The sequence below is a fragment of the Chionomys nivalis genome, chromosome 7, assembly GCF_950005125.1.
Source record: "Chionomys nivalis chromosome 7, mChiNiv1.1, whole genome shotgun sequence".
NCBI lineage: Eukaryota > Metazoa > Chordata > Mammalia > Rodentia > Cricetidae > Chionomys > Chionomys nivalis.
In genome coordinates, this window is record NC_080092.1 from 70,849,074 (window position 1) to 70,993,252 (window position 144,179).

The following is a 144,179-nucleotide window of genomic DNA, read 5'->3' on the forward strand; positions in this document are numbered from 1 at the left end:
GTCAGGAAGCCTCTCTTAGATGAGAGCACTTGCTTGCCTCTAGCAAGCAGAGCAGACCCAAGAAATTGCTGCTACCAAGAAAACATGCTTTATTCTTTCCCAAGCTTTCTCAGGCTTTACGTGGATATAGTAGTCCACACGTTGGGGGCCATTCTGTAGTGGGGGCTGAGGGCTGTGTTCCTGCTGCCCCAGCTCATGGTCGCCTGGCTAGCTTATGCCCTGAAATAACAACACACAAACTGTATTCTTTTAAACACTGCTTGGCCCATTATATCGAGCCTCTTCTCGGCTAACTCTCGCACCTGGACTAGCCCATTTCTAATAATCTGCGTAGCACCCCAAGGTGCACTTACCGGGAAGATTCTAGCCTACGTCCATCCTGGGTCGGAGCTTCATCGCGCCTGCTCTGGAGAGGAGAGCATGGCGTCTGTCTCTCAGAGGAACTGCCCTGCATCTGAGCTCACTTCCTCTTCCTCCCAGCATTCTATTCTGTTTACTCCACCCACCTAAAGGCTGGCCAATCAAATGGACCAAGGCAGTTTCTTTATTAGCCAATGACCTTCCTCCATCAAACCTGTGAGGAACTCTGCCTTCAAATGAATAACCTTCACGAGGGAGTGAGTCACCCTCTTCTTGGGCTGCACTTGACTTTTTCAGGCTCATTTGGAAGTAGAATCGATTTCCCAGGCAAGAGATGATGCCAGAGAAACACCTGCTTGGGATGAGATGTTTCCCTTGGCTCTGGGAAGCCTATAGTGTCTCCATTATCCACACCAGTCCTTCCCAGTGTCATCCTGATTGTTGTGGCTGGGAATACAGGACTAAATTATAAGGTGAGTCTGCCATGTGGGCTCATTCAGTCTCCAGAGGGGGGCAGGAGAACAAATGGACAGTTATAACTCAATCTGTATATTGGGTGTTACTGTCAGACGAGGCAGTGATTAACTTGCTTAAGGACTCAGAAGCTTGCCCTGAAGAAGCACCATCTTAGATGAGACTTGAAACATGACTAAGGCATTGGCAAGGAGATTGGGGAGGGGGCGGAGGGCGGTCAGGGCAGTATGAGTGCACAGAGTCAGGATAGGGGAGTGGCACAGGGTGCATTTGGGAGAGTGAAGGCTGCAGGGGTGTCTGGAAGAGGAGACAATAATAGCAGCTAATATTGATTGAGCTCCCACTAAGAGTCTGGCCCATTCTGTATGGTTTTCATCCATATTGACTCCTCTGTTTTTTTTTTTTTTTTTTGAGAGTGAGAGTAGTTTTGGATACACGTAAATTCTTTTCCAGCAAAGTAAATTTCTTTGTCTCAATATTTCTGAATCTTTTTGCCTTTTATCTACCCCCTCTGATCATGCACCTCTCTAAAACTGTTACGGAAGAAAAATATTTTATGGTCCATAGGAGTGAATGCCTGTATTAAAATTGTGACAAATAAAAACGCATGGTGAAATACATTATGAATGGGTCACGGGTCATTTGTCATCGGGAGTTATTGTGCTCTGCTACTGACATGCATAATCAAGATCAGGAGGTGTTTACAGAGGCTCCATCCAGGCATTCGATTCATTCAACTAAGAGAGCCCTTCCTATGCACCTCGTGCTCCGCGTGCATTTCCCAGTGCTGGAGTGCAGACAGCAATCAGAACAGACACGGGTCTGCTTCATGGCATAGGCACTGTAGACTGGAGGAAACACACAAAACCAAGTCAGGAAACAAAGTGTGTCAGGTGGTGGTAAGTTCTAGGGGAAAGAATGGGTCAGGATGGGTCATGGGGAATGCTGATTATCGATCAGGTCATAGATACACAGATCAGGGAAGGCCTGCTGGAGAAGCGGTTATGAGAGCGAATGGCCTGGACACCCTGAAGCTTGCTGGGAAATGCCTCCAGGCCGAGGCCGCAGGAAGTGCAGATGCCTTGGCTGCAGACACTGATTTGGATGGGGCGATGATGGAGGCATGACAAAGGCCCTGGACCAGGCTTGAGTCAGGCTCTTCCTGACCAGTTCCTGACCCCCTGTGTCATTTTCATAACAATCCTCTGCTGGGGATAATGGGTTGAAGTCCTTGTCCCTCCTCGCCTGGCCTTCAGCGAGACTCGGCCTATCATTGATGTTTCTTCTCGGTAATTTTCCATCCAATGACCCCACCTCTCCTTCTGGGCTCTGATTCTCCCATAGTCCTTGTTTTTGTCAGAGTTCATCCTAATAGCCTGGCTGGCTAAACACCGCCTTGCCATCCTTGAGAAACATCATGAATTATTTTCCCTTTAATGGTGGTTGTGAATGACAGGCTACCTAGGGCCACATAAGGCCCAGAGGCACATATCTGGCATAATTATTACTGGTGGCATTTCTTGTGGAGTCTTCCATACGGCACACAGTATAGTTATCCCGGCATGTCCATTCAGAGTACCAGATTGAGGCCTGGCTCCTAAAAGATGAAGGATACTTGGACAAAGACCTCAGTCCCAGCTCAGTTCCTGCTAAAATGCAGGTGATTTACCAAGGCCGTCGACCTCACAGAGCAGAACAATATGAAGACGAAGTTTAAAAATGATTATCTTTATTAACTTTGCGTGTGTGCACGTGCTCGTGAATGTACAAGTATGTGTAGGTGTTCATATGCCTTCCTGTGCAGAGGACATCTAACGCCTTCCTCTATCATTCTCGACTTTGTTTTATGGAGATGTAACCTCTCACTGAACTAGGACTTCATCAATTCAGCTGGACTGGCTGGCCAAGGACCCCCAGTAGCCGCCTGTCTCCATCTCCCAATGCTAAGGTTATAGTGGTCTACACCACCACCGGCTTTTTATGTGGGTGCTGGAGGGTCTGAACTCAAATCATCCTGTTTGTGCAGCAAGTACTTCGCTGATTGAGCCATCTCCTCAGTCCCTTCTGATGCTCCTGAAGATAAGGGTGCGCCAGCATACTCCTAAGAGCCCCACGAGTCTGATTTCTTGGGTGACTGCAGGAAGGGCTGGGGATAGACTCGCCACTCAGGAGGGGGAAGCTGAGATACCGGCTGAACTTCCTCCCTCCTCTCCTCCCAACCTGCACCACCCCGGCTGTCCTCTGCTCCTCTGAATGATGGTATCTCTGGAGAGCTTGACACCTCCCTGCTGCAGGCTGATGGAGCTGCATTCCTGTGAATGTCTCTCTGAGAGATAACATCCTACAGCCAGCCAGTCTCGTTTTTACTTAGCATTAAGGGATTGAGCGTGTCATCAAAAGTGAAAGGCCCTGGGAAGTTTTGCTTAGGCAAGTGTAGCCTGGCAAACACTAGGGAAGAAAGGAGGGATACGTGGCTTAGCATGCCCAGGCTTACCGAGGCAGGGAGACGGTTATGCATCTAGCTCCCAGGGCCGCCGTGTAGCTACTTACCTAAGTGTCCAGCATAGAACCTGAGACTCAATATATGCTAAGCTCTATGTCCACTTCTTTTCTTGCCATAAGGGGAGCTCTGACAATTGTCAAATTGTCCGTGGCTAGGAATTAGGACAGAGCAATGCAGGTGGGCTGGTCACATATTTAGTTCCTTTTATGTCATATGAGTGGCAGGCAGCCCTGGCGCTAACACATGAGTTGCTTGACCCTTACTTAACTACTGAGTCTCACCGCCTATCCATTTGGGGTCTTCTTAATATTTACCCTCTGGGGGGGCTGGAGAGATGGCTCAGAGGTTAAGAGCATTGCCTGCTCTTCCAAAGGTCCTGAGTTCAATTCCCAGCAACCACATGGTGGCTCACAACCATCTGTAATGAGGTCTGGTGCCCTCTTCTGACCTGCAGTCATACACACAGACAGAATATTGTATAATAATAAATAAATAAATATTTTAAAAAAATATTTACCCTCTGTAAACCTGCATAATGTCTGGGCATGGTCGTGCATGCCTTGGCCCTGCTCTTCCTGACATGACTACCTTTGTTTTCTGCGTGCATTCCTGACCTCTTGTTCTGAACCTTTTTACTGCTTCCTCCCATTCTTAGGGCCCTTGAATCTTGTTTCCAGTGATTCCCTCTTCCCCTCCCTACCCACTATCCCTTGGCGATCTCACTGACATCTATAGTAAGAATCTGAAAACCCGAGCCAGCGCCTGATTTCCAAATCCCACAACCCGTTAATCTTCTAGCTATTTCTGACAGGTGTCTCTTCACACCTACATCAAAGTCAATATTTTCAAAGATAAATTAATCATCTTTTTTCTTAAACTGGATTCTCATGCAAACCAACACTAAATACCTGTATAGTCACCCAGGCCAGAGACATGGAATTAACTCAGAACTCCTCCCTCTACCGTGTCTCTGCCCTCCATGGTCCCCGGATCTCTACTGAAATGTCTTCTCACCCTCTCCACAGATACTACCCTGACCACAGTCTTGCTCCACTCTTAGTTGGCATATTATGATAGCTCCCACAGGTCTACCTGCTGGCCACTCCAACTCTCCTAGGCCCGGAGCCTGCTCCTCCATCACATTTTAGTATATTCCATTATGCTAGCCATGAATCACATTATATTTTGCTTACCTGTTTCCATAATAAACCATAAGGTAAAGACATTTCTCAAATCTTTGTACTCCTCATCTTCAAGAAGTTTCCAGCATGAAGGCATCACTTGGAGCTTGTTTCTAAAAGGAGTGTGTGAATGGCTTGAAGACATGAATGAAGACTTGGTGGTCAGTGTACCGAAGGGAGCACTCATTGAGATGACGGCATGAAATGAGAGAAAAGTTCGGAAAAGACAAGAATCAAGGAGGCCAGGCTGTCCCCTGAGTAAGCTAAAGTCTTCAATAATGACAGCAAATGAGGGGAAACACCTTGAGGCAGGCTTAATTCCAGGTGAACTGCACACCACCCCTACCTATAAAGAGCACCTCTCCCTTTTCCAGGTTCAGCCTGAACAAAGCAAAATTAAGACTATAATAACCTTATTGCCTTTTTAAATGATCACAGTGCTGAATTAGAAAGAGTCATGCTGTTTAAGATGAACAGTTCTTTGAGGAGATTCTGTTTCCCGTAGCATAGATATCAAGATTAATTATGTTGTCCAAGGACACTCCTTCCTGATGCATCAGAGCAAGGTCACACCTTACAAGGTGAAAGTTGTGTCATATCAAACCTTAATCAGGGGACCAGAAAGAACATGGGGCTCTGGAGAGCTAAGGCTCCTTTCCAGTCACACAGGCAGTTAGGGTCCTGTCACGTTTAATGCCAGGGATGTTGAGATACCCTGAATTATAATGACTGTCACCATCACTCAGGGGCTCCTGGGAGCTGCAGGAATGATAGTGTCTGCCCATCCTAAGACAGCATTCTTTAGGACCTCTAGGACCTTGGGTACCTTCGTGCCTGCCACTCTGGCTCCTCTTCAGGTTTTCTGGAGGCCACCACGTGGCAAATGTCCCAAATCTTTCCTTACTGCTGAGAAGCAGAGCCGCCTAGGAGGTTAACGGCCCAGGATCACACAGTGAGTTGGAAAGCCGGCCAGGCCCTGTGCCCAGGCACAGTAACTTACGAAAGGCTATTTTACCAAGTCCTCTATGAGGCCTCATCTGTTCTTTATTTAAGTCTGGGGTAAAATTAAATTTGGGCAAGAAGAACAGAGATATAATTAAAGGATCTGGCAGGAGACTATAAACCCCAGGGGAGCAAGTCATTCCATTGTGCCTTTTTCTTTCCTTAATTTTTAAGTTGCTTGAACATGCATGTGATTTTCTTTTCTTTTCTTTTTTTTTTTTCCCAAATGTTCCTCTTCCTGTTAAAAGTTAATTCTTAGAGCCCCCAAAGCCAAGCCTTTCAGCACCTGGCTGCTTTGGGCCTGACCTCTCCTTGATGAACCCTACAGGAGCTGACCAAGTGACTCAACTTGGGTCTCTTAAAACCTTTTAAAGTTTGCATTAGAGATAATGGCATATGTATATAGGAGTTCACAATGACGCAAGTCTAAACAGAAAGTCTAGCCCAGAGACATTATAAACCCATTACTATCTCAAGACACTATGCCATTTCCAGCTGCCCCAAGGCAGAATGAGCTCAAGAGTTGAAGAAGAATGTCTCATCCAGCTTTCCCTGCTCCTTCCTGGATGGCACTGGGAAAGGCACTCGGAGGAGGTTCACTTGGTGTGACTGCAGGTTAATCAACCTTTAGAAACTCTGACAATCCCATAGTGAAAAGATGCTGAAGACCCTGTTCAGTAAGTTGTCCAGTACTCTGAAATGTGAAGAACTGTTACTAATGGTTCTCAGGATTCTCGGGGCCTCAACAAGCAAAGGTGTTCATGAAGTAGACAGGAGGTGTTCCGCAGTGCACACCTTCTGATCAGACTCAGTGCTGACTCGATCACCGCCCGCCATGCTGAATGGATCATCACCCGCCATCTTGTTTTATTTTTTTTTTCTGCACACTTCACTACCACCTTGGGGCCGCTTTTGTTTTATCTCTGTTCACAAATAATCTTGCTAACAAGCTTCTTTCCCCACTTCCACCCAGGCTCCTCCAGTCCCAGGCCCTGGTTTTGATACTCAAACAATACCAACTCATGCTGGCTTTGGCTAGACTTTCTCCAAAGGACAGCTAGCGTTTTCTTCTTCTGGCATATTCCCAATGGGCAGAATCCCCAAGCAGTAGTGAGAATCCAAGAAAGAAGCAGCATAGGTAGAGGGAGAACAGAGAAGAGTCTTCCAAGTAGATGCAAGCTCTTTCTTTGGACTATGGAGAGACATGGTCTCCTTATGAGGAGGTTTAGGGACCAGTGATGACCAAGATGAAACATGAGACCTCATGAAATGTTACAGTGCAGAGGGGGAGATGATTGGGAACAAGAAAAGATAAAACTGATAATAAATAAAAGATAAATACTTCAGATGGAAACAATTCAGGGTAAGGAACCAACAGAAGACTTGGACTAGAGGGTAGTTAACTCAGATGGCACGGTAAAGGTCAAGGATTGTGCCTTGAGTTTCCTGGGTATCCATCCCACCATATCCACTGGAGCCAAGGAGACCCTGCTAACTGCTGGTCGCCCTCCCAAGGAAGGTAAAGCAAGCCATCAGTGTAGATAACGAAATGCTTTTGACTTGGGTCCTTGAAGCTATGATGAAGAAAGTGACCTCTTAAACCTTGAGGACACCCCTACCCACACATTGAGACCTTCCCAGGCCATTTTGATTTTCAGTCCCCAGCAGCCACAGACACTGTGGCTAAGTTATGCCTCTCGTGGGTTATTGTTCCCTCCCCCAGGTAGTTTACCCATCTAGCTACGACTATTCTGCCATGAGAATCTAGAAAGACCAAGTTTGTCTTCCTATATTTCCAGGGACGGCATTAAGAGGCACTGCTTAATGTGCCTAGCATATCAATGACACCTGACAGATGTCTGACAGACTGCACCGGGTGAACAAGTCACGGGGCTGCTTTAAAGGTGAGACACCGAAGGAGGTCCTCATTTCCCCCAAGACATTCCAAAATAAGACCGCAAAGTCCTTTCTAGGTCACAGAAAGCTTTCACGTATCTCATAGAATTTCACCTTAACCGTGTACTACTCCAGGGAGCGCCATTATCTTCTCCTTATGGATGAAGAAATAGAATAAGAAAGGGTAACTTGGCAAGGTTAAATCAGCATGGCGCTTAAGCAACGCTCAATGATAGTCCGCCTCCCACACTTTTCTGGACTCCGTAAATAGATGGGGTGATACAGTCGATATCCGGGCTCTGGGTATGCCTTTAAAAACAACCCATGTGCTTACTGACCTAGGGGAACAAGGCTGCGGTGACTGTCAGTGTGTCCGGAACCCACTGAGCACTGGTATGACCACAGATTCATTCCCAGACCCAGAGCCTGTTTCCACTCTAGCTCCACCAACGCTGTCTGCACACCCAGCAGACTCATGGGACAGAAGGTTCTAGAGAAGCCTGGGGACATGAGTCAGTGCTAGTCATGCGAGCAAGAGAATCTGAGTTCAGAGCCACGGAACCCTTGTAAAGGTGGGGGCAGAGCTTATGTATCTAGTACCAGTTCTCCTAACGAGAGATGGGAGGTGGAGACGAGAATCCAGTAAGTTTAGGGGTCACTGTCCTGGCATTCTCTGCAGCAAACAACAGACTCTCTCTCGCATGAGGTGGAAGCTGAGGACCAGCACTCCACCAACTTGTCCTCTGACCTCCACCTTGGCATGCATACGTCCATACTCACACACATGAACATGCACAAACACACATGTATTAGGGTTCCCTAGAGGAACAAAACCAATCGGATGAAATATATATATAACAATAGAATCGAGAACTGGGAGCCTAGTCATTGCTCTGTTCCTCAGACAGGGTGGTTCCTTAGCAGTTCCAACATGGTGCCAGAAGCCAGGAAGTTTCTGGAAGCCTGTTGGTCTCTAGTCTACAAAGGAAGCTTGAAAATGCTGGTTTATATCAACAAAGAGTGCAACAGCAGCAGCAAGATCGCAGATTAACTCAGTCACAAGGGGGAAGGCCATGGAGGGAAAGGGAAGCTGCTCTTCCTTCTGCCATGCCCACATCCAGGTAGGTCGTCTCACGTCAAACATGGCAATCAGACACTTCTCATTTGTGATAAGTTAACATTAAAACCAACCATAGTAATAGATAAATACTCATGTACCACACACACACACACACACACATACACACACACACACCACATACAATTTTTAAAACGAACCCTTGCCTTCTAATGCTAGCAAATGGCGAGTTTTATTTTTTCATTTTGAAATTCACCTTTGTTTTTAAATTTCATTTTATTTTTGGTATACTTTTATTTTAGATTTACAGGAAAACTGTGATGATAATACAGAGTTCCTACAAAGCCCCATGCCCAGTTTGTCCTGTTACTGAAATCTTAGACTTCAGGGTGTGTTAATCGTGGTTAATGTACTAAAATCAATACATTGTTAGTAGGTAAAGTTTATATCCTATTCGCCTTTCCTTATATTTTACATAATTCCCTTTCTGTGTTACAGGATCCCATGTTACATTAGGTCATGGTGTCTTGTTTGACTCTTCTTGACTGGAACAGTTTTTCAGTTTCGTTGTTGTTGTTGCTGCTGCTGCTGCTGCTGCTGCTGGTGGTGGTGTGTATGTGTGTCTATTTTGAAGAGTGCTGTCTGGCTGTGTTGTGTGCATTCATTTGGATTTCTCTGATATTTTTCTCACAATCAGCCAGTGGTTCTGGGTTTTTGACGGACACCATAACGTTCCAGTGATATTCGCATTCTGTGTTCTCAAGAGTACATTCTTCTACCATGATTCATCACGGGTGATGCTGACCTTCGTCCCTGGCTGAGGAAGTGTTTATCTCTCTAAGTAGTCCTCTCCCTCTTTCCACACTAAGCCCTTAGGAAGGGCATCACAGAGCTCAGCCCACAGTTAAGGAACAGGGAGTTACACTCTGCATCTTTGAACACAGATTATGTACATGAAATTACTTGGAATTCTTCTCCAGGCCTTTGGCTATTCTCCTTCCTTTTACTTGTTTTTCCCATCATTTGTTTCTATCCGTATATAGCTGAGGGTTTTATTTTATTTTCTGAAATATGCTGCTTGATTTGTTCGGCTGCTCAAATTGCTCTGGCTTTGGTCACCACCGGAGGCTCTTTTCTTTGGCTGACTGAACTTTTAACCCACACAGATATTCCGATGTCTCTGTGGGAAGCAGTGACAGAAGAGAATTATTGTCACCTCGAACTCTTCCATGAAATTTCCTGTCACTTTTGTCATGTCCCAGCCTACCTCTTCTATCCTTTACCTGTGCAGTCAACCTGACACCTTGTGCTTATCGTCACTTCTGCTCTGGCTGTGACATTGTCATGACAGTCTAAGCAGAAAGGACTGTAGAAAGTGAAACACATGCAGGCGAATCGTAAGCACCATTTAAAATCACTTCTGCTCCCCTCACACACATTGCTAGAGCTTCATAGTTTAAACTAAATAAGTAAGTATTTTCATATTCTCAGACTGAGATTGTGAAGGATCTGGGGAAGCAAAGGGTATAGCCTTGCTTCCTGAGCTGTGACAGGTGGGAGGGTGCGGGGATAGGACAGGACCCAGCGACGGACACACGACTGCACAGCAGTGGTGTGCTGCAACACACTGTCTCCAGCTCAGTTCATTTCCAACGGCAGCTTCACAAACTACGTTGGGCTTCAGCTATGCAGACCTTGGGCTTGGAGGAAGCAGGAAAGCATAAGATACAAAATACACCATCAAGGAATTTACAGCTGAGAGGGTAAGCAACTGTTCTCATGATGTGATATATTTCATGGGCAACAGAAATGTTCATCAACAGGAAGCATGGCTTAACCTGTTCCTTCCACCTGACTGAACACTTAAGGCAAGCCTATCCCAGGCTGGGGTGCTCACGTTTTCTTCTTTTAGGTCCTTGTCTCTATGGGCCTTAGTTTTGTAGGACTATGTCTGAGTTTTAAACCCCATGCACTGGCCAGGCATTCAATACCTTAATTCATGAATAATCAATTTGACCACACAATGCTATCCAAAATCTTAGATTGCCAGACTTTCTTGAGACATCCACACTTTCTCCTGGTGTCTGCTTTCACTCTGAAATAAACTTTCTCTTGCTTACTTTGTGTCATCTCTAAATCCTTCCACTGATGGTAGTAAAACCTGGAAAAACTAGGTAGCGGTCTCCATCCAGTCTCTCTCACAGCCTTTGAGGCCTCTGCAACCTTCACCCACCAGCATCCATTTCATTTGTATCTCATGCCTTTTTAAATGTCCCAGCAGTAACCTAAGACTATATGTCTTCACCATATTCTATTTCTTGGTGTCTTAGCTAGGGTTTCTATTGCTGTGAAGAGCCACCATGACCATGCAGCTCTCATAAAGGAAAACATTAAATTCAGGCTGGCTTACAGTTTCAGGGGTTTAGTTCATTATCTTCATGGTGGCATGCAGGCAGACATGGCGCTGGAGAAAGAGCTGAGAGTTCTACACCTTGATCCACAGGCAGCAGAAACAACTGTGTGTTCCACACGGGGCATAGCTTGAGCATATGAGACTTCAAAGCCCACCCCCACAGTGACACACTTCCTCCAACAAGGTCACACCTCCTAATAGTGCCACTCCTTTTGAGGGCCATTTTCTTTCAAACCACCACACTTGGGAGCAGTCCTGACTAACTGTATATTAGGGTAATACTTGTTTCGTGTAGAATTGAGACACGATCAGATATTTGGGGACAATAATCTGGAGAGCTGTAAGGATGGGGAAGGACATGCTAGACTATTGATGTGTGCGTGTGTGTGTACGTGTGTGTGTGTGTGTGTGTGCACCCTTGTAGGAAACAGGGGCCTCATGAGAACGGCACATCACTTGGGAAGTTCAGATGTGAAACAGTGAATGCATGTCTTAGGAGCAGCTCCTGGGATGGGATAAATAGTGAGATGGAAAGGAAGATGGATTTAGAGCACGTCCCAGAATCACCTGGGGTACTTATTAAAATAAAAATCTCAGGGTCCTGCACCCAGAGATTTTAATTTGAGAGAACCAGCATGGGGCTCAAATACTTTTATTTCTGTTGACTTTCCTTATGTCACAGCTGGGATTGGCCATTGGGAGACTCTGGGGACTTGCCTTTGTCCTCTAAAGGTGGCCAATAGAATACATCAAGAGAAGCAGAGGGAAAGTCTATGGCGATTTCCCGGTCCCTGCTCTTGCCACCTGGGAAGATAAAGACAGAGTAGAAGTTTGTTTGGGACCAAAGGAGATGAACTGAGTTCAGGTTATCTGTCGCTTGGATTTCCTGTGGGACCCCCAGGGGAATATATCTGTTGGGCATTTGGATATTTATGATTCTGTGTTTGGAGAACAGGAAGTGAATGAATCAAAGGACAGGCTCCCACAGTACAGAAAGCTTCATTTGTGCCTGGGATCCTGGCTCAGTGGGTAAAAAGAGCTTGCTATGCAGGTACGAGGATGGGAGACCTGAGTTCAATGCCCCGCAATCACAGAAGAGCCCCGGTGCAGCCACACATACCAGTAACCTCAGTGTTGGAGGACCGAGACAGGTTAGCAAGCCTATAGCCTTGTGTTCAGATCAGCGGATGGCTGGACCTGGTTTTGACTCTACAGATGGCAGGCCTGGCCCAGGGGGACAGTCACAGCTCCTGCGTGTCCTCTTTTTCCTAAGGCCTTCTCATTTTCTCTGGGAACCACAGAACTCCCTTTGACTCTCATACTGTTTTGCACCAAACAAAACCCTCCCACCTGAGGAAGAAGATCCCTTGCCTGCTGCCATGATCTGATTACTCCACCTAAGCAAACTACCTGCCTTATCTAGTCCAGCAGCCTGGATTCCTGTGAGGTCTGGGGGGAAAAAAATCAAAGTTAAATTTGTGAAGCTGGCTTGACATCTCTCCTAGTCATTCGCATTTTCATTTCCAGAGATTTCTAACTTCCCCCCACATCCTGGTGTGCTAATGAAATACATATTCTTTTTTGGGTTGCTGCTGGGCACACAGAGAAGCCCAAGTGCATTTCCTAATGGTTTCTTTTCCAGCTGAGCTGAACAGAATCAAAGCCACAAACCACCAAGGAGGACCCAAGATAACTGAAATAACAAAGGAAGCCATTTAAAAGGGCTAAAAATAAAACCAAATCAGATACCACTGGGATTCTCGGCAGTTGTTTTATTAAAGGATGGAGAGATTGTCTTATATGCATATAAATGCATAGCCTCAACAAATTTTCCTATATTAAGTTGTATACCAAACAACCAGCTATTTTGGTGCTATTAAAAAGGTAGATACCGAGGACAGAGGAGGCTCCATTGGTAAAGTGCTGGCTGTCCATGCATGAGGAACTGAGGAGTTTGGCACACATGTAAAAGCAACAACACATGTTCATAACCCCAGCTACAGGGGCCAGTAACAAGTGGTTCCCTAGAGCTCACTGGTCAGCTAAATTAGCCCTATCTATGAGTTCTAGGCTCGATGAAAACCCTGGCTCAAAAGATAAGATAGAGACTGACTGCAAATCAGCTAACAGTGGCCTCTAGTCTCCACACAGAACAAGCACCCGTGTGCACACTCACATGTGTCTATCACATACATACATGCATACACACACATACTACATAGCTGTATAATATCCCCTCATCTAAATAGTTCTTACTTTTGCTCTCTCTCCAGCCCCTACCACTTTGTCACCAAGGACCAACTAAGTGACCAACAAACTCCCTACTTTCCCAGACATTCTTTGAACATCTGCTGTGTTTCATTCCTTTGATGAAAACACAAGATAACTGTCACCTGCTGTGACCTGAATGTCTGTGACCTGCCATTCGTGTGTTGAAACCCTAGCCTCACTGATAATAGTATTGAGAGGAAGGGACCTTTTATATCAGAAGAGCAGAATCCTGGTGAATGGGATTGAGGCACCTAACAAAGAAAGTGGAAGGAGATGCCCTTTCCAAAGGGCACAGGCACAGAGGGAAGATGCCAGCTATGGCTGACACCAAAGTCTACCAGCACCATAAGCTTCCATTTCACAACCTCTTGAACTTGGAGGATTGCATTTCTGTTGTTTGGAAGACACCTGGTTTACGGCATGTTGTAATAGCAGCCCAGTGTTTCTACACGGCCTGGATGGCGGGATAGGTGTCTCCTTTGTTCCCCACTGCTCCTTTCGGACATTTATCCCTCTTAAAGCCTATGGAAACCACACCCCCTAGCCATTATAAACACAAGTCTTCCAAGCTGGGGCTGGTGTATATCACCCCATTCTCCCTCTCACTAGTTACCTCCCTCTCTGGGTGAAGAATTTAGGACCTGCTGCCTGATCTTTGTCTCCTGCAAGCACACACTCCACTCACTTTGAAGCAGGCCAGTTGCTTTCCCAATAAACAGGCATTCTGAACTCGTGGGCCTCCTCACTCCTACCCCAGCTCATCTGCTCACCAAAGCACCCTGGTGTCTCCTGCTCACAGATCCATATGCCTTCCCAAACCATGGTTTTGCAGCTCTCATCTTCAGACCCTTCTTATCAGCACTTCTTTGCCTTTAAAGAAACCTTCAATCCGTTAGTCGAACTACCTGTTCATTCTTGGTCTGCCTCTCATGCAATCGGTTAGGATCTAGCGGGGCCAGCCTCCCCCTTGCCATTGCTTCTATTTTGTCCTCACTGTCCTCGTCACAAATTGAACAATCCCCCTTTTGCCCCAGTGCTTCCTTCTCTGAACAGGTCTCAATGCAGACCCTAAGGATATTTTCCCAATTCAAAGTCCAACACACTCTCAATTAAGAAGGGACTGCGCTCTGAGAGTTGATCAGGCGCTTGGAATTCCTAATGCTTAATTCTTCCCCCAGAGAAATCACTTCTGCCTTGATTTCTAGTCTAATTCACAAAGACTGCTGAAGGCACACTGTTCTTGGAAACTTCCCAAGGGCCAAGAGCCTGTCTTATGCATCCTAGAACTTCAGCTTCATGGAACTGGGACTCAAGTGCCACAGGACTCACCCACCACATTGTCCCTCTAAGGCATTTCCATCCCCCTCCTTCTAACAAGTCCCATGCCCTTCAGCAACCATTACCCCATCCTACACCACTCCACCCCTAGGCAACCATTAATCTATTTTTGGTCTCTATAAAGTTACCTATTCTGGACATTTTCTGAAATAGGTTTGTGCACTTTGTGACCTCTTGCTAATGGATTCTTTCATTTCGCACACCTTTTTTACACTTATTTTATTATGGGGGCACACACATGTCACAGAGCACTGTCGAGGTAAAAAAAGGACAGTTTCCAGAGTTGGTTCTTTCCTTTTGCCAAGTGCGCTCAGGAGCCTAAACTCAGGTATTCAGGCTTGGCAACAGGGGCCGATTCCCACCGAGTCATCTCACCACCCAGAATAGTCGTTTTTTTGTTTTTTTTTTTTTTACTTGTTTGTTTTTAGTTTCTTTCATCCATGTTACATTATCATGTATCTTCAGCATAGCTGAACCATGTATGAAGCCATTTCAGCCAAGATACTATATGTAAATCAGTAGTCCCAGAATATTACAATGAGACTAAACAACCCCTACTGACGACAGTGGTGGAGTTGTAGTGGTACAACATGCTGCTGGTGTGATTGTGATAATACCGATGTACACAGATCTATTGCACTACCAATTGTAAGGACAGCAATGCAATTAATGACCATACAACATTTGTTAGTGATAAGTACCCATGCTCCTATTTATGAAATTCTTGGGCTATGCTTTTGTCAGTGTTTTAGGGTGTACTCCTGTGCATTTTTAAAATGTTTGATTTAAAATAATATGCCCTATTACAGCAGCATAAGCCTTGTACATCTCATGACTGCTGAATCTCTTCATTACATAAAGAGGCTACAACAACAGCTTCACCTGTACCATGCAGGCTTGTTAAGTGAAGTCTATGATGTTTATATAGTGATGAAATCACCCAACAATGCAGTTCTCAGAACATATCCCCACTAGCAATCCCAGCATGACTGTGCTTCATTCCTTTTTATTGTCAAATACTGTTCCATGTGCGTGTTGTTTATTTATTCATCCACTTATGGACATTTGCAGTGTTTCTACTTTTTAGCCACATAAATAATCCTGCTCTGAACATTAGTATGTGTGTTTTTGTGTAAGCTTAAATTTTAGTTTTTCTAAGAGTGGACTTAGCAGGTGATGAAGCAATGCTGTGTTTAGCTTTTTGAGTATGTACCAAGTGGTTTTCCAAAATGATTGTATGTTTATTTAGATAATATTATATTCTTCTGGGGTCTTTGATGGAATTGAAGCCAGATAGTTATAGTTAAAGTTTCCCTCAGTTAGGATAAAAGATAAATTAGATATAAAACTTTAGACTCATAAGGAAATATTGTAACTGTAATTCTTGTATGATACCTGTTTTGTTATATGTAATTTTACTATGTTAAAATTAAAACCTTCCTTTTTATTTGGACAGAAGTGGAGAGATGATGTGGGATTCCCCTTAGTATGCTGTGAATATGTTTTATTACCATTGGTTAATAAAGAAGCTGCTTTGGCCTATGGCAGGGCACAAGAAAGGTATGCAGGAAAACTAAACTGAATGCAGAGAGAAAGAAGGCAGAGTAGGGCAGACACCATGTAGCTGCTGAAGGAGAAAGATGCTGGAACCTTATTGGTAAATCACGAGCTTCATGGTGATACACAGATTAAAAGAAATGGGTTGATTTAAGATGTACGTGCTAGCTAGGAATATGCCTGAGCTATTGGCCAAACAGTGTTGTAATTAATATAGTTTCTGTGTGATTATTTGGGTCTGGGTGTCCGGGAAACCAAAGTACAGTCCCCATTTACAGTATTGATTTTTATTCTCAGTGGATTTGTCTTTGTAGTACTTTGAATGTGACTTTTCCCTGTTTTCTAGCCTGTCCTGTTTCCTATGAGAACCTGACCTTCAGTGTGTAGAGAGCCCTGGTCCAGGGTTCTCTCTCATCTCTCTGACATTTGAACAGGATGAGCCTGGCTGCTGGCCTTTGTGCATTCACATGTCTTGGTGTTCATTATCCTGGATGTGTAGACTAATGCTTTGCATCAAAATTTGGGCATTTCCAAGTGGACGGAAATAGAAAACACTATCCTGAGTGAGGTAAGCCAGACCCCAAAAGAGGAACATGGGATGTACTCACTCATAATTGGTTTCTAGCCATAAATAAAGGACATTGAACCTATAATTCATGATCCTAGAGAAGCTAAATAAGAAGGTGAACCCAAAGAAAAACACATAGTCATCCTCCTGGATATTAACCTTCATCAGGCGATGAAAGGAGACAGAGACAGAGACCCACATTGGAGCACTGGACTGAAATCCCAAGGTCCAAATGAGGAGCAGAAGGAGAGAGAGCACTAGCAAGGAGCTCAGGACCACGAGGGGTGCACCCACACACTGAGACAATGGGGATGATCTTTCGGGAACTCACCAAGGCCAGCTGGACTGGGTCTGAATAAGCATGGGATAAAACCGGACTCACTGAACATAGCGGACAATGAGGACTGCTGAAAAGTCAAGAACAATGGCACTGGGTTTTGATCCTACTGCACGTACTGGCTTTGTGGGAGCCTAGGCAGTTTGGATGTTCACCTTACTAGACCTGGAAGGAGGTGGGAGGTCCTTGGACTTCCCACAGGGCAGGGAACCCTGACTGCTCTTTGGGCTGATGAGGGAGGAGGACTTGATTGGGGGAGGGGGAGGGAAATAGGAGGCGGTGGCGGGGAGGAGGCAGAAATCTTTAATAAATAAATAATAAAAAAAGAAAGAAAGAAAAAATTGGGGCATTTCATCCATTATTTCTTCCATTGTGTCCTGTCTGTTTCTCTCCATACTGTCTGTTGTTCTCATCTCATGTATGTTGGTGTGTTGCATGGTCTCACATACTACTGGGGTTCTAGTTATTTTTTGTTCCTTTTTATCTCACTGTATAATTAATCTCTATCAATCTGTTTATCAATTCATTAATTCTTTCTTTTACCATCTTGTATCTGCTATGGAGTCTCTCACTGGAAGTATTCAGTTTGGTTCTTAATGTTTTCAGCTACAGATCTTCTTGTTTCTTTGGGAAGTAATTTGTCTCTTTACCGACACTACAAATTTTGTGAGAGTTTTATTGTGCCTTCACCTTTCTGTGAGCAAGTTACCCTTGAAACATCAAAGCAGCTACTTTGAGATTTTTGTCTGCTAAATGCAACATCTAGGCCTTCCCCAAGCAGGTTTTGGGGGGCCTGCTTTCCATTGTTTTTAATTGTAGGTCACATTTCCTTGCTTCTTTGAATGCCTCAGAGTCATTTCTTGGCAAATGGACAAATCCGATAACCCACTGTAGCAGCTCTGGGCCTTGGTCTCCCAGGAATGGTTGTCTCCTTGGTCATTGGTCTATCTGCAGGCTATTTTATCTGCAGTGTGCAGCCTTTACTGTCACTGCTTGGGTTTTTTTTTCTCCTTCATTTTATCTTTTAGCCAAATGAAACTAACTAGCCAAATGCTGTTATGTTCCAAAACCTTTGACCATGTGGTACGGTGGTTATTATCACAATTCAAAGGGCCTTACTACTTTTCTTCTACATGCAACCAAGTAACCATTGTTCAGTGGGTCCCTCTGATTCCCCATATGTGGGTGCAATCTTAGACATGCACATGGCTTTCCAAGCAGTGAGGGATAACTGACTTTACTTCTAAGTCCGGCTTTCTTGTATTATTCTTGACTCAGAAGAGTTGATTGTTCAGGCAGCTTTTCCTTGATAAGAAGTTGTGGTTAAGCCATTTGTTCCACCAACGCCCACTCCATGTTGATGAACCTGTGGGTGCTAAGGTATCATTTTAAACCTGTGTCATATCCTGCACTGGCTGCTCCGAGCTTAACAGGGTCTCTGACCCCTCGGAGTCACAGCTTGTGAGTTTTTCTAGTGTTGGTGGCCATTCAGGGAGTCCCCTGACCTGCCTCTATAGACTAGGATTCCTGCAGACTGAAGCTTTGGATTTGATGAGAAATGCACTCTGCCTTTCTAGGGAGAAACCACAGCTTCAGCCTGGGGAGAGGCTATACCCCATCATCTTTGTAGTCCCACACAGCACGACTCGAGTGCTGCAGATGCTTTTGTTTTTAATGAAATGTTCTAGACTTTTTAGAATGAATGTTCTACCATAGCTATGCTTTTGTTCTTGTTGAAATGTTCTAGATTTTCTAGAATGAATGTTCTACCATAGCTATATGGCACATAGCAGTGGTTCTCAACCTTCCTAACGCTGCAACCCTTTAATACAGTTCCTCATGCTGCGGTCACCCCCAACCATAAAATTATTCCGTTGCTATGTCAAAACTGTAAACTTCATAACTGTAATTTTGCTACTGTTGTGAATTGTAATGAAAATATCTGATTTGCAACCCCCAAAGGGGTCACAGCTCACAGGTTGAGAAATGCTACTTGTGCACTTTATGGATACTTTAAGGAAGACATATTTTAAATAATTTTGTTTAGTTCAGTTGTCATTTTTCTTAAGAGAATCTCTACCAACATTTTTTGGACAGTCATTCCAAAGACACTGTCTTTAATTCATCATTATATGCAGACCATAGCATCTCTTCCCAAAACATGGGAGTCAGAGGCACAGTCTGACCTGCCTAGATTTAAGCCCCTCTTTTGCCACTCACTATCTATGCTCTTTGGGGTGAGTTATTAAATGGCTAGTTGCTACCCCACTTGTTATTGGACTGCTATGAGGATAAATGAGCTAACTTATGAAAACTGCCTACCTCGGAGCTGAGAATTAGGCCCTGCCGTCAAGGCCATCTTGGAAACACTTGCATGGCCACCAATCACCACCAGGGGGCACCCAGCCCCATGTGTTATGCTGAAGGACTCAAGGGTTTCTAAGCCATCCCAACAGCCACATTAGTAGACTAACCAGAAGGAAGTGTCTTTCTAGACAACAGAAGGTGGACACTGAAATAGTTTCCTAACTATCAACATCACATTTCATACAAAAAATAGATGATCATGATCCTTCCCTAAATCGCTGGGCAATGTTCTCAAACTGGAAAGTTAGCATATGAATATGTTGTTGGGGGCGGGCATCTTTCCAGTTTGTGAAATACTCTTCCCATGTACAAAGGTATTGTTTCCTGAGCTGGAGAGAGGGGCAATAAAACATACTAAGTTGTTGTTTACTCATTGGGGGGCAGGCTGTATACTAACGATTCTAATGGCCTAAACACCTTGGCCCAATTCTTCCATTCTGAGGTCACTGGCCAAGCTGAGGGGTGCCCCTGGAAAGGTTGCTGGCCAAGCTGAGGGGTACTCCAGGAAAGGTTGCTAACCAAGTTGAGGGGTGCCCCTGGAAAGGTCACTGGCCAAGCTGAGGGTGCCCCTAAAAAGGTCACCAAAGACTGGTGCAAACACTGTTACAGCAGATACTTATATGTTAAATTTTAAAACCCATAATAATTAAGAGAAATGAAAAAAATAACTTTTGTTTTGGCTGGAACAATCATAGAAAACCCAGCTCTCCACTTACTATGCTTCCCTCTTACCTTCTAACATGTCAGAGGGTTGTGGCTTCTACAAACTGAATTGAATGCTGGAAAAAAATCTCAGGTGCATCTCCTTGTGGCAGTCTTAAAGAACAACACCATGACCCAGTCAAGTGACTGATGAGGACCCAGGTAAAGGATGGGTGTGGGGAAGGAGAAGATGGAGCAGATTGTGAAGGAACACCTGCACCCCAGCTGGCGCAGGTGCCCCGTTCAGTCCTCGCCACATCCTACACTCCCCATCTCCTTCTTTGGCACTCTTTATTCTGCCTTCCTGTATATCCTGTCCACTTCCTGGTGCTAACACAGCCTTGGCGTTTGAGCCCCATCTGTGGCATTAATCTTGCTTCTTGTCATCGATTCTAATTCACAGTTGCCTCTCATTCTCCAAAGACAGTCTTGCCCGGTCCTGCTCTGTACGTGAAATCACCAGCTACTCATTCTACAAGGATATTCTAGCTTCGGGGACAACGGAGAGAAGTGGGTGAAAAGCACCCAGCTACTGCCTGTGTGTAGATTCAGAACCAAGGAAGAAAGCTTTGTTGGTAGGCTAATATTAAATGATGTCTTATGGGTTGGATACATTGCTAAAGCACACGCATGCACACACATACATACACACATGCATGTAGGTGCCCACACAGTGCATACACACACACACACACACACACACACTCCTAACAATAAATAGCTAAATCATAAGTAGTAGAGTGAGGCTCAGATTCACATTGGACTTCAAACCTCTTACACTTGGTATTCTGTTGATTCTAAACTTCTTTGCCTGCTTGGCAAACCATCCATATTTAATCCTACTCCAAAAATCTCACCCTAATTCCCATACCTAGAGTCAGAAGGCATCCACCAATATGAATACGGGAAGGCCCTTCTACCATGACGTTACTATGAATTCTCACCACAATATCTCAGATTACAGATTCCACTTTATTTTGTTAAGTTCAATAAACCCTCACTGAGTGATAGCACTATCTATCTGAGACTGAATAAAAGTATACAAACATCGAATATTTCAAATCACCTTTATAGCCCATCTCATTACAGCATAGAGCAGGCATGACGGAGATGGTTATCGCTTTCCTAAGAGATAAAGGAACTCAAGTATGGTTTGACTACCACAGACTAAACAGACCTCGCCAATTCGTCCAGGTCCAATGAAGCCAATCTCAAGCCCTAAGTTGTCTCTAAAGAAATTTCTGCTGGACTGTGGCTGTACAGTTGTTAGCACCCTGGTTCAGTTTTTAGCAGTACCATCCAGTTTCCCTGGTCCTGACAAAAATGGGATTTTATGAACTGTGGGGTTTTGCTGTGGATGCTTTGTTTTGTTTTTACAAACATAAACAGAAAGCCATTCACATCATTAGAAAGCTACAGAGTACTCAGAAATAAATACTTTGGAGAGAACTGGCTGGTTGCCCTCTGACTTACAGACACAAGGTCAGACAGACGGCAACAGGGATAAGATCCCTGCAGGCAGCCCCTGAGAGGGCAAGGTACGAAGACGTGAAGATGAAGGCAGAGGTCAATGAAGACTACGGAGATGCCCACAAGCATGGAATGGCTGCCGAGGAAACGGGCAAACAATGAGCAGATGCATAAGCAGATGTCAACCAAAATAAATTGTTCTCCCTTTTAAATCATTTTGTGAGGTAGGATGCACATATGGATCAGCAGAGGAGGACCAGTCTAGCATGGGCAGTGCCCTAAATTCAATTCTCGGTGTGCCAAAGAAAGGATGTCACACATTCTTACTTTTAGGTATTGTTACAACAATGAGAAAAGCAACTAATACGGTAGCTCAGGCTGACCGAAAGCATGCCATCCTCCTGCCTCATCCTCCGCTGTGCTGTGACTGCAGGCACGTATCTCTGCAGCCGGCTTGGGGTATATCTTTTTAAATGCATCCTGAAATTCCAGATGCATGTCACACACTCTACCACTGAGCCACACCTTTCGTCCCCATTGCTAGTTCCTCATGTCTTCTTTTCATTACCTTGTTCTCCTCTCTCCTTTTAGAAATATCATTATTCATAGATCTATCAGCATGTTGCGTGCTTGCTGTTTTCTCACAGGTCTCTGATGACCCCCGTTTATCCTGATCAGGTTTTCCCTCCCCAGACTTCATAAGCACAATTGATCCACTCTCCAGCTCCCCTGTGTTGCAAGCTCCTCAAGCCACCACGGTTATTGTCTACTTACACTCTACAGCATCTATCTGGTCCTCCTTATAACTTCTGATCTCTGTGTTGACAGTCTCCCTTCAGCTGGGCTTGTTCTCACGGTTCCCCAACTGCATTCTTTGCGTGTGGTTTTAGTTCTTTGAGCATAGTGATAATCGCTGATTTGAAGCCTGACCTTCCTCATGGGAAGTTTCCATGGAACATTTTATTCTCTGAACACAGGCTGGACGCTCTCCTTATCTCCGTACCTCCCAAGTGTTGTTGTTATTGAAATATGGATAACTTACATGGCACCCGTGGAAATCAGATATGAGCTCCTCTTGAGAGTTTGTTATTATCGCCTTGGTGTTTGCTTAAACAGCGATGCTTCGGAACAAATTCTGGGAATTCTCCACTCAATCAGTTGGTGGTCAGCTAACGATTGAGTAGAGATGATCTTAATGCATTATAGTATTTAGCCAGGGGCTTCTCTGTGAGCTTTTTGATGAGTCTTCTCCACTCTTGCACAGTGTTTACAACACTGAATCCTTGGTCTTCACTCCCTGCTAATGTGGAGCCTCACTGTCAACTGAAAATAAGAAGTTGGGGTGCTCATAGGTATTTTCTGGGCACAGCCCTGCACACATGTGTAGTCTTTTAGATCTCTTTAAAGATGCTGCAGCTTTCCAAAATCTCCTGGGAGCATCTCAGGCTCGAGTGTTTCCTTTTATGGCTTCTCAACTTCTTTTTTGTCTCAAATGTGGCCTCTGCTTTAAGCAACTCAATGGTAAACATTGTTCATGATTGTCCTCAACAATGCCCCTGCTTGTCCTTCAACAGAGCTCTGGACAGATCAAATAAAGTTAAACTCTAGCTCCTCGAGACACAGGCACAGGAAGGACTATTTTGGAAAGAATTTTCCAATAGCCCATAAAGTAATAGCAAGCATTGAAAACCAAAAAGACTTCTGCATGCAAAGGAAACACTCAGCAGAGAAGAGAAGAGAAGAGAAGAGAAGAGAAGAGAAGAGAAGAGAAGAGAAGAGAAGAGAAGAGAAGAGAGAAGAGAAGCCTATGGAATGGGATGGAACATTTGCCAGCTATTTGTCTGACAGGGGCTAATACATACAATCTATAAAGACTCCAGAGGATTCATCCAATCAATATGTGGGGAAATGAATGGAACAGACTTTTAGAAAGTACAAATTGCTAATAAATACTTGGAAAAAAATGTCCACCATCCATCGCTGTAAGGGAAATGCAAAGCAAAGCTACACAGAGAGACCATGGATCTCAGAGGAGAACCTACTGGTGTCCCTTTACTAGATCACCATAATCCCTAACTAGATTCTAAAGCCTCACCTTGTACCCACAGAGCAGTGTAGTTCTCCCTCCTCATCCAGGAAGACTCTCTTGGCAGTGACTAGAGACCATTAAGAAAACCACAACTGATCATATTACAAAGATCAACAGATCAGAGGGTGCCAGGTCCAGTGGATATAACACAATCTATAACACACACCCATGACACAGTTCCTTCACCTTAGGATCTGGGGGCATGGAGGAAGAGGGGACAGAAAGATTGTAAGAGCCAGAGGAACAGAAAGTCTACTGCGAGACCGTGTCTCCTAGAAATGAGAGAGAAGCTACACCCATGATACCTCAACAATATGATATCCTAAGAAAGACCTGAAAATGGCAATACCAGCAGTCAGGCTAATGTGCACAGCGGGAAATCTCACAGAATCCATAGACAAAGAACTTAGTTGTCCCCAGGGCTGATTCTCTTGAGTGGTTATCCAATTCCAGATGGTCAGCCCTAAAATCATATACATACAAGTAAGACTAAATAGACTTATCAGGTTTCATTTACATGTCTATACATGTACATATACACATACACACATATATGTAAATGCATAATAAATACATATAAATCAATAACAAAGAAAATAAGGCCATGAATTTTTAGATGGAGCAAGTGGGATAAACAGAAAGGGTTGGAGGGGGGAAAGGAAGGGAAGGAATGGTATATTTATATCTTAATTTTAGAACTAAATGTATTGATGAAACAATAAAGACTCACAAAACTATACTAAAATTCTGTTTCATACTAGTCAGCGATGTCAAAAAAATCAAGAAAACAAGCAGCCAGGTGGTGGTGGCTCATGCCTTTAGTCTCAGCACTTAGGAGTCAGAGGCAAGCAGATCTCTGTGAGTTCGACGCCAGTCTGGTCTACAAAGTGAGTTCCAGGACAGTCAGGACTACACAGAAAAACCCTGTCTCAAAAAAACCAAAACAACAACAAAAACACCCCCTCCAAACAAAAAAAAAAAACAAAACAAACCAAAAGAACAAAACGAGCAATAACAAATGTTGGAGAGGATGTGTGGAAAGATGAAGTCTCATGCATTGTTAGTGGAAATACAAACTGAGACTGCCATTATGGAAATCAAAATAGAGGTTCATCTGAAAACTAAAGGTGGATTACCATATGAATCTCCCATGTAAATACATAATTAACATACTCCAGAGATGCTTGCACAGACCTATTTGTCCCTGCAATACTCACAGTAGTTGAGATATAGGACCAGTCTAGATGTTCACCAATGGATAGATGGATAAGAAAATGTGGTCTGTATACACAGTAGGGTTTCATTAAACCATAAAGAAGTATAAAATAACACAATTTGTTTAAAAAATGAAGGTTTTAGAGGTCAGGATATTAAGTAAAACAACCCAGATGCAAACAAATATTGCATGTTTTCTCTCGTGCATGAATTCTAGGCTTAAATACATATGACACAACAATACACACACAGACCCACATAGGACATACAATTAAAGTATGAGGGAGGACAGAGGGACTAAAAGCAGGAGGGCATGGGAACAGGAGAAAGCAAGACAAAGCATTATGTTTTCTCTCAGATGTAGAATCTAGATTTAACTATAAGCATATATATACACATATCCACATATCTCCATCTACCTATATCTATCTGTCATCTATATAACATGGAAACAGAATGGATGCTGCTATTTAGGGAAAAGAAGACGACCAATGGGAGTGAGAAGAGACAGGGTAAAGTAGTGGGAAGGTGAACATGAGCAAAGGCCAATGATATGTGTGCCTATGAAAATATCATAAGGAAACCCATCTTGGCACTAAAATTAGTGCTAGTTTTTATTTGAAAGACAAACTCTGCAAGTGGAGATCTTCAGGGAGTTCACGGACGGGCCAAATAGCAACGGCTCTCTGTGTTGGGTTTTAGGTGGTTCCCAGCCATGCTCTGCTCTCCCTGGGCCGCTAGGATGCTCATTTTCAAATCTCCAAGACTGGGAGGCCATGAGGTTTCATGGCTATTGGATGAGGGAAAAGGAGAATGGGGTGAGGTAGAGGTCCTAGTTGCTTTTTTTGCTGCTTTGGTTCAACACCCTAACAGAATCTACTGAAGACAGACAGGGCTTTTTCTGGCTCTCAGGTCAAGGATACAACCTGTCATGGTGGAGAAGCCACGGCAGCGGGAGCTTGAAGCAGCTGACCACGTGACATCGTCCCACCTATGGGCAGAGGGCCACGGGTGCATGCTCCCTGGTGCTCAGCTCTCTCCATAGCAGGCTTTCTTGGACTGCCAACCCTCAAATCATGGCACAGAGACATTATTAATTAAGAATGCTTGGCCTTAACTTAGGCTTGTTTCTATTTAGTCGTTGTTTTTAAAACTTAAATTAACCCATTTCTATTAATCTATGTGCTTCCCTGCAGCTCCTTTACCTCATCTACATACTGTGCATTCTGCTTTCCTGCTTCCTCGGTGTCTGGTTAGTTGGCCCCAGTTGGCTGGTTGACTGGCTGGCTCCCCTATTCCCTCTGTCTGCCAGCTCTGCCTATCCCTCCTCCTCTAAGAAGCTATTGGCACTTTAGTATTTGACTAGACTCATCAGGTGCCTTAGGCAGACAAGGTAAAACAGCAACACACCTTTACCTAGTTAAACAAATGCAACATAAACAAAAGGAACACATCTTTGCATAGTTTAGCGATTATTCGGCAACAGAAACAAAAATAGCACATATTTATACAGTTAAACCAATATTCTATTCTACAACACCGCTCCCTTTCTCTGCTTATGCAGTCCAGGATGTCAGTCAGGAAACCATGCCACCTGAAGTGAGTAGGCTTTCCGCCTTTAACTCAGTCAAGATAATTCCCAACACGAATGCCTAGAGACCCGTCTTTGGGTTTCTATTGCTGTGAAGAGACACACCATGCCCACAGCAACTCTAAGGAAAACATTTAATGGAGGCTGAGGTTTAGTCCGTTATCATCGTGGTGGGAAGCATGACAGCACACAGGCAGGGCAGACATGGTGCTGGAGACAGGCATAGCAGAGAGTTCTACATCTGGATCTGCAGGCAGCAGGAAGTGAATGCCGGTAGACCTGGCTTGAACTTCTGGGACCTCAGAGCCCACCCCCTCGCGACTGAGGATGCACCTCCTCTTACAAAGACACGCCTACTGCGCCAAGGCCACGCCTCCTAACAGTGCCTACCGCTCCCTATGAGCCTCCGGGGACCATTTTTATTCAAACCACCACAGAGGCCCATATCCAAGGTGATTTTAGATCTTATCAAATTTAAGTACTAGCCATTGCAGTAAGTTCATATGTCCCAGAGCTCTCTGGGGCTCCCAAGCTCATTCAGAGGGCTCTGGTGTGCTCCGAGGCTGACCAGTATTATTAATCACTATGTAATCGGTAAGTGGTGGTAGAGTCTCAGTGTGATGAGGAGCTGCCATTTCTCCATCCGTGAAAACTTCTGGCTAGCTTCCTGAGTCAGCTATACTGCATTAAGGATTGAACAACACCGTGGGTGTGGAGAGCTTCCGTCAAAGGCTATATGCTTCCTGTCAGTATCATGGTAGTTCCAATGGAGTGTGGAGCATCTACGATCCCAAATGCAAGAGGATGGAGAAGTCACAGCCTGCCAAGAAATACTACTCTTGAGAACTGATACAGTACAGAGGAAATAAAGGTTCCAAGAGCACAGACTAGGGTCAAATTCTTTGTCAAGTTACTTGGTATCTCTATGTTTTTAATTCTTAAAATAAAAACACGTCTCCTATTAGGATTTGCAGGAGAGAAAAAGATGTGCAGGCATCACTTGACACCCAACAGATCCAATACGTTGTTGTACTTAGGGAATTTCATTTTCTTTCCCTGAGCAATTGCCGACATTGACTGCTAGATGGCGCCAACGGGCGGAGCTGCTCTTCCCAGAGGCTTTTATTTTTCACCCTAGACACTAGGTAATCCTTCCTCTCTGCCAGGGCTCAGGCTGGCATTTAAAAATCCAGTGCTGCGCACAGACTCTGTGGTTTTTTTTTTTTTTTTTTTTTTTTTTTTTGATCCATCTGCTCCATGAAGAATGTGAAACTCAGAAATACCTATTCCTAGCCAGACAGCCACAGGAGTTTTTAGATGATAAAGCTTAGTGATAGCTAACCCTGCAGTTGGGCATTCAAAAGAAGCCAGACGACACTGAATTAGTCACCGGTGTCTGTAAGCTTACCTCTGTTGTACATTGGCAAGGCTGCAGAGAGTTCCGGAATTCAAGTCCAGGCTGTGTGGGCTTGTGTGTTGGTCCAGCATTAGCTCGGACAAAGGATTTGATCTCGCTGAACCTCATTTGGGCAGCTTGTTGTGGTGTGGATCTTGTGATGCTAAATGAGCTAATACACCTGCGATACCCAGCGCAAGGCCAGGTACTTCCCAAGTGTTCACTGGGCATGAGTGCTGAGGCCTGCAGGAGTGTGAGCTTTGGGGTCAGATGACTATCGTTTCGACATCTTTGCTCTTTTACCTGGAAGCTGCATGCCCTTGAAAAGGTTAGGCAACCCCTCTGCCTTCCGTAGGGTTTCTATTGCTGTCATAAAACACCATGGTGAAAACCATCCTGGGAAGGAAAGGGTTCATTTCGGTTTACAGTTCCATATCACATTCCACCATGAAGGGAAGTCGGGACAGGAACTCAAACAGGGTAGGATCCTGGAGGCAGGAACTGATGGAGAGGTCACGGAGGGGTGCCATTTATTGGCTTGCTCCCTGTTGCTTGCTCAGTCATGTTCACCCCAAGATTACCTACCCAGTGATGGCCCCACCCACAATGGGCTGGGACCTCCCACACCAATCATTGATTAAGAAAAAGCTCTATCGGTTTGCCTACAGACCAATCATATGAAGACATTTTCTCAAGTGAGCCCCTCTTCCCAGCTATGGCTCGGTTTGTGCTGAGCCGACAAAAGCCCAACAGGGCCCCGTCTGTATCCCATTTTCCTTGTCAATTACAGAATATTGGGAAAATTACAGAGGTAGGTATATTAAATACTTTACTTGTTGTTTAATGTTGTTCTTCTTGATCTAGGATTTGAGCTTACTTATCCAAAGTGGGGGGCAGAAATCTATGCAAATATTAGTTTCTTTTAATTGTCAGGATCAAGATGGAAGAAAAGCAGAGAGAAAACAGGAAAAGAAAAAAGGTAAGATTAGCATTTTACGTCGCATCACAGGATTTGGTAGATATGCTACGGTTGGGTCACAGTTTGGTTTTTTGTTTGTTTGGGTTTTTTTTTTTCTTTCTGGCCTGGAGTATCTGAGCATCCAAGGCAAGAAAGAGAAGAGGAAATATGGTTGGTGAGATGACTCACATGGCCACGATAAATGCAGAGGAGTTCTGAAGAAGAACTCTAGCTATTCCTAGGTCCGATGCTTAAGACACAGTAGTACATGGCGGATGCGCAATGGTTGTCTAAATGTTAGCTGTCCTCATCTTCGAGCACAGAAGGAAGAGTCAGCCTAAGAATAAAGGCGATAAAGAGGTAACTTTGGAGCTGAATTAGCCTGGGTATGAGATTCCTAGGCGCCCAGAGAGCCAGAAACAGGGAGGAGTCTTTCCATAGGAGGAGCGCTGCAGGATCTGTACGGTGCCCACACATCAAGCCTGGTAATTTTAAAGTACAGCATCCATGCAGGGGAGATGTTCCTTTCGGCTCAAAGGCACGGGAACTTGTGGTATGAGGGCCTGGAGGGGAGGGAGGCCTGGGGAGCAGTGTCCAAACAGCTGCTTTGCTTTATAGTCTTTCCTTACTGGACATCTGGCACTTAAGGGCAATCCGTAGCGGGAAGTTGTCCTTTTGTTCTTTTGTGAAGTGGGTTTTCTTTTGTTCTGTCTTCCCCGGAACTGAGAACAGTACCCCTTGAATGAAGAAAATGATGTTATCTTTCCACCCATTCCTTTTAATTCCCTACTACCATCGGAGACATAGTCAAGGGGCAAAAGGAAGCTGGGAAGCATGAGGGAAGAAGGGAGGATTCTGGTACTCAAATGGCTTTAGAGGAGGAGGAGCATCGCCTTAGCAAAACACCAACATCATTTTGTCCTTTGCTCTGTGGAATCTCAGAGCTCCTCAGTTCATAGACGAAGACCAAAGTTGTGAATGTTGTAATGTTCAGGTCACGTCGGCCACACAGGTAGCCTCTCTCGGAGCAAGGGCCAGTGCCTCTGGACTCCCAGGTTTGGGAAGAACACGTTGTTCCAGAGCATGGGTTCTGAGTAGGAGAAGAGATCTGAGGAAGAATTTTTGGTCTCATTCCCCACGGCAGTAAAGTACACATGAAATAGCTTCAGGGAACAGCCAGGGGCCTTTGTGCAGTCTGACAGCCGTGTATCTATCTCCTGGTGCTGCACTGGCTCCAACTCGCCAGCTGTAAACTCAACAGGCCTCGTACTGCTGGCCTGCTGGAGGAGATCTGAATTGTCATCTTAAGTAGGCCAATTGTCTACACGTAAGTGTACAGTCACATTTAAAGTGTCCAGTAGCTGCTAGGTGTTCTGTCAACACCTGGGTCTCGGGCAGGCTACCTCCTCGTGAGCCTCTCGGTCTGAAAAACAGGCTAGGGTCAGTGTAACCATCAGGAAACAGGAAAGAATCTATGGGAACGTGGAACAAGGAGTATTTAACCAGCCTGGGAGAGAAAAGGACACATGGGAGTTCTGGCAAAGAGAAGCTACCTGAAAGCCTAAGGGTGGAGTGGGCACTGAACTGGAGAAGGACTAGGGTGCAGGAGACAGAGGTTGTCACTGGATGAAGGGATGGTGCATGGGACCAAAAGACATGTCCAGAAAAATAAAAATGGTTTGTCCACTGAGTGAGTAGTCTGTAGAGGACGTATTGAATACCGGGTTCGTAGGACTGGCGTAATAAACTGTTGTAACTGGTACCTTAAACTAACCGAAGTTCATTCTCTTATAGTTTAGGGGACCAGAAATCCAAGCTCAGAGTTCCAGTGGGGGCTTCTTTACTCTCTGAAGGCTTTAGGAAAGGGTCCTTCCTGATCTCTTTTAGCTTCTGGTGGCTTTGAGCAAGCCTTGACATTCCGTGGGCTGTCACTTTGCCATTAGCCCCTGTCTCCATCATCCCATGGATTCTCGACCTTGAACTCTTGGTGCTTTATCTGTATGCCCTCTCCTCTTCCCATAAGGACAGCAGTCATTGGATTCGGGACCCACTCCAATCTAGTTTGACCTCTTCTCTTTAAAGATTACATCTTCAAGGGCCTTATTTCTACATAAGATTGGATTCTAGATAGATTCCAGAGAGAAAAATCCATAGTTTTTAATTAATTTTTTCTTTGAAAAAGTTCCCTGATACAAAATTCTTGAATTGTTGCCTAGATAAATTTTGGTTTGGGAAAGGGAGAGAATCATTGTTCATCTTAACCAACACACTGTCGCCTAGTTCTTAACCCCAAAGCCAATCAGACCAAGGGCTGATAACTCTCCCTAGCAGATGGTTTCTGAGCCGCATAGGACCCTTTGCCAAAATATGCTCAGTCAACAGGTGGAGACAGGAAGCAGAAAATGGCTGGGAGTTGTCTCTCTGCTCCTCTAAAGGTCTCTCATCTGTACAATGGGGCATAAATCATTTCATAGCCCATCTTCAAAGCTGCTGGGGGACAAAGCATTCAGCATAAGCAGTTGAGAATCTGTTTTCCAGGCTGTGAAGACCTCACAACTGTAGGGAAAGATACTCTTATTGGCACTCACACCAACATTATGGCTCCTTTCTCCTTCCTTTTTCAAATTTCAGTTCTTTAAACACATTCATATTCTCTCTCTCTCTCTCTCTCTCTCTCTCTCTCTCTTTCTCTCTCTCTCTCTCTCTCTCTCTCTCTTCCTATCCTTCTCCATCTTCCTCCCCATTTCTGTCTCTCTTTTAGAAGCGGAAAAAGAGTGGGATAAACTTCACACAATCTGCTTCCTTCTCCTATAGACAGGGAAGGCAGGGTAAAGGACCATCCAAGTGTTCCAGCCCCTTGGGACTTTGTCCTAAACCAACTGGATTGCAAGGACATAGAGCTGCTGCTTGGAAGTCCTCGTGCCCAGGAGGTTGAAATGAGCAAATTAGTAATTTCAATGAGATTCGAATTCCTGAATATAACACTTGGAATTATTGCCTTGCTCCCAGGGACAGTGGCGTGAACAGTCACCCATTCCCAGGACTTCAGCACCTTTGGGCTCTTCTGCACAGGATAGACGTAACCTGGTTACAACACCCCAGGGTAGGAGCCTCATATCTCAGCTGCCATCTGGTTCCTAAGAACTGGCTCTAGCACGAGTTCTTGGTCCTGCTCTGACTCTTATCTTCGCATCCTCAGGGAATGTGACATGTGCAGTCTGGCCAGGAATCATGAAAGGGAGAAGGGATTTGAGGGTCTGGATAGCTGAGTTCTAGGTATGCAAATTTATATATGTTACTTTTAGTTTTCAATATTCAATTTTACCAACGATAAAAAAAATAAATACACAATGTATTGGGCTGAGAAGACGCCTCAGTTGGTAAAAATCTTGCTTGCTTTGCAAGCACGAGGACTTGAGTTTGACCCCAGAACTCATGCAAAAACAGATCTGGCTGCTGTAGAATCCAGTGCTGGGGTGGTGAAGGCAGGTGGGCTCAGGGACTTGCTGGCCAGCCACCCTAACCTACATGGTGCGTTCAAGGCCAGTAAGAGGCCTCGTCTCAAACCAAGGTGGATGGCGCTTGAGGAACAGCACCCGAGCTTCTCCTCTGCCCTCCACATGCACACATGCATGTCTGCACTCCCTCACACAAGGACATATACACACATGGAGGTCTTGTGCTTAGTTTTTTGGCATTACATATTTTAATAATTTGACTTGATAGTGAAGAGAAACATCCTAAGTGTCATATTGTTCGTGAAAGAACCTTGCCAATTTCCGTTACAAGACAGTTTCAGTTATGTGACTCATGATAGCAACAATTTAGAAAGAACATGACCCAAGCTGGCAATTAAACTCAATGATGTTGAGACAATAACTGCAAATAAACAACCCGTCTATGGGGAGACAGAGTCTTTAGATACAAGAAAAATTATTTTTAAATAGTATTTTTACTAACTCTTTGAGAATTTCATACAAAGTATTTTCATCATATTCACTCAACTTCCCCCAGTTCCCATATCTCCCTGCCAACTTAACTTTTTGTCCTTGCTCCTCTCCTCTCCCCTGTATTCTGTGAATGCCATTGGTTAATAAAGAATCTGTCTTGAGCCTGTGATAGAGTAGAATAGAGCTAGGTGGGAAAAACTAAACTGAATGCTGGGAGGAAAGAGGCGGAGCAAAAGAGAAGCCATGGAGCTGCTGTCAGAGACAAATGATGAACCTTGCCAGTAAGCCACAACCACATGGCAATACACAGATTAATGGAAATGGGTTAAATTAAGATGTAAAAGCTAGCCAATAAGAAGTTAGAGCTAATATTAGCCAAGCAGTGATTTAATTAATATAGTTTCCCTGTGGTTATTTTGTGAGTGTGGGTGGCCAGAAAACAAACAAGCAGCCTCCCTACAACACATATCTCCCTGCCAACTTAACTTTTCATCCTCTTTCCTCTCCTCTCCCTTTTTTTCTCCTCCACTCCTCTCTTTTCTTTCTTTAAAATTCATCAAGAAAAATTTGTGTTGTCCAAATACTCTTAGGTGTGGGGTCTGCCCTAAGGCATGGCTGACTTACCAGTCTCTCTATCTCTCTTTCTCTTTCTCTAACAACAGCTACCAAATGCCAATAATTCCTCAGCTAAGGATGGGACTTAGTGGCTACCTCCTCCCTCTGTGTTGGTTTTTTTTTCTGCCTTGAGTTTGTACTGGTCTTGTGTACACTGTCACGACCACTGTGAGTTCATATGCCCTATTGTGTCTGGAAACCAGTCTTTTCTTATAGTCATCTGCCCCTTTAGAATGTAGTCATTCTAAACCTTTCTGCCTCTTCTTTTGAGATGATCCCTGAGCCTTGAGGATGTGTGTGTAGATGTCCCATTTAGGGCCAGGCACTCCACAGTCTCTTCTTCTTTATACCTGGATCAGGAGTGGGTCTCTGTGTTAATTGCCATCTACTGGGAGGAAGGTTCTTCACATACAACCTAGGCTGGCCTCAAATTTGACACCCCCCTGCCTCAGCCTTCTGAGTGATGGGATCACAGGTATGCACCACTATACCTGGAAGGAACCATTCTCTTATGTATGGGTTCTTCTGGAGGAAAGGATCCATGGCTACCATCACTTTTCTTGAAAGCATCTGTAACCAATAGAGATTAAGAACAATCCTTTGGTTCTTCAGGAATGTCATATAGCTAACTGTCGAGCAGCTTTTTGTAGATTGTCTACTGCAAAAGAGTTCCTTGGGCATGGTCCAAGGCTGCGAAAGCAAATAAAACCCCTTTCAAGGAGGCCATTCTCCCATGGAGAAGGCAAACCTATAGAGAAAGGATTACAATAGGATGTAACATATAACGTGATGTAATAGTGAGACCCTCAGTAGAACAGCATTGATGTTCCCAGGATGTCTGGGCAACATAGAACTCGTAGAAATGTTTAGAAATTCTATTCTTATCTGCAGGGGAGTTGTGAATTTATAGAAAAAGAGGGGTGTTGAGGTTTTTGCTGCAGGATCTCTCTGCAGGAAACATACACCCTCAAGTTCCTCTGAAAGTCCAAGTCGCTGGCCTTCTCGTGCTCAACTCCTTCTGTCTTCCATCTCTTTCCTTCTGTTGCCATTCACAGTCAGTCTTTGATGACATGGGCCTCTTCTTTACTGTCTCCTGTGTCTTCTTCAAACTTCTGTGGGGTCAGATGCTCCCCAAGAAGGAGTTCAGTGTCTCTCAGCTCTTTTTTTGCCCCCTGCCCTTTTCTGGTAGACTTCCATGACCTATTCTGTGACCCACATTCTAGGAAGGTAGATGTCAGAGATGCTGGTACATGATCATGGCCCACACTACGTTACTGTAGTTACTGTGGAGACATTAGCGGTCCTCATTGACCAGGCCACCTAGTAGAAAGCATTGTTGGCGGGCTGGGTGGGGAGATTCAGGCATATTTACATTGGTGTATAGTACGCCTGGAGCAGATGGTTCAGCGGGCTTGAACACTATTTCCTATTCTCTTACTTCCCTGTTTGGTTCAGGCCTTTCCGTAATGTCACTACCTGCAGTCCAGGCTACCCTCACCTCTGCCATGGACTATTTCACTCAACTTGCGTGCAAGCCTCGTTCTAATTCATTCGCCATATGGCAGCCAGAGGGACCATTTTTAAATGTAAACCAGAGCAAGCCTCCCCTCTGTTAAAACTTTCCAAATATTTTCACTGCCTTTAGAGTAAAACCCGAGCTTCATACCATGCCCCGTAACCTCTTCCATGCGCTGGCATCTGCCCTCTTCTCTGCCCCTGTGCTGGACCTCTCTACATCCCACCAAGTGCACTGATGTGTCCATCCCTGCATCAAGGTTCTCTGCATTTGCTGCCTTCTCTCCTCTTTCCTCGGATGGAGGCATGGTGTCTTCCCCTTATGAACCATGTCTCAGTTTTAAAAGCTTTTTTTTTTGAGAGTCTCTCCTGACTGTCGACCTCTTCCCCATCATCACAGCCTTTAGCTCCACTCTCGTTCAGCCTCTGCACAGTTTTCATCATAATCTGCCATCTTCATTACTGCTCACTGCTCCATCCCCGTCATCTGGATTACAGACTAGCAGGCAAGAGATGATGAACAAATCCTTGTTGGATGGTTATGGTAAAAGACATGTGATAGATACATCTGAGACCCCACAATTCTGTAGCAGAGGAACAGAGAAAGGAAAAATGGCTGCATGGGTAATCAATCATCTATAATCCTTAGAAAAAACAAGCAGATGCAGTAATATAGTCACGTGACTATTAAAGACCTGTGAAGTCAGGGCCTGAGGAAGATGGCCCAGTTGGTAAAGTGCTTGTAACACAAACATGGGGACCAGATTTCAATTTAAAAGTGGGGTGTATGCCGCACACAGCAGGCAGAGACTGGGAGATCCCTTGGACCTGCTGGCCAGCCAGTCTAGCTACCTCAGCAAGCCCCGTGGTCCACGGAGACCCTATTTCAAAAACTAAAGTGGAGAGCAATTGAGGAGGATGCCTAGTGTTACCCTCTGGCTTCCAGATATGCATGAACACAGATGCACAAGGACATACTCACACACACTCACACTCACACACATACACACACAAAGAAATGCAAAGTCAGGTGACTTAAGAATTTTGACTAGGCCGGGCGGTGGTGGCGCACACCTTAATCCCAGCACTCGGGAGGCAGAGGCAGGCGGATCTCTGTGAGTTTGAAACCAGCCTGGTCTACAAGAGCTAGTTCCAGGACAGGCTCCAAAACCACAGAGAAACTGTCTCGAAAAACCAAAAAAAAAAAAAAAAAAAAAAAAAGATTTTTGACTAAAATCATAGTTGTAGGCTGAAATACGTTTTCATCAAGAGTTAGGAAAGAAAGGCTGGGGAAAGGAACTTTAAAGAAATACATTCCAAATTTTAACTCTTGGTAAAATGATAGCCATTCACTGATAGTGGAAGTGTACATTACAAATGGCTCACAAATGCAGTCTGTGGCTCAGACTGTGTTCCCATATGTCGGTACTCCTTACACGTCTGATTCACTCTGAGCACCTCCATCACGCTCACCATTCATTCAGGTGCACATAAGCCCCATCCTATCTCTACTGTTAACAGACAGACAGCATACCAGGTGAACGGTGGCTGCAGGGACGAGTCACTCTCATGCTAAGGGCGTGCTCCCTGACGGCTCCTGAAGAATGCAGTGCCCAGTTAGATCAGTCGCTCAGACTCTCTCCTCTTGACCAAGTAAGATAATGGCTATGATGCCCATTGCCCAGGATTCTGGCATGGAGGAGAATTTATTCCCCTACCAGATCCATCCCATTAAAAAAAATACAGTTCACATGACTCTTGTGGTCTTTTCTTAATCCACAATCTGTACAAGCAACTGAAAGTAATAAGCATAATTTAAGTGCTGTGTCTTCCCTAATTAAAATCTACCCCAAAAGGGATTCCAGAGTTATTTTAGTCTATGTGGCCGAGGAAGTTCCATTATACAAATCCAGGCTTTCTAAACCAAGTCCAAGGGGAGGTGCTCCCATGCATGTGTGTGTCACATGCCTGTAGTATAATTTTGGGAGGCACCACCAGGAGTGCAAAGTTGGCCTTGAACAGGTTGGAGGATCTGAATTTCCAAAGGCAACTGCTGACAGAGCTTTGGGAGTTGCTTTGGAGGTTCCTGCGGCTGGTTAAAAAAAAAAGTCTTGGAGTCTGCCCTGGCCTCCTCTGGTGGTTCTGAAGAAACAGACTTGAATGGTTTTTCCATGACGGAATGTTGTCTGAGCTCTCTTAGGAGAGGCCCCACATGCTTGGCGACCCTCCTTGGAAACACTGGTTGCCAGTGCAGCTGTATCAGTCTGGCTTCCCCAGAGAAGAAAGACGGTCAGCAAGCCCTCTGCTCACCCAAGGGCGTCCTCCCAGGTTCAGTCCACACAGGAAAGCAATCCCGGGAGAAGGCCAATGACAGTGGAAGAAGGAGGGTAGAGGAAGGACAGCTCGGAAAAGCAAGAGGTTTTTCAAAGCTAAAGCTGCAGTCTCTCCGAGGGTGGGTTTGGATTTTCAAGGGCAACAGACTATTTCCGCGTGGGAGGACAGTTGGCAGAAGTCTGAAGATAATGTGGAACATTCTTTTTCATTTTCACAGAATTCTTCCCATCACCTGGCCATGAACCCTCACCATAACTCTGTGAGTGTTTTGGAAATGGACATCAATCTTTCGATACATCTGCTATCCCTTGAAAGGAACAACAACAACAAAATGTGTCCTAGATTAGCATGGATAAATTGTTAAAGGAGTGTCCTGCTTAATTACAGGTGTCAACTTGACATAGCCCAGAGTCACCTAAAAAGGAGTCACGACTGAGGGACTATCCATATCACATTGGGTTTGTTGCTAATTTATGTAGGAGGGCCCAACCCATTATGGCCAGCACCTTCTCTAGGCATGCTGTCCTGGTCTGGATAAGAAACGCTAAACCAATAAGTGAGCCAGCAAGTCAATCTTCATGGCTTCTGCTTCAAGTTCCGGCTTGAGTTCTGCTCTGACTTCCCTCAGTGATGAACTGGGACCTGGAAGGATGAGCCAAATAAACCCTTTCCTCCCTAAGTTGCTTCTGGTTCGAATTTTATCACAACAACAGAAAGATAACTAGAACAGTGGGAAAAACCATGATGGCGCATGCCTGGATCACCAGCATTTGAGAGGTGGAAGCAGGGGCATTATGAGTTCAAGGCTATCCAGGGCTCCAAGATGCCACCTTGACTCAAAATGAAAAAGTAAAGAAATTCCCTACTCAACAAGGGGAGGGGTGGTGGTAGTGGTTGTAGTTCTGAGGAGGTTCAGAATGGAACAAGTGTGAAGGAAGAAAAGATGAGGAGGAGGACCACACAGGTGAGGAAGCAGAAAAATGATTTACACCTGACCTAAAGAGACTCCTTGATCCACCCAGTTCAGCCTCCAAGAAGGCTCCAAGGCAGCAGGATAAGGGCTGGGAAAGGGTCTGGATAAGGTGGCTTGAAGCCCTATATGCTAATATGTGCAGATTCTAGTTGATGTAGGGGGGACACCAAAGCTGAAAGAAATGAAAGACAAGAACAGACTAGGTGATCAATAAGGTGACCTCAGAATGCAGAGACTCCACTTTTAGAGGCCATGTCTGGGAAGGCACGTGAATCTCCAGAGAACAAGACGAACACTACGACCCCAGTCTCAAATATCCCGGAGATTAGCACAGACCTAAGGCCAACATGGGGTTTGAAACTCTGCCATTTACTATCATAGGACTGATAAGTTACACCTGACCCCAATAGACAACCTTGAGAAAGATGCCAAGGAGAGAAAAATCATGAACATTTGACCTTTGAATCGATTGTGCTGAGTGGAAGGAACTATTTTAATTTAGAAAAGAAGAAATTACCTTTAACTGGACAAATTCAGTTTTGAGCGATTGAAATAATGAAATCAGCTATAGATCTTTTGAAGAGATTCTTTTGCCCCCACAATTGAGTCGTTACATCCACTTCTTGACCTGTGTATCATAACGACTTTATGCAACTGTACAAGTCACGTCCCTGTGTGTTATCTTTTGTAAACTTTACATCAGATCAGAATAGCTGGTATTATTTTCCCTTTCTAGGGGACAGGGGAGAAGAAGGAAGAAGAAGAGGAGCGCTCAATAACGGTTGGAGCCTTAGCCAAGTTCAACAACACAAAAGGAACCCTTTCAACAAAGCAATGCTGGAACTTAGTCTCTTGCAGTGATTTTCAACTGGGTGATTTCTGGTGGGAAATCCTGTTGTCACAATCAAGGGGGAAGTACTACCGGTATTTAGTGGGGGACACCAGGGATGTAGCTGAACATTCTATGGTGCTCACAGCAGTCCTCCCAATAAATTGTCTAACTTTAAATGTCAATAGCGTCAATGTGGAGAAACCTTCTACCATGGGACAGGAGGTCCTGAGGATAGAAACATCTATCTCCTTTCAGACTTCTGAAAGTGAACAAGGACCAGAAATTTAATGAAAGGCTCCAAGCAATACACCCCCTTGCCAGAGATATCGCCTTAGTTGAGTTTTGTTTCCAAATGTGGGGGATGTTGGAGGTCTTGTCAAAGAATGGATCTCCACAGCAGGGGAGTACCCAGCATTGTTTGGAAAGCAGCAAGCTTTTAATTTCCTCTCCTCTGTCTGTCTAGTGTAATTATTTTTAGTAATGTTGCAACTTTTAAAAAGTAATACTAGCCAGGCAGTGGTGGCGCATGCCTCTAATTCCAGCACTCAGAAGGCAGAGGCAGGCAGATCTCTGTGAGTTCAAGGCCAGCTTGGTCTATAAGAGCTAGTTCCAGGACAGGCACCAAAGCTACATAGAGAAACCCTGTCTCGAAAAACCAAAAAAAGTAATACTATTGGCTAGAAAGCCATAATTTGGTTCTTCAATTGACTGTCTTATTAAAAAAATCATGGTAGTAAGACAAATATAAAGAATTGGAAAAAAGGAGTAGTTATAATGTTTAAATTTTTCATTATTTTTTGTTTGTTTATTGTTTTAAGATAGTATCTCACTGTGTAGAAGAAGCTGGGAGCAGAGATTATAGGCAGGTGCGGCCAGATCTTTCTTTTAGTGTGTTTCTTATGTATGCAGTGTATGTGTGTGTTTGCCAATGTGTTTGTACATGTGTGGTGCACATCCATGTGCATGTGTGTAGAGGCCAAAGGCCCACCTCCAGTGCCATTATCAGGAGCCATCCACCTTGGTCTCTTAGACAATCTCTCCTTGGTACCTAGGGCTCACTGATTAGTCTGGCTGGCCACTGGGCCGCAGGGAGCCTCCTGTCTGTCCTTCCAATGCTGAGATTACAGATGCATGCCTCCACACTTGCCTTTCATATGGGTGCTGGGGAAGGACTTGAACTACATTACAGACCCAGCTATCTCTCTCCCCAGTCCCTCACAACTATATTTCGAAAGGGAAAACACTCACGCTTGAGTATTGGCCTGTTTCAAAAGTATTTTTATTATAGAATTTATATTTATGCTTTAACATAGGTAATTACTTTGACTAACTGACTAGCTGTCAAAACTTAACATTTTAGCATATTCGGTCAGTGGATGGGATAGCTTTTTTCATATCACGCTTTTTTCACGTGTGGGCAGTTGGAGAATGTTTAACAATCTAATCTCTAAAATTCTCTTTCACGTAAAGTGACGAGGTTACAAATAGGAATCTCCCAAAAAGAATTTGAATATTCATGTGTGTCCAAGATCAGCAGTGATTCATTTTTTAAAAATCCCATTTCCCAATAGATTCTTCCAAATTACAACACTCCCAATGTCTTTGTTTCCTCCAGGGTCTAGTCGAACAGGGTTCCAAGTTTCTGCAAGTAAAACTTTCCACTAAAATACCTTCAGCAGAAATTTCATAAGTCTGAATGTATTTGATAAGTGTTTAGATCAATTTAGTCTGAGAAAAGACAAAATGGTTGGATAATAATGACTATTATCTCATTTCGGATCACTTCAAGATAGGCCTGGCGGCACACCCCAGTGATCCTGGTACTTGTAACATGGAGGCAGAAGTATGAAGGGGTCAGTGCCACCCTGAGCTGCAGGACTAGTGAAGAGCCTGTCTGGGATGCACGAAAATCCTATTTCAACAAGACAGAACAAGACAAAATTACTTCTGAACAACTGGCTTCTTATTAGCTATCCCCAGGCTAACCCATCCTCCCACCAGCCTTTGGTGTGCACCTTTTGAGGGGGAATCCCTTGAGAAGGAGTTTTGTTAGGGTTGGCCTATATGTGGCAAGCAGGCCTCCACTAAAACATGGTGCTCTGAGATTAAATTCTTTACTAAGTTTGCTGTGTTTCCTGTGTGTTTATGTGTATACATGTGTATACAAGCATTTATGTGTGCATGGATTTAGAGATCGGAGGCCAACTTCAGCTATTGTTTCTTGAGTGTAATCCACCTTGGGCTTTTTTCTTGTTTGTTTGTTTTTGTTATTGTTTTGAGACAAGGTCTCTCGTTGGCCTGGGACTTGTCAGGTAGGCTAGCCTGCCTGGCCAGCTGGGGTGACGGTGCACAACACCATGCCCAGCTTTTTCAATGTCCAGTTATCATTTGTTTTATTTATGTTTTAGTACATTCTGGGGGATCAAAATCAGGTCCTCGTTCTTGCAAGACAAACACTTGACCGACTAACCATCTTCCCAATCTTTCGTTGTGTTTCTCACTTAATCTTCACCAAAAAGCCAAGAAGGATTTGTTGAGTTTCCTTTGAAAAAATAAAATCTTTCCAAGCCAAATCTGTGAAAATACAGGAACACATTTTTAAAAAGATCACACAATGAAGTAGTTAGGGTTTAATCCAATCACAGCTGCAGGCCCCGAGTCTCTGTCCTCAGAGATGCTGGCATCTTTTGAAGCAGTGACAAAATGGACCAATGTACTCAGTCCCCATTATAGAACATCAGCCATCACAAAAGACAGACATAAGCGGCCTTAGTGGAAATGGGGAAAATTCTAAGGAGAGACCAACTACTGGCAACATGGGAGACTACAGGACATTTCAGAGAAAGGGATTTCAATTTATAATGAAGAGTGGGCAGGGCATAGATATATAGAGCGCATACTCCTTCCTAGGAGGGAGTGGACAGAAGGGATGAAGACCTTCCTGTGCTCATTTCTCCATCTGCAAAACAAGAATCAGGCCAACTTTGTCCTTCGGGTGTAGTATGGGGAGACAACAAAATGAGAGAGAGGGTACCACATTAAACACTGTGGGCTGGAGAGTGGGGGCTGTTCAAATGTGATTGTGTGTAACTGTGTGCGGGAGAGAGAGGGTACCACATTAAACACCGTGGGCTGGAGAGTGGGGGCTGTTCAAATGTGATTGTGTGTAACTGTGTGCAGGAGAGAGAGGGTACCACATTAAACACCATGGCAGGAGAGTGGGGGCTGTTCAAATGTGATTGTGTGTAACTGTGTGCAGGAGAGAGAGGGTACCACATTAAACACCATGGCAGGAAAGTGGGGGCTGTTCAAATGTGATTGTGTGTAACTGTGTGCGGGAGAGAGAGGGTACCACATTAAACACCGTGGGCTGGAGAGTGGGGGCTGTTCAAATGTGATTGTGTGTAACTGTGTGCAGGAGAGAGAGGGTACCACATTAAACACTGTGGGCTGGAGAGTGGGGGCTGTTCAAATGTGATTGTGTGTAACTGTGTGCAGGAGAGAGAGGGTACCACATTAAACACCATGGCAGGAGAGTGGGGGCTGTTCAAATGTGATTGTGTGTAACTGTGTGCAGGAGAGAGAGGGTACCACATTAAACACCATGGCAGGAGAGTGGGGACTGTTCAAATGTGATTGTGTGTAACTGTGTGCGGGAGAGAGAGGGTACCACATTAAACACTGTGGGCTGGAGAGTGGGGGCTGTTCAAATGTGATTGTGTGTAACTGTGTGCAGGAAACACTACGGCAGGAAAGCGGGGGGATGTTCAAATGTGATTGTGTGTAGCTGTGTGTGGGAGAGAGAGGGTACCACATTAAACACTGTGGGCTGGAGAACAGGGGCTGTTCAAATGTGATTGTGTGTAACTGTGCGCAGCATTCTGCAAGACACCTTTTTTGTCAAGACCACAGATTTCTCGTCCAGAGTGTGAAGCGATTTGCTAAATGAAACACAGAAAGCGCACCTTCTGATTATGTTGTGATGCTAGGAGTTAGTATTTTAAGATGGGAAATTACACTGCCATTTTGGTAAACGGGTCTCAAAGCCATGGCATGTATATGAGGTCACCATCAGAGGGCCAGGAGGTCTTGGGTGCCATCTGGCCTTTCTTCTTTGCCATCCTCTGCTTGGAATCATGAACCACATCCTCACTTTCCCTGGTGCCATCCCCACCTCTTGTCCACGTGCAGTTATCCCCTGGCACACAGCGGGAAGGAAGTGAGAAAGCAGGGGAGCAGAGAAGAAAGGAAAAGGGGGAGATGAAAGACCATAAGATGGAGAGGGAGATGGGTTCTCAGCACACAAATATCTCAGATTCAAGGCTCCCCCTGGGAGCTGGGAACCCAAGGAACAGCTTGTCTTCTTTCTGTACACCCACCTATCTCCTCTTTCACATAGCAGCCTCTGCTTCTAAGGGTCATCTTCATTCAAAAGAATGAAAAGCCTTTGGTCTTCTAAGAGTTCTTTTATGCATCTCTTCTGTGTCTCCGCTCCTGCTCTGCTCTGTCTGTAGCTGTGGGAGAAGGCGACCTGAAAGAAGGGTCGCAGAGTTCTATAGCGCTGCCTGGTTAAGAGGTAGGCATCTGCAGACAGGGAGGGGCATTGCAGGAAGCTCTGGCAAAGAACACTCATTTTAACTGCAAAGTTTTGAACCGAAAAATTAGGGAGAACGAGATTCCAGGTGAAGGAGGTTCATTTCGGGAAAGGCAGCCCTGTCTCGGGTGGAGTCAGCCTCAGACTGTCATCTCCTTTCCAAATCACAGTCTTCCATTTCAGGGGGAGTGGGTGGAAAAGCACTGGGGCGCAGGCTAGGGACTCGGCAAACTGCTTCCAGTATTCATTTTCTCGAATTTATTCAAGATCATATAGTTATGACAGCGGACATTTGAGTGTGTGTGCAGAGGACTGAGAATGACATGTGCCCTCCCCCGACCCATAGGAAATGAGACTGGGTCACGATGCACACCCTCTTAGGAATACAGAGATGTCAGCTCGCCTTGCCACAGAGGTCTGTCCCACTTCTCAGACCTTTGGGCGTGGCTTGCCATCATGAAATCTGTTTCTTTGTTTGTTCTGCCCTGAATACCTCCCAGGGTTTCTGAAAGGGCCCTGATGAAAACCAGGTGAGGGAATATTGTTCATCGTGCACAGTGATATTCAAACGTGGTGGAATCTTCCTCATAGGGAAGGGAGCAAGCTGTGTCCCCCTCCCCCACTGCTGCTTCCTCCTAGGAGTTCCTGGGAAGAGCGGCTACTTTCCCTCCTCCCTCTTGCTCCTTTCTAAGACATGAGATCCTGACAAAAAGGCGACTGATTTCTGGGGAACGAAACTGATTGCATCTGTGCCTTGTGGCTCACACCACGGTCCACCCAATCGACTTCCAAGGAAAATGGCACAGTTTCTAATTGGCTGGTGACGGCAGGTTCATCTACAGGACACAGATGTCCAGTCGGGGGTTCTTCATCGAAGAGGCTTGGGGGTTGCACTCTGAGTGGAGAGGTTACAGAACTGAAACAAAGTTATGTTAGCAAAAAAAAAAAAAAAAAAAAAAACCTGTTCACTTGTGCATATACAAAATTGGTGTGCCTTTGGGGAAGACGGGGGTAGAAAAGTCCACAGGGCTTACACTACTACATCACCTTGGGGGTAGATGGTGACGATTGTTAAGAAGCTGTCTTAGTTACTTCTCCAGTTATATTGATAAGATATTCAGATAATAGAAACTTAGGCAGGAAGGGTTTATTATTATTCCAATTTCAGGGCTCTGTCTATTATAGTGGGATAGTCACAGGAACTTGAGGCATCCGGCCACATTACACCTGTAGTCAGACATGGGGAGTGAAGAATGCTTGCTCAGCTCATCATCCAACCCCATCCCATGGAATGGTGCCACTGTGGTGGGTGGGTGAGTCTTTCCACTTCCATTAACTAACCTCACCAAGTTCATCCCTCAAACGTGTGCCCAGAGACTCATCTCCCAGATAATTCTAGGTGTCATGAGGTTGACAGTTGACATTAACCATCACAGAGGTGTATTGGTGACTTTTCTCATTGAGGTCATCAGATAGATAGTAGATATTAAAAAATATTAAAGAAGGTAGCAATTATTTTGCTTGATGGTTGCAGACCATTTGGCGCATGGCCACTTGGTCCTTGTGCTTGGCGAAACAATATGGTGGCAGTAATGTGCAGCAAAAAGAGGAGTTCTCGTCAGACAGGAAGGAGAGGGGTTGGGGGAGGAAGGCGAGAAGGAAACAGTGATCCCAAGCATCTGTCCCAGTGGCTTACATCTTCCTTCTAGGTCCCAGCTCCCAGAGATTTTGAAGCCTCCAAGAATAGCTTCCCCAGCTGGTGACCAAACATTAAAACCACGAGTCTAGGGTGGACATGATTGCTATACAGATCATAACAGACATACAGACATGGTCGGACTATTAATCCACTTCCTGTCCTCTAATACAGGAGAAACCTTGCAAGTGAATCTAGCCTGAGGGACAAAATGGCTAAAAGGGCTCTTTGTTTCCTTATGCCCCTCCTGCTGCTCATTTGATTTTCAAAGGCCAGATAGAGGACACTAATCCTGAGCCAGTTCATTCTAGGGACTTCTTATCTGTCATTTGGAATGTCCAAAGAAGAGGAGAGAGGACTGGACAGTATTAGGGACCAACTCATATTTGCTGGGAATTATATATCTGCCAAGTGATATGTACAAATACACACATATATACATTCATATATATATATATATGGAATCTGATATAATGTAAATAATATTAAAATAACATTAATACTCCAATTCGGAAATATTAACTATAAAGTTACCAGATAGGAAGAAATGGTTGTAAGAAATTGAAGCCTTCTCAAATTAGCCCTTTAAAGGGTGGAGGTGGAGAGGGTAATTACACAGCTATTGATTTTAAGGGAATTTGAACAATGAGACAGCGGGAAGGTCAAAACTTGGGAAGTCTTGGAGCACTGAAGAAACACAAAGGCCTTTATAAAACTGTCACTCATTGCTGCCCTGGTCCCTTTAGTGCCTCTCCAACATTTTGAGGAGTACTTTGCAAACTTGAGTATGCACAGGGATTAGCTTGCTTTAACCAACCATCAAACTGGTACAGCTGGTGGAGGGCAATGTATTCTCAAGAAACAGCTGTACACAGGTAAAATGTAAAGGGGTTCCTGCCACTTTTATATGTAATTTTTGTTCTGAAAATTGATCTGAGAAAGTACTTGATGAAGGCTCCAGCTGGATGTTGTTCTTACGTGCTGTGTAGTTGGGCCGAGGATGGTTGTGTCTACACTGCAGATGCTGGGACCTTCCCCCTCTTCATCATACCCTATAAGTGCATCTTCTTACGTAACATTTACATTGTAGCAGGAGTAGGCATCTCAGAGGTGATTTAGAGCATCAGTTGGAGGGCATGTATAGGCTACATGCAAACACTGCACCACATTATATAGAGGCTTGAACATCACAGATTTTAGTCACCACTGAGAGCCAATCCCCTTCTGATCTGGAGGGTCAGCCATGCTCCATCATAGGTAGCAATTAGCTGGGAGCACAAAAAACAATTCAGATTTCTGGGCTCCAACTCAAACCAGTTTCATAATCTGGGCCCCTATAACCTACCCCTGTAATATAATATATACTATATCTTGTGTTTGAGCACAGACCCAGACTAGCTTTTGTGATCTTCCTCTGTATGGTACCTAGTCAACAGATCAGTACACACTTCTGTAGCTTCTATGTTCATCACGTTGAGAACACTTTATTTTTAAATTTTATGTGCGTGGGTAAGTTTTGCCTGTATAAATATCTGTACCCACAAAGGCCAGAAGAAAGTGTCAGATCCCCTGGAATTGGAGTCATAGGTGGTTGTGAACTGCCATGTTGGTGCGGAAAATTGAACCTGGGTCCTCTGAAATAGCAGCCATGACTCTTAACCATTGAGCCATCTTTCCATCTTCTTATGTAACTTTCTTAACTTACCCACATTACTATTTCCTCATCTATAACAATTGTTGCTTCCTTGTTTATTTTGGGACTTAAATATTCCATGTATATGATGCAGTATTTGGTACATAAGTCACTCACAAATGATTCTTTATTACTAATTATAAGGTATAATTATCATCTATGCAAATCTCTGTAAATAACTTGATTATGGTGACAGAAACAGAATCAACTGCTAGCCGGCTGTTCACACAAAAAAAAATACATGAAAAAAGGAAAAAAGTCAGTTTATTAAACATTTAGAAGAACAAATAAAGTTTTGGACTTGACAGCATAAATACCACCAACATCATGGTGTACAATTGCACTAACCTCCAGCTAACTTGAACCTGTTTAACAGATGCAATCTTTGTGGTGTTGCCAAAAGGATAATAGCTAATTGTTATGTCTGGTGAGGTGGTAAAAATTTACAGATTTTACGTCTCCACTGAGGTATCCATACACAAACACACATTGCCTTGCGTACATTTTGGCAAACTCCATTGGCTGTAGGTACTAAAACTTCAATCCATCAGGACCAAAGTTTTGTTCATTTGTGAAGGACACTGATTTAACCAAACTCCTGGAGTTGAATTTGGCTTCACCAGAGGGATGTACTCAGGAGCTCTCAGTAGGAAACGAGCAACGTCAGAGCCAGAGCAGAAGGCATCTGCCACAGAATGGGCATGGCATCTCAGCCCGCTGGGGACCAACCTCAAAGTCAAATACTGGCCTATGGAGACAGGCCACATACAATCCAGTTGGCCCCTGCCTGGGGACCTCATATTTAACTCTGACAAAGTTCGAGTTTTCCCTCAAAGGAACAACAAGGATAAAAATAGATGAACCCTTAGAAACATCAAAGTCTACCTTGCACAATGTCAGTTGCTTCACTTTGGGGCAGGAGAGCAGTTGATATCAACAACTCACCCCCTCCCTTAAGATCTTCCAAAAACAAGGCTGTGGCCCTTTCAAGGGCATATTTAGAATTAATGTAAGTTTCTACACCACACTAATGGGCTAGAAGGACCCTCTGGGTTCTCTAGTTTCCCACTCACCTGGTGACTGAATCCCATCACGACATTCTCAGACACAGGGTCCTTCTGCTTCGTGGGATGGTCCCTTAAGGGCCTGTGTGTGATATTTAATGACAAAGCCTAGGCCAGCCATGCCTGATGTGGTTTGTGAATGGCTCAAAGAGCCACTTCCTCTAGAGTCAGAGATCATCATTTGTAGCCTTCCCATCCCCTCAAGGCAGCATGAGCAGAGAGACTCGCTGATCCACTATTTGTTTGTTTTTGTTTTTTACTTTCTTTAAAAATAGTTGAAAAGGGACACGATGTGACCTGATAAGGAAGTGCTATATGATTCATTCCAAATCATGCCTACCTGACACGGCATGCTACAGCTTGAATGCATTTTTAATGGCCAAACAATCATTGAAAGATGCCTGGGTTGAAATGGTGACAGTTGAAAACAGGACTTTCCTAATGGCCATGACCTTCTGTCATCATCTGACCCTGGGTCCTAGCTTCTCAGGACATTCAGCAGCATTGCCTCATCTATTTAATGTCCATGGACTGACAGAAGTCAGCCGGGGAAAGGAGGGGTGACAATGACCTACATATAAGGCACCTGTGGAGACTCCAAAGTGTTCTTTTATATTGTTTTTAATGAGGTAGGTTTCTAAAACCTTTCCTGGCATACAAAAGAGTAAGTTTTATTATGGTCTTTTTATGTCTTATGCAGAAAACATTTGTAATGCTCATTTGGTGCAAACAATTCCAAGAAAGACCAGTATGCTTTTCTGTCAGTTACTACTTAATAGTTCCATGAATCTGGATGGTCCAGAATACAACACTTCAACACTCTTCGACTTAAGTCTAGATAGATTCGTCTTTGCTCTGATGAATACTGTCATTGAACAGTTCTACAATTCGCCTCTTTATCTTCAGAAAGACCAACTCTCTGTCACCTCAGGGCTATTACCGGATGATCTCTGATTCAGTTCCACATGAGATTGTCAAAGTATTTTTTAATTAGTAATCTACTAGGAAAATGTATTGCAAGTTTTATACTCTCTCATCTCCCGCCATTATCTATGGCTTGAAACAAAACAGGTACCTGGGAAGAAATCCTAAAGGTCTCATCTTCCAGAACTCTAACACTAGCCAGAAGTGTGGTTGATGGAATGGGAAGGGTACCATGAGAACTGCAGATACTCTGATACTGAGGAGGCAGAAAACTGGAAAACATCCATGGATAAAAGGGGATTTTAATCAAGCATAGAATGTGCCTTTGAAGAAACAGCAGACTCTCTTGACATACAACTCAGTGAAACAAAAGTCCAACCATCTTTATCATCAAAACATCTATCAAATTATAAGCCATACACATAGCACCGAGGTCAACCTTACACTGCATGAGATACACAGGCCAAAAGAGAGCAAAACCATTTGGGGCTCTGGCAACAAGACTCCAATCCAGCAACTCAGAATTTTTCAGTGAACATTTATGTGGCAGATGCGTTTCCTAAAAAACACTGTATCATCCAATAAATATTTGACTAAAACCCATTTTGTGCTTTTGGGTGACGTTAACTGACTTCCTTCTGAGACCTAATAAGAAACAAGAAAGCGTTGGAGTAGGATTCGTCACAGCAAACCTCAATATTGTCATAAAATTTTAATTTTAAGCAGAAAACATGCTGATGTGTCAGTAATAGGTTTAAAATATTAAAGACTTCAAAAACCCCCAAGCACTCCTCTGAACAGCATTGGTGAATATATATCTTTGCTATATAATTTTAAAACATGGAATAGTTTTCCTTTTTCTCTTTTCTATATATAATATATGTCTTCCAAAATACATTGTCAGTATTTATATCTGAAAAATACTGTACAAAAAAAGAACTTCCTATAATTACTCTGTATAAACATTAAACAATTTAATAATCTCTCCTTTTGGTCTATAGTAAACATTTAAATCGATTGGCTAAACCACAGTTTATAACAACACCATCCCCTTCTGAGATACACCAGTGTCTTTTACATTCATTTTTCAGAAGTCCACTTGGTAGGCGCACATATGTTCAAAAGCAAACAGAGGGTAAGAAACACAGGCTCCAGGATCGTTAATTTGTGAGGCATTCAAAGAGGACACCACAGAGGGAAGAGGGGCTTTACAAAACACCAACTTTTTAACCTAATTAACTGATTTCTAAAAACAGAAAAATATCCTCCCCAAAAATATATGTTACAAAAAGAAAGTGGGTGAATTGAATCTTAAGTAATTCAATCGTTTTGAATATCAAGAGGGAAATGGAACAAAGTTAACTAGAAAAGTGGGAGTGGGCTGGGTGTGGGAGAAGGGAGACAGCAGAACGAAGCACATCCATGGCAAAGGCTTCTCCAAGATGCATTATTTTTTGGCTTCCATACCGATAAATCAACCCCTCATTCTTAGGCCTCCCATTGCCCTCTGCTTCCCTGTCCTGAGAATATTCTGGTCATGCGCAAATGCATTACTTTAATTTTGATTTTTAAAAGACAGTGAGATTCCTAGGTAGGGAGAAATTCCTACGTCCACTAGTAATACTCAGGCAGCATGCTCTAGCGTACACTAGGATTATTGCTTTAGGTACAGACAGTGCAAAAACACACTCCGTGTTCTATAATGGTACTTACTTATCTGGGGTTGGTAGGATGAAAAGGAAACTTAGTAGGTAGCAGTAAGTAAATACGGGATCTACTAAATCTAAACAGCACTTTAAATTTGACGACAATCATCACCAAAACTGAAAGGAAAACGAGAAATGGGGGGAGAGAGGAAGAGGGGTGAGGGAGGGAGGGCAGGCAACCTATGAAGGGATTCAGCTGCAGCGTAGTGCTAGTACGGTATGTTGTGCACCTTTGTAGCATGGTAACTCATGGTTGGGACAGAAACAAGAGCTTATGTTCTAGGTAACTGAGATCCACTGCTTTACCAGGGCCCTGCTTCCTGAAGCCACGCAGACCCTGGAAAAGTAAGTTCGCTGGAACATGAAGCCAGGAGGAAAGGGGCAGGAGTGGAGAAGGTAAGGGAGGAAACCCCACAGGGGTCCCGAGAGTCTAATAAAAACATGGCACCTTTCTTGTTCGGAACTAAAAGACAACAAGAGGACTATCTTCCAATGGCAGGTGTGAAGGAACACACACACACGCACGCACACACATGCACACCGCTGAGCACACATGGGACCGTAAGCACGTGTACACGCACATACACACATACACACAGATGCACACCGAAACATGAGTCGGTCGCGTTTATGCCTCTGGTAAAGTGCTGATGTCGGAAAGGTTGGTTTGGGTGTGGTGCTACCAGACAGGAAACAAGCTGTCCATCTATTCAAAAGCCAGCCCACAGAAACGCCATCCTACAGGGGCCCGTGCCTGGCCTCGTACTTGGCAAGTATGTTCTTGCATTTGCCCAGCTCCTTCCTTAAGTCAGCCACTTCCTGGCGGAGGGCCGAGTTCTCCTTCTCCAGGAACGAAGCCCGGATTGCAATCTGATTCTCCTTCAGCCGCCGGGCATCACGGGAGCGCTTGGCCGCCATATTGTTCTTTCTGCGCCTCGCCCAGTACTTGTCATCCTGCTCATTAGTTACAGAAGGAAAAAAGAAACAAGATATTAGGTTTCAGCCGCACGTACTGGGTGTCAGCCAGGGGTGTGCTAGGACACCAGCCTGGGCTTCTTCATTCCTGTCTCCTTCCTTCACAGCTTACACGTCTGTGGGAATGGTCTGCCAGCCATGGCTTCCTTCCTAGAGAAAGGACCGACCTGTCACAACAGGCTTGTGTGCCCAGCAGAGATCAGAGCTCAGCTGAGAGCTGGAGGCTCGCCACACACCCTAAATTCTGTTCCAATTTTCTTCACTCTCTCGATTGAAAGTCCTTTTTAAAAACTTATTTTTTTTCTTCAATAAATACACATGTAGGCTTTTTTAGGTTAGGACCATGTCCCTGGAAGGCAATATGGTGATGTTTCTCAACATTATACATACATAATTTTTTTGTTTTTTTAACTAACTAATTACCCCCTCATGATAGTGTCTTGCATTACCCAGGCTGGTCTTGAACTCACTATGTAGGCAAAGGTGGCCTTGAACTCCTGCCATTGGCTCCTTAGCACCATTATGCCAATTCTCTCTAAAATCTAGCTTCATGAATAAAGCAACAGCTGATAAAGCAACTCCAATTCTATGGTTTCGTCTCACATTTACACAGACACAGGCACATTTTTTTTAAATTATAGAATTGTTTGTAAAAGCTAAAAATGAGAAAAGCCAATCATCTACAGTAGAGGTGATAGCTACATTATCACAGAACCACACAAAGGGCAACTTTACAGTCATTAAAAATAAAGACCTGGGGTTGGGGAGGCTACAGAGATGTGTGTGATACACTATGTTGTGGGTAGAAACAACAGCAATCTGCTGGAGAACATGCATGTTTATCACAGTTAGATTAAAATTATCCTTTACTAATAGTGGGAGGCCCAGGTGAATTTGTAGTGGCCAATAAAGGTGCCTCTAAAAGAGGGACCAGACCGGTGAAGTAACAGACAAAGAGGAGGATCCCCTGCCCTTTTAGTTCATATCCTGAGCTATCAGAACATCACATAAGGGGCATGCACACTTCGGTAATTGAAAATGGAAAATTAAAAAATGTATTAGCTCATGTTACTCAATGTACTCTTACCAGTGGCTAACATTTAAATAATGTATTCTAATTTCCTATTCAATTGAAGCTTACTGGGCTTCAATTACCCTATCTGGAATTCCCATATCTGCCTCCATCATTGCGCTCTCTACCAAGACAGCTCCTAGGAGGATCAAGGGGGATCTTTTGGACCTTCTTAATCCATTGATGGGATGATGCCAAAAAGACTCCTTTGTATCAACAACTTCTACAACGCGGTACCCCTGTCTTAGCAAGGCTGAGACTGCAGTTCATGTCACCTAGAATAAAAGGGTGAGGCCAACCCATCCCTGCTCTCAGGATGCCAAGAGACAGTTGGCATTGGAGGAAGTCATTTACAAGGGTGGGGCTCAAGGCTGCAAAAAAAGTGCAGGATCCGTGGTCCGCCCCTACTCCTGCCCATTATCCTCAGCAGGCATGTACCTTTGGTGAAGACTGTGTGTGAGATGGAAAGTGTGTGAAGGCACTTCCTGTCTGCTCACAAGATCGTCCCTTGTTCCTAAAGTGTCTCTAGACTTCGATATGTTTCATAATGTGTCATGGGAGGAAAAAGTGCTCTTCACTATGGCTGGCATGAGAATTCTTCTTAGGGAGGAGGCAGCCCTTTGAGGAACAGATGAGCAAGTGTGGACAGGTATGCTGTTGCTGTTGATAGAACTTGTTGCTTGTGCTTCTCAAAACTGGTGGGAAAGGCAGAAAGGGAGAATGGCTGGGAGGTCCTAGGAAACCCAGTGACATCACTTAGGTGAAGGGACCCAAGAGTATCTTCATAACAGCTTTGATGGAGGCTGTTTGTCTCACTTGGTTGCCATCCTCCATTCCTCCCCCTTTAGCGTGTCAGGAAGCCTACCACACTTGTCAAGATACCCAGCAGTATGGTTTCCAAGAACATTCTAATGAAGGACTACTGAGTCAGAATGGATCAGAACCTACACACAAGGCAACACGAGGGCAGGAGGTGAGGTTGTCCATGAGGACAAGCCCTTGGGAAGCTGCAGAATGGATCTGTCACCCTGTGACAATTCTGACCATGTCTCTAGGGACCACGGAATCATCAACTGACCTTAGTGTAACAACCAACTCTTCTTACCCAGCTCTCTTCAGATTTAACTCGGTTTGTGTTCGGACCTCTTATCACACGGAAGGTGCTTTTTCCCCAGTCCCATCTGCCCACACGTGCAGGTGAGCTACAAGTGTAGAATGGAGAACAGAGCCCGGAAGCACGAGGGAAGCAGAGAACAGAGCTGGTACGAAAAGATGGAGAAGATGGAAGTAATGGGAGAAGGGATGCTCTGGTCTAGAAAAAACCAGCTCAGCTCCTCCTGTCATTCTGATGGGAGCCAGGGAGGCAGGATCTCTAGTAGGAATGATAGATTTGACACAGGGTCCCCTGTTCCATCCTCTGCCTGTCAGGAGCTGATGCTATCTGGCTATTCAGTTACCTTCACACAGCAGAGACTTACTCGTCCCTCCCACTTCTAACAGACTGGCACTCCCCTCTTCTCTACAGACTAGAATTCCTATAGGCCCAAATACAGTGATCAGTGATGGTGTTGGCTCACTTTAGCATCCCCCTAAACCTCTGAAAGATGTCTGTCAAGTGAATGAATGACCCTTAAGCGTGGTAAGAAATAGATGTGACTATGTGTTATCCATTCGGAACCCCCTGTACATCATCATTTAGCTCTTCCTCTCTATGCATGCTAACCAAAGATGAAAGTCAAGCACTTGTAGGGAAAACCATTCTTGATTTTCCACCCCATTCTACTGGTTTGCTTGTCATCCAAATGCTGAGGGCACCACACACCTTGTCTCCCACCACCCCAGCTCAGCCCTGCCTGAGGAAAGAACACCCCCCAGCTCTTCTTCCCGCTTCTCAGCAGCTCCACATTTGGGCCCTGTGGCTCCATCTGCAATTGAAAAATCCCCTAAGGGCACACTGAAGGAGAAGGTTCCTGCCAGTTCCCTACCCAGCATGTGAAAAGGGCGGGCTTAGCCATGACAGCAGTAATATGTATCATTCCAGCACAGATGGTTTATCGCGTCCTCTTTACTGCCAAGAGTACACGGGCCATTAAGTAGGCTCACTCTTCAAACACGCAAACTTGGAGACTCTGAAGGTCTGGCTAGAGGTTCAATCTACTACTTGCTAGCATCCTGTCAAACCACCTTCCAGTCAAGAAGTAGCCCCAGCTGAATAGGCTTCCTGGTTTAGGTGAAGGGCAAAAACTCTGAAATACACAGAATTAGATGACTAAGAACTCAAAGAGACCAGAAGGGATCCAACTGCAAGAAGGTATTTAACTTGGCTCGGACCAAATCTCATAGCCCCTTACAGTCTAATCATCCAAGCCCTGATAGGTTTCATTTTTCTGGAATTTTTCTTGTAGATTTTCTTCGTTTTGATTCTTAGGGTGACAGCTCTTGATGTTTTTATGCAAGGGCCCCTTGTCTGGGCTTACACGCTACAGTGCCCTTTCCAGAACCCATCTTACTCTAGAAGTAGAATTCACCTCAGTTACCCTTTCTACATCCTCCACTGTAAAGGGATAACTTTGGACTTCAGCCCTGATACTTGCCCGTTCTGCAGCAATTAAGGAGTTCTCAGATGTGAGGATAACAGCTGTCTTTAGATCTTCTGTGTTCTTTCTAGACACGAAAAGGTGGAAACACTGGCCTACATCAGTTCACCCAACGAGAGTGTTCCTAGGGAGTATCTCTACATAGGAAGCATATTTAGGGCTTGGCAATGGGAATCGGGTGTCAGAAAGGGCTAATTATACTTGGTACTAATGCTTTGCATGCATATAATCATTTATTGTTCTCATGATCGGAAAGAAGCGTGAACAGGAAATTTCCTATGAAATGGCTAATTGTAAATAGTTCTGTGCTGGCATAACTTCAGGAATCTCTCTTATCCCAAGGTAAATGTATCAGAATAAATGAGCAAATCTGTTTCCCTGGATAAATGATGCGCCCCCTTCAACACGGCTGAGAAAACCCACTCGGAGATAACTGCTGAGTTAACATCAAAAGAACATGACATGGCACGCACATTGATAGCCATGGACCCACCGTCTCTGCCCACAATAAGCTATCCTGATCACCCAGAGCTGGCAATATGGAGGGGGGAGTTGAGACTTGTTTAGACTCCAAGGCACTCGGGAAAATGGTAGTGCTCACTATCAGCAAACAACGAACAAAGGAGGTATGCCTCAGAAAACTGAGGTCCAGGTTCCCTTCTCAAATCATCTTTTATTATTATTATTATGATTATTATTATTTTCCTTTGCAGCCTTGAAAGATTTGGGGTTGATATATGGGGCTCATGGGATCCCTTGTAAAGATGAACCAATGTGTTTCCTTTGGGGACTTTATCTCTCTCCAGTCTTTTATTGCTTCTTCTTACTCCTGATCAGTATCAAGACATGAAAGCATATTTCAGAAAACTCCTAGAGAAGAAGTATCATGCCAAGAAGTCACATGCCAACAAACACAATGAGAACTCACAGGCCCTTGCTTTCCAAGTGTGTGTAGCGCTCCTGTACCACCCCTTTAATTTCTCCTAATCCCGCCTTCTGTCTACCCACAACCTGATTACCAGTTCCAATTTACCTTCAAATCATCTGGAATGAAGACTTTGCGAGCTTTCTTAATCATGGGCTGTGGCTTCAGTTCTTCCTCAGAGAACTTGCGTTTGCGAGGGTCAAACATTTCCTGCCCTGGGATGCTGGAGAGGGCAAGATCTGCTGGGTCTGGTTCATACCCGACAGGAACCTGGATGGCGTCAGGGTCAATGGGACTCGGTGTATTCCGGTTTGCTGGCAGCAGCTGGCCTGGAACAACACAGGAGTTTTCATTTATATTGACTCTAAGTCAGCCCAAGACACAGCCACTTAGTGATTCTCTAGGCGTGTTGAGAATCTTTAACCAACTAATATCTGGCCCTACTGTCATTTGTCCTTATTCATCTTCACTGTGTTTCTGAGAACACAGCAGGCAGAATACGATTGACTCATTTCTTCTCAGGCAAAACATGGCGTATACATACTTGTTCACAAACAGGATTAAGAAAGGTTAAAAAATATATACATTCTTATTTTCCTATTACATTCATTGAGCTGGTTAGTTTTATGTCAACTTGACATAAGCTGGTCATGTGGGAAGAGGGAACTCAATTGAGAAAATGCCTCCACTAGATTGGCCTGGGCAAGACTATAGTTCATTTTCATAACTGATGACCTATGTGGGAGGACCCAGCTCACTGTGGATAGTGCCACCTCTCCATGCTAGCGGTCCTGGGTGCTATAAGAAAGCAGGCTGCGCAAGCCTTAAGGGACAAGCTAGTAAGCAGCACTCCTCCATGGTCTCTGCATCAACTCCCGCCTCTAGGGTTTTGCTCTGTTCTTGTTCCTGCCTTGACATCTTTCTGTAATGGATTGTGAGGCTGAAGTGTAAACTAAATAAACCCTTCCCTCTGCAAGTTATTTTTGGCCATGGAGTTTTATCACAAAAATAATAATCCTAACTAAGAAAGAAATTGATACCAGAGAGTAGGATGTTGCTGTGACAATGCTGTTTTGGGAAGGACTGTGGAAGGACTTTGGTGTTTGGGCTGGAAGAGCCAATGAGCGCTCAGACATCAGTGGATTATTCTATGGGAGCTGGGAAGAGGACACTCTGCAGCATAGATTATGGAGGCCTGGCATGTGAAGTTTCAGAGGAAAGTGTGCATTCCTTAAAGGCTCCATCAAGGCCATTTGAGAAGAGTCAGCTGTGATTAACCAGAGACCAAGACCACGGAAGTGAAACCTTTGCTTTAGTAGGGACAACTGATGCTGGGTATCTGGGTTAAGAATTTTGGTGATTAAGAAGAGACTAACATCACTGAGGTGAAATCTTCTGAGAAATGTTTCCTTGGAGTCAGCACAGAGAAGCTGTGTTCCAGAGATGGCCAAGGTTGTAGAGCATGCTGGGAGCCAACCCTGGTCATGTGTAAGAGTCTCCTGGATGGTATTGGTTTTGAAAGCACAAAAGCAGCTGACGCTTGGCACCATGGGAAACTAGGTGAGGCCACTAGGAGATGTGCAGCTTCAGTTAAAGTAGAAGTCCCAAGATTGAAGGGTTCCTGGAGAGAAGCTGAGGCTTGCCATTGTGTGGCTGGATCAGAGTCCTCAAGGTGAGCCTAGGACAGGCTGTTTGTGAAGGTGCAGCCGAGCTTCAGTGTAGACCCCAGCAGTCAGGACCACTGGAAAAGAACCATGCTGTTTCATCCCAGCAATAAGAAGCCTAAGACACACATGGAGCACCAACACACGCCAGATGGTGTGATGGATAGAATTATAGGTCTTTAAGAATACAATTGTAGGACACTTCAGGTGTTTCCCAGGTGAGTCTCAGAGACAGACCTATATCCAGCCAGGTAGGGTAGAGTGTAGTGGTAGAGGATGGAAGGAAATCTCATGTGCATCTGGTGTGTAGTAAACCACACATAACATAAACAAGGTTAGGGGGCAATCCTGGTGACGACACCTGGTCCAGCTGCATCCTGGAATAGATGGTAATCAGCAGAAAGGTACTCTAGCTGCAAAGTGAAGACAGACATTTCCAAGTATTTTAGTGTATGTATGTGCTGTGCTGTATATGTGCTTGTCAGTGTAGGTAGGCACACATATGCACATGGGTATGCATGCATGTATGTTTGTGAGGCAAGAAGTAGACGGTGGGTGTCATTTCTCAGTCATTTGCCACCTGTATTTTTCAAGATGGTGTCTCCCATTGAAACTTGAAACTCATGAATTTCGTCAGGCTGGATAATCAATAAGCTTCAGGGGTCTCCACCCTCACTCTCTTTTGGGTGTTCACCTGGGTTCTAGGTATCTAAACTCAGGTCCTCATGCTTTTGTGGCAGGTACTTTACCAACTGAGCCATCTCCCCAACCCTTTATTTTCTCTTTCTTCCTCCCCCCCTTTACCTCCTTCTTTCCTTCCTTTTTTTTTTAATACTGGGGATCGAACCTGGGGCCTTGAGCATTGTAGGTGAGCGCCATGCCATTGTGCTACATCCCTAATCCTCCAGTTTGCATGCTTGAGAAGCTACAAATAGTCTTCGGCAGTTGGAACCCAGAACCAGAAGACAGAATACATTTAGGTAAAACTGCAAGAGATGTGGTCACCAGCATGGAGAGCTGTGGGAATGTGACAAACGACTGGATGTCACAGAAGGACTTGAGGAGTGAAGTAATGACTAGCTGGCTTAGAGAAAGGTTGCAGTACGGTGGACTGAAGGGGGCACAGGTGGAGTCTGTCAGAGTCAAGACTGCTGCAATAGACAAGGGACACTTTAACAGTGGCTTTACAGATGCTGAGAGGGGACATTAAAAAATAGATTAGAAAGGACAACATGGAGAGAACCTAACTTCTACTTGAACCCTCTACAGACTAAGCTACTGGACTACACAAACATCCATGGAACAATGGGTGGATTGTGTTTCTTTGTCTAGCTGGTGAAAGTGAATTTAATAACAGACCAAATGTTTATGCTGGGAGTCCTGAAACTTAACTTCCGGTTTCATCTGAGTTTTACAATTGCTCCTTTCATGCCCGAGGAATAAATAAGAGGATACAGACTGGCTGTGTTTGGCCCAGCTCCTCTTTTTCCTCATTGCCAAAGGCAGGTCCTGAGTATGAAGAAATCTTTAGGTTTCATTAAAAACCTACCCGAGATGAAGCATGAAGTCCGTGGCTTATATTGTAGTGAAACCAAAACCCTGCGTGCCTGTTTTTCAAAAGGCCTGGAAGGGAGCTTGAAAAATAAATGACCCAGATGACCTTCTATGTCCGTTCTCTGCTTTGAGCTCTCTGCGTACTGCTTGCCAGAAAGGAAGAGACGGCCCCTGAGGCGTTGGCAGATGATGGGGTTTTCTCATTAGCCAAGCTGCCGCACAGCTCCAGCTTCTGGGGACTGCAGAGCTCCGTACTAGATGGTGAGAATACAATTTCATCTTGTGCCTCTTGACCTTGCTTTAAGAAGGAACCTCATCTCCATCATCTAGCGATGCTACTTTTCATGAAGGAAATCTCTTTGAATTTAACAACAACACTGCCTAATGTCCTAACATCACCCCACCACCACTTCGTAGGCTTCTATTCTCTTCTCTCGGTCTTTTTGTTACACTGCATTCTATCTTTTGTGTGTGTGTGTGTGTGTGTGTGTGTGTGTGTGGTGTTGTCATGCATGTGGGGTCAGAGGATAATTTTCAGGAGTCAGTTCTCTTTTCCATCCTATGAGTCCTGGGGCTTAAATTTATGTCGTTACTGAATTTAGATTATTACTATCAGGTTTGGTGTCTCTATCTACTTAGCATCTTACCCACCTCTTTCCCTAACCCCCTCCCTCTTTGCTCCCGCTTTTTTAAGACAGGGTTTCTCTGTGTAGCCTGGGCTGTCCTGGACTCACTGTAGAGTCAATCTAGAAAGGCCTCTAACTCATAGAGATCCACCTGCCTCTGCCTCCCTAATGCTAGGATTAAAGGTGTTTGCCACCCTGCCTGGCTCTGAATCATCTCTTAATGTTTCCCAAGTAGAATTTCTTCATTATTTGAAATTCCTTTTTCAGACTTCAGTGCTGTGGGACAATGGTCTTGTACCCTGTCACTTGTATTGTTTTAATAAAACACTGATTGGCCAGTAGCCAGGCAGGAAGTAGAGGTGGGGCAACAAGAACAGGATTCTAGGACAAGGAAAGGCTCAGTCTACAGTTGTAACCCAGATGCAGAGGAAGCAAGATTAGACTGCCTCACTGATAAAAGTTACCAAGCCATGTGACTGACACAGACAAGAATTATGGGTTAATGTAGGATGTAAGAGTTAATAAGAAGCCTGTGTAAATAGGCCAACCAGTTTATGATTAATGTAGACTTCTGTGTGTTTCCTTGGAACTGAATGGCTGCAGGACTGGGCAGGACAAAACCTCTGTCAACACTTCAATATTCTGTTTATCATGCTATCTTAAATGTTTTTAAACTTTTAAACATGAGCATGCATCTGTGAACACACACACACACACACTTTCTACCAGAGTGCATAGACCTTTACATCTACTTCCATGTTCAGCTTTGTTAAAGAGCAATCCTCTTTCTTTGGTTGGTCCTCTGAGACACTGAACTCTGACATGCATCCATGGCCCTTCTAAGAGTGACACTTTCCATTTAGGTAGAACATTCTAGCATTCTATCTCTGCAGCCCCTTTCTTCAGAGGAGCAGGCCAGCATTTCCTACAGAATGGGAAAATGGAAGTGGACCTCAGCATAAGTAAATGGCTGTCCTAGGGTCAAGCAGAAAGTGGCTAATGATGAAGAGACAAAGCCGGATCCCTCTTGTCGTCGTATGTATTCATCTTTTCTGCTACATTACCTCCTGCTGAAGTTGTCTTACCTTTTACTGAAAACTCCCAGGAGTCATTGGGTCATAGGGAGAAAGGCTTTTTGTTATATTTTTCTATTTTTTATGGATTTTTCAGATTTCTAAGGTAAGAATTATTGACTTAGAATGAAGCATTACATTTTACTTTTAAGTTATCAAAAATGTTCACAGCAAAACCTCAACTGCAGAATGTGTCAGGAAAGTAAACATGCAGTTCTCATGGCTCTTCTCTCTACAGCCCCTCTAAACACCTCCCCCGGGGGGTGGATGAACACCTTGATGAAAAGCTCTTATTTATCATTTGAAAACTTTAGGGATTGGTATTGGGAATCAAACCCAGGGTTTCCAACATGCTAGACAAGCACCCTACCACTGGGCTATACCCCTACCTCATTATGCCTTGGCTTTTTACTCATAAACAGTATAACCCAAATGGGATTGTGCATCTTATATTGCTTTAATTTTTTTTATATTTTAAGACATTAAAAATATTAATACAAATAGTAAATATATGTGAGGATCAAACTCAAGGACTCTTGAATGTTAATGAGGTGTTGTCACCCCACCCCCAGCTCCATCCCAAGTCTCTACTTTGTTGTTAAAGAATCAGTGTTGAATATAATAATATATTCAATAATTCTCCAGCAATAAGCTTTTTCAGCAGTTTTTTTTTTAAATACAAAAGATCACTAGAAACTGGGCTGCTCACATGAAGCCAAGTACGATTTTTTTAATGTTGTGATGAATGTACTTCCAATTTTTGCCCTACAATGCAATCCTATTCATATTTACACAGACATAAATGAGAGTCTAAATTTCATATAACTAAAGATTCATTTTAAAAGTGGTGCCAGTTTGATCATCACAAAATTCACTTCTCTGGTGACTAGTCATGCTCATCATCCCACACATTTATTGGGTACCCACTTCTCCTCTGGACCCCACATATTTTATTCAACCCCAACAGATACATCTACAACATAGCTCCTATACCTATGGCTCCCAGAACATGGGGGAAGAGAGAGCTGAAAGATTGGAAGACTGAGAGGACCAGAACGTCTGCTATGAGAGTAGTCTTCAACATATAACAGGAAAGCTACACTCATGAAATTCCAACAGTACAGTTGCCTAAAGAAGACCAACACAATGACATCACCAGCTGACATGCGAATGGGATGGGGAATTTTACAAGGCCCTACCTCCAGATGAAGAGTTTCAGGTAGTAAATGGCTCCTGAAAGGGAGAACTGGTGTTCTCCTCCAGGAACAAGTCCCCCCATATAGATACACACACACACACACACAAATATATATGCATCAATTTGAGAGTGACTATGAGGGACACAGGTAGAGTGGAGGCAGAGAGGGAGGAGTGGAACTGCTAATGTAAACACAGTATACATATATGAAATTCTCAAGAAGATTTAATATGATGAACTAGATTTTATTAATGTTAAAATATATGTATTACATTTTATTTATTTTGTGAGCCTGTATGAATATTTGTGTGGGCTCATATGTGCATGCAGAGTTGAGGTCAGAGGGCAACTTGTGGGAGTCAGTTCTTCCCTTCTACCAGGTGGATCTTGGGCATCAAACTCAGGCCATCATACTCAGTGGCAAGCACCTTCACCTATTGGGCCATCTTGTGAGCTCAGTGTTTATTCTATAAAGTTCATTAACATTGTCTCATCTAGCTTAAATATAACTCTTTGCCAACACTGTTTATGACCTTACAGTTTTTCACTACTGAGAGATTTCCCATTGTCACTGTATGTCTTACATATGCACACAGTGTGCCCATCTATCTGTATATAAGCCTGTGCTTTTCTTTATTACAACTGTAGCTGGTTTATTCTGAGTCACCCAGAATTTCTTTTCGCATACAGCCTAAAAAGGATGTTAACTAACGCTTTCCAAATGCCAGCCTCTAATGACTGATATTGGGTAAGTCTTAACGCTTGACAGGACAAATTCTGTCTCTATTGTTGTTCTTTGTTTAAAATGTCTCTGGTTGCTCCAATACACACATCCTTTCTTTTAGGTGAATTTCAGAATGCGTTTGTTAAGTTTTACATAAAATCTTCATTAGGAATTTTGTCAAGATCACAACTGAGCCCTGCAGGAACAGTTATCCTTAACATATTAAACATCCCATTTTCATTTTCGGCATTTAAAAAAAAAAAAACATGTGTTAGTTCAGTTCTTTCAGCAGTCTTAACTTCTCAGTTTTTTGCCGTTCATTAATTTTAAATGCTCTACAGCAGTTGAGCTGAAGTTCCCTTGTTTCCTGACTGGTTACTGCTGGCATGTAGGAAGGAGCTGATTTTACGATGCCAGGCTCATATCCAGCCACCCCTCCCCTGCCCATCCTGCTTTAACAGTTTCAGCAAGTCTGACTTCCCTGAATAATTTTATCAGCCGCCTCTAGGGCCAGTTACAGCTTGTTTCGAATGTTTATAATCCTCACATCTTTCTTGCGAAGAGTCTTAATCTCTGCATCAGCTGTACCTGCGACATGAGGCAGACGACCCCACAGTCCAGACGTCAGTGGGGCAGTGGAAAATGCTGCTGACCCTCATGCCATTAAGCCTGAAAGCGTCACACAGTCTCCCAGTTCAGGAGTTCCACCCTTATTGTATTGGCAGATGCTTTTTTGTTTTTAAACAGAAGTAAGAACATTAAATTTCCTCAAATGTGTCATCATCTTAAAAAGATGTAAAGGATAAATGTATGGTTGTCCCCCTGTATCTTCTGTGTTCAAGCTTGATGGTTCTCTATCTAGGGTTTGATTGAAATCATGCAGGTTCAACCCTATTATGTAAATTCCATAGTCTACTGGGCATGGTTCTTCTTCTACAGGCCTCGTGATGACATTTCCAGAAGAGCCACGGAAGATTCTGGAGGAATGGGGAGAATGGAGGCCCTAAGAAAATCTGGGAAGAGATTCAAAGTCACCCTGAAACCCACAGTTGGTCTCTGGTTACCACAGAGCATGCAGAAACCTTCCCATTCCTCCTCTTCAGGAAGAGTTTAGCAGCCCCTGTTCAGTGACCTGATGAGCTGGCAGACATCTCAATGGACAGGGACAGCAGCAACCTGTGTCCTTTCTGCTCAGGCCCTGCGTTTGTGCTCTTAAATTTGTGGCTGCATCGAAGTAATAAATCATTATTTTATTTATTACTTAGACCTCACGTCTAGTTGCAGCAACTACAACCCTTTTGGTGCTCTCCTCATTTGGGTAGCTAGGTAGGTGACAGGCATTAGATGTGAAGGAGTAGCGTGGAAAGAGCCCGAGACATATCGCTCCGCATTTGTTACTCAAGAGTATGAGCAAGCTGAGGGAAACCATCCTTATCAAGAAAGGCCGAGAAAAGGAAAGGTGACGTTTACATTGACGGAAGGGGTCCCTTTCCATCCAATGAGTCAAAAGCCTGGTCTCTGGTAGGTCTTCCTCTCCTGTCTACTTCTCCTCTCTCCGGTCTCAGTTTGGGTCTGTCTGCTTGTTATGACCTTCTGGGTCCCAGAGGGTCATAACAAGATCTTTTATTCTCTTGGCATCTCCCAGATTTCAGGAGAAAACCACACTGGGGTTCATAGCCTTCTTGCTTCAATATAACATACAGGGGACCCTTTCGAATGTAAGAAGCCCATTATCTTGGGGGACTATAATGATATTTCAGGATCAATAAGGAGAGTTTGATAAATGTACAGAGATTAAATAACCCCCCCCCCGAACATATCCTAAAAGTGGGAGTCTCCCCAGACTCTGTGTCCAGGTCAGCTGGTTTCTGCTCTGATGGCAGGGGATGTAATTTCCTTTAACAAGTACCCTACAAGTGCAGATATGTCCCAATGGCCCAAGGTCCCATCCCTCTCCTGCCCATGACTTTCCCATGTGGCTTTGCAATTCCAGGCAAAATCTGTTTCCTAGCCTCCCAATTGTGGGCTGGTCTACCTTGCACTGGCCAAGAGAATAAGGGAAGAATACTTTGGTGTTTCTGCAGCTGGGCCTAAAGGCACCATGCAGGTTCCCATCTCTTTATCAGTACATGTGTGTCATCACCTCAAGCCTGTCTGGGCGAGCCTGCTGGAAGATGAAGGGCACTGGAGAGGCCAGAGGATCAGCTCAATCACCTGCTCTCTAGATGCATGGGTCCAGCTAAGGTCAGGACAGCCACTGTCTGACTCACGGCGAAAGCAGAGGCACGAACAATAAATCCTTACTTGCGTATGTTCCTGAGCTTTTGCAACTGGTTAGCAATCTCACGACAGCAGGTGACTGACCCAGGAACTGAGCTGCAGTGCACGGGGGATGTTTATGGTCCTGTTCACAATAAGCCAGAGGTTCAGTAGGTGACGTTGAATTGGGAATGGTAATTGCTTGGCTTCTTTCTAATTCCAATTATGCCACCTGTACATTATACGACAGACACTTGTGAATAGAAGAACAAAATGAATTACTCTGCTATACACATCAAAGTCTGTTTGGGAAAAGGAATGATTCTCTCTCTCTCTCTCTCTCTCTCTCTCTCTCTCTCTCACACACACACACACACACACACACAGAGAGAGAGAGAGAGAGAGAGAGAGAGAGAGAGAGAGAGAGAGAGTTTGGAGAGGGACAAAGATGGGGAGAGAAAGAGTGTGTGAGAGAGGACAGGGTTGGAAAGACAGAGATGTTTTACGGTATCTTTCTGAGTTTTTATTCCCTTGACCACAAAAGAAGATGAGCATGCTGGCCACACAGCCAGGGAGAGAACTGTATGAAAATGAATGAGACAAAGCACCCAAGCAAATGGTTAGCATAATGCACAGTACCTGGAAAGAACTGGGTGAGTGGTCTATACATAACCACAATGCAAAAATGTAGATTCCATGATCACAGAGACGGACTCACACAAAAATCCGTCCCTGTTTCGAGGCCAGCACCGTCCCTCTCCTGAACCTCTGTACTCCTAGCTATTGTCTGTCCTTCCTTCCATGCCCCAACCATGTAATCCAGCTGCCAGAAGACATTCTCCAAGCAGACACCCAGGCAGGTCTCCTCTAGTGTCAAAGCTTCCAGAAACATTCCACTGTTACATGTGACAACGCTGAAGACTCCTCTCCCACACTAGCCCTTTCTCGGCACTCACACATCCAGGAGCCTGCTGCCTCGGACTGGATGTTTGGTTTTGTCCCTGCCTACTGTCAGGGAGACACTCTTCCCTCCATTGTCTCCCTGATCCTTTGGATCACTTTGTTCCAGCTCCACTGCCATCTCCTTTCCCCCTCGGCTGTGCTTCAGTTCACCCCACTGCCCATCGAGCCCCTCTGGGTTTCCTCTCAGTATTCACCTCCATTCACAATATTATTTTTTTATAGCATTGGAACAGGGGCTAATCTTTCTCATTTTCATTTTCTAAGGGGGGCATCTCGGCTTTTCAAAATCTGAAAAATAAAAACACTATTTTTAAGTGCGCATGTTTTCTTGGATATGTTGTAGGGAGCTGTGCTAAATGCTGCCGAGGGAAGATCACGCAAGGTGCTAGAAAGTAGGAGAGGGGGAAGGAAGGAGGAGCTGAGATGTCAAGAAATGGAATGGAGGAAGAAACCGAAGAAGGGACACAAGGGTGAACGAAAGCAGAAATGCAGATTAAATAAAAAGAAAGGATGTGGAAGGGGGAAAGGAGTTAAAGGCAGGGGAGAAAAGAAAAGAAAAAAGAGATAGAAAAGGTTTACCCTGGGCTGGAGAGATGGCTCTTTGGGCACACAGCATGGAGATGATTTCAGGTCCCAGTATCTAAGGCACAAAGGACAACAAACCTGGGCATGGGCCTGCGGGTGCTATAACCACATCACTGAGGGGGCAGAGACAGGAAGATCATGGGGGCTTGCTGCCCTCCAGCCTAGCTCAGGGGAATGAGCAGAGAATAATACAGCAGGCGGTTGGTTCATCCTCCTCTAGTCTTCACATATATATGTATCACACATACAGTGTGTGTGCACATGTGCTCACACGCGCTCGCACACATACATGCATGAACAATGGGAAAGAAAAAGCTTAGCTTAGGATTATGTTGGAAAGGGTTCTCTGCTCCCTCAGGAACTAGAAGCCTGTCAAGGCTTGGATGTTTTTAACTGTCCTGAGCCTGGGGTCCTGGGCACTCATTCTGTCTCTCTCTCTATATATAATATAATATAATATAATATAATATAATATAATATAATATAAACAATATATAATATGTCTCTCTCTATATATGTCTCTGTGTGTGTGTGTAATCTCCTCCTTTACACACACATTCACACACACACACACACACACACACACTTCAAGACCTACTCAGACATGGTGCCAGGAAGTCTTCATTCTCAAGACTGCAGCACAAATACAAAGAAAGTCCCACTGTAAAGATGCCTTTGATCTCCAGGCTCTTATCCAACACCTCTATTCACGGAGTAACAGGCTGTCAGCAGAAACAAGGGTAGGCAGTAAATCTGCAGAGCCATCTGAGCCCTGGTGTGTAAGCAGCGGGAGGGAGCGGCTCTGTTCCATCTAGTGTGAAGATGGACGCAGTGCATCCTGGGGGGCAAGCAGGTGGGCTCCCTCCCGCGAGTATCACTGTTACTAACTGAGGGGGAACCAGGTGGAACCCTTGCTTCCACCAGGCTTTCCCGAAAGATCAGGCTTAATCCTCACATTAGGTCTCCGAGGGTGGAATCACTGGGATCTTCATTCTCTAGACAGGGAAAGGAAGGAACAGAAAGCAGAGGGCCAAAATCAGCTCTGAAATGCTGCGTCATCTGCCAGGTGTGCCCAGTGACAAAGTCACCCCCTCTTCTTCACTCTGTAACAGGAAGATGGAATACTAGTGGGGCCAGGAAGCCTAGTCCTGCTGCTAGGGCAAGCTAGGGGCAGCCCCGCATCATGACTGGGCTAGGGATTCTCTGAACAGAACCACACTCAATCATCAGCCTGCCCTGCTCAGGGGACACCGTCTCATGCCTTACAGAAAAAGAAGAGAGAGGTCCTAGTGATGAGACCACTGATACCGTGTCACTCAAGTCAGCGGGGACTCGGCCACCAGTCAGGCAGACCCTGAATGCGTACACTCTCCTCGACTTCACCCTCCCTCTCACAGGCAGCAGAAAAAGAAAGAAGACCTCTTCAGATTCCAGCCCAGCAGGCACCTAGACAAGAGTTGGAAATCCAAAGAGACAAGTACAGCCTCCGTCATGCAAACAAACCCCAGGAAAGTTGGTCTCCACCCTTGCCCCTCCTCCCTCTGTGTCATCGCTCCCTCTCCACCGGGTTCTGGTTCCAGACTAGTGCATCAGAGCAGAGGGAGGGGACCACATTTGTCAAGACAACCACGGGCTAGCACACCTGCCACTGTGGTCCCTCACATCAGCATATGTGTGAGCCAGACACTCTCCTCCTGAGGAGACAGGATGCCTGAAGAGCATCATGTACACCCTGTGGATATACACAAAAAGCTGGCTTCCAGGCCATTCATGGGGAAGAAGTGTTTTAGATTTATACTCTTTATGATTAGCATGACAATCATTGTTTGTTGTGGGTAGAATGCTATTCTGAGGCTCTCACTCATGCCTAGGACCATAAACTAGGACCTAGCCTAGAGGAGGGCACATCGCTCATCAGAAATGTAGACAGATCAGGGATTTTCGCCCACAGAGCTCTGAGGCCTGGGGCCTGTCACTCTACCCTGAAGAGTCCTAGTGCCTCACCTGCAAACTGGGGAGACAGACAACGCTACACACCTCACCGGGAACCATGGCACACACAGAAAGAGGAAAGGCCCTGCACAGGTCTGGACGCTAACCTCTCTCCTGCCGTGCCCCATTTCCTCCAGCCCTAGCCTTGCTAAGCCTGTTAGACACCACCAAGTATGACCCTGTGCCCAGGACAAGCACTTTGCCCTGGGGCTGTGTATCAGTACTCAAAGTGGCCCTGACTTGACTCGGCAGCTTCTAACTTGGCAGGAGCTTGGCCCTGAGGATTAGCGAGGCCTCTCATTCCAAGGGTATTTGTCATCAGGCTTCTTGCCAGAGCTGTCAGCAAAATCTGCCTTCTTGAACCCGCTGAGCGCTGAGCGGTGGGACCAGCGCTCACAACCACAGCCTGGCAGAAGCCAGTCGGGTGGGGAAGGAACAGATGTTTCAACTAGAGGTCAGTGTGTGTGTGGCCCTAGGCCTTCCCATTTTTATTATCTAGAAGAGGACAACAGAGCACCCTGTAGCTGCTCTTCCCGAGGCTCAGAACTTCTTGCAGCCCTGGGTGGGAGCATCACAGAGTGGCAGAAGTCAGCATATGTGGCTCTGTGGTTTCTCTATAGCCGTGACAGCACTTCAGGAGGCCACTAACAAACTCACAGTGCCAGCAATGCTGAGCACCAGCGTGAGTTCCATTTGGGATCTCGCAGCTTTGAAGCCCTAGAACTGGATACACTTGCCGGGGATGGGGAAGGTGGATACAGATGCCGTGGATGCGGAAGGTAGATACAGATGCCACAGATGCAATGGGAAATAATGCCTACTCCCGCCCCATACCTTGTCCCACACTCATGCCAATATTTGGAACTACACCAAAATAGTTTCTTAGATTCTCCTGCATTTGTAAGGAATGGGCAGGTAGGGTTAAGTCCTGGGGAATGACAGGTGAAGTCAGGTAGCCAGTTAATGACTGGTTGGAATTCTATAAACTGATTGACATAATAGTGGTCCCTCTGAAAGGGTTCCCTCTTCCCAAGACTGCTTTGGTGACAGAGGTGTAGTCAAGAATGGCCACCCCCAGCTGTCTTTGAACAACCACACATAATAAGGGACAAGTCAAAGGGTCCGGTGGAGTGGGAAGAATGGAGACAGATACAGAGGCCTCTATGGTATGCAGGGTGACAGTGGCCATCAGGGCCACCACATCTCCACAGAAGAAAAGGGAGGGCTTCTGCTCTTTTGGGATATCTACTTCCAGTCTATGACCTCATTCTGTTCTTCTGCCAACCCTGTGAAATGGGTACATTTTACGGGTAGAGGAACTGAGCCAGTAAGCAATCTACCTGACTCCCCCTAGAACGGGCGACCTCCTTACGGAGCTGGGAAATGAGCTGGCCCATACCTGCGGTCTATTTTCAGAAAGTGGCGCTTCCCTTTCTCAGCGGTGATGCCCACCACTGGCATCAGCACTACTACGTCCCCGGAGACTCTCGAATCACTGGAGTTGGTGGAAATCTGCAGGCCTAGTCATTTGAAACCTGCAGTTTACAAAGTGCTGCCAGGGTTGGTTATTACAGGAATGGTGTTCCTTTGGGCTACGTGCAAATTTTGGTTTGGATTTAGAGAGGGGGCAATGAGGCAGGAGAGCAAAGGAAAAGAAACTGTTTGCTCTTGTCCATTCTGAACCTAGGACCGCACCGCAAACAAAGGGCCTGTCCTCTCCACAGTGACACCCTGGTCCTCTCCCCACCCCCAGCCCAAACTAAACAAAACAGAGGAAGGAAACCAGGATTGTTTGAAAAGCCAACTTCTGGGTAACACAAATAGCATTCAGGTGTGTCTGTGGCACCTCAAGGAGAGCCACAAATTCTTCTCTGCACGAGGCACCGAGTTTGGCACCCACAAGTAAACGTGCTTCCCTCCCCCCAGCCACTCTCCTTGTCTTGGCTTCTGGCCAAGTGCTCTCTGCAACTTCCCTGCACTGAAGTTCACACAGTGTGCTGAATGCCCTGCCGCCTGCCAGCCAGGGCCTGAAACCTCACTGTCATCGGCCTGCATGTCTTCAACCAGGATCACCCCCAGCTTCTGCTGACCTTCACCCTTCCTGCAGGGCTCCTCGTGCCTAGAAACTGGCTCTTTCTCAACGCTGTCCGGCTTTAAACTTTAACCACTGACTCCCAGGCAGAATGGAGAAATGAGCCATGGGCTGTGCTCCAAGGGCAGTGATGGCAACCCCAGGGCAACTCTCTGAGCCTCAGCATGCAATTCCGCGAACTAATGAGCTAGAAGGTTGAGAAGAAGCTGGGCGGTGGTGGCGTACACCTTTAATTCCAGCACTTGGGAGGCAGAGGCAGGCGGATCTCTGTGAGTTCGAGACCAGCCTGGTCTACAGAGAGAGTTCGAGGACAGCCTCCAAAGCTACAGAGAAATCCTGTCTCGAAAAATCAAAAAACGGGGGAAAAAAAGGTTAGAAGTTAGACAAGGCTCCTTCTGGGTGTGGTCATCAACAGGGAGCCGTGGGTAGCCTCTCACGGGCTGGATGCAGTAATGTTCACACAGGACTTGGACAACCAAGCTGTACTTGTTCCTGGTCTTTCTGCCATCTGGTATCCCAACAGAACATCTTCGCCATGATCAAAGCAGCCCATAATTTTCCACTGCCTCTCAGTTTCAGCTCTTTGATGGTGGATGACCTTCAGGGAGAGGCATATCAGCCCTGCCTTACACAGTCTGCCCAAGCCAAACTCTTGTCTTGCCTTTGCCTTGGGCCCTCTGCCCTACCACCCAATGAGCCCCGATACCAGTCCTCCACCTCCCAGGAACTATGACAAAGTTAGCTGAAGTTAGGGCAAATTGATCTCTCTTAGGACACTATCTATCATACTAAGTGACTCTTGACTTTTAAGTAATTACCAGTTCTCAAATTTGATTGCAAATCTTTTCAAGCAAGACCATAGCCACAACTAATGTGTGTGTGTGTGTGCACATGTGTGTATGCGTATTTGTGTGTGTGTGTGTGACTTGCTTCAAATAGTTCTACTGAGTGCCTATTGTGGACTGGGTTCTGAGAACATGAAAGGAAGTCTAAACTCTAGGAACACGCAGGCTGTTTGTGGAGAGTGGTAAGGACACGGATGACTAGAGCAAGGGTGTTAAGTGATTGAAAGAACTCTGTCCAAAGAGCCAAAGGGTACAGTGGAAAGGTTGGTTGTTAATCTATCTCTTTGGAGGGAATACAGGACATTAGGAAATGCTTTTCAAACGGAGCTGGCATCTATGTTCGGCCAAGTCTGGAAAGTGGCCAGAAAGTAAAGAGACAGAGATCAAGGGAAAAGACCAAAGACTCCAGACCCAGGAGAAGTCAGATACCAGTTGGGAAGCAGTTGGAGCTCAGGGGCAAGGAGTGTGGATTGACAACAAAGAGGAGTTAGAGATGTCCAGATTTTACCATCCAGGAAATAGGGGCCAGCTGGGAGGTTCAGAACAAGAACATCACATGCATGGCTCTTTTCTGGGAAAAGATGCATGCGGCTATTGCACGGAGGTGGAGTTAGACGAGAACCAGAATGGGTGAGGGTCCACACACCAGGGGTCGAAGACTCATTACTGACATGGGATAAGTGTGAGTTCTAGACACCTGGATGCAAAGAGAAGGAGAGGATGGTGTTAATGTGGATACCTGGGCAGAAGGGCTCATCACTCATCGATGAGGGAATGGGCAGAGTGAAACACATTCAGAGGAGGAGGCAGAATCTGGTGGTCTGCCTACGGACGCCTGGTGAAGAAACCTTGAGGACACGCACCTCAGTTTTATGGTAGATTTAGATGTTTAAAGAGCTTTGTTAACCAGTTACAGAGTGATCCTGAGGCCGCTCCAGCAGAGAACACAGAGTAACAAGAAAGTCAAGGAAAAGATCCTGTGGGAAGGCACACTGACCCTTTAGGGACAGGCAGAAGAGAGGACTCGGGGTAGTATACTTATAAGAGGCCACCAGCTTCTTCATAAAACAGGAAAAGGACTGCCCAGAGAGATCCTCCTGCCTACACTGTTTATCACTCGGGAGCAGTTACCAAGCCTCCTAAGCAAGCACCTAGCCTATCTCCTCCATTAGACGAGAAACAGTACAAGCTGAGCATGGGTGCGCACTGTAATCCAGCACAGGGAAGTGGAGACAAGAGGGTGGTGAGTTCAAGGCAAGTCTGGGCTAGTAGCCAGATTCTGTGTTTAAAAAAAAAAAATAACTAAGCCAACCAAAAAAGACAAACAATACAACTGAACAAATTAAGTCCTCGCTGAAGTTGAAATGGTGTGTTGACAGAGGCTATATTCAAAGTTAGGGCTAACTCCAAAGTCCTTTCTTTCTACACCTCCACTCCCACACACCCAAGACCATCAAAGATATCACTAACACAAACAGCTAAGGCCAGACAATCTCCTTCAGTCAACACTCACATGGCCCCCTGCGTGAGGCAGGAATGCTGGGGTCCTAACATGTGCCTTGGGATGTTAGGTGGGAAAATTCAGAGAGGTTCTCCTAAAAGCAGCTTCATAGGCTGAAAAACCTAGTTTGACAAAGGTCCCTCTTTTTACTGCCTAGTAAATCCGTGGCTTGATGGTGCTACTCCATCTTTTCATGTGTTTTTATATTTAGATCTGGAAAGTGATATTATGAAAGAAGAAAGAATGGTTAGAGAAATGTCTGCAGAGACATCCTCTACGGCCTGCTCTTGGGGACATCTGCCCCATAGGGACATCTGTGAACACAGCACCGAATATTGGTCGTTCCTCCTCCCTTTATTTGCCATTGATAATTCGGAAAGATTATGAAACATGTGTTGTTGGGTGGGAATTCCAGGGTATAGGGGTTGGTAATATGCTTAGTCAGGAATATGAACCTCAGAGGACAGACTGAGTTAATTCCACGGGGTCAACTGGTGCCTAAACAAAATTAATTTTATGTTTCCAAGACTTCAAGGTGAATAATCTCCAATGCCACAGTCTTTGCACTTGATGATGGGCAGGGTAGTGCCACGCATGTATTCAGTGCCCAAATCTTCTTGTGGTAACTGGTATGTGCCTGGTGTATGCTTTCTTTGTAGCAGGGAGGACAGCAGGAAAAAGCTCGGGCGCCATTGTCAGTCCCTGAGGCAGTAGGGAAGGGAATACTACCGAGCCACGTGACTCTTGCAGACACCCATAATCTCAATTAGCAGTCATGGAGGATATATCTGATTTTCACATTTAGATGCAAGCCATGATTTAGAGAAAGGCCTACTCAGACTTTCCAAATAAATTCAATCCTTGCATGGGACAGTGTAACAGTCACTGATATAGCAAGCAAGAAAAATGAGGGGGCTTCTTAAGAGGGGTACAGGCAAATCCTCATGCACCTATCTAAGCATACAGTCGTTCAGCTTTGCCCTATAGCCAAGCCGCTCTCTTATACATGCATGAGAACAATCTTCCACACCACACAATTTCTTAGAAATGTGTTATTTCAGTTAAAATGTCCCAGCTTGCACTAAGATTAGCCAAACTGAACCCATCTGGCTTCTGCGTAATGTAGTCTGTGCAGAAGCCTTCATGGGACAAAACCTGCTTTTCTCTTTCACAGACACAAGGTGAGGTCTGTGAGCTTCTTGGTAAACAGACACTCAGCACTGTGTCATCATCAAGTAGTTGGGTCACCGATGCTCGTGGCTCCCTTTCAGCTCCTCTAGCCCATGCCCATCAGGACCATGTACCAAAAAGAAGTCCCATCTTAGTCTTCGACAACATTTCCATGGACCAAGAACATCCTAGACCTCCAAAGGCTTTTGTCATTCCAATGTGTTGACAGATAACACTCTATTTGGTGTGTGCTTCCTACACAACACCCCATATCGAAATCAATCCTTACCTAACCACGGGGATGAGATGACTGAAGAAAAAACCATTTGTAAGGACATGTGGGCTGGATGGTTTACTTTGCTGTTAACTTGGCAGGACCTAGAACCTCATCCAAGAACAGTCTTACTAAGGGAGTGTTTAGATTATGTTGGCCTGTGTGCATGTCGGGGGGGGGGTTGTCTTGATTTTTAATTGATATAGGAAGATTCACCCTTAATGTGGGCAGCACACTTCCCTAGGCAGGCAGTCCTGAACCATGTGAGGCAGGAGGATGCTAGATGAAGCAAGCGAGCGAGCAAGGATCATGTTTATTCTCTCTCTACTCCTGGCTGTGGTATAATGCTTGAAGTTCCGGCTTTGACTTCCCTGCAGTGTTGGTCTAAACCTTGGAATTGTAAGCCAAATAAACCCTTTCTTCCCTTGAGTTGCTTTTGGATAAGTTTCTCATAACAGAAATGAAAGTAGAACGTTAGGAAAACCCTAGGTAGGAGGGGACAGGAGGAAGTTTCCTCAAAATGAAAATGAGAGAAGCCTGGCATGGTGGGTCATGCCTATAATACCAGCCATTCTCATGCCCATAACACCAGCCATTCTCATGCCTATAACACCAGACATTCTCATGCCTATAACACCAGACATTCTCATGCCTATAACACCAGACATTCTCATGCCTATAACACCAGCCATTCTCATGCTCATAACACCAGCCATTCTCGTGCCCATAACACCAGTCATTCTCGTGCCCATAACACCAGCCATTCTCGTGCCCATAACACCAGACATTCTCGTGCCCATAACACCAGCCATTCTCATGCCCATAACACCAGACATTCTCATGCCTATAACACCAGACATTCTCATGCCTATAACACCAGCCATTCTCATGCCTATAACACCAGACATTCTTGTGCCCATAACACCAGCCATTCTTGTGCCCATAACACCAGACATTCTCATGTCCATAACACCAGCCATTCTCGTGCCCATAACACCAGCCATTCTCATGCCTATAACTCCAGCCATTCTCGTGTCCATAACACCAGCCATTCTCGTGCCCATAACACCAGCTATTCAGAAGTCTGAAGCAGGAGGATCAGAAGTTCAAGAGCAGGTTGAACCACATAACAAGCTTAAGGCCGGCCTGGGCAACTTAGTCAGGACCTGTCTTCAAAAAAGGAATAATAAAATTGTACAGGTCATGTAGTTCAGTGACAAAGGAAAGGGCTTGTCTGCCATGTATGATGCTCTGGGTTTAATCCCCAGTACTGAAAAAGAAAAGGGAAAAGAAAAAAAGAAATGCTATTAGGTGAAGACAAATGGTCCTTGTCTGTCTATCTCTGTGCGCATGCTAGTTAAGTGTGCACTATGAGGGAGAGAGGGAGTGGGTGAGGGCTGCAGAGACTCCCAGGAGAGAATGGGGTGGTACCGTCTCAAAGGACAGGACCAAGGAGCTGAAGGCTGCTGATGTTTGTCTGAAACAGGCCACGCAGAGGGCAGTAGCTAGTGTGAGTCTTAAGGTGATTGACATTTTCTGTCTCTAAATGTTTCGAGTTACCTGAGCAAGGGAGAGAAGAAACCTTGAATTTCTGAAGCGGGCAAGCTTTGCACCAACCTGGGACACTTCATATTGCAGTGTTAACTTTTAATATCTACGAACTAACTACTTCGAAGGAATCTTAGGCCATAACTTTTTCTCAAAAGCCTATACAAGGAAAAACTGCATCGTGATTGAACAACTGCAACACAGAGGAAAGTACTGGACAGAACCTAGGTGGCACTTCTCTGGCCCTTGGTGCTTCAATATACCATGCTGATGGAGAGATGTTCATTTGATGCCATGCCTATCTAAATGGGGTGTCCCGCTTTATGAGAATTTCGAGGAAAAGACATCATTCTGTTTCTCACAACTCACAACAGTGCATGAGGCCTTGCTTTTTAGATCTCAAAGGACACGACCAAGTAATGACTCTTACTCTCTACCCATGACTCCTATGCTCCACCTTGTTAGAGCTCCACCTACGAGGCTCTCAGGAACACTGAGGTAACACTAACGTCCGGCACCCCTGCCAGCACAATCAGAAGATGGCCTGGGCGCTCTGATTTCTGTTTTCAATGAGAGAGAAAATAGCTTTCTTTCATGCTTCCAGTGGGAGTGCAAATTGGTTAGGTTCCTCTGGAGCCTACACATTCCGATCCGGCATTTCCACATCTAGGAATTAAATTTTGGGTCTACCACAGACATGAACGATGGCATCTGTGGAGGAAAGCGAGCTAAATGCCTAGAAGCAATGGTGAACCCTGGAGCACCCAGACAATGGGATTCCACGCATCTGGCAACTCTGTATGTGCTAATAGGGATAGTTCTCCAGCAGATATTAAACAGGCAAGTTGTGCAACAGCATGAGCCAGGAGAAGTAAGTATAGATACATATATTTTCATGTCCCCAAACACACAATGTACACACGCCCACACACACACGCACATATATATGTATATGCTTACAAAGGCAAAGGAACTCTCTGGAAGAGCGTGCAAGAGACTGCTGGAAGCTAATCCGGAAATAGGCTGTCAGAACTTAAGCTATATTGCTGCATGGTTTTGACTTTAAGAATGATCCTGCCGTACTTTGGTAATGGAATATTTAAAAATGGAAAATGTCAAGAGTTGCCCCTAGTCATTCTTGTGTGAGCTCAAAGTTACCAACCAGTGGTCGGCAGAAGGAGCCTCTGTTTTAGGGACTTGCAAACCCAAAGCCTGCCTCCAACTGCGTTATACGATTTGCCAGAAGGTGGCGCCACAGAGGCAAGCACTGAGGTCTTTGAAATTTGCCACAGCCAATTTTTCATTAGTCCAAATCTTTCTGCCACTCTATAAAATCTCTCTTACTTATGTCCCCAAAGCATTCTGCGCTGCTGCTTATCACAGCTGACACTCATGGAGGTCATATGCATTTATGTTTCCATGGAAATCCACAGGCTGCTCCATGCTTTCTAATACAGGGAGATGCTTCCTGGGGAATCGGGAAGGCTGGCTCAGGTTCCCTCTCCCTCACTGTCTCCCTCTAACCTTCTCGCTTGCTTGCAAGACTGGCTGCAGTGAGCTACGTGGGGCATTTGTCCTTCTGAATTTGTCCAGACCTTTGGCCCACAGCGGATGATACTGGGTACAGCATAGTTCAGGGCAAAAGCCACGAGCTTGCCTGCCTTCCGGCAGACACTGACTCTCGAGAAGTAGGTGTGTTGCCACAGCAACTTCTAAATCATATCAATTATGCCGCCTCTAACCTCCCAACATCCTTTAAACACACTATGTTTGAGACACATGGTTTGGCGCCCCAGGGAGTGCTGACACAGGCCCCACACTGTGCCACAAACTCCGCCTTCATCTGGGTGAGAAGATCCAGTCAGGTTGAGTATTAACCACAACTCTCATTGTTTTTTTTTTTCTTTCCTCTTTTCTGACCCAGGCCCTCTGTCCTGAAACACTCTGAATGGTTCCTGCCTGTGATTCACTGGTGCGGATTTGATCTCTTCCCTACTAATAATTGCTACACTGTTGATGATGCCTGCTCGGAAAAACTCATTAAGTCAGAAATCCTTCTCGTCTACAGATAGCGTTTTTGTTTATTCTTTAAGATATTGAGGACGGAATTGAGGACCATCTCATCTCTATTCCCTCTTCTGCCTGTGTCCAGATGATCATCCACATTCTCCCTCCACCACTTATCACACCCGTCACAATTACTTATCTCCTTTTCCGCTCATAAGCTTTTCAAAGGATAGCATCTTCCTTCTACCTCAGCTGTAGATACCCAGCTCCGTGCACGGTAAACAGCTGACTCTGAATAAATAAATGTGAGGTCAAAAACGAATACAAGCAGCTCAGAATGAGTATCTATAGGCTATAGGCGTTCATTCATTTTTATTGTTGCTAAACAATCAAGGAACTGATGTGATGTCCACATCTCTGATTTGAAGATGATACCTAAAATTCATATATGCACACACGCTTTTGATAAAGGACAAGCCTCTTGACCCGTCCTTTTGTACTCCTGTTTTTCAGAACCAAAAATCACATGGGAAGGGAGGGAGGCTTCCATCTGGAGAGAAGTGGTGAAGCCCTGCAGAAGGAAGCTGTCACATTCCTTGAGTCCTCACCAGGCAGCCTGACATCTGGTCCACACTCGGGGAAGAGAGACCACATCCTCACAGGCAGAACTATTTTTGCATCCTGAGTTGTTGAAGCCTCACCCGCTCGTACAACTTGCCTTACACACGGGAAGGGGAAGGAAACTAATATTTATCGAGTGAGGCTGATGCCCTGCACTGCCTCCCATGAGCGTCTCTAGAGAGGCTGCTTCCTTCATGTGTATCTGGAAAGAACCCTCACCAGGTGCACGGGGAAACAGACGGACAAGAACACTGAAAAAGGGCCTCTGTCTCCCACCCATATCTCACTGAGTGCTAAAGCCACAGCTGATGCCCAGCACAGGTATTCATGCATGTATCCCTACAAGAGGAACCTATCCATGAAAGATGGAGGCTCTCTTGACTGTGTTCACATGTCCTCTGCTGCACTGGGCAGTGTGGGTTGTGACTTGTTTGACTATGCTGAGAACTGAGCGCCAGTGGCCTGAGGGATAACATCATTCCATATTCTTAATCCTCCTCGGCCATTTCTACATACTGCTTGATTACTGAGTTCTTCGTCCCGGGTACAACCCCGCTGCTATTATATCAGAAGGAACCAAGGTTTTGCAAGTCATACAAAAGCACAGAACTCACTTTTAAACTAAATCCTCATGATTTAAACATAAACCTTGTGTTTTACAAGCTGGTCTGGCTGTCCTTTAAAATTAGATTCCATAGTTGCTGGCTGAAGGGAGCCTGGGACTTGAGAGATGCCGCTAGATCCAAACATCTTTTTCTCTCCTGTCCCTTCCACATTCAGGATCCCAGCACCGACCGGCCACCATGCCGTATCACGGGCACAGGTGCACTGGTGGTCCCCGACATCCTGCTACCTCCTGCGGGCAAAGAGCCCTCTCCTGCATAGTGGAGGAGGCACAGTGACCTACCATAGGGCCCCAGTGCCAGACGGTGGCACTGCATCCAATCCCAGCCCTGCCGGCTGACTGCTCTCTGTGACATTCTGCTCACTTTCTCTGGGCCTCATCTGTAAATGACAGCAATAACAGTACCAATCTAATGCTAGTAATACCCCGGGGTGGCTTCGGAGTTTAATGAGATAACTAACACACCAAAACTGTGTAGCCCAGCGCCCGAACTTCCATAAGCGCAAAAGAAGGGGTTGGTAACTAGGGAGCTGTTCCTTTTCTACATACTGCCTGATAGAAGGTCGAAATTTGGAGTCGAGGATACACAGTGGCTTTGCAGAGTAGGGTTTCGCAGGCAGAAGGAGGAAGGAAAGCCCTATCCTTCATCAACACAACACAGAGATGACCGGCTAGTGACTAGTGCAGCTGCCATACCCAGTGGTCCTTTGGCTTCCACCCTGAGGACACTTGGGCCCAAGCTGCTCTTGGGTCTCGAGGCTGCACCTCTGTTGAGGTGGTTCTGTTTGTTTACATGCCTGTTTCTCTGGATCACTGAGAAGGGGCTCCCCCCATACGGTTCAAGAACAACCTTCCAGCAGCCCAGGGTGGAGCACAGAAGCAGCCCACACCACTTAGTCTCTTGCTCTCTGACACAGAATAAACCAAGGGAATGCAGAAAAATCCATGAACTAGGCAAAAACCAGGCTGCGTGTAGTGATAAAATGGAAGAAGCAATTCTAGGAGAGATTAAAACGGAAGAAAACAGATGTGCAATCATCGCAGTTTGGTCTGGAAAAGGAAACGCTTCTTCTGTGAACACAAAAGTTCTTACGGCCCGACCTGTAGTCGTCAGGTTCACACATGACTATAATGAACAATGGACAATATAGTGGATAATGAATGCCATGCAGGACTTCAAGCTAAAGAACTCTGTTCTCTCCACCTGGTAGCTAAGAGGGCTCTTCCTCTTCCTAACAGGGATGAACCAAGGCATGGTGAACATAGGCAGGGTTAATGACTCCAGCTCCTGCCAAAGACTCACACCCCATTCCCTGGCATGGACCCATGGGATGGGATGACAGGCTCAGAATGGACAGCAGGAGGATTGAGGGCATCAGGAAGAAGCAGCTGGCCCTTCCACCTAGGGTGACACTGTAGTAGTGGCTGCAGTGAATCGTGATCTGGGTCTCCTCAGCACTGACCATGTCTGTTTCAGCATCAGCTGCTGGCTGGTGTGGAGAGACTCACCATTTTGTAAACCAGTCAAATCCTACACACAGAGAAGCTGCAACTAGCATGTTGAGAAAGAAGTGCTTGCCTTTATCTATTAATCAAAGAGAGGTAACTTGATGATGTGTGCATGTGTGTGTGTGTGTGTATGAAGTAAGGGATTTGAACTCAGGACCTTATGCTAGTAAAGCAAACACTTTACCAATTAAGCCATTTCCTTAGCCCTTGGGGGACAATTACTTTTAAAAAACCATACATCCTCTTCCCTCAACCCACTTAGATTCTACTTACCCAGTCAAACCCCAGGTAAGAACTTGTTAGGTGAGTTCTAAGAATTAACAGTGGGTCTGGGCAGATACAGATGGAGTGGCTGGATTTCCAGAGGTGTCTCTGTGATTACAGGGTGAAGAACTGGAGTTTGATATCCACCTGGACTTTCAAGTATCTAAATTCTCTGCTCTAAAAGCTCTCTTCATTCTTTCCTGTTATACAGTCAATCAGAAGATAATGACACATAAGAAAAGCAGGTCATGACAGCGCCCTGCGAGAAGGACCCTAGCGCCTGCCACTGCATCAGCTATGGGAGACTACATGTGACCTCCCCCAAGACCCACTGGCTAAGGTGTACCCAGTGGCTCACTGTGCCATCGGGACATTTTGGAAACAACTACCACATTGGGGAAAAAAACTCAGCCAGCACGAGCATCTATGTAAAGCCATTTTTAACAAAAGCAGGGTCTTGTTTTTGATACATCATTTAACTAATAAGTTCTGGCTACCGATTCTGTTGGAAAACACATGTCAAGGTGTTAGCGACAAAAACCTAGTCACAAAGGGTTGACAAGATCTCATTATGAAGTACAGAGAGCTTCGGGAGCCTAGGAGATTAGTTTCCGTACACCTTTTCTTATGAAAAGGCAATCCTGCAAACTTCGAGTTTAATACAGTGAGAGGAGGCGCCAAAATCCAGTCCTACAATCTTAACGGCTTAGTCCAGAACAATAATTGTTCTCTTGTTATAATGTTTCGAAGATATATACTGTTATTTGTGTAATGAAATTACATTCCCCCAAGTGGGGCAGGGGTCAATCATCTTTCCCTAGGTGGCAAACAGTAACCAGCCAGGTATTCATTTACCATGCCTAGCACACTGAGAAGATAATGCACACATTCACAGAGAAAAACTGACACGTGACGGACTCTCCATCCTCTCTCAGAGATTTAGTCAAGTCTCCCCCATGCCGCCACTGTCGTCTGCCATCCTCCCCCCCCCCCCCCCGCCGTGATGGGTTTGAGGGTGTATCTCAGTGGTAAAGGGTACGCTTAGAATGTTCGAAGTCATGGTTCAATCTCCGGTCTCCTCCAAAAAGAAACCAAGACTTAAAACTATCCCCGGCTCATATATGAAGGGAAAGGGGTGTGGCTCTGAATAGGTTTCTGAACTTCCACTATTCCTCAACACTGGCAGAAGATCTCTTCACAGGTGCAAGGTGACTTTATCTCTGATAACCTGATGTAACCCTGCCTGGAATGATCCATGGCCACAGCGTGGATCTTGCGAAGTAGCATGTTCATCCCTTCCCACTGAGCTAAACGGCTAAGCAGCCATGTGCGAACCTGGCATTATTTTTAAAGCTAATTACCAACAGGTTTCCAGGCAGGTGGATGGGTCTCTGTCGCCTGCCTTCTGCAGAGAAGGCAAAGGCTTCGCCAGGAGCTGGCCGGCAGGAAGCCGCAGCCTGGTTCTGAGAGTCTCTGTAACCTCTACATGAAAAGGGGGGCCTCCCAGTGGCTGCTTGGCCTATGGAGCAGCAGCCGAGCGCTTGCATCTGCCAGGGAAGGTTCTCTATGTCCCCATTCGCTGCCGCTTGGCCACACAGTACTGACAGAAACCCCAACCTTCCCAAGTTTCAGATGCTAGAACGAGAGCAAGGCCTGGCTCTTGAGAAATCCTGCTGTAGCGTCTGGGTAGGGGATTGGCAAAGACGGAGTTTCTTCTCATGAGAGGGGCCTAGCTCAGTAGGGAATAGAGAGGTCCAGACTATGTCAATAAATGTTTTTTTTGACCATTCCGACCTTAAGGCGATTTAAAATTCCAAAAGCAACTTTACTGTTCAGACTCAAGTTAGGCTTCAGGTCGTCGTCGCTTTACCAGAAGAGAACCAGAGGCAACAGAGGAAGACTACTCAAATCCAAATGAGACTTTCTTTCCTCTGATTCCTGTTTTGAAGTTAGGCAGAAGAGTGAACACAGTCCTGGGAGAATACGGAGGTGGGGCAAGGAGCAGTATAGAGCAGGCAGGGTATTGCAGCGTGCTAAAGAACAACGGGGGAAAGAAAGAAATAAAAATAGACAAGGGAGGGAGAGGGGATTGGAAGAGGGCTGTTTATTTTCATAGCATTTACCATTCCAAAGACTTGCTGGAGTTCCTTCCTTCTCTGGCTGGCTGAGGCCCAACCTTAGGGAAGTCTCAGATCTTTCAGAATGAAAGATTTGGACAATGTTGTTTTATCTGGGAGAGGAGCTCCTTTGCTCCCGGAGTCGCAGAACTTGCTTTTGATGTTATTACCCCGGCCTAAGTTTCTCCATCCCAGGCAGTGTTGGCTGTGTTTACGGATTATGCAGGGCAGCCCGGGACAAAAGGAGACTTCTCTTTCTCCTGCTGTTGCTGCCTTTTGCTGGATCATATGGATATCTGGGCACCCCGAAGAGGTGAGGATGGGGAAAGTAAAACCCGTTCTAAAGGTCCTATCTCCTGACACACTCCTAAGAGAAAAACAACACTTCTCTAACTTACTCCCCAAATAGACACCGCCAGGGATGTTCTGCCAAGGAGTGATTCGAAAGTGTGTTCCGAAGTGAAATGTAAGCTTGGCCCAGTGCCCAGCTCTCTGCTGTATTTTGCACAGAGAGCTGCAGGCTGGCGGACCAAAGAAACACATTTCTCTCCACGTGACTGCAAAACCAGGCAGCCCAAGCAGATGTCTTTGTGTTAATAAAATGTGATCTCTAGACTGTACATACACACCGACAGCCCTGGGAAAACATGAAGGACCAAAGAAACCCATGGGCCTGGCTAGAGAAAGGCGATGGATGCTGAACCCATGGCACACAGGGCTGGGAAATGTAAAATGAGAAGCCAGAGAGGAAGACATGTCAGGTGCTCCCGTGAGCGAGCGCTTCTTAAGCAGTAAGAGCAACCCACGGAACCCCATCAAACAGGATATGTACATGTCCCCTCTTTCATCATGATCCACAGACCTAAGTCCTTAGTGAACACCTTCTCAAGGTTTGGAATATACCTAAGACTCAAGGTATCTGTTACCCAAGCCAGGATGCCGCAAGATCTTGACTCCAGGTTGCAGGGTTTATTCTGATCTTGTGCAAGGTATGGCTAGCCTATCCATGTCTGCACTCTCACCCACAGGGACTCAGGCCAGGGTGGTCAGCTTTCTGTGAACTAGGATGACGATCACAAGCATCCCCGACAATCACCTTGGTAGATCAGGATCTTGAGGAGCCTGCACACCTGCCCCCACTGTCATTACGGCCTCAACTTCCCCAGACCTCAGATGGGAGCGAAGGCCTAGTGTTCTGGGGCTACATGTGTGGAGAGAGGAGGTTCACGAGCTGAGGAGGAAGCGGCGATGGCAGCCCCATAGCTGCTGTATACTGGGCCTCCTTTCAACCTATTAGATTTCTATTCACAATGACTTTTACATTCACAGCACTCGTGGCCAACACAAATTCCCCGATTTGGAAAGTATGTTGGTTGAAACAAAAGGTAGGGTGAGGGTCAAAGGGCAGAATCCCAGAGTTTCAGAACAACTTCGACGACTAATGAAAACCACTGACTGAAGAAAGTCAAAGGTCCTGCCCCTTGGCCACTCCCCATCCCTTTACCCCCTCCCGGTCCACACCCCCACTGTAAGTAACCCAGGCCTTCGGAATCCTAGAGTGGGCAATCAGCCATAACCAACTAACTAATTAATCACCAAGAGGAAGGGAGTTGAAGAGCACCTGGCAGACCCAGGCCGCCTTCACCTTAGTTAATCTGCAAACTGACTAATCGTGTTCAGGATAATTCAAAGTTTATTGTACGCAGAGATCAAGTGCAGTCACCGGGAAACAACAGGAAGCAGCAGGAACAAAGGAAGTCGGGGCCACTCTCCACTCTGTGAGGTCTTTCTTCAGCAGAGTCTTCACAATGTTTAGCCTTCAGCCCTTTCCCCCAACCTTGCCCAACCCACTCCTGAACCCGCCCTGCCCCTTATCACACAGCGACCAGGATCCCAAGAATCCCATCGTAAGAGTGCCACACAAGGTAGGTGTAAGGATGCCAATGGTATCATTCATGGGCTTAAAGTGAGGAGGCTCGGAGACATTTGGCTGGCTATGAGAAACACGTTGAGAGCTGGAAAAAGCACTCCTCACCCCCTCCACTGTTCTTAAAAAAAAAAAAATCTGAACTGCTCAAACATCACTGGGAAAGCAGATCAACAGCATAAGAGCATAAATCACCTCCAAAAGCTGGAGAGAAACAGACCTTAGATGCTCTGCCCCATCACCGGGGATATCTGAGAGGCACCCTCAATTTTAAACAGACTGGCAAATTCTCCCAGGGCCACTGGGTATGGAGTGTATGACTGCTTGCCTACCAAGGGCCTAGTGTCCAGGGAATCTGTACCCATGACCTTCCGGCCAGAGGCAGGCAAGATCTGTGGTCTGTGGTTGACTTGGCTGGGCCAGGGGCATCTCGCCTGGTCTTCACTGGAGTTTCCATGGAATTACATGGTCAAGTTTCCAACTTTCTTGACCTTGCAGCTCCTGTCTTGTGACTGTGGAGCCGAATCAACAGACTTCCTCTCTTCCATTCTCTCTGCTCGCTTAACTAGAGTAAGCCTCCCCTAGAGACTGAAACAGAACCTGCCAGAGGCTTGGAAAAACATATTTTTTTTTTCCAGGACACCGGAAACAACACTGGCCCAAGTCCTTGATCTGCTGCCCAGTGGAGGGGACACGTCCTGAAGGAGCTTCCCAACCTGCTCTGGGCTACAGTGAATATCAGCCACCAGTACTGCCGCACCTAAGCATGGCAGACATTGCTAATTAATCACAGAACCCTTTCTTTCCACTGATCCAGGCGGGGCCTCAGAACCTTTCAAGATGACATTCCAGGCTGTGAGATGAAACTTGCCACCAAGAACAATCCTAGAAACCTGCATCCACACACACTAAAGCAGCGAAATCCAGATGGAAAAACTGCCATCAAAAGATGTAGCTGAGGACCTTGGGGGTGGAGGTGTTCCCCCCTCCACTCTGCTTTGTATGCTGTCTGCTGATGTAGCCAACCCTTGGGGCAATGATTCTAGACAGATAACTGAGGTTCAGAGTAGCTCTGGAATGTTTAAGAAACCAGTGGTTTTCATCCAGAATCAAGGTTGTTCTAAACCCACTTTATTCTCCCTGCCCCCAAACAGTGTTAATGCCTGGCATTTATGCTTCAGTTTTAAACACCATCGACTCTTACGAATGCCAGGCTATCAGGTTCTCAATCCATATTCATTGGCACCATGACTCCAAGAGGCTTTAAAAAATTTTTTTTGTTTTCTTTCGGGGGCGGGGAGATTACCCCCAAATGTAACTATTAGTGTTATCTTTCTGAGGCATCTTAGCACACGGAATCACAAAGCTAAAACCAGCACCTGCATTTTACAGACAGGAATGCTAGGGTCTTGAAAGCAGCGGTCACCTGTCCAGAAACACACACTGTCATCCTGCCAAAGTGGCTGCCAAGTCTAGATTGGCTGACTCTGAGTTTTTGTTCCTCAAGGCAACGCTACCTTTGAAGTGGTTTTGCTGCGTTTCCCCCTTTCGCCATTTCAAATCCAGTGGAAAGGAATAAAGCCAACCCAACTTGAGCTTAGCAATGAGTTTTGTTTGGTCCACTTTCTAACTGGCTATCTTGCATCTGGGACACAGAGAAGATAAGCACTGTTTCCATTTTATAGACAAAGAAGGAAGACCCGGAGAGGAGGCTAGCATAAGACGATTCTTGTAACTAGTCACACAGAAGAACTACCCACAAGATCTCTTCATGTCTCCAAGCAAGCATCAGGGAACTTGTGATGGCTTGGTCTAGCAACCTGAAACTGATCCGCCGAAGCTAGGAACTACAAGTGCAGTTTATAAAGTTTCTTTTACACAATAGAATGTGACTCTGAATTAAAATGACAGTCACAGCTCCTAAGGAGGCCCAGCCCCAGGTTGTTTCACGGATATCATGTTTAATGTAACTTAACCCTCATGGTGACCGTGTGAAACAGGCCACCATTTCTAGATGAGAGGAGCAGAGCTCACAGTTGGTTCAACATTTCATGGCTTCCTGTAAGGGCTGTGATTTCAAATCCAATCTAATTTGGGGACACAAGGGTCCATACACGTGTGTGAATGCTCTCAGGACTATGTCTCTCTGGAGAGCTTTATCAAAGCATGTTATATCTGCATTGATAATGATTTCATGCTGATCGCCATGGTTTCTGGCCACTAAGATATGCCCAACTTATTTTTAAGCTGCCTGTAGTCAAGATGGAAGGGCTGACGGAGAACAAAAGGAAATGTATTTTGGAGAAGCATTTCCAACATTCAAGCCTCCTAGGAAGAGACTGAATTCCAAGAAACAGTATCATGCTTAGTTTGAGTAAATTCCCTACCCCTCTTACATGAAATCTTTAGCGTCCCCCTGGCTCACCCTTTTCATGGGAGCTACAGAGGTGCAAAGGTTGGTAGGTAAGGCACTTACTCTTCAAGCATGAGAACATGAGTTCAAGCTTCAGAGGCAGAGATGGGACCCACTGGGCAAGCTGACTACCTAACCTAACCAAACTGGGGAGCTCTGTGTTCAGGGGAGACCATCGCTCAGGGAATAAAGTGAAGAGTGTTTGGGAAAGATACCTTAGTCAACCTCTGGCCTTCTCATGCATCTGTACACACACACACACACACACACACACACGAAAAAAAGTTCTTATGCTGAGGCAATGATTCCCTGTTGCATTTCGCTAGTTTAAATTTAGGAGGATTAAATCTGTTCTTTTATAAACAGAGAGTCCAGAGGTACTTGAGAGCATGAGAAGATATGACGGGGGCACTTTAGCTGGGATGAAACATCCTTCTGACGAGGGGGCAGCATCATGTTAGGTTTGATGCTGGAGTACTACGTAACCACTTTGGGTTGCAGTACCTCCATTAGCTTACCCTACCTACCTTGGTCTCATGGGCATGCAGCACATGGCAGGGTGCCAATAAATGCGCCAAAAACCTCACACCTCTAACATGGTATGAAAGCAAAGACATATCAGGTTAATAATCACTCTTCTTAATAGTTGTTTTTTAGCAATCCCTTTATGTTTGCATTCCATGTCAAGAAAGGGGCGACATTTCCCTTGTGTGAGCTTTCCTAGTCACTTTGCTGTCTCGCAGGGTGTTCCCCAAATAGTCCTGAAGAGATTCCGATGAAGGGGAGCATGGCCCTTTGGGGATGCTAGCTTTGGAAACCCACTGACGTGGCTGCCTATGTACTGTCTCACTGGCTCCTGTAGGAGTCCTAGAAGCAGCGACTTCCATTCCTTACAGTGCAGGAAATAAAGGCAGAGCCTGTATGCTGCTGGTAAGCAGTGGAGTCAAGACGGGAGCCAAGGGAGGACGCTTAGGAAGAATCACTTCTCAATAAAAAGGGAATGACTGAGAAGTGGCTCTGACAGATGAGTTTTCATTAGCAAAATTTATATATATTAAAAAAAACATTATCTTTGGGAATTGTCTATGACATCCTCTCTGATGACAAATCAATAGAAGAAAAAACTACTTGGGTTTTATGTACTTATATGGAATTCTAGAACGGAAGTAAGAAACGCTTTTATATTAAACGGCACTGCAGGGGGCAGCTGGAGATAAAGGGCGACAATGTGAAGGGGACACAGATGTGATCGCAGAAACATCTTTGTGTCCAGGGTTCTTTGACTTCACAAATACAGACTTGTGGTTAAGAAGATCAGTATAGATGCTCATGGCTAAAGTCCTTAGTGAGTATTCCCTGCTCAGATAAATCAAACGTGCTTCCCAAATTATGTTTTCAGAATATCTTTCTTTATAAAGAGACAAAGGAGATGACTCAGTGGGTAAAATGTATGCAAGTATAAGTACCCGAGTTTGTAATCCCAGGACCCACATAAAAAGCCAGGTAGGGTAATGGACATGCCTGATCCTATCACTGACAGGGTAGAGGCAGGACAGCCCTGGGACTCAGTGGCCAGCTACTCTGGCAGGATCAGTGAGCTCCACATTCAGTGAGAGAGGCTGTCTCAAAAAATAAAACGGAGAGCCATAGAGGAAGACACCTGAGAGTAATCTCTGGCCTCTGCATACACACATGCACACACACAAACATGGGTGCATGCACATACTACATACACTCGAAACCAAATTATGCAAACTTCAGTATCATTGATTCAAGATCAAACGATCATGACATCTAAGTCAATGCAAGGCTACCACCAGACAAGCTGAAAGTCAAAACAAAAAGAAGCAGCAGACACAAGCAGGCTCAAATGTTTCTCTATGCCCAACTGATAAAATACCCGCCTAGCTACAGTACACCTTCAAATGTCTAAGGACTCTAGTAACTGGATACTATCAGTTGGCCTCTTCTATTTGGGTGGGTTTCACTCATAAGCTAAAAATGAAATATATTTTTATACAGATCAAAACATTCAAAAAGTTGTTCATGTCCATGCATGTTGCTGGCCATTTAACGTACTGTGGGTTCTACGAAAAAATGTAACAGTACACTTCCCTGAAAATGGAGGTCAGTACAAAGAATTCAATTGTAATGAAACGGAACCTACGCGGGTGTTATAAAGTCGGCACTGTGGGGCTCTCATCCTCAGAAAGTCCACCCAGACTTTGTTTCTCTCTCCACATTCTCCCCTTTCTTTCTTTTCTACCGTCCCCCACCCCCTGGGATCTTTCCAGGGCTTTTGGTCTTTTAAAAGCAATACTAGGGCAGTGGACAGCTCACTGGGTAAAGGCACTTGTTAAGTCTGACAACATGCATTTGATCTCAGGGCATACATGGTAAAAGGAAAGAAGCAATTTGTAAAAGCTGCCCTCTGACCTCCACGTATAAACTGTGGCACATGGTAAGTACTCACACAAGTGTGTGTGTATGCGTGGACACACATACACACACTAAATTACAAACATCTTTAAAAATACAATGAAAGTAAGTCAGTTCTACCATGATTGAATTAGACAGCACTTCTTCCTTTGTGTCAGAGTTCTCTCAAGCAAAATGCAAGGTGCGTTTTTAAGCCCTTACCATAATGAATAAGATGAATCAAATCTTCTGTGTCAGTCATGGGGCTTTCTTTGCCCACAGCCTTAACAGAGCTTCTATAGTACCTAGAAGTCTGACCCTCTCTGTCCTGGGTAAGCTGACTGTGTGTATCTGGGTGATCTTGCTTATCTGGTTTCCAGCACTGATCCCCATTGGTCAGGGCCCTGTGGCATCCTTGGCAAATTTTCCTCTTTCGTGTTCACTCAGTTCAACTCAAGAGGCATTCTGTGTGCTAGGATGGGCAGCAGGCTCAACCCTTTCCAATGAGAGGAGCAACCCTCGGGCTGAGGAGCTAGCTCAGCTGGTAAAGGGCTTATCTCATCAGCGTGAGGATCTGGGTTTGATCCCCAGAACTCACATAAAAAGCCAGGTGTGTGTGGTTTGTAATCGCAGCACTGGGGGTGCAGACGGGGGGATCCCTGGGGATCACTGGCCAGCCAGTCTTGTATAATCACTGAGTTTAGGCCAGCAAGGGACCATGTCTCAAAGTAAGTAGACTGCATTCATGAGGTTGTCTTCTGACTCCCACGTGCACATACACATGCACTCATGTACTCACGCACACACGTGTGCACACACACGCGCGCGCGCACACACACGCGCACACACAAACACAATTTTTTAAAAAAATATGGCAGTGCTCAACAGACCACTAAGGAGACCTCAGCCTGGGTCTCTCAGCGAAGACATCAGGGAAGACTGCTACCCAGAGCTAATTAGAAGAGCAAACAGCGCTTTTCCCCACTCCAAGAGTTCTGCCAAAGCACTTATTTCTGCCGATCCATTTATGCAATTCCACTCTTTGCAAGAACATTCTGTCACAGATGATTTAGAGTTGTGGGTCCCATAAGCATCTTTCTGTAGCATGCACTCATTGTCTTTTAGGAATCTAGGGTCTATGGGGAAAGACTGGCATGCCAAGGGGTTCCCATTAGCCACCAGCCATACCTCATGACAAGACCTGCAGATTCCAAAGCATTCTTGCAGCAGTCATAGCAAAAATAAACATGCCAGACTAAACTTTTAAAAATAAAACTTTTAGAATACACTCTAGGGGGACCCAGAGAGCTCATCTCATGCCTGTATCATTCAGCAGCTATCCCCCATCCCATCACCCTCCACCAAGTCTTCTCTAGCAATACCCCCATTGCTACATATGAATGAGGTACAGTTCATTCTGATTTCAGGGAAGACAGAAGCCACAAAAACAAGGTCAGATTACAACCCTGCAGCCACGAGTGCAAGGGTGAGTCCTTTGTTTCTCGAGGAAAATTAATAACCTGGTGATAAACTTGGGTAAGTATTTTTTAGCTTGGTATTCCTGTTGCAGTTAATCCTTACTATGATCAAGGACTGCTTGTACCACCGAGGCATTCACGCCTCCCACACTTGCATGTGCATGCATACACACCTACACTCACACATGCACACACATATACACACCTACACTCACACAAGCACACACAAGCACACATACACACAAACACACGCACACAAATTCGCTCATAAAAATTGGTTCAATATACTTGTTTGCAAACCTAGTAAGCTGTATAAAATAGAGGCATTTAAAAGCAATGAACACTAATGGGCTGAGTTTATTAAAATCTATTTTTTACTCCTTTGAGGCCAGCTCTGCTTTTGGACATTTAAATTCTAAACCATTCAAATCCCTCCAACTACTTTCTTGCCAGATAGTGCTTCCCCCAATCACCAAAATTATGGGTTTCACAAGTGAAACTTAAACCCTGTGTTTTGAAATTACTTCATCTAGATCAATTAGAACATCGTGTTTTTAAAAAAGCTGTTTGATGTTGGAGGGAGACTGTTTATTTTCAAAATAATAAAAAATAAGGAAATCCTAGTTTGCCAGAGGAAACTATTGTCAAGTTTCTAAAAATGTTCCAAATCTAACCTTGAACCCAAATAGAAATGTTCACACGCTGTTTCCCTGTTCATCAACCTCAGCGGCTCGCCACTGCCTCGGGAACACATTTGGGGCTCTGTAGCCTGCTAGGCACGAAGCCGCCTAGGGGACCCATGACCAGAGCTCTCTACCACTCTCCACGGCCTCCTGCAGATGAACATTCTGCACCAGTCACCCTCATTCGGGTCCTTGCTGCCCAAGCACACCGTGGACTTCATGGCTCTGCAGCTCTGTTCCTCTACTTCCCACTCTCTAACCGAGCTCTCCTACTTCCTCTGGGGTCCTAGCACTGAGACCAGCTCTTCCAGGAAGTCAGTCCTGGGGCACTTCCTGTAGCGTGTGTCAGCGAGGCCTGGCACTGGTCCCTTCCATCATTTTAAATGTTATGTGTGTCTTCTTCATTCCCATGTCACCCTATCCTTCTCAATGGACACGTGAGGCCTCCATAAACTCACCACTTGGCTCTGAGAGCAAGGTTTGTCCTGGTACTTATCTATGTGCTGGGAGTTTGAACTTCTCTCGGAGACAAGCATCAGGATCCTGCCTCATCTGTCTTTCCCGAGGAGCACGGTGGAAACCAAGCAAAACCGGACGCTAAACTTGGGGCTGTCCATCTTGCCCCTGGCATCTTACAGCCTTCCCTGTCCCAGTCCAATCCCTGCATCACCAGAGAAAGACAGTGGAGTTGACCTGTGGGAAACTTAGTGTCTTCCGGGCCCTTCCTACAGAAGGAAAGTTCAGGGAGTCTGAGGATGTACAATAAAGGAAGACATGGAGGTGGGATTACCTTCTAAAATGTTAATAAACAGTTTTTCTGGATGCCAGGAGTATCAACTAAACCGTCCTTTTCCAGCATCTTAAGAGGCCTTGCTCTCCTTTCTCCTGGGGTCACGTGCAGTTATTAAAACTTACAATTAAAAAAATTAGGTTGTGGCATTGGAAGATTTACTAGCAAATAACTCACAAGACAAATCTAAGCAAGGACTTCTTCAAGGTGCGCTTTGTTTGTTCGCTTCCGGTTTTTAATCCTGTAAGCGAGGAGAACTGAGTCAAGTCGCAATTATCCACAGTCGAGAACCTGAATAAAACTGAGAGGCTAGGTGAGGGCTAGGGCTAGGCAAGGCACACTGGAGAAGCAGCAGAGAAATCCAGGGTCCTTGACAAGACTGAACTCAGGTCGCAGGGGCAGTATCAAGACTGTCTGAGCCGGGCGGTGGTGGCGCACGCCTTTAATCCCAGCACTCGGGAGGCAGAGGCAGGCGGATCTCTGTGAGTTCGAGACCAGCCTGGTCTACAAGAGCTAGTTCCAGGACAGTCTCCAAAACCACAGAGAAACCCTGTCTCGAAAAACCAAAAAAAAAAAAAAAAAAAAAAAAAAAAAGAGACTGTCTGAGTCTCAGGCTATGTCCTCTCTATGTCCTCTAAGAGAATGACACTCACTGGACACTGGGGGTGTTGCCCCAGTGGCTGGGTACCAGGCTCTGTGCATCTGCCCTGCCATGCCCTGTAATACCACCTTCACACCCCTATAAAAGAGACCCCACGAGTATTCCAGAATTCCAGATGGGAACGCAGAAGCTCGCATCACATAAGTGACTTACTTGACATCAACTAGGAGCCTGGAAGTGGCTATGTCAGGATTCACACTTGGCTCTGCGTATCGGAGCCCATGCTCGAGAAGCCGTCGCTACCCTGCATGTGGGTATCCATGTCTCTGACCCAGAACATTCTGAGACACATGGTAGGTGGGGAGCCACCAGGCCATTAGGTCTTAAGAAATTTAGGTTTATGGCAAAATAGTGGTGATGTCTGCAGGGATGTACATGCATCAAACACAAGGAACGAGAAGGCTGAATATGAATGTTCCCTACATCACAGGACTGTGCGCTGTGTCACCTGTTCCTCGCCGCCTTTTGCTTGCTCTTAATGCGTTTTTCCATCTTATTACTTCCTCTCTCTTCCCTCTCCCCTTCATTTTCACTGCTAAGACATAAAAAATGATTCCTGGGTAAAAGTGGTTAGTGCTAGTTGGAAGAGAGGTATCAGAGTCACATAATAAATCACTGCTGTCTCCTCACCCTCTGGCCTTCTGCATTAGGATGTCATCAAGGCTTTCTCCCGACTCCCCCACCATCGCTCCCTTTTCTCTGCCTAATTCTGTCTTCCTTGCGCTATTTTTCTAGTCTGGTAGGCACGGCGCTGAACTGAAGATGCTCTGCCAAGACCCTTGGCAGCAGTCGGCCTCCAGGAATCCTGCCCACAGCCACGGCACAGGAAAGACAGAGGAGACAGGGCCTCTGAGAGGCAGACCAGAGGGCCAGGCTTAGGGCCTGGCTTGGATGTTAGACAGAACAGGTTTCCCTGGCCTATCAATGGCCCTCCCTTTGGAGCTCAACTTTCTCATGCTAGGGTCAGGATTTCAATTGCTCACTGGCACTTGCTATAGTTCTCCTGGGAAGAGAAGCAAGAGGGAGGAGGGAAAAAGAAAGAAGACAAGCCAGTACACCACCCGGAGTTGGGCAAGCTCCACAGGGCATGGCCACGTGCCTGGAGCACACGGTCCTGCAGGCAGGCAGCCAGGGTGTCCAGGGCTCCCATGAGACCTAGGAGTGGGGGATGGATGCTGGGTTGTTTCCCACAGGCAAAATAGGAGTCCCTAACCTAGAGAGGATAATGCTAGGTTAACATCAGGGAAGTAATTCGTTCTAAGCCAGGAGAGAGAGAAAGGTCACACCAGCTGCAAGAATGATTGAATGATTGTTGGGCTGAGGGGGGGGGAGAGAGAGAGAGAGAGAGAGAGAGAGAGAGAGAGAGAGAGAGAGAGAGAGAGAGGCATGTCCTATTTTTGCAGAGGGAAGAGGACTAGATGAACAAATCCCTATAATGGAGAATGGGGACAGGGAACCCAGTCATTCCTTTACTCTGCTACTGCTCTCCTAAGGACCCTTTCCTGTGCCTGCCGGGCACTCCGCTGCATTTTGTCATGCTTTATCTTGTTTTAAGCCTGATAAAACTCCAGAGGGAAAAGATTATTTTTAGCCTCCATTCTATTTCTATGTAAACTGGGGCTTAGAGAGGTTAAGAAGCAGAAACAAAATGACCTGGTAAGCCAGGGGTGAGTCTAAGATGAACCCTCAGCCTCCAGTACCAAAGCCTAGGTTCCTACCACCATGCTTTCTTGTTTCCCATTTCCTGGTCCAAGTATCTCTGGCCCCAGGCGAGGGATTGCCATTCTGTAGGTATCAGCCACATGGATGTGAGAACAGGGTAAGTCTGTCCACTTCCGGGGCATGGTGGACAAGACAGGCAATCCTAAGGGACTACATTCAGGACCCACTGGACTTCTTGTCTACCTTTGAGAATTCTCTTGATCCAAAGGAAGTAGAAATCGCCAAGATTCTTAAGGTGATGTACATTCTTAAGGTGGTAGACACGACACCATCACTCACAGGGTTCCCAGCTACCGGATGGACATACACAGGGGTAGGAAAATACATGATCTGCAGGTCCTTAAACATAAGCTTCATTCATTTTCCTATGTGGGACTTCCCATAATCCTGAAACCACCTGCCCAGAACTCCCCACATAATTACACAAATTCCATAGCTGGAATTTCCCTCCTGGCTCCAAAGTCCGACCACCAAGGACAACAAAAAGAAAGAGGACACAAACTGCAGACTGCAAAGCTAGAACAATTGTCCCTATCCCCTTCTCTCAGTGCCATGCACTCAAAGTCCTCCTCTTTCCTCATGTGACCACGCAGAAGGATTTTTACTTTTGTGTGTGCCCAGCCTTCATCATAGTGCAGTCCCTGGGCTTAGAACTGAAAAGAAAACCTTCTTAATTCTCAACTGAATCTGGGACTTAAAGTGGCAGGACACCCCAAAGCTATATTTAAAAAAAGAAAAAGAAATGGTTTCAAATCCATCTTTACAAGCACAGGGTTTAAAAATAACTCTGCCTTTGTCTGCTATAGATGACTGTCCCTAAAGGGACAGCTGTCCTTAAAGAAGTCACTCAAATCTCAAGGCAAACAGATACTTATTTTTCCAAGTATCCAGCACATGATGTCCAGGAGCACGCTCCCCCTGCCCCCCACTAGCTCTGATGCGATGTGATGTGCAAACCCCAAAGCCTACAGAATAACTTCTGCCATCCTGCTGGGCTGAGAACAGCCAGGATACTGTATTCAGACCTTCTGAAGCCCCCACATCCAAAACCCACCACTCTCCCCTTCGTGAACAAGACAACCCAAGACGATCATCATCACCACCACCACAGCTTTCAACGTGTCTCTGGAGCAGGTCTTCAGGAAGAATTTTATCTCTCCAGATATTCAGCCATCCTTTGATCAGACACCTACCAATGTGGAGGAACTGGATCAGGATGCTTAATATAGGGGAAGGGTCTAGAGAGCCGTCGTGATGAACAGATTTCAACTGTGCTCGGCTCGTCGTTTCCAAGACACTCTGGAGCTAGACCTCATCCTCCATTACTTGTCGATCTGGCTTCACCACCTTTCACCCAGACAGGCAGCACTATTGACACTGGGCACTACTCAAAAGTTGCACACTGAGCAAGCAGTTGAAGGCAAATGTTTGTCTGAACTGTGCTGAACTATCTCCTGGCTACCCTGATGACTTCATTCTATCTCTCCAAAGTGCCAAGCACTCTTATTAATATACATATTTTTCTTCTTCTTGGCAACCCATTGTCTCTTGATCTTCCCAAAAGTCTTGCCATAGAGTATTATAGGGGATAAAGAGGACTCATTTATACGACAGCAGCTTAAATTAAGTCTACATTTTGCTGCCCAAGTTGAAGGTCCAGGTCATTAATTCTCAGCTAGGAGAGATTTCATCTTGGGCACTTTTGGAGGTGACATTTTCCCTTGCACAATTGGAGCATGGGTGCCACTGGCATCTAAAGGAGAGTAGGGACATCCCTGAACATCCCATAATCTACAAGGTTGTGCACCACAAGACTTAGGCCTCAAGGAAGCGTGCCAAGGTTGAGAAATCTCAGTTGAGTCTGAAACCTCACAGTTCCCAGAATGCTCATGGCTGCATCTGCGCTCTTCCACTCTGAGGACTTATTTTCCTCAAGATTTACTTGGTACTTCTATTCTGGTCACTCCTGTGAGTTATGCAGAACAGTCAAGAACTTTGTCTTTTTTTCTGGTTGGCTTGACTTAACACATCCATCAAGCCTGTGAACCTTAGAATTGCAGTATCATGAGCAACATTGTAAAAATGGCAGAATGTGATTTTTTTTTTTTTTTTTTTTTGGTTTTTCGAGCCAGGGTTTCTCTGTGGCTTTGGAGCCTGTCCTGGAACTAGCTCTGTAGACCAGGCTGGTCTCGAACTCACAGAGATCCGCCTGCCTCTGCCTCCCGAGTGCTGGGATTAAAGGCGTGCGCCACCATTGCCCAGCTAGAATGTGATCTTTTTTTATCTATTATCATTTGAAAAAGAGTTTTGATTTTTTTCTTGTTACAACTATCACTGGGTTTTCAATTCAAAGAATAAAATCATCTTGAAATGTAATTCTACTAGTTTTTAAAGGATATTTAAGTGGAGGGGTTATTTCCAGACCACTTGGCATGTTTCTTCTGTCACTGGATAAAGTGATACCCACAGACACTTGGGAGTTCCTTGCTATGGGCAGCAACTCTGAGTCACGGACCGATGTGGTCTCTAAGGAGCTCGGAGAAATGACTTGAGTCTCAAATTCTAAGATCCCAGTTTCTCATTCCCAGCCGGAGCACCCTAGACAATTCTCACTGGGCAAAATCTCCTGCTATTTCCCTCCAGAGAGAGGCTGCGTACTGTACCTAGTGACTTTAAGAAGGTATTTCAGGTGACATTGTCATAACAGTAAAAGGTAACAATGACCACGACCACTTGAACTAACAGCACACCTGGAGCTAGCCATCTGATCTTGGTGCATTGTCTATAACTTCCAAAACAACCCCATCAAATCGAAATTACACCCTTCTATTAAAGGGGAAACTGAGGCTCTAAGCGGTTATGCAATGGCTAAGGTCACTCAGACATGCAGAAGAATGTGGGAAGTGCCGGGGTTCACTCTCTGGGACTCTGTTCTCTCCCTGTGACACATCACTATATCTGGAATGGAGAGGCTAGCTGCCTCTCCCAGTGAAGAAACTGAAGACAGTGGTGCTATATGCATTCTTCATAGGAAGTCGTCTCAATCACACCAAGAGGGTGATGCCGCCTTTGCGGGTAGCTGCTGGTTAAGACTTCATTCCAACAGAACCCATGGCCTAGAGTTATCAAGCAAAGTGGATTTGGGAGATGGGGTGAAATAGATCTGAAAGCCCAGAGATATATAAAAGGGTGAACTTGAACTTCAGGCCTAACCTGTAAAGGGAGGTGTGTTCTCTCCTCCTTCCCCTCCTTCCCTTCCATTTAAACCCTGCTCCGTGTGTGGCAGAAATTTCTGCCTGAGCAGAGGACACAGAGTTCAGCCGCAAATGCTAATACAAGTCTCTCATTGTCCTGTTTTTTTTGTCTTCCCTGCAGCTAAGGCCTTCCGTTCAGTGACCTTCCTGTCAATTTATCAGTCTGAATCTTTGTTCCTGGTACCCATGCATAAAATGATCTTTCTTCCTTCTTGGTTGGCACTGTGGTGAGTTAAAGGTATGGATCCGGGGTTGCCTCAGTCCATGCTTACCCCTGCCCATCTGGCAATGGGCTTTAAAGCCTGGTTCTTTCCAGGTGATGCTTTTGTTTCATTTAAAAATATCTTTTATTATTCATTTGTGTATTGTGTGAGCCTGTTTAAATGGGGGGGAACTACATGTGGGTGCATGTGTGTTTGATTTGATTTGGCTGGCTGCTCACTAACCTCAGTGATCCTCTCGTATCTGCCTCCCTAGGACGAGGATTATAAGTGTGCCACCATGCCTGGCTTCTTACATGGGCACAGGGGTCAAGTTCTGGTCCTCACACAAGCATATACTGACTGAAGCTTGTCTCCCCAACCCTGTCACAGCCTTGAGAAAGGTGGAATAAACGTGATGAGAAGATGCTAGTGGAAACACTATAACGGCAGATTGATTCATGGGACACAGAGTGCTACAAAGAAAGAGGCTTAGCCTCACTTCATAGGAGAGCCTGATTTTTTCTAGGTCTTTCTTAGTCAGGGACAAGAGGAGATGGTTGAAAAAACAAAAGTATCCCTCACCTCCACTGGCATTGATCCCTTTAAGCCAGAGAAGAAGGGATATGGGTTAACCCAGCTTTCTGGGGGTCTACCCAAATTATCCAGCAAGATCCTATTATCTTCGTGTTTGGAGACCAGGGAAAGGGGGCAGGAGATAGAATGAATGTTTACATGGACCCATTAGCTCAGTCATTTACTCTAGGCTAGAGTATCTTAAACTGTAGCCTTTGAACCAAAGACTCAGAATTCCCCTGGGAGTTAGTTAAAATGAACACCGTGGCTTAGCACCCCAGACCTGATAACACCAGCTTTTGAAGGCCGAGGTCCACAGAGTCCGAATTTAACCTACTCTGCAGGTGAGACCTGCGCATGCTCACTGAAGGAGGAAGGATGTTCAGAAGGAGGAGAGGGCTCCTCTCTAAGAAAGAGCGTTAAGATCTCCTACTCATGCTAACTTCTCCCCCCAACGACCCCCACATCTAAAAGGTGCACTTTCCAGAATTTACCTGGTCTGATAGGACTCTGCATACAGTTCGGAGATGGGATGCCAGGGTGGAGGGGTGCAGAGGCCCGGCTGCTGAGGTCCATGACCGAGGGAGCAGTGGAGGAAGCCGGCTGTAACCCAGGAGGGTGAGGGCTGTGGTCATGCTGCGATGGACTGGGGGGGATGCCATTTTCCGACAGGAATTCCTCCAGGTCCATGTATTCCAATTGGAAAGTATCTCCGTCGTAGGGAAGGGTTTTGTCCCATAAGGTGGGTCCCAGGAAGGCCGACTGGGGGACCGTGGGGCTGTTGCTCTCATCGTCCAGCTTCTTTCCTTTGTCTTTATCTTTGCTAAACGCTGGAGAAGAAGGGAAAGGTGAGCTTTGTTTGAAAAGCAGAAAAGAAAAGGGGGTCACTCTCTCACCAGCTTTCCTGCCATCTGTTACAAAAGTACTTCTCGGGGCCCCCCGAGGTCCTCTAGGTGCTGTCTTTTTTGAATCTAGAGTTTCGACATCTTCCTATTTACTTTGGAAAGAAAGCCCTGGTCTGTAGGACCGGGCTACCGGCTGATTTGGAGTAAAAATAAGAGAGCAGTCCCCAGTGTGCTGTTTGAAGGGATAAGTCACGGAAATCTACGCTGGGAAAATAACACCCAAGATTATAGACAACTGATGTGATTTTCTCTTTAAGGAAGCCACCAACAACCTGGTATGATTTTTATCTTTCCCAAATTGATTACAGTCAGTACCTGAGGTCATTCAGATTTATAAGCCAGGGTTTTCAGGCTCAGTCTTAGTAAAGTAACCCTCCTACCCTTTCCTTAATACTATGTATCTCGTTCTCACACCGCCCCTTTCCAGACACTATCTCAGTGAACTTGCAGCTATCCCCATTTACAAGGAAGATAAGGAGGCTCCTGTCTTAGAAGGAGCCAGGGGCCCATGGGGGAGGGATAGTGTAATGGGTAGAGATGGGGGCCGTGGTTGATGGAAGAACTTTCAAACTCATCCATTTGCTTGAAAAGGCGCTGAGACACACACAAAATGAGTAAAGCGGCTTTAAACAGTGGTTTCTTCTTTCTTTTCCCCAAACATTTCAATATTACCCAATTTACAAATAAAGTGTACATTTATGCATTCCATCTGCAGCAGTGCTATTGCAAAGGTGCTGTATTCGACACTAGGATGGAAGAATGCAGCGACTTCCTGCCTGGAAATTACAGCTCCCCCGGATTTGGTCTTTACCAAGCTCTCTGCATTTTGCCAATATCCAGGTGTGGGTGGAATCTAGGATTACAGAATTTGCTTCTGAGTTTTGATTCCTTAGAGATATACAGCCCCTCTGCCACTCATTCTAATCTCCAATCCTCCACAGTCTCATTAGAGAGTTGGACTTAAAACACCCACCGCAAAAGCCTACCGCATCCGCATCCGCTTTCTCCCAAATGCTACTCATTAAGGCACTGGAGGATACGGGGTTGCGGGGCGGGGGCGGGGGTCGTGTGTAGCTCGCAATCAAGCAACAGCAACTCTTGCAATGCAACAGGCGTTCTCTCCCAGAGAAAATGATGCAAACACCCCGAAGCTATTTGCAGCCAAATAATCTTTCAAGACTTTATGCAGAAGCCGCATGATCTGCTTTTGCCACTGCGATACCACCAAAGGCAAGAAACTGCATCCGCCCAAAACAAAACACAATTCCGTGGGGCATCAGCTGGCTTCCCCGCCCGGTCTCACATGCATGCCCCCCACGCCACCCTATCCCTGTGTCCCCAGCTCCAGTCACGGTTGCCTAGGGAAGGTTTGAGACTTACCAAGAAAGGGCTCAAGCCAGAGGAGGCTCCTGCACGCGGTTACACGTGAGCCTGCTCAGCTCTCCCCTCCCACCGGGAAGAGTGCACCGGGAAAGTGTCAGCGCTGGAGGCGTGCACCGCTTCCCGCCGACAGACCACTCCCCCCACCACCCCCACCCCGCTTTGTGAATTATCCCGCTGCGGGAGAAAAAGCCTCTCCGCTCAAGCCGCGTGAGTTCCCAATACAAAACAGTAACGGAAACGGTAAAGCAATCCTAATAGCCAGGCTGCCGAGTGAGACCCCCTCACCTTTACTTGGAACCCCGGCTCTAACCAGCAACCCCCTCCCATTTCTTCTTCTCAGTTACAGAGACCAGGCTCTCCCGCAGAAGCTCCTGCCCTGTCAATCCAGGAAAGGATCCAGACCTGTCAAGTTCACCTGTCACCTGCGGTGCGGGAGGACAGACCTAGACAGTTCAGGCAAGGTCCCCAGCGCTATTTTAAGTGGGATCCCCTTTGCATTGAGGAGAAAGAGTGATGAGCTAGTCCCCAATTTCACTAAAGCCAGGCGAGGGGAAGAAAGAGGAGGGTGCCGGGCCAAGCGGGGGCGGGGGCGGGGGGGGGGGGGTCCCTGAGAGTGTTGACCCTTCCCTGAGCCCTGCTGCCGAGGTAACGCTCACCGTCTTCAGGATGAAGGGGGAGCTTCAGCGGGTTCTCCAGCAGGGACCTGAGCACGCCGTAGGGAGGCGGGATAAAGGTGGGGTTCAGGGGGAGCTGTCGGGACATTTTCTCCATCGTGATGCACTCAATTGTCTTTTAAAAAGAAGGCCAATCGCCGCCCAAAAATGTTGATAAGCTTTTTCTTCCGTCCTTTGCCAACCAAAAAGTACTCGCTTTCAAAACAGTTGCAGAAAGGAAGAAAAAAAATATTTACTTCTGTCTTTGTAAATATATCAGCATGCAAATAGCAAAATAAAAAAAAACAAACAAAAAAAAACAAAACCCAAAAAACTTTCGGGTTCTCAGTGCTGACAGTCCCGGGAAAGAGCCCTCAGCGCTGCAGGCTCCTCCGGCCCTGGGCAGGATGCTCTCACCTGCCTCCAAACAGTCTTGCAAAATGTTCAAAACTGCAAGAAAAAAAGAAAGAAAGAAAGAAAGAAAAACTAGGTAGATGGTAGCAGATGAGCAGAAAGCAAAGCGCGGGCCGCCGACCCTGGCGCTAGCACCCGAGGCGGTGCCGTCCCGCCCCACCCCCCTCCCCGGCGCGGCCGCTGCTCCCCGCGCTCCGCGGCCCCGCAGCGCCGGGCTCAGCGCGTCAGGCAGTCCATGTGCCGCTGCCCTGACAAGAGTGACGTCAGGGCCCGCACCGCGCGCCGATAGGCGTGCAGGGGCGGGGCACCGATCGTCCCCGCCCACCATCCCCGCCCAGCCAGGGCTGCGTGTGTAGCATCGCCGCACGCTCTGATTTTCTGGACCTTGCCGCGATGGTGGGCTGCTAAAAGCGCAGGTGCCAGATTTCGTGGTTCACTTACTGCCTTGAGCGCTGAGTAACCCCACTCACCCTCACTCCCTCTCCTTTCGCACGCTCGTTCTTTGTCTTTCGTTTACCAGAGTGAGCAGAACAATGAGGAATTCGCATCAGTGGCTTTCAACGTGGAAACTAGTGATTTTTAAAGAAAAAAGGAGAAAAAAAGATGGTCAATGGCATCCCAGATTTAAATTAGACCCCCTGGGGTGATGTCCTGGCATCTAAAGCTCCCTGGGTGGCTTCAACTAGAAGCCAGGTTAGGAGAAGTTAACATGGACGACTAAGTAGCTGACGTCTAAGTATTTCTCTGGGCCCCTGGTGACCTTAGTGCCTTCTCTCTAGTCTCACTCCATAGCCAACCTAAAATAACTACTTTCCTGAATTCTAAACATGTGCAAACGTAGAATGGCCCGGGGAACTGCAGACGGAGCTGAAGTGAACTGTCTCCCACGCTGTCAGAGGGAATTAATGAGAAAGACGCTTGCCTGCAAAGGAAGGATGGCAGGAGAGACTCACACTGAATGAGAGTTTAGTAGCAATATGTACGAGACCTGGCACCGCTGTAATTGGTCTGAATTCTAATTAACATAAGTTTACATTTGTCAGAAGGTAAAGGGGATCTATTCGTTTGTGACTGCTGCGCTTCCCTCTGGCCTTCTGAAAGCTGGTGGAGTGGCCAGTCTTTGGACAGTGGTGCTGAGGTGTGGAGTAGATGGGGTGGGCTGTGGCCTTTCAACAGCACATGCCAGGAGAGCTTCCCAAATCTTTCAATTTGGTTTTTCACAAAAGAAGGGACTCACTAGGAGCTAAAGAGATGGTTTAGTGGATAAAGTACTCGGGACAAGGCATGAAGACAAAATGTTGCCCCCCCCCCTAGAATCTATATGAAAGGAAAGAAAGGAGAGAGGGAGGGGGAAGGATGGATGGAGGGAGGGAAAGAGGAAAATCTAATGCAGCAAAATGGACCTGGAAACCGAGCATTGGGGAGGCAGAAATAAGAAGATCCTGAAGGCTCACTGACCAGCCCGCGTAGGCAATCGGTGAGTTTCAGGCTCAGTGAAATGCCATATTAATCTACACACACACACACACACACACACACACACACACACACACACACACAAGCTTCCATTCCCATGATCTTAGGGAGAGGTATCCCCCTAACTCACTTTCACCACAGTCCTGGGAGCCAGTAGACCAGGAGAGGTGCAAGCATTCTGGCTAGAAACAAATGAAGATCCAAGCATAAGAAAGCACATCAGGCCCTGTGGGGCAACCCACTAGCATCCCGCAGCGCTCACCCATTCAGAGTTCTCTTCTCTTCCTCACCCCTCCACATTTCCACCTGTGATACCAGCATTGATTCAGGGAATCTGTTTGCCTGGAGCAATCCTTTCCTTTCCACCCGAGAGAGCTACCACTGTGGCTTTGCATTGGTCATTGCAGACGAATAAACCAGTATGGTGACTGATCACTCAGTGTCCTCAGAAGTTGGTTCTTATCCCTTACTTTCACTGGGCCTGGTCACCTCTGTATACAGGCACCCCGGAGGCTCCAACCCCTTAAACAAGTGATTCTCAACCTTTGGGTCACCGCCCCTTGGGCAACCCTCTAGCTCCAAAAATATTTGGAACAAAAATAATATTAGGGAATCATTACAGTTCACAACAGTAGCAAAATTAGTTTTGAAGTAGTAACAAAAAAATTATGGTTGGGGGGTCCCCAAAACATGAGGAACTGTATTAAAGGGTCACGACATTGTTTGCCTTAGATCATAGCGGCTCTCTCTTCTCTCTAGCTCTGCCTCTCTACTTCAAGGGTATATGCCAGTGTTCCAGAATTTGAGATACAGGGGACACTGCTTCCTGGCCTTCTGTCTCCTATAATCTTTCGGCTCCCTCTTCTGAAATGGTCTCAGATATATCCATGTACAAGCTATGACTTAGGGCTCATGCTCCTCACGGTCCATTATTCTCCAAATTGTGTCCATTTGTGGTTTTCTGTGATGCTCTCTGTTTACCAGGAAAGGGTGGCTCTCACCCTTAGCTGATTCTCAAGTCAATGCAGAGGAGTGAATCATTGTAAAGGTTGACCTGAACCTACACCCTGAGTTTCAAACAGCACTTGTCCATTTCCACGCCCCTTCTATGCCATGCTATTGTGTTGTCCTGACTGTTCCACAAAAAAAAAAAAAAAAAAAAAAAAAAAGATCATCCCAATCTTCTATTGTTGGACAATAGACTCCAACAATATACATATATATATATATATATATATATAAAACATTTTATTGTTTCTTGTCACTTTGCATTGTGGGTAAAGCTCAGCTGGGATGCTTGCATGGTTGGCCTTTCTTTTTTCTGATAGTATCAAGGTCTTGCTTTTCCCACATGGCCTCATTGAATGGTTTTTTCCATGTCTTTTCCCGGCAAAGTAGATAAGTCCCATGTACTGTGTCCCTGAAGCCTTTACTTGCTGATGCCCCATTTATCAAAATCAGGTATGTGGCTAAGCCCAAGTCAACAAAGGAGGGGAGGGAGCACATAGGGCATGGAAGCTAGGTGGTATAGTTCATTAGGAGCCGAGAGAGTAACTCTATCTCATTCTGTTATTTTAGTTTCATATGAAGACATCAGGGGAGTTAGTAAGTAGTAGATACTTTTGGATATCAGTTCAAGGTGTCACGAGTTGAATGTATGCCCCATCAGCCACTCATTCCATCCTAAGTCATGGCATGTGCAACTATCTGTGAGATGCAAAGATAAACCAGACTGAGCCAGTGTTGGGAGCTCAATCTACGTGGGCTATGCCAGGAGGAAGCACAATACATGCTTACTGGTTTCTCACGTCTTCACTCAAACTGTTCATGCCTGGGACGCCCTGCCTTCCTGTCCCCGTCTCTGAATTCCAGTGGACAATGACTGAGCATCCTTAGAGTCCTAAGAACTTTGCTGATTGTCTTTCTTCTGACCCATCAGTTTGCTGTTCAGAGACGGGGACAGGACAGGAAGAAAAAAAGGTTCTATGCTAGCTGTAAGGTCCCCTGCTCTGTTTTTGGAAACTGGCCTTATGTATAGTCAGTGGTTTATACTGTTGTGATTTGAAGAGGCGTAACAATCAGGTTAAGTAGGGACACTGTGGGGCTGTGCAGAGGAAGGTGGGGAGGGCAGGTGGGAGTGAGTCATCTTGGCCCTGGCCCTGAAGCTCTCTGGAGGGACTTCTGCTATGTGAGCGGTGTCTGTTTCAGACTCTTGGTGGCTGTGAAATACAGCTCTGCACACAGTGCCTGCCCCTGCTCCTATGCCCTCCCAGGGCCTGGGAACCTGTGCCTTGGTAGGACTGCCCTGTGATTATGAAGTGCTTTGTACAGTGGGGCCAAAGCTCCGGGTGAACCTGTTTGTCCTGTTGCCAGTTTATCCAGGAATTAATTTCACAGTGAAAAGCGTCAAATTGCCAACCCAAAGGTTGTTCCTTCCCCTTTTCTAGAGGCCTCCAACTCACCTAAAACATTGATAATTAGTTAACTACTGAAGACTGAATTCTCTGGATTCAGGAATATGGAAAACAAAATTAAGACACGTGCTGGGAATACTAGACCCTTCTTTAAGAATGGCTCGTGGAAGGATCATGGCTGGACTTTCCTACTCTTTCCCTAAGTCCAGCGCTGCTCTGGTATACATCAATGGCAAATACTAAGAGGGGTTAGAAAGAATAACAGTAGACATAGATGGCAGGATTTATGTAGGTGTGGTAGAAGACCAAGGAAATTGTTTAGAAAGAGAAAGAAAGAAAGAAAGAAAGAAGAAAATCAAAGAGAACGAAAATCAACGTGGCCTATTACATAACATAGAGTGAGCGCGCAATTTGGGGTCAAATGTACCTTGGTTCCTGGGTACCTGCTGCCACTAGTACGCATATCAACAACAGCATGGAGAAGGAAAGGGAGAGAGAGGTGGTGGCAGCGGAACGTTTATAATGTGCTTAACTGTGTTCTTTAACTGTGACACAAAGTATTAATCTTGATAACTCGTTATCTCACCCAGGACTTGTCACACAGTATAGGCTGTATGGCGTTATTGTTCCATTTCACAGACGAGTCAGTGAGGCCCAGAGACATGGGAGACTTGCTATGTTTTCCTGTGGCCAGCTAGCACACATACAAGTTATGCGTCAAAAGCAGCTCTGCTGGACTCTAGCATGTGGGTTCTCTCCCTCTATCTTGAGAACAAATGACACACATCCCTTTAGTAAACCCACTGAATTTTCAACAGGTTCAACGCCTAGCCTGTGACCTTGGATCATCCATCTGATCTCTTTGGATGAAATAGAAACAGATACCTGTGTTTCCTGGCTTGCAGAGTCACCAAGAGACGGAAATGCTACAGTGCCCAGGCAAGGGCTTAACTTTGCAGGCTAGACTGAGGTGAGGACTTGCTATTGGAGACTTCATTTTCTCTTTCCTCCAAGGTACATCCCAGATTAACCAGCCTACCCATTTCTTTAAGTCCACATTGTTAGAGGCTATTTTGCATCTAAATATGAATACTTTTTTTCTCCCCTTCTTTCCCCTTCACCAGGCAGCCACATCACATTTATCCTAACCTCAAAAAATGCAACCTAAATTTTAACGATGATGATGATGATGATGATGATAAAATCCAGCATATTCCAGGTATCCAGAGTAGGGTAGAGTTGCCCTTATCTTGGTTCAGAGTAAGGGGTGACAGAATAGAATTGTGTTGATTAGGTAACAGTTTAAAATGAGCAAGCAGCTGAAGGGAGAGACTGAAGGGAAGGACACAGGGTTTCACTATGATTCAGAATCGAATGTATCATTCGATCAATTGATAGGCCAGGGGAACAGTTTACCCAAACTAACATTTATCACCTACCCTAAAATATCACTTCTAAACCTCAGATGACCAGAGTTCATTTTTAGGCCAAAGAGAAGAAGACTGCAAAACAATCTTCGCAGATCAAGTACTGCTGTAGACTGCTTCCAGTTGAACTGGGGAGGCCTGAAGCCATGGCCAACTCACTGTCTTAGCTAAGGTTTCTGTTGCTGCACTGGAACACCGTGACCAAAAAGCAAATTGGAGAGTAAAGGGTTTATTTGGCTTCCACTTTCAGATCATAGTCCATTATTGGAGGAAGTCAGAACAGGGACCCAAGGAGGGCTAGAACATGGAGGCAGGAGCTGATGCAGAGACAATGGAGGAGAGATGTTTACTGGCTTGCTTCCTCTGTCTTTCTCATCCTGCTTTCTTATACAACTCTGGACCACCATGGGTTGGACCATGGCTGAGTGATCTCTAATTGAGAAAAGGCCTTACAGCTGAGGCTCCTTCCTCTCTGATGACTCTACCTTTGTCAAATTGACACACAAAACCAGCCAGTACAGTCCATTTTCATCATGGCGTGACATGGTGGCATGCAGGCAGACATGGTGCTGGAGAAGTAGCTGATTGTCCTACATCTTGGCTTGCAGGCATCAGGAAGTAGTATCAGACAATGGGAAGTATCTTGAACATAGATGAGATCTCGAAGCCTGTCTCTGTAGTGACACACTTCTTCCAACATGACCACACCTATGCCAACAAAGCTACACCACCTAACAGTGCTACTCCCTTTGGGAGCCATTTTTTTTTCAAACTACCACAGCCAACAGTCACACAGAGAGAGGTTCAGTGCAAAGTCCCCCCTATTCATTGGGCCTTAAAAATCAAGATAAGGTTTTGTTTCCTTAACATTGTCACCATCCTATGATGTTCCTGGGCTTTCGTAGATCCATGTTAAGAGTGATTGGCCAACTTTATGTCTACATATGGTGTCTCTGCTGGATCATTGATAATTGGTTCCCTTGTTACAGGCCAGGACAAGCTGGTTTAACTCAGACACATGGATGTCCCCTGTGCAGCCAGACTAGCCTGGCAAGGCTTTTCTTTAGACAAGAATTCTCTCGAAGGAGCAAGCCAGTTCTGTTGAACTTTAAGCAATACTTAAAACCAAACAAAACACCTGTCACCTGGACAGTATGTTCCCTGCCCTGTAGGGCTGCTGTTTGTGGGAGTCTTCTTGCTAAACACGGAATCCAAGCACAGGAAGTGACTAGCAAGAGCTTAAAGATGTGAGACAGCGCCAACCAGGAGCACAGAGTCTCACCGGTATCTCTCTAGTCGATGTGGGTATTCATCACAGGGACCTGGATTGGAGAGAAAGACCTGGGAAGAAAGATTGTGTGTGGCCTGGAGTGATTCAGACCATTTTACATGTGACAGATGGATTCTGATGTTACTTTTTCCTGTTCATTATGCTTCTTGGGCACCTGCTGGTCTCTGCAGCACGAAGGAGGCAGCATTCCTGACCTTTCAGCCTCCACTTTACAAGGCTCCAAGCGTACTACTCCCCATCTGTTAATGCCAGGCAGAGAACCTTAGAAATGATGGGTTCTCAACAGCACTGCTTTCCAGAGATGACAGCATTGTGGTCTTCTGGACACACACACACACACATACACACACACACACATCGCCACTACCAGTGGAGGGCTCTTATGGATCAGGAACTGGGCTGGGTTCTGAAGAGGGGAGCAAAGGGTACTGATTTAGCCCCAAGACCTCTGCAGTCTGGCTACCTACTATTTATGGTGGGGAGGTGGCACATAGGGTGATTAGCTCTAAAGACCCAGAGAAGTCTTCAGAGGCAGCTATGGGGAAGCTTTGAAGATAGGAGTGGACCAAGGAGGCAGGGAATGGGGAAGCTAGTCCAGTTGGGACAGACAGGTGGAAATGGCACTGTTCAAAGGGCGAGCTTCTCAGTTTTCCTCCATGTGAGCATTACTGGAGGGAGAAGACGCCAACGACTGTTGGGACACCACTGTTGCTTACAATGTTCCATGTGGGTGAGGTATGTTGCTAGAAGGTTTGCGTGCCACATGGTCATCCATCTTTAAAACAAACCCCTAGAGCCATCTGCTAACATAACTCTGAGTTGTAGCCCAGTCAAACTCGCTGATGCAGCCCAGGGCAAGTATCAAAAGCCTCTGCATCGCCTTGTAACCTCTCTTTCCCGTGCTTCCTTTTCCACACCTCACCTGAGGTGCACACTGGGGCACACCGCACCCGGGACCTCAAGGGTTTGTTATCTTTGGAACCCCTCTACTGATAGGAAAATTCTCTCCCTTGGTTTTAGCTGGTGTGTGTGTGGTGTGTGTGTTGTGTGTGTGTGGTATTGTGGGTATGCATGTGTGCTCGTATATGTGTGTGCACATGCGCACATACACTGGCCACAGGGGTAAACTGGCTGTCTGTCCTCGGGTACCATCCCCCATGCTTGTTTTGAGGCAGGGTCTTTCACCGTCCTGCCCCTCACTAAGTAGGCAACCCCAGAGATATTCCTCTCACTCCGCTAGTTGTGAGATTTTAAGCGCATGCCGCCACACACAGGTCTTTTATAGGGCTTTTTGGAATTGAACACAGGCCTTCATGCCTGCAAGACGAGCACTCTATCAACTGAGCTATGCTACCATCCCTGGGCATGGCATGGAAGACATGTCATCATTGCTTGAAGCTATATTTAGATTCTTCTGGGGCGGCGGTGGGGGCAGTGCCCAAGTTCAGGGTTATCTACCTGGGCCACATGCTTGGGCGGATCTGCTTGTAGAAGGATTGTTTCCTCTTGCTCTCCAGTTTCAACTGTTCTTCCTTGCCTACCTCTGAAGGCCCGAGCACTATCGCCCTAGAGTGAGAAGCTTGTTCCTTCCTCCTTTGCCTGTCGGGTCTTACCCACCCTTGAAGGTTAGCCCTGTTTGTTATCAGTGCCTTCCCCCCCCCCCCCCCCCCCCCGTTCTCCATTACCTCTGTGGCTTGGGTTTCTGTTTACCTGCTGGGGCTTAGTCCTGACCATTCAGCTCTCCTTCCTTATTCCTTTGGGAACATGCCCAAGCACAATGGGTTCCCATCCAAATGAGACCTACTGTGGTGTCTGCAGCCTCCTGCCTCCAACTGCCAGCTCCGGAGTACTGACGTCGTCACAGAGGTCCAGTAACTAATCAGCTGGGGATCTCATACCACTGCCTAAGTTTCTTGGGTTTTTTGTTAAGAGAATGGTAGGCCTCCCATGAGATCTTCAGTTTTATTTCAAAAACATCTTACAGTTCTGAGCTATTTGAGTCCAGAGAGACCAATGCCATCCTCGGTTGCCCCTTTCTGGGAGTAGTTGAACTCGATTGGTCCAAAGTTCAGGGGAACGTGTCAGAGTGAAGACCCTGGGGTCTATAGCTAAAGAGATTGTTCTGTCTGAGGTAGGATGTGTATGTGCTTTTAAAAAATATATAACTGGGGGCTGGAGAGATGGCTCAGAGGTTAAGAGCACTGACTGCTCTTCCAAAGGTCCTGAGTTCAATTCCCAGCAACCACATGGCCTGCAGGCATACACACAGACAGAATATTGTATACATAATAAATAAAAATTAAATATATCTATATCTATAGTCAGGTGGTGGTGGTGCACGCCTTTAATACTAGCACTCAGGAGGCAGAAGCAGGTGAAGAACTCTGTGAGTTCAAGGCTAGCTTGGTCTACAAGAGCTAGTTCCAGGACAGCTAGGACTGTTACACAGGGAAACCCTGTCTCAAAAAACCAACATATATATATATATATATATATATATATATTCAAGATTTATTTTAGTTTACATTTTACGTGAAAGAGTGTTTTGCATGCCTGTATGTCTGTGCACCATGTGCATGCCTGCTCAGAAGAGGGCGTCAGATTTCCTAGAACTTGTTGTGAGCAGGGTGTGGGTGCTGAGACTCAAGCTGAGTCCTCTGTAACAGCCGTTGTCAAGCTGTAGGTCTCGCCTCTTTGGGGATCGCATATCAGATATCTACACTACAATGCACAGAAGTAGCAAAGTTACAGTTATGAAGTAGCTAATGAAATAATTCTATAGTCGGGGGTCACCACAACATGAGGAACTGTGTTAGGAAGGCTGCGAACCACTGTTCGATAAGAGCGAGTTATCTCGATCTCCCAGTCATCTTTTCAGCCTGGGTCTTAGAGATGGGTCTTGTTGCCTAGAGCCGCCTAGCACAACACCACACATTTGATGTGGGAAAAGCACAGAAAGCATTCCCTTACAGTTTGGGGAGCAAAATAGCTAGAATGAACATGTCAGCAAGGACTCGCTCCCTCTGAAAGTATGAGGGAAAATCTGGCTCTTGTTCCTCTGGATCCTGAGAACTTTATGTTTTCCTTCCCAGCCACGGGGGAGGGGGATAATGTCTCCCAGTCAAAGACATCAAGCCTGAGACTTGAAATAGAATATCAAACCTGTGACTGAATCAGCAACCACAAAGGCATGGGGGCAATGTTCTCTTTCAGTTCATTCAGGATTTTGTGTATTGAAAGGCGAAGAAGGATTCCCCTCCTCTCTCTATAACGTGCGCGCGTGCACACACACACAATCACTCTAGTGTCTTACCAGTATTCATTTACCAGTAAGATAAGATTTCTTTCTTTTCCGGGGCCTTAACCTCCCTTCCCAGGCCCATGCAAAGCAAAGGTTTTAACCCAGTGAAAAGCTCAGTCTCAGGACTGCTATCTGCATTGACCACAAGAACCCCTTCTCTGTGGTCCAGTGTTCATTTCCTGTGTCCCTAATCCTCCAACTATCGGCTACAAATCCTTGCCTTGGTGTCTCTCCTGGGACAAGACACCGTTTACTTTTTGCAAATCCTCCACTTCCTCTTTGAAGGCAAGTCCCCGTCCTGGGAGGCTCTCCAGTAGCTATGACCCCCAGGTGACCCACAAGTCAGGCGTTCTATCCCAAAGCTGCCTTCTGGAACTCAGCAAACTTTGTACTCAGACCTGCTCTTGGTAGCAAAACTCTAGACTACCTCTTCATACCGTTTCTCTCTTCTGCCCTTGCCTCCCTGCAGGGAACCTTTCTCCTAGTGATTTTGTGTCATTTTACCACCAGGGATAAACCTCACATGATACAAGGAAAATGAAAGCCCAGGAGTATGTACTATAAACAGCATGTCCTGTCATCGTGTGTGTGTGTGTGTGTGTGTGTGTGTGTGTGTGTACATGCACGCGCTTGTGGGTGGAGACCAGGCATTGATGTTGAGGGATGTCAATCACTCCCTTCCACCATACCTAGGTTTTTACAAGGGAGCTAGGGGCCTGAATGCAGGTTGTTATGATTTCACAGCAAGCCCTGTCCCTGCCGAGCCACCTCCCCAGCCCCAAACTGTCAACAGTTTGTATGAATTTAGAAGCTCTTGTCCGATCCACATGTCCGTTCGACAGCTGGCTCTTTGTTCACGTGAACCATGAGTTGACGATACTGGCTGGCTCCCGTAGTGTCCAAGCTCTTACCGTGCCTGATTTAGGTGACTAACGTGACACACTTAACCTGGAGTCGGCCAAAGGAGGCTGTCGGCCAGGAGGTGAGGCATTTCCTCTGACAGTTTCACGAGCGAAACCACCTCAATAGCATAAACGGCAGAGCACTTTCAACACTAAGCCTGAAGCAGAAAGTCTGAGTTGGTTTTACCCATGTCCAGATGGTGGGAGAGCTTCCCAGCATCTCTCTTTCACTCTGGGGCCAATGCCTCAATAGCTCATGTCACCTGAGATGACAGGATTTACCTGGCTTTCAGTGTCCAGCCACACCTTTGGTTTCCACCTTCCTTGTCTATCCCTAAGTCTAAAACACACTTACTCAGCTGGTTAACAAATACTTGGTATGGGTACGTCTTTCTTTCTTGATAGTTTTATTGAAGTTTAATTGGCATTCAACAAACCATACATGCGATTTGATTAGCTTTGGCATCTGTATACATCCACAAAGCCGTCACTAGAATCAAAATACACAAATGTGCACTCCCAAAGTTTTTCATGACCCTTCCTGGTCCCTCCCTCTCTCCTCCTCTCCCAGATCACATGGCTCTGCTTTCTGTTAATATATATATTAATTTCCATTTTCCATACATTTCTTACCTCTGCATTTAGCATGCTTTCTTTAACTGCAAGTCTATAAGAAGTTATTTTTAACAGGACTCTGTAATTTTCAGCCCCTAAACTGAAAAATGTGAGCATTAATTTTCAGAAGCCCCAAGCCGGCAGCTAGGGTACGCGGGTGAATGGGACAGAATCCGAGAGAAGATTCATAAGATTCATGACTTGGGGGGATGTTCTGGTGTGGATGTGTGTGTTCATATATGTGCATGAAGGGATCTGCATATATGTGGGGTATGTAGAGGCCAGAGGTCAACCTTGGCTGCTGTTTCTCAGGAGCTGTCCTCTCTCGCTCTTTGAGATGGTCTCTCACTGACCTGCTATTTAGTTAAGCTGGCTGGACAGCGAACTCCAGAGCCCTGTCTGCCTCCTTTTCCCCAGTGCTGGAACTATGAGCGGGCACTCTCACATCGCCACATCCCCCTCCCCTAGAGAGGTTGAATGGCAACCACCTACCTCAGCTCTAGGACCCCATGTATTCAGACAAGGCAACTGAAGGCCAGAGAGCCCCAAGTCATGAACAGAGATAAGGGAAAGGAATGCCAACCTCCAGACTTCTATGCAGCTGTCTCTTCTATCTCTCATTGTCAGAGGCTCCAATTCTGCAGAGAGGGGACAGAGCTGGAGCTGGAGTGCAGGGAGGAGCAGGGGCATTAGCTAGTAGAGGCATGGAAGGGCATCTAGCTTTGCAATCACCTTGCTCACCATTCTTAATCAGATAGTCGGTGCTTCCCAATCTCCGTTTTCTCACCAATAAAACCATGATCATAATGGCTACTCTGGGAATCCCGTGAGAGAATACTGCAAGCAACACACCTCCCTCAGTTTGGGGTATTTAGCAGAAAGCCCTGGTTTCCTTTCTCTTCTGCAGTGTGAACAGCTGGTGGGGACTAGGTAAAATAAAACCTCGCTTCAGGATCCCCTGAACAGCCTAAGCAAAACTCTGATCGCTGTACCGTTTAATTGATGCGCTAGCAGTGAGCTTGACACGTACAGGCTTTAACTATCTAAACAAAGCACCACTACTGTACTCCGCTAACACACCAAGCTTCTGCCACTGAGTGTCTAGGGCACTCATTCCTGTAGGCGCTCTGAGATGAGTGGGAAGATTAGCTGTAGATTGGACAGAAAGCTCTCTATGACAGTTGTAATGCATACAGTCAATAATTCTCACGTTCCTAAAGAACTAGAATCTTTTACAAGTCAGATTAAAACACGATACCTCCTGACACACATGCCTAGGAGGCTATCCTTTTATTGAGCAGCTTTTTTTCTGGTATTACTTAGGACCCTATTAAAACTCAGCTACACTGATTTCAGAGTCCCAGGCATTAAAATCATGTGTTGGGTAAACAGGAGGAGGAGAAGGGGACGAATCTATTTTTAATCTTGTTCCAGGCACTGTATTGTCTTCCTGTTAGACACACACACACAATCTTCTTCTAATTAAGGACCTCAAGTTTCACTGGACTATAACAGAAAATATATCACTTACACAGAATTTAAGAGGCTGTGGCCAAGAGATTCTAGATGTCCCCAAGTTCCAAGACATGACAACTTTGTTTCTTGCTCACATAGCTATCCAGAGAGACGCAGCCCAGGATGCTGTGGTGGCTCTGACATCCTCAAGGGGGTGCTTCCATTTCTGAATTTAAGGTGACTGCTGTCTCTGTTACAATTGTGCAGAGGCAGTGAAGGGAAGGTGGTCTTTTAAGGACACAATCCAGAAATGCCACACATAATTGCCACTCACATTCCTGGTGGCAACGATCTGATGAACATAGAAATATTTTCTCTCGTGTGTAATAATCCAAGTGTAGATGGCTCGACACCTCTGCAGTGCTGGGAACCATACATCTCTCCAGTTCACCATCCTCAGGAATTACCATTTTTTGCATGGTAATTTTGCAGTACCCTTTCATGTGGGTTCTCACCGCAGCCAACAACAGAGGGAAGAGAGGGGGACAAGCACAGCCTCGAAACTGTTCACAATCCTTCTGTTCATGATCTATTCATCAGCCAGACTTCAGTGACATGGTGAAAGCTGATGACATAGGTAGATGAGAAATGTGTCCAGCCCAAGCTGGCTGATTTCATTACTGAAAGACAAAGCAATATGGGAAGATAATTCCCTGTCATAGAAAGCCATTGCCAGGCTACGTGCAAGGCAGTGGCACAATTTGACGTATCTTTCAGCAGTCCCTGTGGATACTGGGTAGGAAGGGAGCTCCAGAGGGTAGACTCAATCCGTGAAAGCAAGGAGGAAGTGAGATAGTGGTAGCTGGGTTGCATTGTGACAGCTAACAGGGTGAGAAGTGGTCTGATTGAGGATGCATTTTGCAAATCGCTTTTCCGAATCCCTCAGCAGAACTTTCAAGGGGCTAGACACAGAGTGTGATGAAGAAAGACAGTCTGGGCGAGCAGCTTCTTCGAGTCTCTCACGGTTCCGCTGTAACCTCGGCACATCCTTTTGATCCACTGCTTGGTGGCAGTGACACCATTGTCTCATCGCCCAGGATTCTCTTCCTGGAACGCGTCTCTGTCCAACGTGACCTTGTTTAGCTTCTGTTTGCTTAATTATTTTCTGTCTCTTCCACTAACAGGCATGATCCGTGGAGTGGAAACGTCCTATCCTGTTCATTATTCTAGTCTTAGCCTGTTGAGCGGCGCTTGACAACTGGGCATATGCAGAGCAGAAGCCAACTTTATTGAATATTTGTTGAATGGATGAATGCATTGAGATAGTTGAGCTACCAGGCGTGGTGGTGCATGCCTGTAACCCTAGCATCTTAAAGGTGGAGGGGGACAGACTGAGGATACAAATCTAATCTCTGCTACACGAGAAGTCTGAGGCCAGCCTGGGCTACTTGAACAAACAAACAAGAGAGTTAATGCTTCTAAAGGTGATATCAGAATAGAAATAAAAATTAAATGACAGAGTAAGAAAAGGGGATCATCAGGATTCTACACATTGCAGAGTTTATGATACTCTTTGAAGATGGTTAAATAATGACCAACATTATCACATATATTTTTGACCTTGTTCTTCTAAAGACCTAGTAGAAGAGTAGAAAAGACCAGAGGCTGTCTCTAGAGATTTAAGGGAAAGTAAGTGTGAGCCCAGAGTCAGTCAAATTATCACTCAACCACCTAGGAATTTGGGAAGTGCCCCACTCCTGTGACCTATATTTGTAGGGCCTCTGTGCATGGTTGGAGTGTGTGATGCTGAAGTATGTATCTGTGTTACCAGCGAGCACTAACATTTATTGAACCTAAAATAAAATCTGAACGTTTTAATGGTCGTCATAAAATGTAATGTAAATGCTGTAATTCTGAGAAGGGAAGTTGCACAATGCAAAGTAATAATAGAATATAAATTTGGCTGCTTTCACTGTGCTGTGGTTTGGCTACAAAATGTCTTCCAAAGGCTCCGGTGCTAAAGGCTCAATCTTCAGTGCAGCAATGTTCAGAAGTGGGGCTTTGGGGGAAATACTTGGCTCATGATGTCTGTGTGGTTAGTGTTTTCAGCTTGACCGAAGCTAGAATCACCCGGGAGATGTGATCTAGGCATTCCTGGGGGGAGTTCTTAATTACTGAATTGATGTGGGAAGACCCATCTTAATTGTGAACAAGGCTATTCTCTGGGCAGAGGATCCATCTCTCTGGTTTCTGAGTGTGAATTTGATGTGACCAGCTGTTTCAAGCCCCTGCTGTCTCAATTGCCCTGCAATGATGGACACTGTATTGAACTGTGAACTAAACTAAACCCTTTCTCCTTTAAATTACTTGTTTTTCAGAGCATGTTATCATAGCAACAGGAGAAGCAGACAATGGATCTCGTCTCATCCATAGGTGAATCCTCTAACAGACTCATAGGTACATGGACAAGTGAAGACACAGTCATGGGTTAAACCATATAGAAGATGGGGTCAAGTTGGGGTCAAGTCAAGTAGGTTGATGGAGGCATACCATGAAAGAGATATCCTGTTCCCACCCCTGCCCTCCCCCTTCCTTGCTGTCCGGTGAGCAGCTTTGATACTCCATATATCCCGGACCATGCTATCAAGCCTTACCTCAGCATCACAGTGATGAGGCCAAGGACCATGGGCTGAAACCTCTGACATCCTAACCAAAACATGAGAAGAATTTGAGAGAGTTTATGTAGGGTATTTTGTTGTGATGATGAGCTATTGACTGATAGACGCAGCTGCCAAATTCATAGTAATGTGAACAAAATGTGAACAAAATAGAGGCTTATTTCTGCTTTCATGATAGTCTGATTGCAATCATTTGCTGCATAATTATTAGATATTCTTTTTAAATCAAAACCTTATAGACATGATAAATGTTGACTAGAAGGTGATCCAATGGTAGAAAAGACCTCCTCCCCCAAAGAAGACTGCCTGGAAAGCCATCTTGAGTCAAATGCCACAAACCCAGCATCCACAGTTGATCACTGATAAATCTCTTCCTTAAATCTAAGATGCAGTAGCTTTTAAAAAATGTATCAATTTGCCAGGTGGTGGTGGCGCACACCTTTAATCCCAGCACTCCGGAGGCAGAGGCAGGCGAATCTCTGTGAGTTCGAGGCCAGTCTGGTCTACAGAGTGAGCTCCAGGACAGGCTCCAAAGCTACAGAGAAACCCTATTTCGAAGTATCAACACTTTAAAAAGAATCATTTTCAATTTAAACTTCCTGTAACTCAGTGATTTCAACCAGTTTAGCTATGTTTTGTACATTTTCCATGTTATTTGGTGCAAAATATTTATAATAACTATGTCTTCACTGTGGAAGTTCCACTCATGAAGTAGTTCAAGTTTTCCCTCCATTCCAACTGTCATTTGTTATGGTCACGATTATTTCTTTCTGTCTCCTTTTGTCTGCACACATTAAGATTGATACATAGACTCACTCCCAAGCAAGTTCAAGACCTGAGTATGTTAATTCTTTAAAGGTCTGAAACTTCTTCTCCCCTCCCCTTACAACAACGAAGTGTTCTTTCATTTATTATTAGGTTCTGAGAGAACCTGCAGTCTTTTAAGTATGTCCTTATTGGGTGGCCTTTCTCCCATAAAGAAAACAACTGAGCCAGGCAGTGGTGGCACACGCCTTTAATCCCAGCACTCGGGAGGCAGGCGGATCTCTGTGAGTTCGAGGCTAGCCTGGTCTACAAGAGCTAGCTCCAAAGCTACAGAGAAACCCTGTCTCAAAAAAAAAAAAAAAAAAAAAAAAAAGAAAGAAAAAGAAAGAAAAGGACTGAACCAAATCAAAGCAGCGACTCATCTCCATTGACTTTGTTGTCATTCTGGCCATTGTAACCTTAACTTTCCTCAAACGTGGGATTCTCCTGTCTCAGCCTTCCATCTTCTATCACACAGGCAGGCACCACCATACTCACCAAATCTGAGTCTTCAGCAGATAGCAAATGAAACCGAGTTTACAGCTACTGTGTTATCCAAAGACATTTTAGAGTCCTTAGTTTGATTCCTGTGCAAATGTCATATACATGCTAACATTTTGTGCTCCATCTAGAGAGAAGCACGCCTATCAGGGTTGGTGCTCTATTTACAAAAAGGCAATTAAGAACTTTCCAAATTTAGTCTTATTCCTTCTGAATTCATCTCCTTGAGATGAAACTAAGGAGCAAAAGCAAACAGGGTTTCTTTGCACCTGCCTGATTTTTGTGAGAAAATAATGATGATATTTTTAATCATTTGAGAATACCTAATATGTGTTGGGCATTTTATCTACAATGTCCTTCCTATGAGTCCCATAACAATGCTGCCAGGAGTCAGGTGATGGCCAATCTGCAGGTGGCTCAATGAAGCTTGGACATCAAAACAGAAGAGGAACGATGGATGTGGGCTAGGCGTAACCAGGGAGAGCTGGAGGTCAAACTCCATTGCATTTGGTTTGGGTAAACTTATGCTTGCTCTGCTGCTCCAATAGTTGGGTTTCTGGAGAAGACGAAGGAATCGTTTCTCAGTGTTTTAAACAGTGTTTTCTCCTTCTCTCTCCTTCGATGTTATTTTTTTTTTTTTGATTCCTTAATATAGCAACAGAAATGTGAGTCTGAAGGAATTGAGAGCTAGAACCTGTTTGATTTACAGTTCAGCAAACAAATACGATTTCCTTAAGCAAACTCTCCAGGAGGGTTGATGGGATCAAGCCTCTTGTTATTTCAGTACTGTAATTCCAGAACGTACCTTGGTGACTTAACAAAGAGCATTGGTTTCAAATATTGCTCCCCACCTATTGTGAAGGACAAACGTTCGCTGTCGCATAGAATGTGTAAGCTCCGTAGCAGAACATCACACATAATTTCAGAGATGCTGACTGCATTTGCAACGGCAGAAAAAAAAATTATGAATTGCTTCATTTTATGTCTTACAACCAACTAAGGGTCCTACTGTGCATCTTTGGAGAAAAGATGTGTCGTCCCTCTGTTGTTGATAGTACTGGGATTTGATCCTAGGGCCTCACATATACTAAGTAAGTGTTCTATTGCTGAGCGACAGTGCCAGCCCTGAGTTGTTTGTATCTTTTAATTACAGATATATATTTCCATCAACGTAGACTGTGCTGGGAAAGGCATGGTGTTTTAGAATCACCGAAGGAATGGACATTGCATTGACATAATAAAGGTAAAGAAATGATGTTCTGGACAGAAACTCCCACTCTGAGCTGGCGGTAGGCAGCACCGCATCTGCAGACTGTCCTTGCAGCCCCTTCCCCAGATTGACCCAGTCACAGTTTTTTAGGAGTGGGGTCACAGGCAAGCATATCTAGCATATCTTACAAGTGATTTTGATGTCCATCTTTGGTTAAGATCCTGAGACTGAGCTTTCCTTTCCTGAGATGTATCCACAGTACAGTGGTTAGCAATAACATTACTTTCCTTGGCTGTTTGTCTTCCATTAGAAGCAATTATTCTTCCTTCTCTCATTCTAGGAAAACAGAGAATTATGCAATGAAATAAAGACCATCAGATGCACTAGGATGAGAGATCTGGACCTTCTCATCCTCAGGGACACACATTCACAGTCTGTCATGAATTTGGGTCAGAGGCCACTCACATGCTGGGAAGGTTTGGGTGAATAATACCTGAGGAATTTATTAATGCCTTCTCTTCATTTACTAATCTAATGAATAGCTCTACTCTAGAAACCATAAATTCCAACTGCTTCAGTTTACTTTCAGAGAAACTGAGACCAAAGTGGGAAGTGATTTCTGTGTCCCACAATTTGCCCTTTTACTATGATCTACCCAATGCAATGACCATTGTCAAAATACAAACCGAATTCTTCTTTCTTTTGGGAATGCTGCTTAGCTGGACTTGGAAAGCACACACAGACAGTTGTTTAACATGCTCAGAACTGAGGTCCCGCTGCTCAATAAAACACCAGCAGACTGGCCAAGAAATGTTAAGAGAGAGGGGACAAACGAAATCATCCTGAGGCAAGTCCTGTAGCATCATAGGAACCAAAAAAGATACGACCTCCAGAACGCCTTTCCCATTTGACGCCAGCGCGAATTGCTCGCTCAGGAAACATTTCGTGGTGGTGCTAGGCTGACCACAACTTCGCATGCTGTTTGTTTGTTTGTTTTTCATTCTGGATCTATTCTGAGATGAGACCTTTCTAAGCCCAATCTCAGTCTCCAAAGCCTAAATAAAACTGAGAGGAGATAGTTAAGATGTAGGCATATGTCTGACATCAAATAACACAGATTATATCCTTAATATCTTGCTGGATGTTATAGGCTCAACTGTGTCACTAAATGCAGATGTTCAAGGCTTTGCCACATTGTGTGACACTATTCCTGAGGAGACATGACCCAGATGTCTACTCACCCCAGAAAGGGAACTAATCACAGACCAACGTAAGAGTACTACAAAAGTCCACTTGGTGAGCCAGTGAATTTTATTGGGGTTACATACAGGAGTCTGGGTGAGGGGTACTTAGAGAAGTGATTCAGGATAGCCGCATCACCTCAGCATGGGCGACAACAGCTGGGAACCTGGAGATACTGGACTACCTTCAGTCAGCTCTACCGGCTGGAGAGCGCCTTTGCAGGCAGCTCAATTGGTCTGAGTCCTTTCCAGGCAACTTGGATGATCTCAACTGCTTCTAGGTAGCTCTTCTGGACAGTTTGGCTGGTCTGAGAGTGTCTCTCGGCAGTCCTCACTACTCCTCTGTGGTTGAGGAAGGAGGGACCTAGTAAATCTGGTGAGTTTCAGTGACTCCGCAGCACTCTGTTCTACCAATCTCCAGGAGACGGGCACGCTGGACAGTGCATTCATCTGTGTGGAGATGAGGTTTCATTCACTCTCATGTATGTGCTCAGAAAAAGCCAGTTTTATTATTTAGTGCCCCAGTTAAAGGTAGAGCACTGGATGGCATCAGGGTGAATTTTCTGTGGGCAATTAACAATAAATGTATTCTACAGATGGAAACAAGAGATAGCATGTGTTTGGCTGAGCTAACAGAAAAGTCTGCAAGCGTCGTCTGTTCCAGGAGTGACTTTCTCCATTTCTCTGTTTATTAGGTCAGTGGCTAGGTTATCCTTCCCCCAGGGTAAGAGGATGACATTTAAAAAAAAAAAAAACTATCATGCTTCTTCACCCTCACTCAAGGAGAAAGAAGAGCACCAAAGTGAGTCCAGGACAGCCTCTGCCTGTGCCAGCCACTGCTGATGAAATGATAGTGGCAGTAACAGCAATTGATAGTCACTGAACACGTAATGTGTGCCAGCCTTTTCTAAGAGCCGTTGCTGCGTTCATTCCAAATGCTCACGGGAAGAGCGATGGTGCGTGAGGGGAGACGGGAACTGTGGAAACAACTCAATGGTCCGCCGACAGATAAAAGAAGAAGAAAAAAGGGGCATAAACAGCCAGTAGGAGAACTCTGTAACCTTTTGTTGTGGGAGCTGCGCAACCACCTGACCAACCTCCGCAGGTTGGCTGCTGGGCCCCAGGCGTCTCTGGGCGAGTACCTGTTTGAGCGGCTCACTCTCCAGCATGACTAGGAGTGATGGAGGAAGGTCATTGGTTAAAAAAATAAAGAAACTGCTTGACCCTCATAGGTTAGAACATAGGTGGGTGGAGTAAACAGAACAGAATGCTGGGAGGAAGAGGAAGTGAGCTTAGACTCCATGCCTCTGCTCTCCAGGGCAGACACGATGAAGCTCCAACCCAGGATGGGCATAGGCTAGAATCTTCCCGGTAAGCGCACCTTGGGGTGCTACACATATTATTAGAAATGGGCTAAATTAATACGTGAGAATTAGCCAAGAAGAGGCTAGATATAATGGGCCAAGCAGTGTTTAAAAGAATACAGTTTGTGTGTTGTTATTTTGGGGCATAAGCTAGCCAGGCGACCAGGAGCTGGGGCGTCAGGAACACAGCCCACAGCTCCTACTACAACCTTTAACAAGAAGGAAATGTTTCCATATGAGACAATGCAGATGAACCTTGAGGACATTATGCTCAATGAAATAAGCTACTCACAGAAAGACGAATACTGCATGGCTCCACATCCGTGAAGTATCTAAGACTGTACGCCATCTGACATGGGATGGAGGGTGCTTGGGGTTGAAAGAGGGTCAGGAGGAGCTGCAAATGGAACATGAAGTGTTAGTCAAACGAGTTGCTAATCCCTAGAGAACTATCTTAGAACACCGAGCCCCGATAGTGCACTGTAACATTAAACATTTGGTATAAATGCTGAGTTTTCTGTCAACGGTGTCACAATAAAAAAAAAGAAAAGGAAAGCAATAAAAGAAAAAAAAAGCCTAGCGAAAACCAAAGAGCACTAGCACTGCCCTGCTATCCTAATTCAGTCCATGGCAAGCCCTGCCGCTAAGGGGAGGGAGATTTCCCCATCCCCTCTGAGAGTAAATGAAGAACGGACAAACCAGACCCAGAGTCTTAGGAAAACAGCTGTAGTGTGAACGACAGGCTGAAGCTGCTCCGGTTTTCCTTGGTGATGGGGTGTGATGCAGGAAGGCATGCTCTTCCTTTACTGCCATTGTCCTCTCTGTCACAGAGGGCTCTCTATGGAGCCAAGGCCAAATTACCTAGGTGCCTTTGGGTCTGCTGTAGCTTTCTTAACATTTATAGCAAAGGGTTAAACACAGCACTGGCTTGTCTTCAGGTGTCCTATGCTAATGGCTTGGGTGACAGCCCTAGGGGCTATTGGCAAGTACTGGAAAGCAGTTACAGCATTGGGTGAGTGTCCTTTAAGGACTCTTGGAAACCGCATTCTTACTTCCGCTTTCCAAACTTAAGCCCTAACCCTAACAGGGTGAGGTGATCAGTATTCCCCTCTGGCTTCCCTAACCTTGAGGTCCTCTCTTGCCACAGGCCAAGTGACCACACACTGACACTTCTGAGATGACAAGCCAAAAGTAAAAGTTTCTCCCTTTAAGCCAATTGTCACAGCAACAGAACTATGACACCTTGTCACTTGTTCTGGCTTGGGGGCATCTGTCATGTCTGTTACTCTTGATTCACGGCAAGGAGTGCATTCCTCTTGCACCCCTTTTCCCCCCTTTTCCAGCCCCCCTCCCCCAGTTGTGATTCCCTGTATGGAGCAAATGAACTGACTGGACCTTTTCCAACTCCCGAACTTAAGAACTTAATTCCGACTAGACTTAATGATGGCTCACAGAACTCAGAAATGCACGCATTGGGATTTACGGCGTTCTTATAAGTTAAGTGTCGCTCTCGCTAGCTCTGGTGGATTTGAAATGAATAACTGACAATTCGCCAGTTGAATAAATATCTTACAAAAAATTAATTCTAATTTTTAATACTTAACGGTAATACTCAATGTTTGCTATCTCGATACTACTTAAGAAACTATTCGACAGTGTTTATAAAATATTAAAACTTAGGGATGAAAAGGTGGCTTAGCGGTATACTGATGCCTAGTATGTGCATGCCTCGGGCTACATCCTCAGTCCTGGAAAAAAAAAAGTTACACGATATTTGTATTTTTCATAGCAATCTAACTCCTAGGAATTACCTAAAAGCAAGAAGAAGAAGAAGATCATGGCCACGGACATTCTGTCACGGACCAGCTTAGACTCACATACACATAAAGAATGTACATCGCAGCCATGTGCATAACTAAGACGATGCTAGTAAAAACTCCCCGGGGAAATATTATGTAGCTATTAGTAGTTCTTTTTGTTTGGAACACTTTCCCACCCCCTCTGCCTAGCATCGCTGCCAGCTCACTCCCACTTAGCCTTCAAAACTCAGGGTACCCACCCCTGCACTTGGACGCCCCTCTTCCCCTGCTTATGTAACTCCTGGGTACACCTCTTGTTAAGAGATTTATAACCTACTGCATGGTAACCCATTGATTTGGCTTGCCAATCTCCTCTCTAGATTGCATTCATTGAACACGCAACAAGTCCAAAATCATGGAGAGGGAGCAGCAATCAATTAATCCTAAACTTGACTTCGGCTGTCCTGGAGTTACGTTCAACCCCCAGCCCCGTTCACAACCCCTTCTGCTTACCACCCCCTTTCCCTAAGACCTCGTATAGAGAAGGGGATCTGAGTGTTTTCTGGGTTTGATGGGTGGGAGATTAGAAATGGGGATTCTGAGATATTCCTGCAAAACTCTAGGAACCATTAACCTCGTTTGCATTTTCTTTGGAGGTTTGTTGACGGGACTGTTGGAGTTACCTCAGGTACACACTGTGACTGCAAAGGATTCTTGAGATTATTTTCACTTCACGGTGACCCAGGTTCCCTCTTTGCTTGCAGAATGTCTTGAAGGTGGAGAGACAGTGGACTCAGTCTGAGCTCTTAGCCCTGTTTCCTCCCCCACTCAATTGTAACTCTGCTTCTATCTACCTTGTGCTGCATCGGCTTCTGCCCGCCCGACTCCAGACCAAGCACTCGGAAGGAAGGAGAACCCACAGATCCTCCCTCGGCCGGCCCGCCCCTGCCCGCGCCCGCCCGCGGCCGGCCCCCATCACGTTGGTTGCCGAGCGCACCCAGGCTGCTGCTCCTTGGCGGGGAGGCGCCGAGGGTAGCTAAGGGGAGCGGGTCACGTGAGAGGAGGAGCCTGACCTACTTTCTGCTGCGGGAGGCGCGTGCGTACTGGGCTTCTGCGCCCCGGGCGGGAGGCTCACGTGGAATCGCACGTGCCTGGGCGGCCAGGCCAGGCCAGTATGATCCTGGGGTAGCACTGCAGGGGGAGCCGGTGCAGACTGCGGGGTGCGTGGGTGCTGCTGTGGTCACTGTGGATCTGAAGTTTGCGGAGGACTTTTTTAGGAGTTTCGATTGCCCTTTGAAATCTGTAACTCGGAATTTACTTTGTGACTTGAGGTCCCTAGAAGGATCCTAGCGCATCTGCCAAGGCGAGGGGGTGAAATAACCTCAGTTCCTGACAGCGCCTCGGGCTCAGTTCGTGGGAAAAAGAAAAATGGCTGGAGCGTGCTGGGAAAGAGCAGTGGCTATGAGATAGCTCCGTAGACATCCAAGCAGAAAACTCAAGATACATTGTGTGCCTTTAATCGTGTTTAGGAAGTGGGCTGGTGGCAGTTTAACACTGTAGCAGAGCACAGACTAGCCTCAAATTAGCGGCAATCCTCCTGCCTCAACCTCCTGAGAGCCAGGGTTACAGACTCCTAGCTCTATTATCTGACTGGACTTTGAAAAATAGCTACAAATAATGAATAAGATATTAGCATTTGTGTAAAAGATTACATGCGCGCCCACGCCTACGCCTACCCACCCCTCCGCTAATCCACTAACTCCAGAAAGATGGAGAGAAGATAAGAGAGAGAGGCTGGGAACACAGGCTCTGGAGTAACTTTAATTTTGTACCTTATGGGACTATCTTGTTTTTAGAATTAAAAACCCAAAACAGCAAGCAAACAAGACAGAACAATTTAATCCTGTGTATGGTACCTGGTTTGGGGTTTTATGTAAATCATTTCCTTTGCATTTACGGAATCTGCTATGTTGCCAGCTCTACCCAGCGTGCGTCTGAATGTCTAAAGTATTCTGATAACTGGCATGGAAAGTTTTGAACTCCTCGGATAAAACACCCAAGTGTCTTCATATCTTTAAGAACCTCCCAGGTCCTGCCTGTTGAGGAAAAGGGTATTACCCAGGGATGCCCACTGATCAATATTTGCATAACAGTGCCCTTTACACCTGTCTTTAGCTTGCATTGCTCTGAGCTGTTAGTGAGGACCTTAATATTTTTGTAGCTATTCTGTGGGTAGCTAACAGTGATTCCCCACTCTGACTGGGATTGGCTGCAAACAACAGAAAATAACAAAAGCGAGAACTCTGATGAGACAGCTGTCTAACTGAAATACGTACGTAGTAAGACAGCCTTCCAGGATAGTTTGAGTGACCAGCTAAACAATGCAGCTTAGGGTTTTTTTTTTCCACCCGCCAGAGCTTTCTGTGGCTTCAGCCATGACACCTCATTTTCTGCAATGTTTCTTCCTAGAGGCAACAAATGAACATCTTCATACTCATTGGCCTGGGCTAGGGCCAGTGTGCACATCTGAACCCCTCCTAGAACACAGGATTCGGGACTGTGCTGATTCGTTAGGGTTCATGTACTGGGCCCTGAACTTTGGGGGAGCAAGAGAATACAGACCAAAGATAGGAGTGGTGGGCAGAGAGCCACTGTGTCCCTCACACCATTCCTGCTATTCCAGGCGAGGTGGGATGAACTGAATGACAGCTTCTTCTTCCTGCACATTCGCAGCCAGTGTGTTTGCATTATTCCCTGAGCTGCACACTTCTCCGGCTTAGCATAAGAACAGAAGAACTTCTCTGCTACTGAAAACACCACCCGAGAAATGAGAAATCAGCATTGCTGATTTGACAGAATTCTATAAAAGGAAGTCTGCAGACACCGTGGTGGAGCGGCTATTTCTTTACCCACCCAGATAGTAAGCAGTCAGCGCCTACTATATGTAGAAGTACAAGAGCTTTTGGAAAACAAAAGACTGGAACAAAACAAACAAAGAGACAAACAAAAAAAAAACATCCGTGACGAAATTCAGGACTCAAAAGGAATATAAAGAAACAGACAGGCACTTAGCAATCACTGAAGGAGTACCAGACATGGAGCAGTTAAGAGCTTCTGTAGAGGCAATGCAGTGTGGCCGGAGTTCAGTGCATAGGCAGAGAGTGGTTGAAGCAAACAGTCAGTGGGAGAGGGTCATGGAGGATCGCTGAGATTCAGTCAAACAGGAGGGAAAAGGGCTGTGTATATGGCTGGACACTGAGCACAAGAGCCACGCTTGATTCTTAGAGTTAGGAGGCCAGAGCTCATGACATGGGGAGATTGTGTCAGAGGAGTGAGAGGTGATGAGAGGAAGGTGAGGATCCAGGATACCCAGGTCCTACTCTCCTGTGGATGTAGATGCGTGATAAGAACTTCCTTCCCACCTGCTCATGTAGTTACACCACACAATGGGCAGGCCCTTTCGTATGTGCTCACACATCACCCCCAAGAGTATCTGTCACACTTGTCCTCCCCGGTTCTGGTCCCTGTCCTAGCCTACACAAAACAGGGTGAAACAGGCCTCACTACCACTTAGGTAGCTGTTTGGGAAGAAGAGGGACAACCCAAGAATGTTTGCTGCATGCTAAGTCATATCAGCAGAACCACCGCCGTCATGTGTATTAAAACATTTAAGCATTTAAAACTATCAACTCAAGTCCAAGGTGTGCTCAGGGCAGGGCCAGCAAGGAGGGGAAGCAAAAGCTGCTGAGGTGCAAAACTGGATTGGCACTTACCCCAAGGTCACAAGAGGGTGGTGATACAGAAATGTCATGCTGCTGTGTTTGTCTTGTGAACCATGAAGACCAATAATAGTAACCTGAAAATGTCTCTTAAGAACTCCAAGACCACAATGCACCGAGGACATCCTAAGAGAGACTAGGGGACAGGAGACACAGACCCTTTTCTTTATATGTTTGCTCTCTCTTTCAAAAGTCTTTCTTATCCTTTGTTTTATCCTGTAGTGCAAGCCTTGTTTTAGGCTGAGCTGTCAATGGATGTGTGAGAGTGTGGGTGTGTAGCTGGTCTGAAAATCTGTATATCCATCAAAAAATTAAGCACACATGCATAAACGCATATAAGGCTAGGTCAGTTGTTGGCCTCTAACTAAGATCAAGTCTTGCAGAGAAAGTGGTTGTGATAGTTCATCTTTATTGTCCTGTTGACTGGATTTGGGATCACCTAGGAGATACACATATGGGTGTGTCTGTGAGGGTGTTTCCAGAGAAGTCTAATTGAGGAGGCAAGACACACACACAGTGTGTTCTGTATTGTCCCCTAGACTGGGATTTCAGACTGGATAGAAATGAAGAGAGAGGGGAAAAGAGAGATGAAGAAGGAAAGGGAAAGGAAGAGAGAGATTTGAGTGTCAGCATCATCTTTGCTTCCTGGCTGGGGACACTGTGACTAGCCATTCGTGCACCGGCCACCATCCTTTTCCTTTCACGATGCACTGTGTCCCTTCAAGCCCAAGCAAACCATTCTTTCCTTAAACTGCTTTGGTTGGGTGTTTTGTCAGAGCAGTAAGAGAAGTAAGAAATCACTGTATTCTCTGGGTGGGTCGCAGGTTTATATACAAAGAAGAACAATACAGAAATTTAATTCTTTTCAGAGAGGATGTTTTCATTTGAAGAAGGCATAGATGTTCCTGCCATAGTCAATATCCCACAGCCATGCAACATATGGTATCTGAGTTAGGTCTCCACAGGTGAGACCCCCCGCACCCCCCCCAAAAAATTACCAAGCCTCATGTTAAACAGCTGGGGCAGAGAAAGAAATGATATTTAAATCCTGGATTCCAAAACAACCAATCAAACAAACAAAAATCCTCAGAGGTTTGCAAACAGACTTCCCAAATCCTCAGAGATGACCACCTAAGGATTTAACTTGCTTTCAGCAAGGGCCTGGGAGATGAGTTTTAAGTATTACAATGCTGCTCAATCCATAACGCCTGGAGATGAGAAGGTACTGGATGGGTTGACCGTGTTTGAATAAGGTGGCAAGGGTTAAGACAGGAGATTCTGTTTCTCCCTCCTGTCGTACGTTATTTGAAAACACCCGATGATGGATAGATTGCCGTGAGAGGGGACTAACGTGTTCAGGTGATGGCACGGGTACAGCTGTCAATGGCACTGGTACGGTTGTCAACAGAACCTCAGGGATCAAAGTGAGAGTGAAAATCTTCCTGCACAAGACAAACAAAAACAACAAACCAAACCCTCAGATACATTGATTCCAGAATAATCTCTCTCTCTCTCTCTCTCTCTCTCTCTCTCTCTCTCTCTGTGTGTGTGTGTGTGTGTGTGTGTGTGTGTGTGTGTGTGTGTGTATAAGTCTGCACTCTCACACAGTGGTCAGAAGAGGGCATTCCTCTGTCTGGCCACTGTCACTTAGTTTTATCCCCTTGAGGTAGGGTCTCTCACTGAACCTGGAGCTAAGCCAACAGCCAGCAAGCCCCAGAGATCCTCCTGCCCCCCATCTCACCATCCCTGAAGTGTTGGGCTTACAGAGGTTTCTGGCTACCCATGACTTTAAAAACTTTTTTTAAAGATGGATTTGTCTTTATTTTTGGTGTATAGGTATTTTGCCTGCATGTGTGTCTGTGTGCCATGTGCATGCACGACCTGCAAAGGTAAGAAGAGGGCACCAGACCTCCCTGGAACTGGAACTACAGATGATTGTCAGCGCCATGGAGGTGCTGGAGCATCGCAGCTAGGTCCTCTGCAAAAGCAGTTATGCTCTTAACCAGTAAGCCTTCCTTTCAATCCCTACAGTACTTGATGTTTCATGTGATAGGGATCCAAACTCAGGAACTTATGGTTATGCATATATAGCAAAAACTCTTGTCCACACAGCCATTTCCTCAGTCCAACGGGAAGATTCATTTGCATTCCCTGTAAGCTATGGCTTCCTGCTTCAGTGATACACCAGCTAGGCCATAGCTTGTTCTCAGATATAAAGTGACTGAGGTTTATCATCCGGGTGAATCAGGGCCAGTCCCAGTAACAAAGAAACTCAAACCCTAGTGGTTTGAAAGAGTAATGACTTATCTCTTGTTCCTTACAGGTTGGTGTGCCCTCTCATCTTTATTTTTGGTTGGGGACTGAGGACAGAAGGCACAGCCATTATCAGGGTCTCTTTGGCAAAGTAAAAGTAGAGCTCAAGGGACCTCATGCAACAGCAATGAAATACTCCAGCTTGGAGGTGACTCTTGCTGCGTCTACAATTCTTTGGCTAGCACTAGTCATGTGTGTAAGAGTAACTGTGTCTGAGGAAGAAGGACCTGGAATTCTGGTGAGCATCTTTGACTGTGTATCCTTTGCCTCAAGGTGGCTCAACAAAGTCCAACTTCCATGGGCAAGTTGAAATACTAGATATAATATTGATGGTAGGAGTGATAATATATTGTATTCACTGGGAATGTGCTAGCCTTATCAGAATAGAGCTAGACACTTGTCTAAGCACTTCCCTGTGACCTCAGAGACAGAGCTGGTAAAAGAGAAGGTCGCTGTAGGATAGAGAGGAGAGCAGACTTAGAGCCTATAGGTTTTATTAATAGCAGAAAAGACCAAGACCAAAGTGTAATGTCCTGTGTAGAATTCCATCAAAGAGATAGATGGAAAAAGGTGCATGTGGGGGGGAGGCAGAGAGGGAGGGAGTGTCTTCACACACACACAAACACACAGAGAGAGAGGGGGGGGAGGGAGGGAAGGAGGGAGGGAGGGAGGGAGAGAGAGAGAGGGAGAGAACACTCTATTTTCTTGAGGTCTCTATACCTGAACCAGAAATCACTTGAGAATCTCTCCTCTAGAGCCATATTCACAGCCTCTGCCAGGAATCACTTACCAAGTATTTCTGAGCAACTGGTGGTGATTCGAGAAAATGTTTCATGAATTGGACATGAAAATCACAAAACAACATTAGCTCACGTTTCTGAGTGTACTGTGTAACAAGCACCTTGTTAACTATCCCACAGACCTTACACCATGGCCTCCTTGACAGAACCCCAGCAACAGCAGCAAGCATAAAGGTCCTGAAGCCGGACTGTGCTGGGCATTCAGGAAACAGCACCAGGCAGTGGTGGCTGCAACACCCAGAACAAAGAGGATACAGTGAAGGAGGCAATTGAGGTGGGTGGGGCTGGTGCAGATTGAGTCAGGCTTTTTAATCTGCTGAAGAAGAGGGTTTTAATGAAGACAGTGTTGGGGAGGGGTGGAGACCAGAAGAGTGATGTGGTGTCCAGATTAGATAAACTCTGCTGGTGGCTGGACGAGAATAGACCGTAGAGGGGAGGTCAGGGCTGTTGAAGGGAGGTCAACAGTTGACCGCTGCAGGAAAGCTGACGATGCTCAGCCTAGAGCAGTGGTTACCAACTACACAGTTCTTTCCCCTTGTGAAACATCCGGCAATGTCTAGGGATGGTTTGGCTTCTCACAGCTTAGAGGGAAGGGAGACTGGTATGTGTTCCTAGTGGGTAGATATGATAAATGATACCTCAGAGTGTCCAGCTGCCTCCCCTTTACAAAGAATTATCGAGCCTGGGCCTCGATGTCCCTAGAGCTGAGGCAGAGGAACTGGTATAACGTGGTAACTGGTATAAGTGGGAGGGATGACCGGCTTCTGAATATGTCTCGAAGGTAGGACCAGGGGGGTCCCAGTAGACTGCAGATGGGCTGTGAAAAACAGAAAGGGGCCAGGGGTGGTTTTCCGTTTGTCACAGGAGCAATGAAGAGTGAAGTTTCTGAGATGGGGAGGAGCAGATTACAGGAGTGATGCCAAGAACTCAGTTTGGGACATGTTCAGTCTCATCAGGGCTTTCCCCCATCCCTACGGGTCTCCTCCCATACTGCTAGTGAAAAAAAAAATGCATAGCTAATCCAAAGCAGGGAACCCCATGCCCGGTTGTTTATAGTTAACTCTGAATTGCATTGTCTGCACCTCCTGCAGCTTTGCTGCCTTGCTTGTCTTTTCTATTACTGCTTTTAGTTAATGGGTTTCATTATGACATTTTCATACATGTATATCATTGTTCTTTGCTCGTACTCCCCCATCATCCTCTTGGCTCTCTTCTCTCCTTCTGACTTAGTCTCCTTCCCGACTCCAGTCTCTTTTCTCTTGTCTTAGAGGAGGACTGGAACAAGGTCCCCATTCTGAACCACCACAGAAACAATTTACACAACTCCCAGGGCAGTTGAAGCACCGACCTGAGGTCCTTATCACCAGGTAAGCAGCCCTCGGAGGAAGGAGGAGAGCTCAGGACTAGACAGGTTATGTCATGTTTTATTAATTTATGATGTTACAGTATATTATGCTAAGTCTATGTTACATTGCTTGTCATCTTAATTTTTAGATTTTGTTTTAAGTACACGAGTGTGTTTTGCCTGCATGTATATATACCACAAGTGTGTTTGGTGCCTATGGGGGTCAGAAAAAGGCGTTAAATCCCCTGGCACTGGAGTGACAGATGACTGTGAGCCCCAAAGTGTGGATGCTGGGAGCCAAACCCTGGCCCTCTGCAAGAGCAGCACTGAGCAGACTCTCCTGACTCATGCTGTGTTATTTTTAAAGAGGAGGAAGAGGAAGTAATGATAGCTTGAATCTATGATAAGAAAAGAAAAGCTAAAGAACTCCTTATACCCAGAAGGGACAAAGCAAGTTCCATGAAGAACAGACACTTGGGTGGGCTTGAGTGGGCTCTTGGTAGTGTCTCAACAAAGTCCTGCTGCCATAGGGGGCTAAGCAGGAGAGTGCCAGGTAAGTCACTGGAAAGACGAATGATTCATATTTCTCTGGCCAAGACAGCGAGATCGAGAATCTGTATATTCTTGGTCATTCCTTCATTCATGTCACTGACCGTTCCCCCTGGGCTAGATCACCACGTCAGCTGTCTGCGATGTCGAGAGGGAAGAATGACGTAGATACATGTGCCGTTAGTCTAGGTGCAAAACCAGGTAGAATTTAAGGCTTTGTTGGAGGAGGCGTGGAAAGCAGCTCACCCCTCCTGAGTGCCATCAAGTATAAAAGAGAAATGCTGACTTTGATTTCTCCACTGTGCTGGGAAGTGAGAAAACAGAGTCCATGCTCCACAACCCCACAGCCCTGAGAATGTCTGGGTGTGGCAGATCGCCTGTGTCCAGAAAGACAGCTGTGTCCCCAGGTAGATGTCCCGTCCTTCCCAGGGTGCTTGGCTTCCCTTACCCCCTCTCCCTGTTGTTGGGACCCTGTGAGATTAGTTACTCTGGTTAGGACAGCTGCTTAGAGGCTGTCCATCCAATGCCCTTCTACTTGGTTCCAGAGGTTCCCAGGGTCTATAGAGGCAGCGACAGGTGAGAAACTAGAAAGAAAACGTGGACCACATTCTCTTAAACTTCAATCACAGCAGCAGGTTTTTCACTTATTTTATTGGTCTTCATCTTCACACGAGATTTCATTTAATTCTGGGTTATAAAGCTGGAAGTGGTTTGGGAAGCACCCATCCTATCTGTGTAGAGAAAAATTCTGGGTGAGCAATTGTTTTTGAGGATATCACCCTCAGGAAGCTAAGAGAGAACCTGGATTTTGTAACTGTGTCCCCAGTCACCTCATTGTAGTGGCCACCATTACAGGGGCATTTGCTTCTCCTAGAAACAAACTGGTCACGGTCACACAATAGGTTTGCCTAGCGGGGAGAGGAGAGGAAGAGCTGGGAGGAACCATTGTTTAGGGATTGTGCTGAGAACCACTCCTTGCCTGCAGGTCAAGGTGGTGCTAGGGAGAGCAGGAAGAACCAGGGTGTGCGCTGGGTAAGAAGCTTGCATTCCTCCAGGGAGCACCAGGAAACCCCAAGAGCTGGCAGTTGGTAACCTAGACTGCGCCCTAAAAGAAATAAAGATAAACAGTTCTCTGTCACCATGGACCCAGGTCGTTTTTCTAATCAGGATTCATCTCTAAGCTCTATGAGGGGTCACAGAGGAATCAGACAGGGTGATAGAGAGAAGTCTACAGCCCAGCAGGGGAGTGAGGGGGTTCACGTTAATAAGGTGTCACAGAGAGAGCAATGAGAATTGAGAGAGCAGGGACCATGCCACAGCCGCTGGTGAAGAGGCAACCATTGGTGCTTCCCCCCCACAGGTGGCTCTGAGGTGCCACCTGAGGCAATAATCAGACAAGAATTGACAGGGCAGTGGTGGCGCACGCCTTTAATCCCAGCACTTGGGAGGCAGAGGCAGGCGGATCTCTGTGAGTTCGAGACCAGCCTGGTCTACAAGAGCTAGTTCCAGGACAGGCTCCAAAACCACAGAGAAACCTTGTCTCGAAAAACCAAAAAAAAAAAAAAAAAAAGAATTGACAAGGGAAGGCTCAGTGGGAGGTGGGGCAGGGAGGGCCTCATTCGTTCTGAAACAGGGAGAGTTCTGAGATAGAGCTTTCAAATATCCACTAAATCCCTTTCCTTCAGAAGTGGAGGTGGGGTCTTCAGCCATCATTGTACTTTGAAAACCAAATGGGCCATAGCACCATAGCTTCCAGATAGCTGTGAGATTTGATTGACAATGACCCCTAGGTTCATCTATTTGAATGCTTAGTCACCTGGGAATTGAGCTGTTTGGGAAGGACTAGAAGATGAAATCACTGAGGGTTGGGCTTTGAGGTTAAAAAGCCCTTGCCAGCTGAGCTCTCACTGTCTGCTTGTCAGGATGTAGTGCCTGCCTGCTGCCACACACCCACCATGCTGATAAGGGACCAGCCATCTGAAATTGTAAACAAGCTCCCAACGAGATGCTTTCTTCCATAAGATGCCCGAGTTAAGGTGTCTCTTCCCAGCAATAGAACAGTAAATTAGACTGTGGCTCAGGGGGATTTGAGTTTGCTGTCTGAGGAGAAGAAACCAGCTACAGATAGAGACAGTGGGAGGCTTCCGAACAATATAACATCTCATTTATTCTTCCTCCCAGTGGAAGAAGCTGAGGATGACAAGGGAAGGGACCACCTCATGCCTGGGAAGGTGCTATCTGGATGACATTCACTTGGACTTCTCCCTTCTTTGGATTTGCTTGGAAATCAGTCCAAAATCAGAAGGAATTAACATCCTTCCAGGTCAGATTGAATATGGTATTTATTATCCTTTTGGCCCTTCTTCACATTGGTCACGTGACATCACTCAAACTGTGGTGAGAAGATAAAGAAGCATTGTCAACCCCAGGCACCTCCTCAAACCTTTCTGGAGAGAAGATGCCAGATGGAGTACTGGGAGGGAAGGATTACAGCCATCCTTGGCTGATATGGTGGCTGGATTCCGATACAATCGGTGCTTAGAAAATTAAATCATAATTAAAGAAGACTTGGAGGCAGTGAAACCTTATTCTTCAAACTCCTTCCCCTGGCAAAATACAATTCTAAGTGCATCGAGGTTCACTGTGATGTGTAGACATTGGAGTCTGGCTAATTTCACGGAGGGATTTTCTTTTATTTACAAGGTCTTTATAATAAAGTCCAAATTACTAAAATAGTTCTGTGCATTCTTCAGTGGTCTTGAAGTTGAATAATACTTTTTTGGTTAAAACATCTTAGTGTATTACAAAGCAGAAAAGATAGCAACAAAGTATTGCATTTCCCATCACTGTGACACATCACCCGAGATAAATACCTTACAAAATAAAAGGGCTGGCTATGGCCATGCATGCCTGTAATCCAAAACCAGGAGGCAGGAAAATCGTCATGAGTTTCAGTCCAGCCTGAGCTACAACGTGATACTGGGTTTCACAAAAGGAAAGTTATATACTGCTTTTTGACTTCAGAGATTTAAGTCCCTGGTTATGTGACTCTAGTGCCTCTGGACCTACAGACAGAAAATCATGGCAGCAAGTATACGACAGAGGAAATGGCCTGTCTCCTAAAGGTCAGGAAGTGTGTGTGTGTGTGTGGATTGGAGGTGGGGCTGGAAATCCTGGTTCCCTTTCCAAGGACATGTCCCAATCACCTAACTTTCCCTCACTGGGCCCTACTGTGAAAGGCCCCGCTATTCTCAAATACTGTCACACTGTAACAAACTGGCCTTTAGCATAATGGCCTTTGGAGCAGCATGGCAGTGGTAACCAGTATGAGTCAGCATTTTTCTATAAATACTATGTCTATGTGCAATGGAAATACATGTGCATTTGAACTCATCTGTCTTCTTCAGATTTTAAGCATTAAGCATGCTTTTCTAAACATGTATATTTGTATACATATAATACAAAATAAGTATGTATTTTAAGGAGGTAAGAAAACTCCCCTCTTCCATTTCCCTAGTAATCGGAAGGAATACTCACACATAGGGTAGATTGTTAGGCCTTCTCATCTTCACTTTTGGGGATACACTTCTGGGTTACTTGCACCGAAACAAGTCCTAGATTGAGATGTGGTCTGGTCCTACAGAGTAGTGCAGAAAGTCGGCAGGGTGAACAGATGCTTGCGGAGGCAGGAAAACAATGAAGGCCTGCCTCCTAAAAGTTCCATTATCCCACTTGGGATGATAACTGATAACAAAACCGTTAGTATAAAGCCTTTGGAAAGTATTTCAGTTCGAAACCATTACAAGACGGTTTGGACCTGAACACAGCAGTCCAGGCTGCACTAGCGTATTTTTATGCTTAGATCCAGTTTATACTTACTTTCTAGGAAAGTGAGGGCCTGCATTTTCTTATTTGAAAAGATTGACTGACTCACCAAATCTTATGTCCTTGAGCGTGTATGGCTGTGGTTCCCAGAGACTAGGCTCAGAGACGATGGTGTGTACAGCAAGAGAAGCATCAAGAGGATCATACTGGCAGAGGGGTACTTATCCTAGCCAGAGACAGCAGACTCTCTTCAGGCAGGCCCTGAGGCACAGAGCTGGGCAAAGCACACGTTATCTGGTAGCATTGGCCACCAGGGCTCAAGGTTTGGGCAGAGAAAGGCACTGGGCACTGAACTGTCCATATCATCGCATATGTGGCTTGGAATCCGGTTTGGTTAATTTAGAAGAATTCAGCTTGAGCACATGTGCGGTTGGTCAGTGGAACCCAAGTACATGCCTTGATATCTGTCTCCATTAAATTCAGTTCTGCTACAGTCAGTTCATTGTCACAGCTCCAAAAGGTGACAATGGGGGCATGATTCTGTCACCCACATGTCCTCGTTCCTATCTTTGTGGTCCAGAATTGATCAGTGTGTACTCTGGACAGTGTATCATCTGCTGAGGTCCGTCACTAAAGACCCCTGCTGTATCCTCCATGACGGTCCTTCAATCCTATGTCAGTTTAATCACCTTTCTCTTTCTTGCTTGTGAGGAAATCCTTTACTGTAGCTCAGTTGTAGCAGCTAATAACCTTGACCCAGCATGAGGTGAATTTGTCAAGCCTCATTTACTAACCCTAACCCCTGAACCGTGAGGTGAATTTGACAAGGTTTATTTCTTAGCGGATGATACCTCGGCTCAGAGTTTTCTCCTGTGTTAGGTAATTTCAGGAGCTCTGAGGGTTCTTTCCTGACTCCAGCAATGAGTATAATGGATTGCAATACGTGGCAATAAACCAAATCCATCTCCACAGACATGTCCAGAATTTGATTTGCTAATACCTGTTCATTCCCAAATATTTCTTACTCTATGCAGTCACATTGCCTATGGATTTCAGCTGTCTGGCTACCCAATCATCGGACTTTGGCACTAGACTTGGCTCAGAATCTATCAACTAGCTTTGTTCGCTTAGATGCCCTTCAATGGAAGAATGGATGAAGAAAGTATGGAATATATACATATTAGAGTACTACTCAGCAGTAAAAAACAATGACTTCCTGAATTTTGCAGGCAAATGGACGGAAATAGAAAACACTATCCTGAGTGAGGTGAGCCAGACCCAAAAAGAGGAACATGGGATGTACTCACTCATATTTGGTTTCTAGCCATAAATAAAGGACATTGAGCCTATAATACATGATCCTAGAGAAGCTAAATAAGAAGGTGAACCCAAAGAAAAACATATAGGCATTCTCCTGAATATTAACCTTCATCAGGCGATGAAAGGAGACAGAGACAGAGACCCACATTGGAGCACCGGACTGAAATCTCAAGGTCCAAATTAGGAGCAGAAGGAGAGAGAGCACGAGCAAGGAACTCAGGACCGTGAGGGGTGCACCCACACACTGAGACAATGGGGATGTTCTATCGGGAACCCACCAAGGCCAGCTGGACTGGGTCTGAAAAAGCATGGGATAAAACCGGACTTGCTGAACATAATGGACAATGAGGACTACTGAGAACTCAAGAACAATGGCAATGGGTTTTTGATCCTACGGCACGTACTGGCTTTGTGGGAGCCTAGGCAGTTTGGATGCTCACCTTACTAGACCTGGATGGAGGTGGGTGGTCCTTGGACTTCCCACAGGGCAGGGAACCCTGATTGCTCGTAGGGCTGACGAGAGAGGGGGACTTGATGGGGGAGGGGGAGAAGGCAGAAATCCTAAATAAACAAACAAACAAACAAACAAATAAATAAATAAATAAAAGAAGTTCTTTGAGTACTCTTTGAGAATCCAAAAAGTTCAGGAAAACTAATGCATAGAAATCACATACTCCTTCAAAAAAATCATCAACATGTTTTGAAGAGAATGTTCCTTGAGAGTCTGATTATTGGCTGGCGCTGCTCTGGCTGCTGAGGTGCAGTGGCAAATAGGTGAAGCCTTAGGCCTTGTAGAGCTTCCATTGGCGAGAACAATCATACAGATGGAAAGTCAGGTAAAAATAATGTGTCAGAGTTGGGGACAGAGCTCAGTTTGTAAAGCGCTACCCTTGCGAGTGCAAGGACCTCAGTTTGGTCCCCAAGCCACTGCAGGACATAGTGTGTGTGCACACTTGTAGTTCTAGTGCTACAGGGGCAGAGTGACTTGGCGAGAGACCCTATCCAAAAGCAAACAAACAAACAAAAAAAGTGTATGGTATCTGAGGAATAATACGTATTTCATAAGCATAGCATATCAATGTGCTTGCATGCATGCATGAACACACACCTACACACACACACACACACACACACCACTGCACACGTCCACAAACAGTAATACAATTTCAGGTAGTTGCAAATGCCATGCAGAATAATTCAGGGTGGGACATAGATGCAATTAGCATGATGTGAGACATAATAGCTGGAAAGGAGGTTAATCCTGTCACTATTCACTTATAATATGGATATTCTTATCTTTAAGGGGATTAGTCTTTGCCATATGAGGGTAGAAAATTAAGTAGAAGAGAAGTCTACTTTTCTTTTGGTCTTTGGGTCTTTTGTTTTTTGGGGGCTCACCACCCAGCTCCCAGATGAATCACACACAGAGACTTATTCTTTCTTATAAATGTCCAACCTTCACTTGGCTTGTTTCTAGCCAGCTTTTTTTAAACTAATTATCCCGTCTACCTTCTGCCTCTGGGTCTTTTCCTTTGCTTACATATGTGTATCTTTCACTCTCACTCCATGGCTGGCTGGGTGGCTGGCCCCTTAAGTCCTTGTTCTCTCTTCCTCCTCCTTCCCAGATTTCTTCTCTTTATTCTCTCTGCCTGACAGCCCTGCCTATCCTTTCTCCTGTCGTGCTATTGACTATTCAGCTCTTTATTAGACCATCAGGTGTTTTACACAAAGAATCACAGCTTCACAGAGTTAAACAAATGCAGCATAAACAAAAGCAACACACTTTAAAATAATAATCTACAACAGATGACGGTTCACAGGGTTAACTATAGTTAATTACACGGGATAGTTAATTTATAGCTGTTTAGGCTCTATTGTGTCTGCACTGTAACACCGATCTTACCCCTACCCTAGTTCATTCTGCAAACATGCTCACTTCACTATAAAATCTATACCTTACAATATGTAAAATGAATTTCACAATAAACAGAAAGCACGAGCCTTCTTACTGATGACTTCAATTCAGAAGTATTTGTTGATGAGGGTCTCATTTTGTTTTGGGAGGATCATGATGTGCTCTGTTTGGAGTATCTGAAAATAATGGTATCTGTTTTCACATTTAAGCCTGAAAGTCCAGCCTCCTTATCCCAGAGAATGATAACCTGTAGTGCAAACTCTGATTGGCCTTAATAATAAAAACCAGGAGTTAGATATGGAGGTAAATGCTGAAAGATCAGAGAAGTAAAGGAGCCAGCCACTAGAGAGACTTTTTACCTCTTTCAAATCCTCAGACTGAAGGGGACAAGATCCTTTCTCCACTGATTCTCAGACTGAATGGCCTGAGCTACTGTCTCCTCCCACTTTCTATACCCAGACAATTCCTTTTCTGTCTCCACCTCCCTAGTGTTAGGATTAAAGGCGGCTGACTCTCAAGTACTTGGATTGAAGGTGTGAGTCACCACTCTTTAACTCAGTGCCTGAGTGTCATGCCACCCACCTCCAGCATCCTAGGTCAAATCTTCTTGATCTCCTAGATGGTCCAATTAACCAGAGAATCCTCGTTTGGCCCGAGGAGAAACTGCTATCGGTGAGACACAGTTTCTTTTAAATCACAGCCAAGTGCTCCCATCTTCAGGCCTCCCTTCTCAGGTACATGAAATATGGAGCAGATTCCACACAGCTGGGTCCCCACCTCCAGGGTACATTTATGAAGTTCTCTGGGTGTCCAGGTAAAAGCCGCGCCTTGAGTATAGATGACAGCATTCTCTCCTTTTCTCCGCGGTGTATGTAGAAAGTGAGGCAGGCTGCGGTGTGAGGGTGAGAGGACTAACATCTCTTATGAAAAGGCTCTGACGTCCAAACTCACTTCCACCCAGCCATAACCTTCCTGGGAGTCATGGTGACACGCCCTGTGGGTGGAGAGCATCTCCCAATAAGATCTCTAAAGGGTTCAGAATGAGCGTCGCTCTAAAACATAAAAACCCTGCTGCCAAGAGTTTAAAGAGATATCTGGTGTCAAAATTATATTTGAGCAGTGTCTCCTCCTCACAAAATGGCAAAAAAAAATGGGCATCATCTTTGCAGGCACTGAGAAGGAACACTCAAGGTAATAATGATTTATGACTAGGGAGGATGGGACGTTATTTAGACACAGAACATTGGTTTTCACAGGATATAGTCAGTGGTTAAAAAGCAAGGATAACAATATCAGGTTAGGTGGAAAAGATCAAAATGCAAATTTATGCAACGCATATGATAGCAATTTTATAACATGCAAGCTTATTTGTGGGTTTCTATGTTTATATCTTCATAAAATTATTAGAAAGACGCATAATCTGGTATACGTCTATGCTCAATGGGCAAAGTCTGCCCATCAGGAATCAACGTCTTCATCTTTCTAATTTTGCCATCTGATGAAAACATTATAAATTGGCAGCAAGTGGGACCATGATCTTATTTTGGGGTTTGTTTTTTCCCCTCTTTTTAGCTGTATCAAGAGCGGCACTACTGGCCTTTTAGATGGCAACTAGCCAGCACCGCAAGTCAGGATTTTAATGAATTCCCTCCTTCTATGCCTAATTTAAGCCCAATTTAAAGTTAACAAAACAAACATATTATCCCATAAAGGGGAATGAGAGCTCCTTTGTTGTCCTGGCTTTGAGTCTTGGATCTCTTTAGAACAAGAAAAATAGAGCAAAAGAAATGAGCTAAATAGGCTCGACGCCTCTTCTGTTCGGGTTTTCTCATTAAGGCTGAATGCCATAAGATGACATTTCAAAAGGTAGGTTTTGGAAGTGTGTCTTTGATTCAATTTCTTCACCTGAAAGTTGAGAAAGGAATATTCTATATCTGTGTGTCGTGATTCCCTGGGGTGGTCGAATGATCCTTTCACAGGGCTCTCCTAAGGCCATTAGAAAACACAGATATTTGCATTATAATTCATAACAGCAAAATTACAGTTCTGAAATAGCAATGAAAATAATTTTATGGTTGGGGGGTCACCACAACACGAGGAACTGTATGAAAGGGTGGCATGCGTGGGAGATATTTCATCCTCAAACATTTTTATCTCACCTCTTTCTCCCAACGAAAGACACAGACAGACACAAACATGCACACACACACACACACACACACAACTTTCCTTCCTTCTGTTTGTATACAACACACTCCCCACTAATCTGTCTTCTAAATGCTCCGAATTCCACAGAATAATGAACTCGTGACTGACCCCCCCCCCAAGAGAGGAAACTCCTCAGAAGAGATTAGTGAAAGGTAGGATGGAGAGCCACCACATCTGGAGGCTACATCTGCCTTTTAGCAGAATGTGTCCAACAGAACCACAATGAGAAGATGCCCACTGTGTCAACATCAGACAAGACACTACACCAACTACTTGTTCGTGGGACAGAGGCAACCATCTCTCCACTCAGGACAGATGAGATGCTGTTTAAAAACAGAGATCTGACTCTAAAATTTCCACAAGATTTCCCAATTTTTTTACAATCGAGGTAGTTGCTCTCGTTTGTAGCAGATGGATGAGGAAAGGTGGGTCCCACCCAGGTAGTTTGCTAAAGTCTCTAATATGACTTCCCAGCATGGGCCCTTCCCACTAGCTCTCAGGAGAGAAGACAGAATGAGGCAAGCCTCAGCTTAGCTGAGCCAAACATGGGGTCTCTGCTGCCTCCCAGCAGCCTTTGGCACAACCCTCCTGCCAAGGGTCTGATCTCCTCTCTGCTCTCTTCTCTTCCCAAACAGATGAAGAGTCTGTGTTCCAAAGTCACTTTGTCTTCTACCTGTCTGCAGGCTCCTTGTACACTCGCCGTTTGTCTGTGTGAGGTGAAAACAAGT

The 144,179-nt window shown here is 45.5% G+C and overlaps 1 protein-coding gene and 2 long non-coding RNA genes across 5 annotated transcripts; 1 reads left to right on the top strand and 2 right to left on the bottom strand.

Annotated features, from left to right (window-relative positions):
* Positions 1-47,214: 47,214 nt before the first annotated feature.
* Hlf (HLF transcription factor, PAR bZIP family member) lies at positions 47,215-103,151 on the bottom strand. Of its 3 annotated transcripts, none has more exons than XM_057774654.1 (4): positions 102,509-103,151; positions 100,059-100,394; positions 56,340-56,560; positions 47,215-51,616 (listed from the first exon to the last, which is right to left on the bottom strand). In XM_057774654.1, the coding sequence occupies exons 1-4, from the start codon at positions 102,621-102,623 to the stop codon at positions 51,401-51,403; spliced, it is 888 nt and encodes a 295-aa protein (XP_057630637.1). In that variant the 5' UTR covers positions 102,624-103,151; the 3' UTR covers positions 47,215-51,400. The 3 variants fall into 3 exon arrangements, with proteins under 3 accessions (XP_057630637.1, XP_057630636.1, XP_057630638.1); XM_057774653.1 differs by having other exon boundaries at positions 47,215-51,619; XM_057774655.1 differs by lacking the exon at positions 102,509-103,151 and adding an exon at positions 101,850-101,953 and having other exon boundaries at positions 47,215-51,619.
* A 19,288-nt stretch (positions 103,152-122,439) lies between these two features.
* On the bottom strand, positions 122,440-126,276 carry LOC130876726 (uncharacterized). Its single transcript, XR_009057344.1, has 3 exons — positions 126,081-126,276; positions 123,891-123,995; positions 122,440-122,684 (listed from the first exon to the last, which is right to left on the bottom strand). It is a non-coding gene; the product is annotated as an uncharacterized LOC130876726 (long non-coding RNA).
* A 5,270-nt stretch (positions 126,277-131,546) lies between these two features.
* LOC130878799 (uncharacterized) lies at positions 131,547-136,861 on the top strand. The gene is made up of 4 exons (XR_009057455.1): positions 131,547-131,727; positions 132,410-132,563; positions 133,558-133,656; positions 136,365-136,861. It is a non-coding gene; the product is annotated as an uncharacterized LOC130878799 (long non-coding RNA).
* Positions 136,862-144,179: the final 7,318 nt, after the last annotated feature.

Coding starts and splice junctions, on each gene's coding strand:
- Hlf (XM_057774653.1), bottom strand. CDS start 102,623: ATGGAGAAAATGTCCCGACAGCTCCCCCTGAACCCCACCTTTATCCCG. Junction 100,395..102,508: donor CCCCCTTCATCCTGAAGACG/GTGAGCGTTACC, acceptor CTTCTTCTCCAG/CGTTTAGCAAAGATAAAGAC. Junction 56,561..100,058: donor GCAGAGTCCTATCAGACCAG/GTAAATTCTGGA, acceptor GTGTTGTTCCAG/GCCAGCTGCTGCCAGCAAAC.